General features: G+C 43.1%; 11 protein-coding genes across 21 annotated transcripts in view; 4 read left to right on the top strand and 7 right to left on the bottom strand.

The window, feature by feature from the left end:
• The window catches only part of LOC129368339 (chromobox protein homolog 2-like), a 6,809-nt gene extending 455 nt beyond the window's left edge, over positions 1-6,354 (bottom strand). The window contains exons 1-5 of the mRNA XM_055043271.1: positions 6,270-6,354; positions 6,142-6,185; positions 4,368-4,433; positions 3,371-3,440; positions 1-3,288 (exon numbers count right to left, since the gene is read on the bottom strand). The exon at positions 1-3,288 is cut by the window's left edge and continues 455 nt beyond it. Coding sequence (XP_054899246.1) covers positions 2,059-3,288; positions 3,371-3,440; positions 4,368-4,433; positions 6,142-6,185; positions 6,270-6,335 — 1,476 coding nt within the window. The 5' untranslated portion in view covers positions 6,336-6,354 and the 3' untranslated portion in view covers positions 1-2,058. The remainder of the gene's footprint in view (positions 3,289-3,370; positions 3,441-4,367; positions 4,434-6,141; positions 6,186-6,269) is intronic.
• On the top strand, positions 6,132-10,105 carry LOC129368343 (cytochrome c oxidase assembly protein COX11, mitochondrial). 2 transcript variants are annotated; one of them, XM_055043275.1, is made up of 6 exons: positions 6,132-6,202; positions 7,035-7,163; positions 7,654-7,959; positions 8,028-8,183; positions 8,271-8,396; positions 8,885-10,105. In XM_055043275.1, exons 3-6 carry the CDS (start codon positions 7,672-7,674, stop codon positions 9,071-9,073), a joined length of 759 nt encoding a protein of 252 aa, XP_054899250.1. In that variant the 5' UTR covers positions 6,132-6,202; positions 7,035-7,163; positions 7,654-7,671; the 3' UTR covers positions 9,074-10,105. The 2 variants fall into 2 exon arrangements, with proteins under 2 accessions (XP_054899250.1, XP_054899249.1); XM_055043274.1 differs by lacking the exon at positions 6,132-6,202 and having other exon boundaries at positions 7,102-7,163; positions 7,648-7,959.
• Positions 10,106-10,352: 247 nt separating this feature from the next.
• Positions 10,353-20,772, top strand: rab40b (RAB40B, member RAS oncogene family). The gene is made up of 6 exons (XM_055043273.1): positions 10,353-10,705; positions 16,174-16,234; positions 17,266-17,326; positions 18,390-18,467; positions 18,565-18,787; positions 19,781-20,772. The coding sequence occupies exons 1-6, from the start codon at positions 10,564-10,566 to the stop codon at positions 20,071-20,073; spliced, it is 858 nt and encodes a 285-aa protein (XP_054899248.1). The 5' UTR covers positions 10,353-10,563; the 3' UTR covers positions 20,074-20,772.
• Positions 20,773-42,713: 21,941 nt separating this feature from the next.
• Positions 42,714-51,108, top strand: LOC129368338 (prolyl 4-hydroxylase subunit alpha-1-like). Of its 3 annotated transcripts, XM_055043270.1 has the most exons (16): positions 42,714-43,126; positions 43,870-43,956; positions 44,031-44,127; positions 44,275-44,426; positions 44,945-45,082; positions 45,170-45,424; positions 45,533-45,720; positions 45,803-45,979; positions 46,224-46,294; positions 46,641-46,706; positions 47,928-48,027; positions 48,143-48,196; positions 49,574-49,639; positions 49,730-49,798; positions 49,878-49,974; positions 50,456-51,108. In XM_055043270.1, exons 2-16 carry the CDS (start codon positions 43,872-43,874, stop codon positions 50,524-50,526), a joined length of 1,686 nt encoding a protein of 561 aa, XP_054899245.1. In that variant the 5' UTR covers positions 42,714-43,126; positions 43,870-43,871; the 3' UTR covers positions 50,527-51,108. The 3 variants fall into 3 exon arrangements, with proteins under 3 accessions (XP_054899245.1, XP_054899244.1, XP_054899243.1); XM_055043269.1 differs by lacking the exon at positions 46,224-46,294 and having other exon boundaries at positions 46,636-46,706; XM_055043268.1 differs by lacking the exon at positions 46,641-46,706.
• Positions 51,109-51,840: 732 nt separating this feature from the next.
• On the bottom strand, positions 51,841-57,795 carry arg1 (arginase 1). Its single transcript, XM_055043272.1, has 8 exons — positions 57,276-57,795; positions 57,070-57,142; positions 54,947-55,121; positions 53,786-53,945; positions 53,612-53,706; positions 53,432-53,536; positions 53,061-53,197; positions 51,841-52,989 (listed from the first exon to the last, which is right to left on the bottom strand). The coding sequence occupies exons 1-8, from the start codon at positions 57,447-57,449 to the stop codon at positions 52,826-52,828; spliced, it is 1,083 nt and encodes a 360-aa protein (XP_054899247.1). The 5' UTR covers positions 57,450-57,795; the 3' UTR covers positions 51,841-52,825.
• Positions 57,796-60,391: 2,596 nt separating this feature from the next.
• Positions 60,392-77,625, bottom strand: heatr1 (HEAT repeat containing 1). 3 transcript variants are annotated; one of them, XM_055043091.1, is made up of 44 exons: positions 77,583-77,625; positions 76,903-77,055; positions 76,605-76,821; positions 75,964-76,105; positions 75,786-75,887; positions 75,552-75,692; positions 75,201-75,412; positions 74,982-75,115; positions 74,811-74,898; positions 73,903-74,125; positions 73,670-73,777; positions 73,492-73,590; positions 73,314-73,399; positions 72,620-72,816; positions 72,415-72,536; positions 72,133-72,330; positions 71,442-71,616; positions 71,207-71,355; positions 70,389-70,581; positions 70,112-70,284; positions 69,314-69,466; positions 69,007-69,225; positions 68,698-68,829; positions 68,505-68,608; positions 68,092-68,238; positions 67,376-67,494; positions 67,175-67,296; positions 66,949-67,077; positions 66,634-66,855; positions 66,405-66,534; positions 65,901-66,082; positions 65,779-65,831; positions 65,563-65,686; positions 64,878-65,018; positions 64,182-64,477; positions 63,955-64,105; positions 63,702-63,884; positions 62,794-62,928; positions 62,601-62,705; positions 62,353-62,515; positions 61,296-61,450; positions 61,054-61,212; positions 60,744-60,852; positions 60,392-60,610 (listed from the first exon to the last, which is right to left on the bottom strand). In XM_055043091.1, the coding sequence occupies exons 2-44, from the start codon at positions 77,042-77,044 to the stop codon at positions 60,522-60,524; spliced, it is 6,423 nt and encodes a 2,140-aa protein (XP_054899066.1). In that variant the 5' UTR covers positions 77,045-77,055; positions 77,583-77,625; the 3' UTR covers positions 60,392-60,521. The 3 variants fall into 3 exon arrangements, with proteins under 3 accessions (XP_054899066.1, XP_054899067.1, XP_054899068.1); XM_055043092.1 differs by having other exon boundaries at positions 76,903-77,052; XM_055043093.1 differs by lacking the exon at positions 77,583-77,625 and having other exon boundaries at positions 73,492-73,587; positions 76,903-77,052.
• Positions 77,626-79,295: 1,670 nt separating this feature from the next.
• LOC129368300 (SUN domain-containing protein 1-like) lies at positions 79,296-90,154 on the top strand. Of its 2 annotated transcripts, XM_055043225.1 has the most exons (21): positions 79,296-79,424; positions 80,433-80,773; positions 80,856-80,882; positions 81,017-81,205; positions 82,000-82,131; positions 82,383-82,457; positions 83,432-83,548; positions 83,754-83,819; positions 84,177-84,240; positions 84,569-84,606; positions 84,876-85,051; positions 85,515-85,793; positions 86,674-86,766; positions 86,842-86,873; positions 87,122-87,236; positions 87,322-87,594; positions 88,147-88,231; positions 88,379-88,494; positions 88,613-88,780; positions 88,864-88,956; positions 89,615-90,154. In XM_055043225.1, exons 1-21 carry the CDS (start codon positions 79,354-79,356, stop codon positions 89,729-89,731), a joined length of 2,667 nt encoding a protein of 888 aa, XP_054899200.1. In that variant the 5' UTR covers positions 79,296-79,353; the 3' UTR covers positions 89,732-90,154. The 2 variants fall into 2 exon arrangements, with proteins under 2 accessions (XP_054899200.1, XP_054899201.1); XM_055043226.1 differs by lacking the exons at positions 82,000-82,131; positions 82,383-82,457; positions 83,432-83,548; positions 83,754-83,819.
• A 482-nt stretch (positions 90,155-90,636) lies between these two features.
• LOC129367871 (collagen alpha-1(XIV) chain-like) lies at positions 90,637-98,795 on the bottom strand. Its single transcript, XM_055042496.1, has 9 exons — positions 98,747-98,795; positions 96,437-96,939; positions 95,987-96,019; positions 95,015-95,161; positions 94,756-94,875; positions 94,114-94,278; positions 93,841-94,020; positions 91,322-91,404; positions 90,637-91,236 (listed from the first exon to the last, which is right to left on the bottom strand). Exons 2-9 carry the CDS (start codon positions 96,471-96,473, stop codon positions 91,144-91,146), a joined length of 858 nt encoding a protein of 285 aa, XP_054898471.1. The 5' UTR covers positions 96,474-96,939; positions 98,747-98,795; the 3' UTR covers positions 90,637-91,143.
• A 6,702-nt stretch (positions 98,796-105,497) lies between these two features.
• Positions 105,498-108,755, bottom strand: LOC129368304 (uncharacterized). 2 transcript variants are annotated; one of them, XM_055043230.1, is made up of 7 exons: positions 107,978-108,755; positions 107,311-107,853; positions 106,776-106,947; positions 106,523-106,697; positions 106,154-106,449; positions 105,747-105,922; positions 105,498-105,646 (listed from the first exon to the last, which is right to left on the bottom strand). In XM_055043230.1, the coding sequence occupies exons 2-7, from the start codon at positions 107,839-107,841 to the stop codon at positions 105,584-105,586; spliced, it is 1,413 nt and encodes a 470-aa protein (XP_054899205.1). In that variant the 5' UTR covers positions 107,842-107,853; positions 107,978-108,755; the 3' UTR covers positions 105,498-105,583. The 2 variants fall into 2 exon arrangements, with proteins under 2 accessions (XP_054899205.1, XP_054899204.1); XM_055043229.1 differs by lacking the exon at positions 107,978-108,755 and having other exon boundaries at positions 107,311-107,920.
• A 47-nt stretch (positions 108,756-108,802) lies between these two features.
• LOC129367976 (scavenger receptor cysteine-rich type 1 protein M130-like) lies at positions 108,803-113,762 on the bottom strand. Its single transcript, XM_055042708.1, has 9 exons — positions 113,648-113,762; positions 113,240-113,389; positions 112,645-112,959; positions 112,285-112,566; positions 111,311-111,625; positions 110,939-111,232; positions 110,434-110,763; positions 110,255-110,348; positions 108,803-110,173 (listed from the first exon to the last, which is right to left on the bottom strand). Exons 1-9 carry the CDS (start codon positions 113,760-113,762, stop codon positions 110,077-110,079), a joined length of 1,992 nt encoding a protein of 663 aa, XP_054898683.1. The 3' UTR covers positions 108,803-110,076.
• A 3,337-nt stretch (positions 113,763-117,099) lies between these two features.
• On the bottom strand, positions 117,100-137,225 carry LOC129368075 (APOBEC1 complementation factor-like). 4 transcript variants are annotated; one of them, XM_055042900.1, is made up of 18 exons: positions 137,128-137,225; positions 132,867-133,017; positions 132,660-132,794; positions 132,435-132,565; positions 131,788-132,026; positions 131,253-131,417; positions 130,604-130,701; positions 130,358-130,495; positions 129,145-129,289; positions 128,435-128,679; positions 128,128-128,264; positions 127,184-127,332; positions 123,067-123,171; positions 119,387-119,583; positions 119,128-119,302; positions 118,566-118,683; positions 118,280-118,460; positions 117,100-117,949 (listed from the first exon to the last, which is right to left on the bottom strand). In XM_055042900.1, exons 2-18 carry the CDS (start codon positions 132,966-132,968, stop codon positions 117,575-117,577), a joined length of 2,835 nt encoding a protein of 944 aa, XP_054898875.1. In that variant the 5' UTR covers positions 132,969-133,017; positions 137,128-137,225; the 3' UTR covers positions 117,100-117,574. The 4 variants fall into 4 exon arrangements, with proteins under 4 accessions (XP_054898875.1, XP_054898876.1, XP_054898877.1 ...); XM_055042901.1 differs by having other exon boundaries at positions 128,435-128,655; XM_055042902.1 differs by lacking the exons at positions 117,100-117,949; positions 118,280-118,460; positions 118,566-118,683; ... (1 more) ...; positions 119,387-119,583; positions 123,067-123,171 and adding an exon at positions 125,121-126,998.
• Positions 137,226-137,593: the final 368 nt, after the last annotated feature.

The following is a 137,593-nucleotide window of genomic DNA, read 5'->3' as shown; positions in this document are numbered from 1 at the left end:
AACAGATCGCTGGTGGGAAAGCTGGGAGGTGGCAGTGGAAGTCCAGCTGAGTCCTGAGGACCTGCAGAAGAGTTATTGATGTCCGTCTGATGGTGTCAAGACAGCATTTATACAAAATCCTACTTCAACACAGACTGTTAACCTTCAATGATGGCTGACGGTGAATCGGAGTCAGATCCTTCTCGCTCATTTCAAATCAAGGAGAAAAGACTGAGTTTGAAATGAGAATAATCATTTTCAAACAGTTTGTCCTAAAATCCGAAAAGCGGCATGGAAGAAGATACATCTCAACAGTGTCATTACAGAAAGCTTAAAGGACCAATATTCGTTTCTTTGGGGTGATTCATCAGAGAAAAAAAAAAGTCCTTAAAACAAAAATACATATAAAATTTATATTTAATTCAAGTACGTATAAAATTCAATTTAGGAATGAGAGATTAAATTTTTATAAGAAGCCTTCACTAATGATCCAGGTCAGAGGTAAGTATTTTTTTCGAGATCGCCTGACTTCTTAAACGTTGAAATTAACTCCAAAATAATATCTGCAAAAATGTATCAGAATCCCTGACCGTCCCTAATTAAACCGGTGATGATTTTCTGTGCGGTACAAGAATTTCCTGGTTCAATATTTCACCTCAAAGTCGAACAAATCAAACAGGGACACGCCCGAAGTGAGCTGGCCTTACAGCGAGCAGAAGTCAGAAGAGACGAAGTGGTGACTAGAAGTTACGAAGATGGATTCCTGGTCGTTTCACCTCTTCGCCATTTAGTACCTTCACGACTCCGGTCATTTCGTACACAACTAGCTCAGGGCAAAAGGGAGCAGTCGGGTGGGGGTTGTTTTGTGTTGAAATTGCATCAACTTGTACCAGCCAGGTTGATGTTTTGTACCTGCTTTGCCAGCCAAAGAGGTTGTTTTGTATAATCTTCTCCTAGCTTACAGAAAGAAAACGTGATTGTACATTCCCAGTAAGTTTCTAACAGCAGATCAACATTATTTGTATTTAGCAGTTGGCATGAATAAAAATAAGAACCAAAATAAATGAGAATAGAGTAGAACTTGAAAGTCTCAGATAATACCACCTTTAAATTATAGATTTTTTTCTGATAATTTATCTTTGTTATTGAGAATAAATAATTAACTACAATGAACTGACATGACAATGACTAAGTATATGGGTATGAACTGGGGAACGAGCGAACTGACCTGGAACTACTAACAACCAAACAGTGTCGAGCTTTATAGGCATCTGGTCTCCTTTGTAGCCACACAACAGATTACTGGCCATCTAATGAAATGTAAGGAACCTTCTGGTACCAGTCCTTGTAAGGCTTGCAGAAAGCCTGAAGAACCCACAATGAAGACCAGGGTCACAGATTTTGGCTTCTTGGAAAGAAACAGACTAGAAGCTGATAAAAACAGTCATGAAGATAACAGCTCAAGCCAAAAAAAACAAAAGGGAAACAACAGTGAAGATGAGTGTCTACTGAGCTGATGTGAGGACATGATTTAGTTTCACTGATGCTACAGCTTCAGCTTATATACAAGAACAAAACAGGCTGGAGTTAATCGGTTAATATTTCCCAGCTTTAGGTTTGTAAAACTACACCACTTGCTGACATGAACTGAGAATTGCAATATAGAGTTCCAGGTGGCATATTAAGAATTATATTACTTCTTTTACTCACCCATTTTCGAGGCATTTCACGGATAAAACCTAACTAAGGGTGGAAACACACCGCAGACTTATCCAATCCTCTCCACCACCTGGAACTGCTATCAGTAACAAAATATCAGCATATCAGAGCAGCACAGACACCTCCAAAGTCTAGAACCTGACCAGGTTTTCCTAGTTTCCCGATTGATGGACTGAGAACCCCTCAACCATCGCAAGCACGGTTGTAAAGGATAACCCAACAACCTCAAACAAACCTTCATAAGCTGCTCCGTTAAACCTGATCAGGGTCCAACTGCGGTCTGACTTGAAAAAGGAACTTATTCAGAGTTCCTTCCTTAGCAGGGGCTGAAACGAGATTTCCGGATCTTTTTCTTTCTTTTTAGTGATTCCGGGAGTTGAAGAATCCCACGCTGGTTGGCGACTCCTTCACAGTCACCGTGATGAAGTTGGCCGTGACGTCAGTTACAAAGACATGCTCCATGATGCTCCTTGCCGGCCTCCAGTCCGTTTCCGTGTCCGACTCGGCGGCGTTGCTGCTGACGCTCGGCCTCGTGTCGCCGGGAAACGATGACGGGTTGTGTTCCGACTCACTGCTGCTGGTGTCGTCCGAATCGCCGGTGCTGAGCTCGTTCAGGTTGCGATTCTGAGAACTAGACCCGTGTTTGTGCTCCTCCTGCCTGCTGCCTCCTGTGGGTTGCATTCTGCTCCGTCCAGGTTCTGCGGCACTGGGCCCGGAGCGTTGCCCACCGGCTGTGGTTCCTTTGCCGACGCCGCTGCTGCGTGAACCTCCTTGCAAACTGCCGCTTCCCGGAAGCTTACCAACACTCTGCAAGTTGAGCGCTCGTAGATTCAGCGCCTGGCTGGTCCGCTCTCTGGGCATCAGTGAAGGAGACTGTTTGGAGAAACTAGAGTTCTGTTGTTTGTGTTGAACCAAGCCAGACTGACCGTCCACGCTGTCGTGCCTCCTGTGGGTCAGCGGGGGGCGTTGTGCCGCTATCGGATGTCCTCCGAAGCTGCTGTGCAGCCCGAGAGGCGCTGGTTTCTGAGCAGATCCTTTAAAGGTGTCCGCTCTGACGCTTCCTGTTTCGGAGACGGTGCGTCGCAGTTCAGATGGCTTCTGTGACGGACTGCCTTTGTTGTGGGAGGACGAGGCGGACAGGGAGCGGCCGGCCCAGACGCAGTTAAGAGATCCGGGTTTGGAAGAAGAGCTCTGAGAGAAGGAGGAGGCGCCCTCCTCTCTGGAGCTCCGGCTCAGCCCGGGGTAGGTGAAGCTGGCTGGCTGCAGGGGCTTCTTCACACCGGGCCGCGGCTCATCTCTGGGCGACCTGATTGGCTGGTGGTGGCGTGGAGGAGAAGGAAGACTCTTTCCCTGCCGCAGCGCCTTCAGGTCCGGGTGCAGTGGCTTCCTCCCACGCTTCTTCTTACGTGGCGGATCGGGCTTGGCCAACAGGATCTGAGGCCGCTTCTGGGGCACGGGGTGTACACGAGGACTCTGCTTGGCCTTCTTCACATGATCGTCGTCATCCTCCTCGGAGGAAGAGGAGGGCTCGGATGAGAGGCCGAAGGAAGAGGAGGAGGAATGGCTGTCCTTGGTGTCAGCAGGTGGAGGCTGAGGACGAGATGAGGACGAATGAGCGGAGATAAAGACGAGACAGCGGAGTAAACATGACAAACCAATGTGGTTCAGTTACCAGGATTTTTCTGGGTCGTCCTCTGGGCCGTTTTCCTTTCTTCTGAAACAGAAGTTCCCGTTCTTGTTCCCTGGAAAACAGGCAGGAACAAAGATTGGATCAGGTCTTCTAAATCCAGTGTATCAAAAAGAGATTAAAACCTTTTGTTGTTGGTAGAGGTGCACAACATATCTACTGGTGAGCAGAATCTGACCCTTATATACGGTAACTACGATCAGACAGCAATCCTCTTCAATAAATAAATGATCTATTAGAATGCAGCAGTCAATACAAACTTTTTTTTTTTAATATGAAGTTGGCCACAGCTATTATTTATTTAAAATTGAACAAAAAACAGTAGCTCTGTAATGTGATGTTTTCAGGCATGCAAAAAAACTACATTAAAAAAAAAGGAGTAAAAGGGACAGGCTGCAATTCTATTCAGCTTCTTTGTAGTCCCATCCACATCCCGTTAACTGTAGATGTTCAGTGAAATTGTTTTTATATTACCGATATTTACCATGACAAAAACAACTACAATGCTGACATTATTTCCTGCTTTATTTAAAAACACCCCAATCCTCAATTGTATCATTATCACAAGCACAAACAAACAGCATGTCGTCCAAGCCTGACTTATTGGGCCGTTATGTTGAAAAGCTCAGAAACATGTTAACGTTGAGAATCCCTACCATTTTATTTTACTATGAACATAATTTAGATGACGTCACGTTTTTATTATATCCAGGTGGTGGAGGGAGAGAGACAGGATTCTGCTGTCCATGTTCAAAAACAAAAATGCTCATCGGTTAAAACTGGAATTGGCAGGCCGGAGCGCTACCAAATGTAATAGGCCTTAAACTCTGTGAACAAAGCAAGCTCTGATTAATTATTTTGTTGGGATTGGAAAGATTGTTTTTTATTTGAAATGTTTTTCAGAAAAGAAAAAAAAAACAACCAAAAAAACAACATTGTTTGTTTTATAGCCGATGGATGCTATAAAACAAACGTCTCTCACCTCTTATGAAAAGCTGCCAGCAACCTCGGGTCCAGAATGTTCTCTTCAGGCTCCCAACTGTTGTGCCTTAAGAAAAAATAAATAAATAAAAAAAACATCAGTAATCAGCTTCAGTCTCTCCAGATAGTTTGTACACAGATAGTTCATTCTAGGAAGGAAATCTGTGGTGATTTTCCATCCAGTGCTTCCTCCTCCCCTTCAGCATTGGAAAAGCCAATAAAATAAATCAAAGGACACAGCTTGATTAAAAATAATTTGGCATAAAAACATGCAATTAGTGTTTACAAAATTCCCAAATGCTTATAAAGTTTTCCTATAAACAAAAACAACCGGCAGCAAACTGTGTGTCCAGCATAAAGAGCATGCAGTTCGAGCCTCTCGCAGTAAACTGAACTTTAACTGGCTCAAATGGCATTTTGATCAATTTTACAGTTTATACCAAATCAAAATGTAAATGGTATTAAGTTTCAGGGTTTCCTCCAGTGTATTATAAGCCTGGCGGGCCACCAGGCTTTACTTGTGCCCCCCACTCTTGCTTATTTATTTCTTTTTAAAATGTTTGCATTTTTAAAACTTTATAGTTGGTGATCAGGTATCAATATTCCAATCTTTCAATAGCACATAATTATCAAATAATATCTTCAAATTTCTTATCGACTTTAAAACATTTTTTAACTCCGAGACACGACGGGCCACAAAATGAACGACTGCCATGGCACCCAACCACTGGGATGAGCAGGTTTTCTGGTTTGTACATGAAACAAACAAACAAACAAAAAACATCATGTAGGTTTTACAACTCTAGACAAATTGTATCTCGTAAGATATTTGCAAAAACTTGCTTCCTTGTATAATAAAGGTGGTAGATATCTGCACTCATTATTAATAAATTACAATGATCAAAGCAAAGCACCTAATTTTGGCATGTCTGGACATGCTATGAAGAACAATGTCCAGATTAGCTATTCCAATGTCTAGAGTAGATTATTGAAGAAAATAAACTGTTCAGTTCTTTTTTTTTTTTTTTTTTTTTGCATGCTTACAGCCAACTGAAGGCCTAAAGAGTTATAAGTATGTAAGCGTGTAAGCTTTCGGACATTTCATAAAAGGGATTTACTCATTAATAGTGCTTCCAGACCACCGATCTTAATGAGAAGTTAGATTTGGGCATTTCTATATGATAATAATAATAATAATAATAATAATAATAATAATAATAATAATAATAAACACGGCTGAGATTGCAATTCAAAATGTTAAAAGATTTTAGAAAAACAGAAATAAAGAGGCAACAGCACAAAGCAAAAGCAGGCTGATTACTGGTTCAAAGCTAACATCCAACCAGTTTCTTCTTACAAGTCCAAAACAATTAATGTTTTGACAATTTTATTATTTTATCTACATTAATTTCAAGTGTTTTATTTGTTTGTTTTATTTTTTCGTGCTCGTTAAAGAGGTCTCTGATCGAAATATATCCACATAGTTCTGGTCTGGTTCACATGTCCGACTGAGGCTGGAGTTAATACTAAGAATCCAGCTGATATGGGTTCGGAAGGTACCACCGGGTTCCTGGCCCGCAGCTTAGACAACCTCTCTGTGTTAGCAGTTAGCAAGTGGTTCTGGTTTGGCTGTGAAACACGTCCGGAACCGCGGTTTAAACGGCATATTTGTGAAAGCAGTCAACAGCCAGTACTAGTTCGGGCGGTACCAATCCAACTGGCAATATAAACACCGTCTTTGTGTTAGCAGATAGCAGCTAGCCGCAGCTACTCACTTGGAAGACCAGCCTCTCCACTTCACCAGATACTCGAACTTTCCCTGCAGAGACACCCACGGTAAGCACAAGAACCGGAACCAGAACACACAGAGAACCATGGACTCACGGTGGAGTCCGGTTCTTACCTTTCTCTGCCGTTTGCTGAGGATACACTCAGCATCGAATACCTGGCCCACCGTCACCCCCTCCATCACTGCTGCTGTCGCACGGTCTGGACTCTACCGGCCCCCGTAGCTCCTTGTTATGTCCGACAGTAACCTCTGACCATCTTTCCTTACGGCTCACTTTCTGAACACACATAATAATCACATTGACACCTGGGGTATTTTTGAGGTTATTATTTATTTATTAAACATTAAACTAGTTTTTTGTTTGTTTATTCGTGTATTTACTTAAAATTAATTATACTTGTCTGTTTGCAATTCAGGTTTTAATAAATGTAAAGATAGTTTTTATTAGAATATATCGATGAACGTTAATCTACAACCATTTAAAGTTTATAAAGCAAATATGTCAAATATGTCTTGGTGATTTATATATGCAATTGGATAATTTATTTTCTGACTTGAATTCATTTTTTTATTATTTATCATTTTATACTTATGTGATTTAATATTAGTCGTCCTAATATTTAGGATTAGGAGGACAAATGTCGATTTGTCATTTGTGTACTAAGCAGATTATTTCCTCCTTTCTTTCTTTGTTTCTGTAAGTCATATTATAATATTGTTCTTTTTATACTACTTTTAAACGCCTACATGTTTCTTTCTTTTTGTTTTTTGTATTAATTATTCTACTGGGATTAAATTTGTATTTTTTCATTTCTATAATATTTTAATCATTTACTTTCCCCATTCAACAAAATTGTGACTACAATAACGTTCCTACAGAGGGCAGTAATGAGCCAGACGGGCGGAACTGCGTCTGCGGAACGTCTCTTCTTGCGGTAGGAGCCAATTTCGTGTTGCACTGCTGAATGTTTGATAACCGCCTGTTTATCGCTGAGCTGCTCTTCACAGGTAAATATACTTCTAAAACAACTGAACTAGTTATTTAAACTGAACTGACGATTTGTTTAAACTGAGTGCTTATGTTTTGTTTTGTATTTTGCCTTGAGTTCTGGTTGCAGGTTTTATTATTTAGTGAGGAGAATAAACACTGACTTCAAGTCAGATTAGATGTATGTTCAGACAGGTAAAGGCATTAAACAGCTGATTTGAACTCTGACTTTATCATTGTGAGCTCAGCAGAAAATTTTTCTTCTGTTTCAAAGCAAAAGGGAGACAAATTAGTTGACAACAGACAGAAATAGCGATTATAGATAAATCAACTGGAGAGACACAACTGTACCCATTACAACATTTTGACTTGTAAAAAGATTTTTGGACTTTTTCCAAGGTCAGAGTCAGTTCCTCAGACTTTATTCTTTTGTTCATTCTAAATATTCATTCTAAAGACCACGGCTTTGGTCCCGAATGCAGTGTACATTGTGCTCTGTTTGAGATGCAGCCGAGCCCCTCAGGTGAGATGCTTCTGCCTCTACTGCTGCGTCCGTCCCTCTCGCCCCGGTTGACGGGATGCGTCCGGGCGCTTCACGGCATCTCTCAGAGGACCCTGCTCTCCCAGGGTGAACACTTGGTTCGGCGGCGGCCCACATCTCGCCTCCCGACGAGGAACCACAGTAGAAAATCGAGGGGTCAGGAGGAGGAGTGGAGGACCAGGAACAAGACGGTGCTGACATACATTGCTGCTGCCGGGGTGGGAATGATCGGGCTGTCCTATGCTTCTGTACCTCTGTACCGCCTCTACTGTCAGGTGAGACGCATGTACAGAAACACACACAGTTGCCGTGGGCCTGTGTGACCTCTCCGCTTTCCTCCCAGTCGACGGGGCTAGGCGGCACGGCTGTTGCCGGACACAACACGGATCAGGTGGAGACGATGAAACCGGTGAAGGAACGCATCATCAAGGTGACCTTCAACGCCGACACGCACGCCAGCATCCAGTGGAACTTCAGACCGCAGCAGACGGAGATCTACGTAAGACTTTCCGCTTGTGCCGTTGAACTTTCTGTCAGAGAAGACACGATCTTCTCCATGTTAAACTTTTCTCTTCTCTCCTCGCAGGTGGTTCCGGGCGAAACGGCGCTGGCCTTCTACAGAGCCAAGAACCCGACAGACAAACCCATCATCGGCATTTCCACCTACAACGTGGTGCCCTTTGATGCAGGGCAGTACTTCAACAAAATCCAGGCGAGTTTCAGATTGCTTTCTCTCTGCAGAATGCAGAAACTTTTTTTTTTTTAATAAAACAAAGATTGAGGATTAGAGCAGAGAGGAGACCCTTTGCTTCCCCCTGCAAACTCTTATCATCTGAGCTACTACTTCTCTTCAGCAGGTATAGGGAGGATGTGTACAATACCACACTTTTAAAATGTTGAAAGTATTTTTTGTTGGTTTGTGAAGTAAAATTTCTATTGATCATATTGTCACCTTACAAAAATAATGGCCTAACTCAATATTTTGTTTTGCCAAAATCTTCTTTTGGTAAACAAAAAAAAGAACTCAATCAAGTTTGTAGTTGTAATCTGTACATTTTAAAGCATTGTAGATGCTGAATTGAAATGACCGGAGAGTAAAGCCTTGAGGAACTCCACTTGTGATCTGGTTCCATCCATTAAAAACAAAAACAAAACCACATGACTCCATATGAACAGGGACCTTCTGTCTGTTGCTTGCAGTGTTTCTGCTTCGAGGAGCAGCGTCTCAATCCTCACGAGGAGGTCGACATGCCGGTCTTCTTCTACATCGACCCGGAGTTCGACGACGACCCGCGGATGGCTCAGGTCGACACCATCACGCTGTCATACACCTTCTTCGAGGCGAAGGAGGGACAGCCCCTGCCTCTGCCCGGGTACAGTTACAGATGAGCCGAATGCGGAGACGTCCGCCGGAGGAACTGAAGGCTGGAAAGAGTCTCGTCATGTTCGTTCTATGAACAAATAATCTTCCACCTTCTGACGACCCTCCATGATAATCCGAATGTGATCATATTGAGGCAAAACCGCGCCTTGCATTCAGGCAGTCCAAGATTTGTGTGAAGGTTTTGTTTTTTGTACTTAATTGTACTTAATTTTCTGTGCACACATATTAAGAAGAAGAAGAGTTATGGGTTACGGTGACTCTCATCCGGTCCATTTGATGCCTTAAAAGCAAGAAGCAGCAGAACTTGAAACTTGCTAAAAATTCAGACTTCCGCAACATTTCTGGTGCTGCTGAAGGACTGGATGCTCAAAGCCGTCGAGATGGAGCTTCACGTGAATATTTATTTTCAGTCACCTGTCAGGAAGCGGGTCAATAAATCCTGATCTGCGCTTCCTCCCGAAACATACACCTGTGATTCCTGTGGTTCCACCCGAGTGCTGCTGGTTTTTCCATCCAACCGCCTCAGACTCATCCAGCAACGCACTCCTTCTGGGGAAAAATATAAACGTCGTGATCTGCACATATGCACCACGTCTGTCTGTGTTTGGTTTTTCTATTGCTTTTTATTTGGTTTTACCCACAAGTGGATTTCCCATGTATGCATAAGAATGAGTAAAAAAAAAAAAATGCATATAAATATATTTCTTTATGTTTAACTATCAGTTCTGGGATTGTTCATGAGAACATGGCTCAAAAGGGTGAACCAGCACAATTTTAGGCAGATGATCATGTTGCCATGGCTGATTGGTGAATAATGTGAAATTCACATAAAAAAATAATTTAAAAAAACTAAAACGAGAAGATCTTCAGAAAAAAAAAGTATAAACAAATGGTAGGACAATAAAGACGCGTTCTGTCATTAAAAACATATAAATCCTTCATTGCTGAAGTGTTTTCATGCGTTTATCTGGGCTGTTTTTCCTCTGAAATTGCTGTATTTTAGCAAAAGCAAAATAAAATCAGAAATAATTTTTGAATGAACATGCTTTAATTTTGAAACCTCAAACGAGAACGGAAGAATAAAAATTGATCGAAACTATTTTAATTTGGTCTCAAAAGCAGCCAGTCTCTCGGTCAGACAGCTGCTGCTCTAATTGATGTCTCTCTCCTCCAATCGGGATTCGGGGTTGCCCTAGCAACTCAATTGTCGGCCCAATCAGATGAAAGCAGGCAGAAACCCATCCCTACTCTCTCTCTCTTTCTGTCTCTGTCTCTCGAGCTGGGAGGCGAGGACCGAGTCCTCGAAGAGCCGGACCCGAGCGGAACCGCGCGCCGAGCTGTTCCAGCTGCAGACGGAGGGGGGCGTGGTGGTGCGCAGGTAAACGCTTGTCAACGACGCGCGTTTTTATTTACTCCTCTTCCTCCTGGTGGGCTGCGGGGGGGGGAAGAGGAGGCAGAGAAGAGCACAGCTCGTGATGGGACGCGAGCCGCGAGGATGAGCCACAGAACCAGCCCGATCCGAGCCTACGACTTCCTGCTGAAGTTCCTCCTGGTGGGAGACAGCGACGTGGGGAAGGGGGAGATCCTGGAGAGCCTGCTGGACGGAGCGTCCGAGTCCCCGTACGGCTACAACCTGGGTGAGTGAGGGGGGGCTGGGGGAGGCGAAACACATCCGATTTTAGTTAGTGTGTGTGTGCAAAGTGGAGTTTACTGTTTGAAGGCTTACCGTGGAACGACGCAGTGTTATGTTGGCAGGTTTTCTCTAATATTTTCCTTCCTGTGACTAAAAAAAAAACACACAAGAAACAAAACAATCCTGCAGGCTTTCTGAAGCCCTGTCAGAGTTTTTACTTAGTTTCTGTTTTCCTCATCACACAGTTCCAGTCTAGTTTCAAGGATTTTTTTAAATATATGGGCTATATATACTAAGTACTAAAAGTGTCCAGGTAAACAACTGCCTGAAGCTGCAGGTCTGAATTGGAGAGTTTGAGGTTGCAACCTCGACCTCAAAATCCCATATGAATGAACATGGTTTATGAACCCCCCCATAGAGGGTTTAATTAATTAGTTATTACACTGGCCTTCTTCTGCCACTTTATGCACCACCAAACACACTAATAATGGCACAGGTTGAATGTGATTGTAGCCGTCAGAAATGCCAGTTAAATAGAAATCAGATGTCCAAGATCCCTTGCAAATAATTTGAACTGAGGACAAAAAGAACCCACTATGCATTTTAATGAAAAAAACAAAAAAAACTTATAAATCCCCCAACTCCATTGAATTAAGAAATGCAAAATACGGATTCAGCATTACATTGAGAAATCTACAAATCCCCTTTTTGCATAAAAAGTTTTACACCAATCAGAATCTGTGTATTGGATCTACTTCGTCCCTTTCTGTGTGTGTGTCTATGTCGAATAATCCACTTAAAGTGCAGACAGTTAAATTTGTGGTCACCAAGAAATCTGATTCTGAAATTTTGTACCATTTTGAACATGGGGCTGGAGGGTTATGTTTTACTTCTTAAAAACAGGGAAATAACACTTTATTTTAACGAAGCCTGTGAGTCGTAAATCAACCATCAGCTCCTTGCAGGGCCTTTCTGGGCATATGCTGTGTGCAAATGGAAAACTTGTTCAGGATACAAAAAAACAAAAAAAACAAATCAGAGAACTCTTTTTCTGATCAGTTTCAGTCCTAATAAATCACAGAACCGTTTGTTCCTTCCGTTCTGAAGTCGCAAACTACAGAAACGCATATTAGCTTGGTACGATCATTTTAACTTAGCGGAGCAATTTGACAAGTTTGTCTGCCTGAGTGACAGAGTATTGCTTCTCTCTTCTCCCCATCTAATGCGGGAATCACCATAGCAAGTAGCGACTGACTTCTATTCTGATGAATGAAAAGGTCACGTATTGTGTTTCAGTCGTCCAGTCAGGATTTTATTCACAAACTGTTTCGTTACTCCATTTGTTGAAACAAACTAAAGTTGCAAAGTTTAGTTTGTGTGGCCTTTATTTGTCAGTAGCTTTACAGGAAGAAAGGTAAGAACAGCAGCCATTTTTCCATCCAGTTGTCCAGAAAATTTTAAAAAACAGAAGAAACTTTGGAGCAAATCAAGCAAGGCTATGTAAAATCATGAATTTTTTGGGGGGAGCGTTTTTCCTTTCCCGTTGCGGCCAAGAGTTTCCTCTTTCTGGCCTCTCCTGTGCTGGAGGTTTGGATTGGGAAGGTTTGCTACATGTGAACGTACTTGGTAGATGTGTTCCCATCTCTCCTTTGGCACGCTTCTTTTTTTCGGAAGAGCCAAAAAAAGGAGGGTTTTTTTTTGTGAAATTGAGGAAATTATTTTCAATTGTGCAGTTTCCATAAATGCTTTCTAATAAATGCTTCACAATTCACATAGTAATATCCCTACTTACTTTAGCCTTAATTGACCCTAAATCATAAACTCAAAATTTTAGAAACATTACAAACAATTTTAAGATTACAAGCTAGTATTTAAAGATCCTTATTCAGCTCTATTGTAACTGAAAAAGTGAAGATGCCATTTATGTTTCAGGCAGTTTGATTGTGAGTTCGAGTTTATACGAAGACTTTAGGTCCATATTTCATATTTAAAGTCTTGCGGCATGCAAGGTGCTAAATGTCTGTTATGTTGACAGAACCAAATGCAGAAGGCAGTGTTGATGTGGCTTTCTCTGTGTCGTTTTGACGGGGAACAAAAGCAAAAAGCAAATAAATCGGTCTGGTGCAGCCTTCATATTGCAGCAACAGAGAAAGCTTTTCTGAGCAGCAGCAGCAGCTCTCTGCAGGGAGTTGGGTCAAAGGTGACAGGATGATGGAGAGGAAAGCATGGCTGAGGCATTTGAATTATCCTCTGAAGAACAAACCGAAGGACAAAATCTGTTTCTGCAAGAGTTTATTGGAAATTTAAATGAGATTTTTCTAAAAGAGAGAATGGGGTTTGTGTTATTCGTGGGAACATCTGAATATAAAGACAAAGTGTTATAGGAGCTTAAGATTAATTTTAGCTGTGCATTAGACGGACAAATAATGTCAGTCATTGTCTTTGTGTCTTTTACAAACTGCCTGTACGCTCCAGATCTGGAATAAGTCATCAGCGTTTTATCTTGCAAATCTGTTAGTTCTGTTAATTAAAGGGACAGCGCACCTCTTTGGAGATGAGCTTAAAGGGTCTGTGGTGCTTTAAGATGGCTGGAACTGTCTCGGAAATGATCCCTGCCGTTAGCTTGGCTCCTCGGTGACAATTCCTTCCCGGTTCTCCAAACTGAGGTCACTGCATGGGAATTTCTGACTGTACATTCTCACCCCAACCAATGGAAATCTGGACTATCCATTTAAAACGGAAAGTACTCTGAGTTGCCGCAGGACTGCAACAAATTGACAGATGTCTTGATGTCTCTCACTACGCTTCTACAACTTTGACTTGCATGTTGTGTTTTGTTTTTGTGTTTGAGTTGATTTTATTTGCAGCGCAGTTGGTGGAAAACTGAAGGGTTTATCCTTGGATTTGCTGCGTTTCTGGGTCATGGCAGCAGACAGAGACATAGCTGTGGTCCACTGTCTCTCTGCCAGAGGACGACTGACTCTCTTGAGGTCCCAGAGGGGGGCCCTCCGGGCCTCTGCCAAGCCCAGAGCAAAGCTGCTATTACAGGCTGCCAAAAAAAAAACAAAAACACACACACACACACACACACACACACACGGGGAAGACTTTATTACTGCCGACGTGAGCGTGGAAAAATGCTCGCAAACACCGATGGAGTCTGCGCTTGTGGATTGTATTGGAAGTCCGAAACATTCTGCTCTTCGGGACCAAACGGCTCCGTGTGTGACTGTGAGTCGCAATAAAGTGAAGACGCAGCAGATACTGCCGGGGGAGAAGCTCTCACTCACTCACACACCCACGGCGTGCGGGCGGGTGTGATTTGACCTTGATGAAAACACATTGCTGTGTTTGGATGAAACACGGCGCTCCGTGACAGTTCTCATCTGAAGTGCTTCTCCGAGACTCATCTCATTGCTGCACTTGATTCATCAACAGATACTACTTGTGTGTGTATTTTTAACCATTGTGCCATTTTCTTTTTTTTTTTTGGGACCCATTTTTTTGTAAATGTCTGTAACCACCAAACAGGCTGTTGGACCGACCAATCAGAGCAGGATTAGCTTCGTATTGGCACAGACTTTTCTAAATTCTCACACATGATGCATTGCATCAACGTGGAGGGAAAACATCGTATATGGCCACAGACTGTTAGACTGGAGTTTGGAAATAACATGCTTGGTTTTTTTTATTTTTTATAATTGCTCTCTTTGGTGCTCCTAATTCTTAGTCGTCGTTCTTATTCTTAAAAAAAAAACATAATAATTTTAGTTATTAGCGTTTGCTCACGACTACTGTATTTTAATTAGCTTCTCTTTTCCCAGCGTTTTACTGGACGTTAGTCACATCTCTCGGCTCCTAATTAGATTCACCTGATACCTTCTCCCTGTAATTATCTTGTCTTCAGGCTTCAGCTTTCTCCTTTGTTTTTTTTTTTTTTGTCTGCATATTTCTTGGTTCTTGTCCACGTCTGTCCCTTCTCTCTCTCTTTCTGTCCTGTTTGTTTTGAAAGTTGGACTATTCGATTCTGACTCCTGCCTGCGGTTTGGCTCCGTCCCTCACACACAGTCAGTGCTTTAAACTGACTCATGTATTCAAGTAAACAATGAAACAGTTTGTTGATTTTATCAGATACATTTTTACCTGAAAAAAAACAACAAAAAAAAAACAACATGATTTTGAATAAAAGGACTGATTTTCTTTTATTTTTGCCACCTTTGACCATTCTGATTGTCTAATATAATCTTTTTAAATACAGGTTCTATCTGGTATAACAGGCAAATTAATGTTCTTTTTTCTTTTTGTTTTGTTTAGCTACCTGTCTCATTCTGATGCGCTTCAACCTGCCCCCTCTGTTGTAGCATATTTCACATAATTGCATTACATCACTCTCGGTGTAACAAACTGTCCACCATCCCTCCAAACTCGACGAAGCGTTACATAATCAGAGTGTGCGGCCTTTGTAAAGGCTCTGATAATTACTATGATACAGGAGACAAGATGCTCACTGCTTTTGTTCGTGCAGGAGGAGTCCCAGGACAGAAGCTGGATAATTACATCTAATCGGGAATAAGGGGGGAATACATTTTCCGTGGTTTGGCTCCGCTGTTAATAACCGAGCATCACTGTCGGGAGTCGGACTGCTCCGAGTTCAGATGCTTATCAGTGAAATTCCAGTGGAAATTCATGGATGGGTTGGGGAGATTACAGAAGCAGGCAGACTTAATAGCATCACACTCACATGCTGTTATTACAGCACTCCAAATAATGAGAGAATACATTAAAGTCTGACAAGGAAACAAATTGGTCATATAAATCAAAAAAGAACTGAAGTGTGCTCATTATTTTTATTCTATTATTTTTCACAAAGTCCCCACCCACCTCCCAAAAAATAAAAAATAAAAAAATTTCACTCATGCAAACTACAGAACAGTAATAGGTATATTACTGATGCTCTGTTTGCAACATATGGAGGATGGCGCCATGCAGGTCCCAAAAATATATTTATATTTTTTTGTTTCCATCAAACATCATGTTTAGTTTTAAATTCATCCATCCATCCATTTTCTAACACCCTTGTCCCTAGTGGGGTCAGGAGGGCTGCTGGTGTCTCTCCGGCTAACGTTCCGGGTGAGAGGCGGGGTTCACCCTGGACAGGTCGCCCGTCTGTCACAGGGCAAGATTAATTAATTTATTTATTTATTTTTTTAAATCTAACAATGTCAGGTCTGAGCAAAAATCCTTCCAGCTGCACAGCATCCCAATCCCTGGGGGAATAATTATTTGAACATGCAGTGGCTCAACTAAAGAATAATATGAACAAAGAAAGAACAAAATCAGTAGCTCAAATGTGTGCGGGAAGCAAAATCTGGAAATGTGAACGCGGAGGAGATAGAAATTTTGTAAAGAAAAGAAGACTGAGGAGACTATTGTTTGTTTTTTATTTTTTTCTGTTGCCCTGCTGCGTTTCAGGAATCGACTGCAAGACGACGACCATCCTCCTGGACGGGAGGCGAGTCAAGCTGCAGCTCTGGTATGAAAACACGAGGAGAACGGCTGGCTGTTGTTCAGCAGCCGTCCTCACAGCGTGCGATCCACAAGCAGAGAGGTTGTGTAACAGCAGAGCAGAGGAGGTCCTGGTTCGGTCCAAAAATAAACAGCAAGCATGTGAGGCAGCTTTGACTTGATAGAGATTTGGTTTTGTTTTGGTTTTGGTTTTTTTCCAGGTGACGCAGCCTCAAGCTTCAGCTTTGATTTAAATTGTATTTATATCAAGGCCCAGCGCGAGAGACAAGCTAAAGTTTGCTCTGCAGTCATATTACGAACATGTTTTTCTCGCTGGTTTTGGTTCTGACGTAAGAAGATTAGAAGTGACAAATCCAGCATTAGGATAAGGTTTTGTACATCAGAAGTCTGAAATCTCAGAGCCATCCAACATAGCGAGGTCTTCAGTAAGCAACACATTCAGCCAGCAACTCCCTTTTGCCTTAGTGCTTCCACCGAGTCCAGATTTGGTCCTGTGGCACTGTCCCTGAAAGCATGTGCCGCCGAGGAGCAAACATGTTCAGAGGATCTCCAAAATTAAGACGATTGCAGAGCCATCCGACAAGTCAGGTGTAGCTACTTGTCGTAAGAGGCTGTATCCACTTCGAAGGGCGGGTCGATTCATGCATGACACGGTCGTGTTGGACCACCTAGAAACCAGCAACCCGACTGGACGTGGTCTGACAGAAGACACCATAAACTCTGGGTTTATGTAAGCGTTTCTTTGAGGATCAACTGCTGGTTTCTGCTTTGTGGAGCGCTTAGTACCAAGTAAAAACTAGCATGTCTGAACTTGGGGAAACGTAACAGCTGGGTCGGAACCGAGAGAATCCAGTCAGAAAACCAAATGTCCCAAATGCATCATAGAGATGATTGGTGACTGCTCTGAACCAACTGCTGTCAGGCTGAAGGAATTGAAACATGGATAAGGTTGTAAGGTTTATCCATAAAGTGTATTCTATGTTTGTGTGTTTGGGGGGGAATGTTATTTTTCTCTCCTTATATATGTTTTTGTTTCAGGGACACATCGGGACAGGGTCGGTTCTGCACCATATTCAGATCCTACTCCAGAGGAGCACAGGTATGGATTGTGGAGGTTTCACCAAAGTTTCCCCCAGAAAACCTGCCAAGCGCTAGGACAGTCTCTTTGAGTTAAAAAAATGTTTGACGTTGACAGGAAATTTGAAGATATCACTTATGCGTCATTGAAAGATTGTCAGATTAATACCTGAACACCAACTATAAAGCTTTAACAATGCAAACATTTTAAAAATAAATAAGTAATGCCTAGCCTGGTGGCCCGCCAGGCTTATAGTACACTGGGGGAAACCCTGTTTCATTATTTCTCTGTCCCGCATCATGGAATTTATTCTTGAACACATTCGAAGGAGTCGAACCCAAATCCACAGCAGCTTCTGGCGGGCTCATTTTCAGGAAGTCCACATCTGATCGAATTAAAAATTTCTGGGAGCTCACAAACCAAATCTAGTGATGTTCCTGAAGAAACTCTAATCTACCCCAAGTTTATGTATAGTTGTACATTAAGAAAGATGTCGGTGCCTCTTCACCATCCCTGCAGTGTAAATCCGCAGTTCGGAGATTCGTCTCCCGGTGGAAAGTTGGGAGGAAAATACGCCACCTTTTCATCCTCAAACACTGTTTACACAAGCAGTCTGTCGTCATCTCTCATCAGACTATTAGTGGGCACAGAGCAGATATCGCCATAGCAACAGTGGCAGCGTTTCCATGGAGAGGCTAACGGATGCTCTTGAACCAGGAGTTTGTGGAGAAAACGGAGAAAACCTTGAACTGCAGCTCCCATCATGCCTTGCTTGCTGCTGCGTGCTGTAAATGACTGTTAGTTGCTTGCACGCAACATTATCTATCTCTGATGCCTGCAGAGGATTCTGGGTTGTCTCACTTCATTTATGCAGTCAAAGCAACACAAAGCAGTGTTTTAATATTCAGAGTCAGATTTGCTTGTTCTCCAGCAACTGCAAATTGAAACAAATCTGAAATGATGCCATTTAACATTTTGACACAGCGTTATTTGAAGTCTGTTCATTAAAAATGAATCATATGGATTCATTATCCATTTCTGCCACGTTTTGTGGGAACTTAAAAAATCATTTTGCGCTCTGCAGGGAGTAATCCTGGTGTACGACATCACCAACCGCTGGTCCTTCGATGGGATCGACAGGTGGATCAAAGAGATCGACGAGGTCAGACGGCGCGCGGTTCAGTGCGAATTCATGATTCTGGTTGAAAACCCTGTACATGCTCCAGTGCTCTCTCTTTTTATTTTATTTTTTTACCCAGCATGCACCGGGAGTGCCCAAGATCCTGGTCGGGAACCGCCTCCACCTCGCCTACAAGCGTCAGGTGACGATGGAGCAGGCGCAGGTGTACGCCGAGAAGCTGGGCGTCACGTTCTTTGAGGTGAGCCCGCTCTGCAACTTCAACATCACCGAGTCGTTCACGGAGCTCGCCCGCATCGTCCTCATGAGGCACGGCATGGAGCGCCTGTGGAGGCCCAACAAAGGTCAGAAGGTCACCACACACACACAGACACGCACGCACGCACACACACACACACACACACACACAGGGCTCAGGGGAGATTCAGTTTATGGTTTAGGTTTGAGCTGCTCTGTGCTGGACAACAACAGATGGTCTCTTAGGAAAATAACAGGCTTTTAAGGACATTAGAATAAAATGTTTTCACCGTAATTTAGATGTATTTAAAATATTCTTGAAAAGTTCGCTTTCGTCTTCATGAACATAGTTACGAATCATAAAATATCTTCTTACTTTTACAAAAATGTTTTTACTACTACTTTCTTTCCACAATTATGTTTCATATTTCAGATCTTACACTCTATTCTATTTTAGTTTTATTGTTTTTAACTATGACACAATTTTACATCGCCTAAAAAAATCATACATTTCATATTGGATGGCTTTTTTCCCCGATAGATTTTCTTGAGTAAATATTATATTCAAATAATTATTCAAGCATTAATTACATGTTTTTACGTTACATCTGTTTTTGATATGATTGCTTCATTGTTTAAGAAATGACGTTAGTCCTTACATTTGGATTTTTAAATGTTTTTTACCTTTAAGAAATGTTTATTCTCAAAAAAAAAAAACCTAGTAATTTTATTTATTTTGAAATGTTTTTTCTAATTATTACAAATGTGACTATTCAGACTATTTTATAGATAATTGGTTTTAATTAATCTTGTTTTCTGGCTTAATCTAAGTGTGACAGTCGTAAATTCACTTTTTTCTAATTGATTGCCTGAATTTTTTTGATGATCTGCTCTTAAATTTGATCAAAATAAACATGCAATAAAATTACAAGTTGACTACTATTTGATATAAAGCAGGGATCTCAAACTACATTCCTTGAGAACCAGTGTCAATGCTGGAATAACCACTGGAATAACGGACAACCTACGTTGTTGCAAAAATGAGGACTGATTTAAAATGAGTTTTAAAACTTAACGTTTTGTTGTTGTCTCTGGGTCAGTGCTGAGTCTTCAGGACCTCTGCTGCCGCTCCATTGTCTCCTGCACGCCTGTCCACCTTGTGGACAAGCTGCCCCTGCCCCACACCCTCAAGTCCCACCTCAAGTCCTTCTCCATGGCCAACGGTCTCAACGCTCGCATGATGCACGGACGCTCCTACTCCGTCACCGCCGCCGCTCACCACAGCGCCGCCAAGAGGAGTGGAGGAACGCTTCTTAAAAAGCCAAAACTGATCCGACCGCCGCCGCTCAGCCCGACAACGCAGGGCTGCAGAAACAGCTGCAAAATATCCTAACGGCAGCGGACGCACCAACGGCTGTGGACGGGACGTGGCTGAGTATGAAGCAATGTGTGAAGAGAAGAAACGGGAGGACGCGTCAAGTTGAACCTCTGACCAGAGAAGTTGGTGGCAAATTACTGAACAGCTTCTTCTTCTGCTCATTCATCGTGATGAGTTTAAAGACAATGTCAGGGAATCTGTTCGAGTCTGTAATGTAATATAGCGTGGCATTAGTGACTATTTAGTAACATTTAAATATAAAATATAAAAATCTAAATTTTTTTAACGTGAAATATTCTCAAAATGCCATCAAAGTTCAAAATGATCTAATTGTAAAAACAATTTATTTATTTTGATTCCAATACAAAATCAAAAAGGACTTTCCCTTACATATTTTCTTTTTTTCATGACTTTGCATTTTTTTTAGAATCTGTTTGTGATTCTTAGTCATTTACAGCTTTCTCACGATATCCCATAAACTCTTTTAACTGTAAGAAGAAAAGCTAAGCTTGATCATATAAAAACCTACGTTTGTCAAAAAAGAAATCATAAAAACGTACATTTTATTCTGTATAAGTTGCGTCCCACTTATTCTGTCATTTTCGCCTTTTTAGCCATTTCCTCTGTAATGATGCCTACTGTTAAAATGAGATGTGTACATCTCCCCTGTAATCACCAAAATTACAACTAACCATTAAAAATAATATATACATATATTTTTTTTCTTCTCACGTTAGTGCTTTGCTTACTTTGACGAGTCAGGTAAGAGCTAAACAATTTAATAATTCTGGCTTCTGCAACGTACTGTGGACGCAGAACTTTATTCTACTTGATGATCATCCAGAAGTTTAACTCTAAATGCTTCAACGCTTCATTTATGTTTGTGCACAGAAACCTTTTCACTTGTTCAAACGTCACATTCGCAGTTAAACCTCAACACAGTGACACTGCAGCGTGTAAAGCACTGATGTAAACAGTTAAAGTGAGTTTTTGGGCTAACCATGCATTGAGTGTGAAACTAATCTCCCATTTTTTAAATTCAGAATTGATTCAGTTTTTTAAACAATTTTCTAATTGTGCATTAACAGGAATGTTGGTTTAAAAATACGACCGATTTTTAAATTATTTCAAGTTATTTAAATGTAAATTATTTCTCATTAGGCCCGAGCAGCTAAGCGCTGCGAAGGCCTATTGTTTCTGTACTGTTTCTTATTATTATTATTATTATTATTATTCTTCCACCCAAATGAATTGGCTTTTTGGGGGCTTTATCATATTCAAAAACTCACCAAACTTGGCAGACCCGTAAAGGGAGTTTCAAAATTTTGTATTTTAAGGTCATCGCAAAAATCCCATAAGAAATGGCTCAATAGCGCCACCTAGAAATTTTCAAAGGACCCTTTGCTATTCACTTTCTTCATCGTAGAGACATGAAATTTGGTACACTTGTAGAGCTCCCCAAGATGCTCAAAATTTACAATTAATGTCATAGTGCAAGTATCACAGGAAGTCGGCCATTTTGGATTGAAGGTCCAATTTTGAGCCCATTTTTGCCGTTTACAGCCTCCGTATTTGATCGAACTCCTCCTAGGGATTTCCATTGACCGGCTTCAAACTCGGTCAGTCTGTTCATAAGGCATGTCCCATCTAAAGTTATCAAAACGGTGAGTTTTTGAGTATGCTGAAGGGGGGTTAGCAGGGGTCAAAGTTCACCTACTCGCCGTAAATAAATAAACTGCTATATCTCCTACAAAGAAACTCACAGAGGCACCAAAGTTACTGTGATTGATCATCATCCGCTGCCCTACAATACCATATGGTCGAATGATGACATCACTTAGGCCACGCCCCCTGAGAACAGGAAGTGTCATGTTTTACTGTGAACTGTCGCTATCTGACCCCTTTGACCTCATCAACATGAAACTGTGCCCAGACACAGAAAACATGTTGGTGTGTTGAGGATTCCAACCCCGACCAGCTTCGATGGAGCAGCTGGGCGTGGCGGCGTGGCGAAGTGACCCGTAACGCCATAGCCATACGTTTGGCTCTCAATTCCACATTTTTGGGCGCAGCTGCTCCAAACTCACAAAGATGGATCTTCATCCACTCCCCGACAGGAATCCATCACAATATTTGCAGGGTGTGGCCTAATTTCTCTATAGCGCCCCCTAGAAAATTTTCAATGATCAGCCCAAGCCATGCTTTAACCTACAACTACGAAACTTTGTACACGTGTGTACCATGTCAGGACTTACAAAAAAGTCTCTTGGAGCCACGGTCTAAACCCCAGAGGAAGTCAGCCATTTTAGATTGAAGTTCAAATTTTGATCCCATTTTTGCCGTTTACAGCCTTCCTATTTGATCGAACTCCTCCTAGGGATTTCGATTGATCGGCTTCAAACTCGGTCAGTCTGCTCATAAGGCATGTCCCATCTAAAGTTATCAAAACGGTGAGTTTTTGAGAATGCTGAAGGGGGGTTAGCAGGGGTCAAAGTTCACCTACTCGCCGTAAAAAAATAAACTGCTATATCTCCTACACAGAAACTCACAGAGGCACCAGACTTTCTGTGATTGATCATCATCGGGTGTCCTACAATACCCTATGGTCGAATGATGACATCACTTAGGCCACGCCCCCTGAGAAAAGGAAGTGTCATGTTTTACTCTGAACGGTCGCTATCTCACCCCTTTGACCTCATCAACATGAAACTGTGCCCAGACACAGAAGACATGTTGTGTGTTGAGGATTTCAACCCGACCAGCTACGATGGAGCAGGTGGGCGTGGCGGCGTGGCGAAGTGACCTGTAACGCCATCGCCATACGTTTGGCTCTCAATTCCACATTTCTGGGCCCACCTGCTCCAAACTCACAAGGATGGATTCCCATCAACTCCCCGACAGGAATCCATCACAATATTTGGTGGGCGTGGCCTAATTTCTCTATAGCGCCCCCTAGAAAACAGCAGCCCATAGGTTATGTTGTTATTAATTATTTAAATATACATTATTATAACTTTTTATATATATATAAGTTTATTTTGTGGGTTAAAGTACAAACATTCATTCATTTTTGCTAGAAATAATACAAACAAAGTCATTCAGCAAAACTTATGACAGCGAAGTAAGAACACACTGGGGTCAGTGTTGATGGAGTACTACTGGCACCTTGTGGAGAAATACTGGTACTGCTAGTGCAATACCAGTATTGCCCCAGCAGGAGGCAGTGGTACTCCATCAATGAGAAAACAGATCGACGCTACGTAATAACAGTCAGCCGGCGACAGCTGGAGCTGCGAAGTTTTCCTGAACATTTTGCCTGCTTTTTGGAGCCACAGAACTGGACTACGCTCAACATTTTGCTTGGATTTTGGAGTTGCAAATCCAAACCACGCTTTTGAGCAAGAAGGCTCTGTTGGACCGGAGTTGGAGAAGTTTAAACTGAGCAACAGCTTCCGCGGTGCGGGCGGAGGCGCTGAAAACTGCGTGAGAGCTTCTGTGGTGGCTGGCGTGAGGCGGCGGTTGCTCATACCCCGCGGTGGCAATAGGCCGGAGCGGCGCTTGGCTGCGAGGGCCGTTCGAGGCTGCTTGCAGCTTTAATTTGGTTTACTTTCTAAGTTTATAACAACAACACTGTTGTTGTTTTATTTCACATTTTAAAAATCCTGCGAAACTCAAATATGTTCAACTGGATTGTAGAATGTGTAGATTTTAACTTTTAAAACGTGTATCGGTGAGTGAAAACTTTCTTGTTCAGTATTAATCTCTCTGTGTTACTTGATTTATGAATGTCTGGCAAATGTCACATCGATTTAAACATCAGCAACATTTAGAGATGTGTAAAGTTTTGTCATTTAAAGTGACATGGAAGTGGAGTTGACGTTTACCAGAAATCTCACCTACTCAGACTGAAAGTTGACAAATATTATCCTTCTCAGAGGCATAAAATTGTTCAAACTACGGGGCATCTTCTTCCTCAGGAGGTTTTCTACGACACTAACATGTACCAGGCAGCACTTTGACGCTGACTTTTTGCACTTCTCTCCTCTCGCACCGTTACTCTACCAGCAGCCATTTTGTGTACAATATTTGTACGTGTTGTAAATATTCCTGTTTGATATGATGAAGAAACTTATGTTTTATTGTTTTTCAGTGAGACGGTTTTTGTTCTGCAGAAATGACTGAGAGTTCTGTTTATTCTTGATTCACAATAAACTCCACTACCTTCCACATTCTGGTCCTTGCACTGTCCTTTTTACTTTTAATGGGTTTTTTAGGCCCGAGCAGCTAAGCGCTGCGAAGGCCTATTGTTTCTGTACTGTTTCTTATTAGGCCCGAGCAGCTAAGCGCTGCGAAGGCCTATTGTTTCTGTACTGTTTCTTATTATTAGGCCCGAGCAGCTAAGCGCTGCGAAGGCCTATTGTTTTCCTACTGTTTCTTATTAGGCCCGAGCAGCTAAGCGCTGCGAAGGCCTATTGTTTTCCTACTGTTTCTTATTATTATTATTATTCTGCCCCCCTAAAGAGGGGCCTTTTTGGGGGCTTTATCATTTTCAAAAACTCACCAAACTTGGCGGACGCGTAAAGGGAGTTTCAAAATTTTGTATTTTAAGGTCTTTGCAAAAATCCCATAAAAAATGGCTCAATAGCGCCACCTACAAATTTTCAAAGGACCCTTTGCTATTCACTTAATTTATCCTAGAGACATGAAATTTGGTACACTTGTAGAGCTCCCCAAGATGCTCAAAATTTACAATTAATGTCATAGTGCAAGTATCACAGGAAGTCAGCCATTTTGGATTGAAGGTCCAATTTTGAGGCCATTTTTGCCGTTTACAGCCTCCGTATTTGATCGAACTCCTCCTAGGGATTTCGATTGATCGGCTTCAAACTCAGTCAGTCTGTTCATAAGGCATGTCCCATCTAAAGTTATCAAAACGGTGAGTTTTTGAGTATGCTGAAGGGGGGTTAGCAGGGGTCAAAGTTCACCTACTCGCCATAAAAAAATAAACTGCTATATCTCCTACACAGAAACTCACAGAGGCACCAAAGTTTCTGTGATTGATCATCATCGGGTCTACACAATACCCTATGGTCGAAGGATGACATCACGTAGGCCACGCCCCATGTGAACAGGAAGTGTAATGTTTTACTGTGGACGGTCGCTATCTGACCCCTTTGACCTCATCAACATGAAACTGTGCCCAGACACAGAAGACATGGGTGTGTTGACGATTCCAACCCCGACCAGCTTCGATTGAGCAGCTGGGCGTGGCGGCGTGGCGAAGTGACCTGTAACGCCATCGCCATACGTTTGGCTCTCAATTCCACATTTTTGGCCACAGCTGCTCCAAACTCACAAGGATGGATTATCATCCACTCCCCGACAGGAATCCATCACAATATTTGTAGGGTGTGGCCTAATTTATCTATAGCGCCCCCTAGAAAATTTTAAATGATCAGCCCCAAGCCATGCTTTAACCTACAATTACGAAACTTTGTACACGTGTGTACCATGTCAGGACTTACAAAAAAGTCTCTTGGAGCCATGGTCTAAACCCCACAGGAAGTCGGCCATTTTAGATTGAAGTTCAGATTTTGACTCCATTTTTGCCGTTTAAAGCCTCTGTATTTGATCGAACTCCTCCTAGGGATTTCGATTGATCGGCTTCAAACTCGGTCAGTCTGCTCATAAGGCATGTCCCATCTAAAGTTATCAAAACGGTGAGTTTTTGAGAATGCTGAAGGGGGGTTAGCAGGGGTCAAAGTTCACCTACTCGCCGTAAAAAAATAAACTGCTATATCTCCTACACAGAAACTCACAGAGGCACCAAAGTTTCTGTGATTGATCATCATCGGGTGTCCTACAATACCCTATGGTCGAATGATGACATCACTTAGGCCACGCCCCCTGAGAAAAGGAAGTGTCATGTTTTACTTTGAATGGTCGCTATCTGACACCTTTGACCTCATCAACATGAAACTGTGCCCAGACACAGAAGACATGTTGGTGTGTTGAGGATTCCAACCCCGACCAGCTTCGATGGAGCAGCTGGGCGTGGCGGCGTGGCGAAGTGACCTGTAACGCCATCGCCATACGTTTGGCTCTCAATTCCACATTTTTGGGCGCAGCTTCTCCAAACTCACAAGGATGGATCTTCATCCACTCCCGACAGGAATCCATCACAATATTTGTAGGGTGTGGCCTAATTTCTCTATAGCGCCCCCTAGAAAATTTTAAATGATAAGCCCCAAGCCATGCTTTAACCTACAATTACGAAACTTTGTACACATGTGTACCATGTCAGGACTTACAAAAAAGTCTCTTGGAGCCATGGTCTAAACCCCAGAGGAAGTCGGCCATTTTAGATTGAAGTTCAGATTTTGATCCCATTTTTGGCGTTTATAAACCATTTCAGTAATTTGCCACTTGGGGTCAGTATTGCTCCACAAATGAAACAGCAGATAAACAGGATGAAGAACAATATCAGTATTTCGCCAGTAGGTGTCAGTGTTCCTCCACCAATGACAAACAGATCCACGGGCGGATGGGCGCGAAAAATTTGTGAGAGCGTTGCCATGAAATTTCTAAAAGGATAGAAATGTCTCAGATAATTTTTGTGGAATTAAATCATGCAGTAAATGTAGCGTTTTCTTACTTCTTCCAAACCATTTCAGTAATTCGCCACTCTGAGTAAGTATTACTCCAACAATGAAATAGAGTGCTTTAGAAACACAGCTGAAAATGATGAAAAATGACGAACTGTAGTACTTCGCCATGTGCATACGATCGGCTGTAAATGACACGTGGATCATCCGACTGACGCCAAATTGGATATGTATGACCTTTGTTGACCTCTAAAAAGAACAACAGCATTGAAATATATTTTGACTCCACTGCGCGTCCTACATTAATCCGCCAGCTATATTTCCTCGCTAAACCAATGAATCTGCAACACATTTTTTGCATCGTCAAGGAGCGCCTCCGAACGCATCAGTGCGTACCGCCTGGTGGACGGGCGCGGAAACTGCGCAACAACTTCTGTCTTAGCACGTGGCCAGCGTTGATGGAAACTCAGCAACAGCTTCCGCGGTGCGGGCGGAAGAGCTGAAAACTGCGTGAGAGCTTCTGTGGTGGCTGGCGTGAGGCGCCGGTTGCTAGTACCCCGCGGTGGCAATAGGCCGGAGCGGCGCTTGGCTGCGAGGGCCGTTCGAGGCTGCTTGCAGCTTTAATTAGGCCCGAGCAGCTAAGCGCTGCGAAGGCCTATTGTTTCTGTACTGTTTCTTATTATTATTATTATTATTATTATTATTATTATTACGATTCTCCCTCCAAATGAATTGGCTTTTTGGGGGCTTTATCATATTCAAAAACTCACCAAACTTGGCGGAGGCCTTAAGCCTGTTTCAAATTTACGTATTTTAAAGTCGACGCAAAAATTGCAAAAGAAATGGCTGAATAGCGCCACCTAGAAATTTTCAAAGGACCCTTTCCTATTCACTTACTTCATCATAGAGACATGAAATTTGGTACACTTGTAGAGCTCCCCAAGTCGCTCAAAATTTACAATAAATGTCATAGTGCAAGTATCACAGGAAGTCAGCCATTTTGGATTGAAGGTCCAATTTTGAGGCCATTTTTGCCGTTTACAGCCTTCGTATTTGATCGAACTCCTCCTAGGGATTGCGATTGATCGGCTTCAAACTCGGTCAGTCTGTTCATAAGGCATGTCCCATCTAAAGTTATCAAAACTGTGAGTTTTTGAGAATGCTGAAGGGGGGTTAGCAGGGGTCAAAGTTCACCTACTCGCCATAAAAAATTAAACTGCTATATCTCCTACACAGAAACTCACAGAGGCACCAAAGTTTCTGTCATTGATCATCATTGGGTCTCCTACAATATCCTATGGTCAAGTGATTACATCACTTAGGCCACGCCCCCTGAGAACAGGAAGTGTCATGTTTTACTGTCAAAGGTCGCTATCTGACCCCTTTGACCTCATCAACATGAAACTGTGCCCAGACACAGAAGACATGTTGGTGTATTGAGGATTCCAACCCCGACCAGCTTCAATGCAGCAGGTGGGCGTGGCGGCGTTGCGAAGTGACCTGTAACGCCATCGCCATACGTTTGGCTCTCAATTCCACATTTTCGGGCGCAGCTGCTCCAAATTCACAAGGATGGACAGTCATCTACTCCCGGACAGGAATCCATCACAATATTTGGTGGGCGTGGCCTAAATTCTCTATAGCGCCCCCTAGAAAACTTTAAATGATCAGCCCCAAGCCATGCTTTAACCTAGAATTACGAAACTTTGTACACGTGTGTACCTTGTCAGGACTTACAAAAAAGTCTCTTGGAGCCATGGTCTAAACCCCACAGGAAGTCGGCCATTTTGGATTGAAGTTCGGATTTTGACCCATTTTTGCAGTTTGCAGCCTTTGTATTTGATCGAACTCCTCCCAGGGATTTCGATTGATCGGCTTCAAACTCGGTCAGTCTGTTCATAAGGCATGTCTCATCTAAAGTTATCAAAACGGTGAGTTTTTGAGTATGCTGAAGGGGGGTTGGCAGGGGTCAAAGTTCACCTACTCCCCATAAAAAATAAACTGCTATATCTCCTACACAGAAACTCACAAAGGCACCAAAGTTTCAGTGATTGATCATCATCGGGTGTCCTACAACATCCTATGGTCGAGTGATGACATCACTTAGGCCACGCCCCTGAGAACAGGAAGTGTCATGTTTTACTGTCAAAGGTCGCTATCTGACCCCTTTGACCTCATCAACATGAAACTGTGCCCAGACACAGAAGACATGTTGGTGTATTGAGGATTCCAACCCCGACCAGCTTCAATGCAGCAGGTGGGCGTGGCGGCGTAGCGAAGTGACCTGTAACGCCATCGCCATACGTTTGGCTCTCAATTCCACATTTTCGGGCGCAGCTGCTCCAAATTCACAAGGATGGACAGTCATCTACTCCCGGACAGGAATCCATCACAATATTTGGTGGGCGTGGCCTAAATTCTCTATAGCGCCCCCTAGAAAACTTTAAATGATCAGCCCCAAGCCATGCTTTAACCTAGAATTACGAAACTTTGTACACGTGTGTACCTTGTCAGGACTTACAAAAAAGTCTCTTGGAGCCATGGTCTAAACCCCACAGGAAGTCGGCCATTTTGGATTGAAGTTCGGATTTTGACCCATTTTTGCAGTTTGCAGCCTTCGTATTTGATCGAACTCCTCCCAGGGATTTCGATTGATCGGCTTCAAACTCGGTCAGTCTGTTCATAAGGCATGTCTCATCTAAAGTTATCAAAACGGTGAGTTTTTGAGTATGCTGAAGGGGGGTTGGCAGGGGTCAAATTTCACCTACTCCCCATAAAAAATAAACTGCTATATCTCCTACACAGAAACTCACAAAGGCACCAAAGTTTCAGTGATTGATCATCATCGGGTGTCCTACAACATCCTATGGTCGAGTGATGACATCACTTAGGCCACGCCCCCTGAGAACAGGAAGTGTCATGTTTTACTGTCAAAGGTCGCTATCTGACCCCTTTGACCTCATCAACATGAAACTGTGCCCAGACACAGAAGACATGTTGGTGTATTGAGGATTCCAACCCCGACCAGCTTCAATGCAGCAGGTGGGCGTGGCGGCGTAGCGAAGTGACCTGTAACGCCATCGCCATACGTTTGGCTCTCAATTCCACATTTTCGGGCGCAGCTGCTCCAAATTCACAAGGATGGACAGTCATCTACTCCCGGACAGGAATCCATCACAATATTTGGTGGGCGTGGCCTAAATTCTCTATAGCGCCCCCTAGAAAACTTTAAATGATCAGCCCCAAGCCATGCTTTAACCTAGAATTACGAAACTTTGTACACGTGTGTACCTTGTCAGGACTTACAAAAAAGTCTCTTGGAGCCATGGTCTAAACCCCACAGGAAGTCGGCCATTTTGGATTGAAGTTCGGATTTTGACCCATTTTTGCAGTTTGCAGCCTTCGTATTTGATCGAACTCCTCCCAGGGATTTCGATTGATCGGCTTCAAACTCGGTCAGTCTGTTCATAAGGCATGTCTCATCTAAAGTTATCAAAACGGTGAGTTTTTGAGTATGCTGAAGGGGGGTTGGCAGGGGTCAAAGTTCACCTACTCCCCATAAAAAATAAACTGCTATATCTCCTACACAGAAAACTCACAAAGGCACCAAAGTTTCAGTGATTGATCATCATCGGGTGTCCTACAACATCCTATGGTCGAGTGATGACATCACTTAGGCCACGCCCCCTGAGAACAGGAAGTGTCATGTTTTACTGTGAACGGTCGCTATCTGACCCTTTTGACCTCATCAACATGAAACTGTGACAAGACACCGAAGACATGTTGGTGTATTGAGGATTTCAACCCCGACCAGCTACGATGGAGTAGGTGGGTGTGGCGGCGTGGCGAAGTGACCTGTAACGCCATCGCCATACGTTTGGCTCTCAATTCCACATTTTTGGGCCCAGCTGCTCCAAACTCACAAGGATGGATTCCCATCAACTCCCCGACAGTAATCCATCACAATATTTGGTGGGCGTGGCCTAATTTCTCTATAGCGCCCCCTAGAAAACAGCAGCCCATAGGTTATGTTGTTATTAATTATTTAAATATACATTATTATAACTTTTTATATATATAAGTTTATTTTGTGGGTTAAAGTACAAACATTCATTCATTTTTGCTAGAAATAATACAAACAAAGTCATTCAGCAAAACTTATGACACAGCGAAGTAAGAACACACTAGGGTCAGTGTTGATGGAGTGCCACGGGCACCTTGTGGCGATATACTGGTACTGCTAGTGCAATACCAGTATTGCCCCAGCAGGAGGCAGTGGTACTCCATCAATGAGAAAACAGATCGACGCTACGTAATAACAGTCAGCCGGCGACAGCTGGAGCTGCGAAGTTTTCCTGAACATTTTGCCTGCTTTTTGGAGCCACAGAACTGGACTACGCTCAACATTTTGCTTGGATTTTGGAGTTGCAAATCCGAACCACGCTTTTGAGCACGAAGGCTCTGTTGGACCGGAGTTGGAGAAGTTTAAACTGAGCAACAGCTTCCGCGGTGCGGGCGGAGGCGCTGAAAACTGCGTGAGAGCTTCTGTGGTGGCTGGCGTGAGGCGGCGGTTGCTCGTACCCCGCGGTGGCAATAGGCCGGAGCGGCGCTTGGCTGCGAGGGCCGTTCGAGGCTGCTTGCAGCTTTAATTATTATTATTATTCTGCCCCCCTAAAGAGGGGCCTTTTTGGGGGCTTTATCATTTTCAAAAACTCACCAAACTTGGCGGACGCGTAAAGGGAGTTTCAAAATTTTGTATTTTAAGGTCTTTGCAAAAATCCCATAAAAAATGGCTCAATAGCGCCACCTACAAATTTTCAAAGGACCCTTTGCTATTCACTTAATTTATCCTAGAGACATGAAATTTGGTACACTTGTAGAGCTCCCCAAGATGCTCAAAATTTACAATTAATGTCATAGTGCAAGTATCACAGGAAGTCAGCCATTTTGGATTGAAGGTCCAATTTTGAGGCAATTTTTGCCGTTTACAGCCTCCGTATTTGATCGAACTCCTCCTAGGGATTTCGATTGATCGGCTTCAAACTCGGTCAGTCTGTTCATAAGGCATGTCCCATCTAAAGTTATCAAAACGGTGAGTTTTTGAGTATGCTGAAGGGGGGTTAGCAGGGGTCAAAGTTCACCTACTCGCCATAAAAAAATAAACTGCTATATCTCCTACACAGAAACTCACAGAGGCACCAAAGTTTCTGTGATTGATCATCATCGGGTCTACACAATACCCTATGGTCGAAGGATGACATCACGTAGGCCACGCCCCATGAGAACAGGAAGTGTAATGTTTTACTGTGGACGGTCGCTATCTGACCCCTTTGACCTCATCAACATGAAACTGTGCCCAGACACAGAAGACATGTTGGTGTGTTAACGATTACAACCCCGACCAGCTTCGATTGAGCAGCTGGGCGTGGCGGCGTGGCGAAGTGACCTGTAACGCCATCGCCATACGTTTGGCTCTCAATTCCACATTTTTGGCCACAGCTGCTCCAAACTCACAAGGATGGATTATCATCCACTCCCCGACAGGAATCCATCACAATATTTGTAGGGTGTGGCCTAATTTATCTATAGCGCCCCCTAGAAAATTTTAAATGATCAGCCCCAAGCCATGCTTTAACCTACAATTACGAAACTTTGTACACGTGTGTACCATGTCAGGACTTACAAAAAAGTCTCTTGGAGCCATGGTCTAAACCCCACAGGAAGTCGGCCATTTTAGATTGAAGTTCAGATTTTGACTCCATTTTTGCCGTTTAAAGCCTCCGTATTTGATCGAACTCCTCCTAGGGATTTCGATTGATCGGCTTCAAACTCGGTCAGTCTGCTCATAAGGCATGTCCCATCTAAAGTTATCAAAACGGTGAGTTTTTGAGAATGCTGAAGGGGGGTTAGCAGGGGTCAAAGTTCACCTACTCGCCGTAAAAAAATAAACTGCTATATCTCCTACACAGAAACTCACAGAGGCACCAAAGTTTCTGTGATTGATCATCATCGGGTGTCCTACAATACCCTATGGTCGAATGATGACATCACTTAGGCCACGCCCCCTGAGAAAAGGAAGTGTCATGTTTTACTTTGAATGGTCGCTATCTGACACCTTTGACCTCATCAAGATGAAACTGTGCCCAGACACAGAAGACATGTTGGTGTGTTGAGGATTCCAACCCCGACCAGCTTCGATGGAGCAGCTGGGCGTGGCGGCGTGGCGAAGTGACCTGTAACGCCATCGCCATACGTTTGGCTCTCAATTCCACATTTTTGGGCGCAGCTTCTCCAAACTCACAAGGATGGATCTTCATCCACTCCCCGACAGGAATCCATCACAATATTTGTAGGGTGTGGCCTAATTTCTCTATAGCGCCCCCTAGAAAATTTTAAATGATAAGCCCCAAGCCATGCTTTAACCTACAATTACGAAACTTTGTACACATGTGTACCATGTCAGGACTTACAAAAAAGTCTCTTGGAGCCATGGTCTAAACCCCAGAGGAAGTCGGCCATTTTAGATTGAAGTTCAGATTTTGATCCCATTTTTGGCGTTTATAAACCATTTCAGTAATTTGCCACTTGGGGTCAGTATTGCTCCACAAATGAAACAGCAGATAAACAGGATGAAGAACAATATCAGTATTTCGCCAGTAGGTGTCAGTGTTCCTCCACCAATGACAAACAGATCCACGGGCGGATGGGCGCGAAAACTTTGTGAGAGCGTTGCCATGAAATTTCTAAAAGGATAGAAATGTCTCAGATAATTTTTGTGGAATTAAATCATGCAGTAAATGTAGCGTTTTCTTACTTCTTCCAAACCATTTCAGTAATTCGCCACTCTGAGTAAGTATTACTCCAACAATGAAATAGACTGCTTTAGAAACACAGCTGAAAATGATGAAAAATGACGAACTGTAGTACTTCGCCATGTGCATACGATCGGCTGTAAATGACACGTGGATCATCCGACTGACGCCAAATTGGATATGTATGACCTTTGTTGACCTCTAAAAAGAACAACAGCATTGAAATATATTTTGACTCCACTGCGCGTCCTACATTAATCCGCCAGCTATATTTCCTCGCTAAACCAATGAATCTGCAACACATTTTTTGCATCGTCAAGGAGCGCCTCCGAACGCATCAGTGCGTACCGCCTGGTGGACGGGCGCGGAAACTGCGCAACAACTTCTGTCTTAGCACGTGGCCAGCGTTGATGGAAACTGAGCAACAGCTTCCGCGGTGCGGGCGGAAGAGCTGAAAACTGCGTGAGAGCTTCTGTGGTGACTGGCGTGAGGCGCCGGTTGCTAGTACCCCGCGGTGGCAATAGGCCGGAGCGGCGCTTGGCTGCGAGGGCCGTTCGAGGCTGCTTGCAGCTTTAATTATTATTATTATTCTGCCCCCCTAAAGAGGGGCCTTTTTGGGGGCTTTATCATTTTCAAAAACTCACCAAACTTGGCGGACGCGTAAAGGGAGTTTCAAAATTTTGTATTTTAAGGTCTTTGCAAAAATCCCATAAAAAATGGCTCAATAGCGCCACCTACAAATTTTCAAAGGACCCTTTGCTATTCACTTAATTTATCCTAGAGACATGAAATTTGGTACACTTGTAGAGCTCCCCAAGATGCTCAAAATTTACAATTAATGTCATAGTGCAAGTATCACAGGAAGTCAGCCATTTTGGATTGAAGGTCTAATTTTGAGGCCATTTTTGCCGTTTACAGCCTCCGTATTTGATCGAACTCCTCCTAGGGATTTCGATTGATCGGCTTCAAACTCCGTCAGTCTGTTCATAAGGCATGTCCCATCTAAAGTTATCAAAACGGTGAGTTTTTGAGTATGCTGAAGGGGGTTAGCAGGGGTCAAAGTTCACCTACTCGCCATAAAAAAATAAACTGCTATATCTCCTACACAGAAACTCACAGAGGCACCAAAGTTTCTGTGATTGATCATCATCGGGTCTACACAATACCCTATGGTCGAAGGATGACATCACGTAGGCCACGCCCCATGAGAACAGGAAGTGTAATGTTTTACTGTGGACGGTCGCTATCTGACCCCTTTGACCTCATCAACATGAAAACTGTGCCCAGACACAGAAGACATGTTGGTGTGTTGACGATTACAACCCGACCAGCTTCGATTGAGCAGCTGGGCGTGGCGGCGTGGCGAAGTGACCTGTAACGCCATCGCCATACGTTTGGCTCTCAATTCCACATTTTTGGCCACAGCTGCTCCAAACTCACAAGGATGGATTATCATCCACTCCCCGACAGGAATCCATCACAATATTTGTAGGGTGTGGCCTAATTTATCTATAGCGCCCCCTAGAAAATTTTAAATGATCAGCCCCAAGCCATGCTTTAACCTACAATTACGAAACTTTGTACACGTGTGTACCATGTCAGGACTTACAAAAAAGTCTCTTGGAGCCATGGTCTAAACCCCACAGGAAGTCGGCCATTTTAGATTGAAGTTCAGATTTTGACTCCATTTTTGCCGTTTAAAGCCTCTGTATTTGATCGAACTCCTCCTAGGGATTTCGATTGATCGGCTTAAAACTCGGTCAGTCTGCTCATAAGGCATGTCCCATCTGAAGTTATCAAAACGGTGAGTTTTTGAGAATGCTGAAGGGGGGTTAGCAGGGGTCAAAGTTCACCTACTCGCCGTAAAAAAATAAACTGCTATATCTCCTACACAGAAACTCACAGAGGCACCAAAGTTTCTGTGATTGATCATCATCGGGTGTCCTACAATACCCTATGGTCGAATGATGACATCACTTAGGCACGCCCCCTGAGAAAATGAAGTGTCATGTTTTACTTTGAATGGTCGCTATCTGACACCTTTGACCTCATCAACATGAAACTGTGCCCAGACACAGAAGACATGTTGGTGTGTTGAGGATTCCAACCCCGACCAGCTTCGATGGAGCAGCTGGCGTGGCGGCGTGGCGAAGTGACCTGTAACGCCATCGCCATACGTTTGGCTCTCAATTCCACATTTTTGGGCGCAGCTTCTCCAAACTCACAAGGATGGATCTTCATCAACTCCCCGACAGGAATCCATCACAATATTTGTAGGGTGTGGCCTAATTTCTCTATAGCGCCCCCTAGAAAATTTTAAAGATAAGCCCCAAGCCATGCTTTAACCTACAATTACGAAACTTTGTACACATGTGTACCATGTCAGGACTTACAAAAAAGTCTCTTGGAGCCATGGTCTAAACCCCAGAGGAAGTCGGCCATTTTAGATTGAAGTTCAGATTTTGATCCCATTTTTGGCGTTTATAAACCATTTCAGTAATTTGCCACTTGGGGTCAGTATTGCTCCACAAATGAAACAGCAGATAAACAGGATGAAGAACAATATCAGTATTTTGCCAGTAGGTGTCAGTGTTCCTCCACCAATGACAAACAGATCCACGGGCGGATGGGCGCGAAAACTTTGTGAGAGCGTTGCCATGAAATTTCTAAAAGGATAGAAATGTCTCAGATAATTTTTGTGGAATTAAATCATGCAGTAAATGTAGCGTTTTCTTACTTCTTCCAAACCATTTCAGTAATTCGCCACTCTGAGTAAGTATTACTCCAACAATGAAATAGAGTGCTTTAGAAACACAGCTGAAAATGATGAAAAATGACGAACTGTAGTACTTCGCCATGTGCATACGATCGGCTGTAAATGACACGTGGATCATCCGACTGACGCCAAATTGGATAAGTATGACCTTTGTTGACCTCTAAAAAGAACAACAGCATTGAGATATATTTTGACTCCACTCACTGCGCGTCCTACATTAATCCGCCAGCTATATTTCCTCGCTAAACCAATGAATCTGCAACACATTTTTTGCATCGTCAAGGAGCGCCTCCGAACGCATCAGTGCGTACCGCCTGGTGGACGGGCGCGGAAACTGCGCAACAACTTCTGTCTTAGCACGTGGCCAGCGTTGATGGAAACTGAGCAACAGCTTCCGCGGTGCGGGCGGAAGAGCTGAAAACTGCGTGAGAGCTTCTGTGGTGGCTGGCGTGAGGCGCCGGTTGCTAGTACCCCGCGGTGGCGGCAATAGGCCGGAGCGGCGCTTGGCTGCGAGGGCCGTTCGAGGCTGCTTGCAGCTTTAATTATTATTATTATTATTCTGCCCCCCTAAAGAGGGGCCTTTTTGGGGCTTTATCATTTTCAAAAAACTCACCAAACTTGGCGGACGCGTAAAGGGAGTTTCAAAATTTTGTATTTAAGGTCATTGCAAAAATCCCATAAAAAATGGCTCAATAGCGCCACCTACAAATTTTCAAAGGACCCTTTGCTATTCACTTACTTTATCCTAGAGACATGAAATTTGGTACACTTGTAGAGCTCCCCAAGATGCTCAAAATTTACAATTAATGTCATAGTGCAAGTATCACAGGAAGTCAGCCATTTTGGATTGAAGGTCCAATTTTGGGGCCATTTTTGCCGTTTACAGCCTTCGTATTTGATCGAACTCCTCCTAGGGATTTCGATTGATCGGCTTCAAACTCGGTCAGTCTGTTCATAAGGCATGTCCCATCTAAAGTTATCAAAACGGTGAGTTTTGAGTATGCTGAAGGGGGGTTAGCAGGGGTCAAAGTTCACCTACTCGCCATAAAAAAATAAACTGCTATATCTCCTACACAGAAACTCACAGAGGCACCAAAGTTTCTGTGATTGATCATTATCGGGTCTCCTACAATACCCTATGGTCGAATGATGACATCACTTAGGCCACGCCCCATGAGAACAGGAAGTGTCATGTTTTACTGTGGATGGTCGCTATCTGACCCCTTTGACCTCATCAACATGAAACTGTGCCCAGACACAGAAGACATGTTGGTGTATTGAGGATTCCAAGCCGACCAGCTTCAATGGAGCAGGTGGGCGTGGCGGCGTGGCGAAGTGACCTGTAACGCCATCGCCATACGTTTGGCTCTCAATTCCACATTTTCGGGCCCAACTGCTCCAAACTCACAAGGATGGATCCTCATCCACTCCCCGACAGGAATCCATCACAATATTTGGTGGGCGTGGCCTAATTTCTCTATAGCGCCCCCTAGAAAACTTTAAATGATCAGCCCCAAGCCATGCTTTAACCTACAATTACGAAACGTTGTACACATGTGTACCATGTCAGGACTTACAAAAAAGTCTCTTGGAGCCATGGTCTAAACCCCACAGGAAGTCGGCCATTTTAGATTGAAGTTCAAATTTTGACCCCATTTTTGCCATTTACAGCCTTCGTATTTGATCGAACTCCTCCTAGGGATTTCGATTGATCGGCTTGAAACTCGGTCAGTCTGTTCATAAGGCATGTCCCATCTAAAGTTATCAAAACGGTGAGTTTTTGAGAATGCTGAAGGGGGGTTAGCAGGGGTCAAAGTTCACCTACACGCCATAAAAACATAAACTGCTATATTTCCTACACAGAAACTCACAGAGGCACCAAATTTTCTGTGATTGATCATCATCGGGTGTCCTACAATACCCTATGGTCGAATGATGACATCACTTAGGCCACGCCCCCTGAGAAAAGGAAGTGTCATGTTTTACTCTGAATGGTCGCTATCTGACCCCTTTGACCTCATCAACATGAAACTGTGCCCAGACACAGAAGACATGTTGGTGTGTTGAGGATTCCAACCCCGACCAGCTTCGATGGAGCAGCTGGGCGTGGCGGCGTGGCGAAGTGACCTGTAACGCCATCGCCATACGTTTGGCTCTCAATTCCACATTTTTGGGTGCAGCTGCTCCAAACTCACAAGGATGGATCTTCATCCACTCCCCGACAGGAATCCATCACAATATTTGTAGGGTGTGGCCTAATTTCTCTACAGCGCCCCCTAGAAAATTTTAAATGATCAGCCCCAAGCCATGCTTTAACCTACAATTACGAAACTTTGTACACGTGTGTACCATGTCAGGACTTACAAAAAAGTCTCTTGGAGCCATGATCTAAACTCCAGAGGAAGTCGGCCATTTTTGATTGAAGTTCAGATTTTCATCCCATTTTTGCCGTTTATAAACCATTTCAGTAATTCGCCACTTGGGGTCAGTATTGCTCCACAAATGAAACAGCAGATAAACAGGATGAAGAACAATATCAGTATTTCGCCAGTAGGTGTCAGTGTTCCTCCACCAATGACAAACAGATCCACGGGCGGATGGGCGTGAAAACTTTGTGAGAGCGTTGCCATTAAATTTCTAAAAGGATAGAAATGTCTCAGATAATTTTTTGAATTAAATCATGCAGTAAATGTAGCATTTTCTTACTTCTTCCAACCATTTCAGTAATTCGCCACTCTGAGTAAGTATTACTCCAACAATGAAATAGAGTGCTTTAGAAACACAGCTGAAAATGATGAAAAATGACGAACTGTAGTACTTCGCCATGTGCATACAATCGGCTGTAAATGACACGTGGATCATCCGACTGACGCCAAATTGGATACGTATGACCTTTGTTGACCTCTAAAAAGAACAACAGCATTGAAATATATTTTGACTCCACTGCGCGTCCTACATTAATCCGCCAGCTATATTTCCTCGCTAAACCAATGAATCTGCACCACATTTTTTGCATCGTCAAGGAGCGACTCCGAACGCATCAGTGCGTACCGCCTGGTGGACAGGCGCGGAAACTGCGCAACAACTTCTGTCTTAGCACGTGGCCAGCGTTGATGGAAACTGAGCAACAGCTTCCGCAGTGCGGCCGGAGGTGCTGAAAACTGCGTGAGAGCTTCTGTGGTGGCTGGCGTGAGGCGACGGTTGCTCGTACCCCGCGGTGGACAATAGGCCGGAGCGGCGCTTTGCTGCGAGGGCCGTTCGAGGCTGCTTGCAGCTTTAATTATTATTACGATTCTCCCTCCAAATGAATTGGCTTTTTGGGGGCTTTATCATATTCAAAAACTCACCAAACTTGGCGGAGGCCTTAAGCCTGTTTCAAATTTACGTATTTTAAAGTCGTCGCAAAAATTCCACAAGAAATGGCTCAATAGCGCCACCTAGAAATTTTCAAAGGACCCTTTGCTATTCACTTACTTCATCGTAGAGACATGAAATTTGGTACACTTGTAGAGCTCCCAAGATGCTCAAAATTTACAATTAATGTCATAGTGCAAGTATCACAGGAAGTCGGCCATTTTGAATTGAAGGTCCAATTTTGAGCCCATTTTTGCCGTTTACAGCCTCCGTATTTGATCGAACTCCTCCTAGGGATTTCCATTGACCGGCTTCAAACTCGGTCAGTCTGTTCATAAGGCATGTCCCATCTAAAGTTATCAAAACGGTGAGTTTTTGAATATGCTGAAGGGGGGTTAGCAGGGGTCAAAGTTCACCTACTCGCCGTAAAAAAATAAACTGCTATATCTCCTACACAGAAACTCACAGAGGCACCAAAGTTACTGTGATTGATCATCATCGGCTGCCCTACAATACCCTATGGTCGAATGATGACATCACTTAGGCCACGCCCCCTGAGAACAGGAAGTGTCATGTTTTACTGTGAACTGTCGCTATCTGACCCCTTTGACCTCATCAACATGAAACTGTGCCCAGACACAGAAAACATGTTGGTGTATTGAGGATTCCAACCCCGACCAGCTTCGATGGAATAGGTGGGCGTGGCGGCGTGGCGAAGTGACCTGTAACGCCATCGCCATACGTTTGGCTCTCAATTCCACATTTTTGGGCCCTGCTGCTCCAATTTCACAAAGATGGATCCTCCTCCACTCCCCGACAGGAATCCATCACAATATTTGGTGGTTGTGGCCTAATTTCTCTATAGCGCCCCCTAGAACACTTTAAATGATCAGCCCCAAGCCATGCTTTAACCTACAATTACGAAACGTTGTACACATGTGTACCTTGTCAGGACTTACAAAAAAGTCTCTTGGAGCCATTGTCTAAACCCACAGGAAGTCAGCCATTTTGGATTGAAGTTTGGATTTTGACCCATTTTTGCCGTTTACAGCTTCGTATTTGATCAAACTCCTCCTAGGGATTTCGATTGATCGGCTTCAAACTCCGTCAGTCTGTTCATAAGGCATGTCCCATCTAAAGTTATCAAAACGGTGAGTTTTTGAGTATGCTGAAGGGGGGTCAGCAGGGGTCAAAGTTCACCTACTCCCCATAAAAAATAAACTGCTATATCTCCTACACAGAAACTCACAGAGGCACCAGAGTTTCTGTGATTGATCATCATCGAGTGTCCTACAATACCCTATGGTCGAATGATGACATCACTTAGGCCACGCCCCCTGAGAAAAGGAAGTGTCATGTTTTACTCTGAACGGTCGCTATCTGACCCCTTTGACCTCATCAACATGAAACTGTGCCCAGACACAGAAGACATGTTGGTGTGTTGAGGATTCCAACCCCGACCAGCTTCGATGGAGCAGCTGGGCGTGGCGGCGTGGCGAAGTGACCCGTAACGCCATAGCCATACGTTGGCTCTCAATTCCACATTTTTGGGCGCAGCTGCTCCAAACTCACAAGGATGGATCTTCATCCACTCCCCGACAGGAATCCATCACAATATTTGTAGGGTGTGGCCTAATTTCTCTATAGCGCCCCCTAGAAAATTTTAAATGATCAGCCCCAAGCCATGCTTTAACCTACAACTACGAAACTTTGTACACGTGTGTACCATGTCAGGACTTACAAAAAAGTCTCTTGGAGCGACGGTCTAAACCCCAGAGGAAGTCGGCCATTTTAGATTGAAGTTCAGATTTTGATCCCATTTTTGGCGTTTATAAACCATTTCAGTAATTCGCCACTTGGGGTCAGTATTGCTCCACAAATGAAACAGCAGATAAACAGGATGAAGAACAATATCAGTTTTTCGCCAGTAGGTGTCAGTGTTCCTCCACCAATGACAGATCCACGGGCGGATGGGCGTGAAAACTTTGTGAGAGCGTTGCCATGAAATTTCTAAAAGGATAGAAATGTCTCAGATAATTTTTGTTGAATTAAATCATGCAGTAAATGTAGCGTTTTCTTACTTCTTAAACCATTTCAGTAATTCGACACTCTGAGTAAGAATTACTCCAACAATGAAATAGAGTGCTTTAGAAACACAGCTGAAAATGATGAAAAATGACGAACTGTAGTACTTCGCCATGTGCATATGATCGGCTGTAAATGACACGTGGATCTTCCGACTGACGCCAAATTGGATACGTATGACCTTTGTTGACCTCTAAAGAGAACAACAGCATTGAAATATATTTTTGGCTCCACTGCGCGTCCTACATTAATCCGCCAGCTATATTTCCTCGCTAAACCAATGAATCTGCACCACATTTTTGCATCGTCAAGGAGCGCCTCCGAACGCATCAGTGCGTACCGCCTGGTGGACGGGCGCGGAAACTGCGCAACAACTTCTGTGTTAGCACGTGGCCAGCGTTGATGGAAACTGAGCAACAGCTTCCGCGATGCGGGCGGAGGAGCTGAAAACTGCGTGAGAGCTTCTGTGGTGGCTGACGTGAGGCGACGGTTGCTAGTACCCCGCGGTGGCAATAGGCCGGAGCGGCGCTTGGCTGCGAGGGCCGTTCGAGGCTGCTTGCAGCTTTAATTTTTTTTGTTTTGTTTTGTTTTAAAGTTCTAAATGTTTTAACCTGGCAACTCAATTCAATGCATTGTTCATAAAAGTGATCAGGCAATGTATTTTATTGGAATTCCATGTGAAAAACTAATGCAAAAGAAAAAAGGCTAAATAATTAAGTAAAAAGAACAATATTTTACCCCCACTTTTCATTGTGCTCACAACTGCATTTCTTTTGCAGGCTCGGGTCAAACGAGGGGCAGGGGGAACATGATACAAATTAGAACAGAAAATAGTTACTTAAAAACTGCAGTGATTACATTTAAACCTTGAAAAGATGTGAAAAATGTTTTCTAAATCTATCTGAACATTTTTTATTTTGCAGAGTACCCCCGGTTCTGCCGCGTTGTTCTGATAAAAATGATGTAACATAATCTAAATATTTCTACCCGGATAGTGAAAGCAAGAAGCAACCCGCTGTGTCTAAAGTTTCATAAAAATAATCAGTTTGTCTTGGAGGCAGGAACAGCTGGGGATTCCCAGAGGAAGGAGCGGAGGCGGCTCCGGCCCACCAGGTGGCGGTAGAACACTGGCTTTACCGTCGTCTGGAAAGGAAGAACAGGAGGAGGCTCGTTTCCAGTCAGCTGGACGTCCTGGGAAAAAAAAAATCTCTGGGATTTAGTTAGTTTCCTTCGCTCTGCGTTTTCCGAGTCTCGGTCCAGACAGCACGAGTTAGCCGTGCCACGGAGCCGAGCCGGGCGGCTTCGAACCGGTTCTGAACAGCGTTTGGTACCGGAGCTGGACCAACTGTTTCAGAATCCAGAACCTTCTTCCCGCTCAGAAACACCAGGCGCTTTACTCCCGTTTAGATGTGCAGTTTCTCAAACTTCCTGTTCAGGTGAGAATTCTGGACAGGTGAGTGAGGTTCAAGTGAGGTCCAAATAATACTGGAAGTGAAACCAGAACCCAAGAACTGTTTATCCTGCAAGCTCAGACAGAGAAAGTGAACATAAGTTAAAAAATAAAACTTGTCCAGTTGATGGTTTTATTTGTTTTGGGTCTATTAAATAGTAATATAATTATTTATCCCCAGAAACTGATAAGGATTTCGAGGGTTAATTTCCAAATATTGTGATGATTGTGGCTTAAAGCTAACAAAATATTATTTTTTTGTTTAAAAAAATGGATTTTACATCAGAACAATAAAAATTACTTAAAATATTTCACGGTCTGCATAATCATTGACAAGACTGATTACTTGGCATTTGTCCAGCAGACAGTCACTGAGATTTTCATATTGGGCATGCTGCAACAGAGGGAGAAAAATCTGTATACAAGCATAATCATGGAAAGTTAAGTGAAAGGAAAAACTGTATCCAGTATGTGAATTACAACTGACATATTCCTTATGGGGTTTTGCAAGACTTTAAAGACTTGAATTTGAAAAGTTTATTTAAAACTTCCAAAAAGTCTTCAGTAAACTTTCTGTACTGGTTTGTCAAAGTTACCAGACAGACTTTTTGTTTCAGTTATTCTGGATGTAGTTTGTCACCTTTCGCCGAACCCTGATCCTGTGGCAGAATCTGGATCCGGCTCCCCACCCTGAGTTAGTTCTGACTAGTTTCTGTGCATCATCTGCAGACATGGCGAAGCTCTGTCTCTGCTGCACGATCCTCCTGCTCCTCTTCACCTCCGTCTCGGCTCACAGTGACTTCTTCACTTCCATTGGTGAGTTCCTCCTTCCTCAAAACTGTCTTTCTCCTCATGTTAACTGTGTTTTTTCGTTTTGTTTTTCCCCCCAGGTCACATGACAGACCTTCTGTTGGTGGAGCGGGATCTGGTGTCTTCGCTGAAGGATTACATCAGAGCGGAGGAGGACAAACTGCAGCGAATCAAACGGTGAGGTTTCTGTCCGAGACGTACGACTCACAGTTCTTGTTTTTTAACCTCTGGCGTTGTTGGAATGTGACGTTAGGCATTCTGGGAAAACCACGACTCCATACGTCTCATTCGCTTGCGTGCGTGCGTGCGTGTGTGTGACTTCAGGTGGGCGGACAGGCTGGACGTGCTCGCGACTGCCGGTTCTCAGGATCCCGAGGGTTTCCTGGGTCACCCGGTGAACGCCTTCAAATTGATAAAGAGGCTCAACACGGAGTGGGTGGAGCTAGAGGGCCTGGTGCTGACTGACGTGTCGGATGGTGAACATGCACGCACACACACTTTTCTCTTCCTTTGAATTAAACACATTATTTTCTTGCAAACGTTTAGTAATCGATTATCCTTTGGATTACGTTGATGATTAATCAAATAAAGAGAAAAATTGGCAAATTTGTCCTTCAGTCAATTAGACCTTTCTTTTTGAATAGTAAAAATGCAAATAAATGATTCAGTTTCTGTTTTAAATAGGAAAATAAACATTTTATTTTCTACTATATATTGTAGTGCAGCAACGTATTCCATTTATAGCTCAGCCCGTTCTGCTTGACTTAACACCAATACAGCATACGGTTGAGCTGTTGATTATCTTTGGGGATTATCAAATTAATAACTGGATAGTAAAACATGTTTAATAGGAGATTATTTTACTGAAACTGAATTTGTGAAGCTAAAACTCTGCCACTTGGTGAGTTCTGGGTTGAAAATATTTACAGTTAGTTTTTTTTTTATGTTAAATGCAAAAATGTTTTCAGTTGCTACTTTTCTCTTTTCCTTCCAGCGTTTGTCTCCAACCTCACCATCCAGAGGCAACACTTCCCCAACGACGACGACCAGACCGGAGCGGCAAAAGCTCTGATGAGGCTCCAGGACACCTACGAGCTGGACACGGAGACCATCTCCAGCGGACGGCTGCCAGGTCAGCTAATTTCGGGTCACATCTCAAAACCGGTGACTCGTCGGCAGCTTTGTGTCGACGGTGGCTCCCCGGTTTCCTGTCTCTCAGGCTCGTCATCGGTGGCCGCGACGAGCAGCGTCCTGACCGTGGAAGACTGCTACGACCTGGGAAAGGTGGCGTACTCCGACGTGGATTATTACCACACGGAGCTGTGGATGGCCCAGGCCTTAAAGCAGCTGGAGCAGGGGGAGGAGTCCAGCAGTGTGGACGCCATCGCCATCCTGGACTACCTGAGCTACTCCGTCTACCAGCAGGGGGAGCTGGAGAGAGCGCTTGACTTCACCAAGAAACTTCTAGAACTGGGTTGGTAGCACCAGAACTGCTGTGACCTTTCAGGTTACTAACGCGGATAAATTCATCAGAGATGAAATCTGCACTTTTTCCTCAAGAATTCTGGTTCTGTCCCATTAGACCCGTCACACCAACGGGCCAATGGAAACCTCAAGTACTTTGAGTATCAGCTGTCCAAACAGAAGAAGCTGGAGGTCGTCGGCAACGAGGAGCAGAGGATGCGGAAGAAGAACTTAGGTCGCAGTGACGACTACCTGCCGGAGAGGAAGCAGTACGAGAAGCTGTGTCGGGGCGAAGGCATCCAGATGGTGAGCCGACCGAAGCTCAACCGAAGCTGTCCTTCGTTTCGATGGCGAGGATTCCTTTCACTTTCTCCCTTCCTCCCGTCAGACTCCCCGCAGACACAGCCGCCTCTTCTGTCGCTACTATGACAACGGCCGGCACCCCAGGTTCGTAATAGGACCGCTGAAGCAGGAAGACGAGTGGGACAGCCCTCACATCGTCCGTTACCACGACATTGTGTCGGACAGAGACATGGAGAAGGTGAAGGAGCTGGCCAAACCCAGGGTGAGAAGATGTTTACCGATTTACACCGCCCGCCTGTTTACTCCAACCTGAATCCAAACTCATTCCAGGTTTACAGAATGTAAAAAACAAAAATCAAGGATTATGAATACTGAAGCTCCTTGTTGGGTAAAAAAAACCCAAAACAAATACCAGACAGACAAGCAGGTTTTTACAGGCAGATTACTCAGAGAAGCAGGGAGTGGGTCTATTTCTCCCTGTAACTCTGGGCCGGTTGGCTTCACAGCTCCGTCGAGCCACCATCTCCAACCCCACCACCGGCGTCCTGGAAACGGCCCACTACCGCATCAGTAAGAGGTAACGGACGTCCTTCTCTCTTGTCTCGCCTCCCCTCCTGCTGTCCTGGCTGATGTCCTAGTAGGAGCTCAAAACTCAGAAGGTTCCTCTCACTATGACCCCCAGTCAGAGTATCCCAAACAAAAAAAAAAAGAAATCCACATTTGGGAGTGGATGTTTGTCGTTTCTAGCTGGTGCTGGCGTTTCGAGTGCTTCCCGCTAGGTTAGAGTGTAGCTCCTGCCAAGAACGAAGCCGAGCGGCGGGTAGTGATCTGCCTCTTCCTGTCTCTGTCCTTGTCTCTGTCGCCGTCTTTTTCCTCTGCCTTCATCTCTGTGATGATGCAACCCGATGGCCGGATCAGCTCAGACGGGCCACGGTGCATGACCCTCAGACAGGCACCTTGACCACAGCTCATTACAGAGTCTCTAAGAGGTAAGAAGAACCAGAGGCTGGGGAAGCGCTGGGTTCTAGAGAGACCAGGAGGAGGTGCTGATCCAAACGTCGTTCTTCTCTGTTAACACATACTTACCCCTCCGCACTGAGCAGCCAGAACATTATGACCACCTCACCCAACTCCTCGTGGACTTCTCTGAAGATTTTGTTTTTCAGTGTGGCTTGGCGAGTTTTATTTAGTTTTTTTTTTTTTTTTTTTTTTTCAACCAGATCCAATTTTTATTGGGTTTTTTTCCTCCCTGCTTTCTTTTCTGAAAAAAGAAATTATAAACAGAAAATATCGGCTTGAACTGGAGTCACCCCCTCTATTGAATGACGTAGTATCAGGGCTTGGCTACTAAATTAACAGAATACAGTCGTAATCTTAGAGTAAATATACAATTTTACCAGAAAAATTTTGAGTGGAAAAAATCTTCAAGTTATCAACCATGACCACCTCAGGCTGTGTGAGATTTTCTTCGAAAGAGACGATAATTTGATGCCGATGTGTTAAAAGGTAAAGTATTTCCTTATTTCTACAACCAGTGCTAAAGAAGATGCTCAACGTTCCTCATAAATTTTATTCTCGTAATCAAAATATATATAAAAAAAATCCTAACCTGGCTTTACTATTCCATCACAGAGTTCACCTGAGTTCAAAGTCCAAATAAATAGAATCTTTAAAAACACACTTGTCAAACAAGATGGACGCCCTAGGCTGGTTAACATCACTCTGTACTATCGGGGGAGAGAGAAAACCCCCCAGATATTCCAAAAATCAGTGTATAAAACAAAACATTTAATTAATAGATAGAATTGATTTGTTGGCTAGTCTGTACTGATTCTGTCAGTCAACACTTTCCTCACTTTTCTCTTTCCTCCTTATAACCATGATGTCCTCATTTAATTTGTCTGAACTTATCAGATTTGGATCTGATAAGTCTATCAAATCTGTGTATCAGAGCACCCCCTCACCCTCACTGACAGATGGTCATAATGTAACGCCCGACCGACGGTCTGTACATGAACAGACGTTTGAAATGTGTGACTCTTCGGCTCCAACCGCAGCTGCCGTCCCACATTTAATCCACGTCCGTCCCTTCCCCGCTAACGCCTCCGCTTGCCGTTATCTCCTCATCACCGTCCCGATGCTCTGCTGTGTGTCTCTGTGGCCTCCGTCCACACTCACCTCTCTCCGTCTCCGTGTCTTCTGTCTGTTAGCGCCTGGCTCGGAGCGTACGAGCATCCCGTCGTGGATAAAATCAACCGGAAGATCGAGGACATCACAGGCCTGGACGTCAGCACGGCCGAGGACCTGCAGGTAGCGGCTCGCCTGTTGGATCTACCAACACCTGAATCATCCGTTCAGGGTTGATTCAGGGCTGCTTTCAGAACTTCACTGGGACATAAACAGCCATGTTGTGTGTTTCTTGCAGGTGGCCAACTACGGCGTAGGAGGGCAGTATGAACCTCATTTCGACTTTGGACGGGTAAATAAGCGTGAACTCTGTCCTCTTAGGGTCTCTTTCACAGCGGCTGGAAGTTAAACATTGACAACTGGAGAATCAGAAATTATTTAATGATCAGTTTTTGTTTGTCTGCAGGATCTATTATAATTATTATTATTAAAACTTTCTCTTTCCAAAATCTTGCCAACTTTCCAGAGTTTCAAGTTGAATTGTGGAAAATAAATACAATGAGAGGTTTTTAAGTTTTCTTCTTATCATCATTTAAAACAATAATAATACAAATTTCAAAAATTAAAAACTGATGTAATCCTTGTTTATCTTTTTTTTTTTTTTAATGCACCACAATTTAATTTCATTTAGTTTTTGTTTTTTGTCTTTAAATTGGCATATTTACTTCAATATCAGCAACGGTATTATTGGATATAATTATAATACAATTGCAAAAACACACAATCATTTATTATTTTTGTAGTTTTTTTCTATTTGTATGAACCATTAATTAAATGTTTTCAACGTACTTTTACTTTTGTATTTTAGTAAGTAATACAATTGAATCGCTGTATTTCATTTTTTTCTTTCTATTTTATTTAGACAGTGCTTGAATGCATTCTTAGTGTTCCTTTTGCCCCCATTTTAATAACGATCGTTATTATTATTATTATTACAACACATTTAAAACATAACATTGGGTACACTGTGCGCCATTTACACTTTAATCCAAATGGATGTGTTTTGTTTTTCTGTTGGATCTCTGATGTCCGCATTAGTTGCGCAGCGCACTGCGCATGTTACAGTCCAATTAATTTCTGCGCCTTTATTTCCTCAAGATAAACTGCCGGCTTCTCTGTTTAGACTATAAATGGATGAGCTCAACATTGCATTCTCTTTAGTTTTCTCTGTTCTGTATATAATTGATTCAAACGCGCCATTTCTACCAAAGGTTTGGAATCCGCTTCCGGACCCAGACGCTCCAAAGTGTCCGGTCCATAACTCTTCAACGCGCTGTCAGCTCCCGGTCAGAAAGAGCATTTAGTTCAGTGTCCATGAGATGGTATTCAGAAAGGATTTACTTATTGATTGATTTTCGTTGCGTCTAGGATTAACTCTGCATAAAGACTATAATGTCTGCTGCACATGTGCACCAGTCAGGGGTGTGAATTAGAACCTGTCAAAATGACCGACGAGCTTCAGATTTTCCTATCGTTTAAATAAATAACCGGTCAAATATGGAAAATATTCCGTTAACGCGACCGCTGGTCTGAACAGAAGCTCCCAGGTTGTTGCTTGCAGGAGCTCGACGTTACCATTAAGAGACATAGACTTTTTCCCACCTGTTTGGCTGCAGGTCACTGACCAGTAGAGATCCGTCCGTGTGAACGTTCCCTGTCTGTGTTGCAGAAAGATGAGCCGGACGCGTTTGAGGAGTTGGGAACCGGGAACCGGATCGCCACCTGGCTGCTCTACGTCAGTCCTCTGCTCGGTTTTCCATGAAGCCCTCCTTTCTGTTTTAGTCCTCAGACTCTCAGCTGACCGTCTTCCTCCTTCCTGCTGCAGATGAGCGACGTGCAGGCAGGGGGCGCCACTGTCTTCACCGACATCGGTGCTGCTGTTCAACCAAAAAAGGTGAGTTGACACGCCACCTGCTGGTTAACCGTGCATTTCTTCTCCTTGACCTTCGGGTTGTGTGACCATGCCGCTGCAGGGCTCTGCTGTGTTTTGGTTCAACCTGTATCCCAGTGGAGAGGGCGACTACAGGACCCGACACGCCGCCTGCCCGGTGCTGCTGGGAAACAAGTGGGGTGAGTTCTGCCTCATCTCCGAGAACTTTTTTTTTTCCTACGTTTCAGTTGTCCATATAATTGCTCAAATTGGAATTCCGAAAATAATTTTTTTTTTTCCAAATAAATACAGTAGTGGTTTTTTACATGCCTTTTCGAAAAAAACGTTTCTCATTAAATAATGTTTGAAGTACAATTAGTTGGTTCTTTGGTAAAACTGCAATTGAAACACTATTTTCACATCATGAGCCATCTGTTTAACAACTGGATATTACCACTGGCGGAACAGACAAAGAAGATGACAGGAAGTGGGAGGGGGATAATGGCGCGGCATGCTTTTTTTAATGACTTGTAGCGCAAATTAATTTATTCACGTGTGATTTTAATTGGGTTTCTGCAAAATGGAAATGGAGCAATTGCAGAACTGTATTTTTTTCGACATTAGCAGAATGATGTCTGTCTGAATAAACTTCCACACGCTCAGACAAACTTTCTCCTGCAGTTTCCAACAAATGGATGCACGAACGGGGTCAGGAGTTCAGGAGGCGCTGCGGTCTTCGCTGGAACGACTGACGCTCATTTATCTCCTCCTCGTCCTGTCCTTCTGCTCCCTCCAGAGAAGCAGAACGCAACTCCTCAGATCTGATGCTTTTCACTTTATCCAGTGTGTGAGTGTGTGTTTATGTGTGTGAATAGATCAGGGAACTGCGGCCTTATTGCATGTTCAGGTTTCAGCTGGTCCTCAGGTGTGTCTGGGACAAAGAACGCAGAGCGCTGTCCTGTCTGTCGGGCTTAGCTGCGGGTTTGAAGGCAGCCAGAGCATGAGAAGCGAGCCGAAAGTGACGATGGAGGTTGTATTTATACAACTCCCATTCACAACTGATGTCATTTGAACCAGATCCAAAACATGTCAACAAATCAATCCAGTCCAATCCAAATGTGTTAAAATTAAGTTAGCCAATTCAAAAATTTTTGTCACAGCATGCTTTGTTAAATGAATCAAGTTGCTGAATGTTTTGGTTTTTATTTCACAGGGCACTGCTAACGCTAGTTAAAGTTGTATTAAGGGTTGTAATTAACCTAAGAATATTATCATGGAAATTAGTGTGGGAACTCATTCAACTTCCCTGATAGCAGGTGGTCAATGTTAGAGATGGGTGCTATTCTCACCTTGACCACCAGATGTCAGTAATTAAGACACACTGAACCTTTAATGCCAGAATTAAAGGTCCAACTATCTGTCAGCTCCATTGGGATAAATAAGAAGACATTTGGAATTTCCAAGGGCACCTTCTATCTAACGGACAGCAGGGGGCGACTGCTGTATTTATGACTCCAGAGGCAGAACATTGAGGGTTCCTGCTCGGCGTTCTTTGTTCTCTACATAGGACACTGAACACATCACTAACTCCAGACAGAAACACTCATTTTCCTCCTGTTACTTCTTTAACTCCTCAACTTCTGTGACTGTTGCCTTGACAACCACTCCAGAGTAAGTGCAGAACCTCGCAGCTCATTGATGTGCTTACATGAGACATTTTAGTTACTGATTTTGATGAAAAAAAACCACATAATGCAACGGGCAGAGTTAGAGCAGTGAATGGGTTAAGCTTCTCCCACTGCTCACCAACAGTTTGCACACTCCTCATTGAATAAATAGTAAACTTTAAAACAACCAATAGGAATTTTATTAGGGGATTTATAGATCCCTATTTATAATGTTGGTGTGTTAATTGACTGTTTCTGACTGTATGTCATCTTGATCGAAAGAAGTTTTGAATCATGTCAGTGTGCCAGTCAGTGAAAAACATTTTCACTACATTTACCCATCCACTGTTTTGACCAGTTCAGCCTGCAGGCCAGTGACTGCAGGAACAGATAAAAAAAAAAAACTCACTACTTGAGTTCTGATTACAGTAAAGATAAGATGCTGATACTACTTTTTTAAAAATGAATTTAATACATTTTAAAGGCTTTAATAATCCTTTGCAAAATATAGCACTTTTGGCAAACTTGCCATACAGGTTATTTTATGGAAACTTCAATGCCAGAATACATTAAGATAACTCTGTGAGGCTACTGCAGATCAAGTGTGTGTAAGCGCTTGTTACAATTTTATTTTATTTTTTTATCATCTAAGTGATTTCACAAGAAAAATCTGTGATCCTTTTTGTGTTTTTATGAGAGAACTGTGATGTAAAGATGATGTCGATAACGTAACGATAATGTTCAACATAAAGTGATGAGAATAAAATCTACATTTCTGCTGAAACACAGACAAGAGGCTTCATCTCATTTGTTGCAGGTAAAGCCATGTAAGCATACAGATAGGAATGATGTCTACTTTGATTTAATCTACTCTATAGTAGGTCTGGTTGTCTGTTGAATGTTCTCCTTGCCTGGCCTGTCGGTTTTTAAAGCATGTTTTGAGCTTTTTTGTAAGCTCAAAAACTCTTGTAATTACTTCTGGTTTGTTTCCGTTTGTGGTAACCTTTGCATCCTTTTGTTGTATTGGTCTCATACAACAAAGGTATGTATGAGAGCAATACATCCCTTTGTATTGTATTTTTTTGGTTTTGGGTTGTGCTTTTATGTTGAATACTTTGTACTTGCTTCAAACACTTTTTGGAATTGAAAAATTTGTTCCAGGACAACAGGATTTTTTCCCCCCTCCTTTTACAGATAAAATGATAAATCAACAATACATAATTAAAAGTTTATACATGTGCCATTATTTGTGCATTTTTAAGTTCAGTGAACTGATTTAGCTCTTAAAATAGGAAGATGACCACCTGGAGACCTCATAGCAGCAGTTAAATTCACGAGAAATTAACTTCTCAGATTCCTGGAAAACAGACAAGAATTGTTTTTGTTACGGCTCTGGCAGCAAATAATCCGGCAGGTGGTTTCCTTCCCGGCGACGTCCGCAACATCCGAGCAGCAGGTCGACCGCCGTGTTGACAGTAGAGTGGACGTCTTCCTGCACCCGTCCCCTCAGAGGGTTCACCTCCACCATGTCCACAGCCGAGAGCAGACCTGAGGACAGACCGGTTCTGTGACATCATGCAACGGCGACTGATATGAGGAGTTACAAACATCGCTTGTACCTGTCTGGCAGAGGTACTCTGTGATGTAAATCCCCTCTCTGTATGTGAGTCCTCCTACCACAGGTGTTCCTGTTGCTGAGGTAACAGCGGGGTCGATGGCATCAATGTCGTAGCTCAGGTGGATCGGTTTCTTTGCGCTTCAAACATAAAATCCAGAGAAAAAAACAACAGTTTTTGAAATCATGAATGGGGTCACCTGACCCTGTTGTTCTGCTTACATTCAGTTTTCAGAACAGAAACATCCTGTTACTATCCGACTGTACCACATGCTGCTGTAGTTTTGGTTCCTACTCCTACCTAAACAGAAATCTGCAGACAATTTCTGTAGGTGACACTAATCTGAGCCTGAAAGTCCACCGGGTGAGACTCACCTGTCCGACAGGTAATCGCACACCTCCTCCATAACTCTGGCTATGCCCAGCTGATCCACCTGTGTCATGGAGAACGCCTTCACCGACAACAACTTTATGATGTAGCTGTAGAGGGAAAGACTTAAGGATTTAGAGACGTGTTTTAGGTTAAATTCCTGACCTCCTGGCAGCCGGACTCACTGCTCCGCTGGATCCACATCTCTCAGGCCAATGTAGACGAGGTCCCGGGACGACACACAGGGCTTCATCCAGGAAAAGTTTGGTAACGGGGGGAGCTGAGGTGAAGAAGAAAAACATCTGAGGCATTCTGTGTTGCGGGTGTGATTTCAGATGGACGGAAAGAGGTACTCTCACCTTCGACTGCAACTCGTATAAGAGGTACGACATGGGCTGCCCATGAATGTGTCCTGTCTTTGAGGTCAGCGGCGTGTTGATGTCGGCATGGGCATCCACCCAAATGACGCTTACTGGGCCGACGGCTGCGGTGTGACCATGGATAGAGCCAATGGCGAGACTGAGGACGGAAAACAGTTTTAACAACCCAACGGGATCAAATTAATCCTTCAAAACCATTTAGATTTTCTTTCAAGAGAAACAACATAATAAAAGTACTATTAATAGTACTTTTAAAGCAGGTATCAAGATACATGCTCTGATTGCATGAGTGAGTTTTGTTTCCACAGTAAGTTTCACCATCAAACTGTTCTATACAGATATATCTAAGGTATTGTAGATGAAGTCTTGATACATGAAGATGAAAATACACATTAACTCTGAAGGTGTGTTGTATCTACCATTGATTAGTTTGCATAATGATTTGGAACTAGTCATTAATAAACACTAGATCATATAATAATTTTAAATAAAGTGTTAACACTACCATTCTCCAAATAAGTTTTGCAATATACAAATCTAATTCTGTTGCATGAGATGGCTCACTGGATAGCAAAGGCTGTCCTTTCGGTTTGATTATTGATACATTTAAGACTGATAAGACAATATTTTATGGGACTGATTGAGATTTGATACATAAATTTAATCAAAAGCCTTATTAAATGGCATACCTCATAATTAACTCCTTTGTTGCTTGTTCTTAGTCTGGAGAGAAATATTGTTTTCAATAAAGTGTTTCAAATTAGCCCAATTTTTGATCTAATATTTCTGGATGTCTCATGATTTGTTTGCATTAAACGAACAACAAAACTGAAAACAGCTCCAACCCATAGACAGGAACTTTTTAAACTGTAAATGTTTGAGTTATCAGTTTATTTTTAGCAACATTCATCCATACTTTCACTTCTATATGCTTCTGCAAACTGATTTGAGTTCTAAACTTGTACCAAACAAAGGTGCTACGTTCAGTGGCGGTCCCAAGAGGGGAGCAAAGTGAAGAATACTTAACTGATTAACAAAGGGAAATTAAATGTTCCCTTTGGCCTGGATAATATGAACATTTTCTGCACCACTGCTTGTGTTCTGATGTGGTTCTGCTGTTGATTGTTTTTATGAGCTGACCTGTGGTCTCCTCCAAGGATCAAGGCGGTGTGCCCATCCCTCTTCACTGCCTTCACCGCCTCCGACAGCGTCTGGTTGGCGTTTCCCACCGCCCGGACACTTTTTGACCCATTGACCGGCTCGTCATCTGCAACGTTCTCAAACGTCAGGTTCCCGTAATCCTTCACGGCACAGCCTAAGCACACAGAGTCAACGTCGGGTTCTCTTGTCACCTGAAGGAATCAAGTGTTCTGCATATTCATGTCACTTTTGCTTCTCAGAACAGTTTCCTTTTGTGCAAACATTAGCACAGATCTGTTTCCTGTAAACAGAGGATAAACAGTATCAAATGAGTCACCATTAAACGGTCACACTGAGGAAGGACACATTGTATGAGGACATGTCTATCTGAAGACATGTCTGTTCAGGCCTCGGTGTCCTGGCTGGAGGTCTTTTGGTTTCAGTTTAAATGTCCCCTCACAAAGGACCTCTGCCGCCCCCTCAGAACAGGATGAGTATCGGCAGAAGAAACATTTTAAATCAAAGGCTATGCGTGGTTCTGTACCAGAACCTAGGAAAACATTAACGTTGGAATGAATGTAAACAATTAAACAGTGATGCATTCACTGACTGATGTGAAACTGTACGTTCATCTGTTTCTCAGTGTTTTACTGGAGAATGGAGGTCAGAGTTTGAAATGTTCCAGCAGACTAACCACAAGCTTGATTTTTTTTTTTTTTTACCAGTTAATAACTTTCTAACATCCTTGTGACCCCAAACTGTAGCTCTGACTTCAAATTTTGTACTCAAATGTTTTACATTCTTACCCTAATAGAACCTCATAAATCTGACTTGTAATTGCGTCATAATATTTATGTTGTTGCATATGATCAGAGCCTGTCACAAAACTTAAAATTATTAAATAGTTTAGTTGTAAAATGATCTTGCTACAAAGCACACACTCATTTAATGTATTCATATATGAGAATATAATGATATTTATTGATGAACTTTGAACATACTTGTATAGAAGAAGATCAGAACCCTACGCCCCACCAATTTTTAGAAACATATTTTTTTCTTTTCTAATCCTTTTCCATAAACATGGGAAAGTGAAATGACAATAACAGTAAAAATCTCTGCCATCTGCAAGAATTATGAATTCATTTTTTCTTTATAATACACTGCAATGTATCATAATGAAAAACGTATTTATAATATAAAAGCAACACAAGAATTCCCAAACCCTTCTTTAAACTGACTAATCCTAATCAGAGTTAAACATATCGTATTTGATTTCTTGCAAAAATTTATTTTTTTAACAGGCAACTTATCAGCTTTGAGAAAGATCAGTTTTTTTGTTGGTTTTTTTCTCTTCTTGGAAAATGTTTTTGTGTATAAAAAAAAGAGTGACACAAAAGTCTGGAGACAAGTCATCTGAAAAAATAAAAAAAAAATTAGATTGCGCTGGTGCCTTCTATTTGTCCATAATGGAAATATAAACAGGACATCCCATGTCGCCATCAGCACTAAGGACATTGAACTCACTTTCCTGGAGTTTCAGATTGATTTCACCTTCAACCTAAACTTTTAAAGCAGAACTGAACCTCACAGACAAGTTTCACCAGAAGGCTGTCATATTTACATGTTCACATTAATAACAGTATGATAAGTTTTAGAAACACACAACACAAGGACCTAACAGGAGGAGAGAGGAAATAAATAAAAGTACAATTAAATAAAAGTGAAGTAAAAATTAGAAAAAGTGCAGTAAGTAAAAAAAAATTAAATCAAGTTAATTTATAACAAAGAAATTGAAATTTTCTAAATCCTTGTTTTATTGTATTTTTTATTCTTATTATTATTTCCAACCAAGAAACATTGATTCAGTTACTTGGAAGAATTCATAAACTTATTAAGTTTGAGTAAATATTTTACCTTCTGGAAGTTAAACATAAATTGTAGTGTTACTGTACTGTCAAAATTTAATCTCCTGTTGTCATGCTGAGTTATGTGTTTTTGTTGTTTTTTTTAATCTCATATTAATCGAATGTTTTATGAATCCTTAGGCAATTAGCGAGAAATAAATATAATAATTGAGCTTTTTGTTAGCACTTATTTTTTCTAATATTTAAAGTACTCACCCTGTTGCTGCAGCCGGTCCAGGAGTCCTGCTTCTCGTAACTGGTTCGGTGCACAGTCCACTCCATCCTTGGACTGCAACACACACGCACGGGCTCTTTACACGCATTGGTCAACAGACACACACACACACACACACACACACACACACACACACACACACACACACAGAGACACACACACACACGTCCAGTGCACACGCTCTCACCTGGCCCTTGGAGAAAGGTGCTCCGATTATTCCCACGGAGCGCTGCAGAGGAGGAGGAGGGGGAAGATGATGATGAAGGCTCCGCTTCACGGTGAGCGAGAGCTGCTGCAGGGTGCGCGCGCCCTTCATGCCGACTGACAGACTGATGGCTGCGGAACCCCGCGAGCGGCTCATAAACCCTGTATGACGTCAGAGGGGCAGGAGGAGACTACGGGGGCTCGACAAGCGCGTCACAATCCGATTCAATCAACTAAATGTCCTGAACGTCGCTGTGTTTAAATGAAATTGGACTTTTTAGGCGTCAGAGGGGGAAATACATTACTAGCTAACACTTTAATGGTACACCCAAAACTTTTCTGTAACTAAAATACGAAGGAAAGTGCATTACTACATTTATCCACCAAAGAAGAAGAAAAAAAACACACGCCCAAGTATCCTTCCAAACACTTACAGAGACGAAGGTTTCCCCAGGTACAAGGCGTATAAAGTACGTTCAGCGTTCATGAACCGTTAACTTCACCCTAACTGCCTCGAGACTCTTGTTGTTAAGGTTACCAGAGAATTATACGTCAATATAGTTTGCCGCTAAGAACGCACACTGTCGTATTTCTGGAACTACAACACGACAAAGACAATTTGTGGCACAAACGTCGCACTCTTGTTAAATTTCAAATCCAATTTTTTTATTATTATTTTTTTTTTCAAACAATTCTGAGCATGAACTTATTCATTTTGCTCACTACGAACTCGTTTTCCAAGGGTAGCTTATCTCCACTATAAACTATTACAGTTTTTGATCACAAAAAGATTTGAAATCCATCATCAGAAAACAGATCAGCAAAACTGAGTCAGTCAGAATTATGAGTTAAAATCATTAAATCGTTCAAGTGTAACCTGAATTCAGAGGATGATGAACCTCAGTTTTATTCATAGACCATGGAAACCTTGTGCCTACGTTGTATATTAGAAATAAAAAGTTGTGAAACCGCTTCAGGTTTCAGCCAGCATTGGTTTAAACTGGATTTGAGAAGTGATCAATGGTTCTGTGGGAAAAAAAATACTTTAACAAGAGCGTGGATGAGAAGAATATAAGAAATGTATTAAAACTTTGCAAGGTGAGACCAGAAATAGACCAAGTTTGCTCTGACTCACGGTGGGTCTGGCTTCCACTTATGGGTTCTGGTCAGAGAAGAGAGACTTGAATGGACTATAGGTGTGAATCCCTGATTGTGATGTACCAGGGATTCTGTGGAGCCAACACAGATGGTCTTGCCATTTGTCTTTTGTGAAGGATACGGGGTTGTTCTTTCATGCTAAAGAGGGCAGATAAGTCCTACTGTTGGGGAAGTGACATTTAGATAGCCTCCAGCTGAGAGCAGCTTGACCAATCTCATTGTAAAACTATGCAGAAATACCTAAAAATTTTCCATTCCATTCCCTTCTTTTGATTATGATAAACATTGTTTATATTAATCACTCAAAATAATGAAAATTGTGATAATACATGAAAATGTCAATATGCAATTGTATGTACTGCACAAAGAAGAGTCAGTATGTGGCAGTATCACAAAAGGCAGATACATCCTTCAAAGGAAACGATCAGGGTTTTGAAGAGTGAATCTGGAATATCAGTCCTGGAAGTGCAAATCTGCTCAAAAGCAGCACCACAACAGTGCGGGTCTCCACGTTCAGGTGTGGGGAGAAGTACAGCAACATTCGAAACTGTACAGCGCTTGAGTGATGTTAGTGATGTCCAAGAGAACAAATATGTATTAGAGCCAGTGCGCTGGCAAATGACTGAAGTTTTCTGCTCCAAAAAGGTGAATGAAGCTAAATAAATAACAAGGATGAGCAGGCTGCAACCGACTATGTCACAAGAGGCAAAATCAATTATTAATTTTTAATAGCTTGAGGGGTACAAGAACCCAATTCAAAAGCATACAGGCCCATCACCGTGAATAAGGATTCCTAGGGGGGCTTCAAAGATTGAGTCATTAAGATAAAATTTCTGCAACAAAAGGTCATCCCCAGAAAATACATAAGTTGCTTCATAAGTTGCAAGCTGGGTATGTTTCTCGTATTTCTAAACAGCAGAAAACATATTGTAAGGATTAATGACACAGAGCATCCCTCCCCAGTTATCTACAAATAAATAGGACATTTTCCTACACAAATTGCAAAAACACTTTCAGCCCAAAATCATGCCAATGTTTTTTTTTTTTTTTTTTTACACAGAAAACGTTTCTTTTTTAGGGGGCGGTGGGTTCGCGTTGAGGTGGGACTGCACAGAACAATATCAGTAATGACCATTCATAGCCCTTCAACTCAACAACAAACTCAACTGATCGTCATGTCCCTTGAGATCAATGGGACTTCAATTTAATCTAAAATAAAGATGTCAGACTGGAATCCTGTTCGTGACAACAAAATTGTTGTGGAAAAAAAAAAACTTTAACAAGAGCGTGGACGTGAAGAAAATAAGAAATTTATTAAAACCTTGCAATTATGCGAAAACAGAAATAGAGTCTAAAGAGTCTGTCAGTCTGCTCTGACCAACAGTTGGTCTGGCTTCTGCTTATGGGTTCTGGTCAGAGAAGAGAGACTTGAATGGACTACAGGTGTAAATCCCTGATTGTGGTGTATCTCTGACTCTGTGGAGCCAACACAGATGGTCTTGCCATTTGTCTATTGTTAAGGATACGGTGTTGTTCTTTCATGCTAAAGAGGGCAGATAAGCTCTACATTGGGAAAGTAAGTCTCCAGCATCAAGGAGCTCTCCCCTGCTATTATATGACACTGCATAAGTATTGAGAGCAGCTTGACTAATTTCATGATGGGACTATGCAGAAATACATAAAGCAGAAGAGTGGTGAGGAGCACATTATAACATATTCCATTGCACCAGAGAACAAAAAAAAATAAAAAAAAATAAAAAAAAAATAACAAGAACAAAGATTCCAACTCATTTTCCACCAAACTAGAAAACTATACAAAGCAGGTGTCACCACTGCTCATTGGACTCCACAGCAACACCTGCAAGTTAGTTGTTGAATTACGGTTTAAATGTTACGCACAGTTTCCTCGTCATTGTAAAAAACTGAAGCAGACAAACATGATTTCGATCAAAACGTTTATTTTCCTTGTATAAAAATGAATATTTTGCTTTAAGAGGATCAGACTGGAGCAGGAAAACTGTCGTTTTCTGTGTTACTCTTTGAAACGTGTTCCATGTGGTATTGCGTCGCATTAGAAGTAGCTCTGCAGTGGCTCTCCCAAGATGTTCTCCATCTCCTGGATGACCTTCTGGACCTGCTGCTCCACTTCCTCACATTCATCTGCAAAGCAAAACACATGCACACGCCATTAATCACAATATCAGCTGAAACGCACACAGGAGGCTTCCACTGAAACGACCCTGGTTTTTAGCGGAGACCAATTGAGAACCAAATCAATTATGCGAGTCCTCACCCTCCATGAGTTCGGCCAGGAACGGGATGGTCTCGGGGAGCAGAACCACGTAGTTCTCCTTCAGTCTGGATGCCAGCTCCATCAGCATGACGAGGGAAGAGAAGCGCACCTACAGAGGAGGAGGAGCGGATATTCAGATTCAGGTGCTAAGGGATGAAACGATTACTTGGATTAATGGTGATAAATCAATTCTTGATTTGAAGAATCTGGCAAATGTTTTATCTGATTAATTGGCCAATAGTCAGAAGCATCGCTTAATCCATTCCTAAAATATTTGTTACTCGCAGACGGAACTCAAAGTTGAACTCACCGTGGAGTCGCTGTGTCTCGTCTTGAGCAGGATCTGATAGTTGAGGGTTTTCCACTGAGAGTCGTCAGCCAGCGCCACGGCGAACTGACCCACGCAGGGAACCAGATGCTGGACGACCCGGTTCTGGTAGACCTGCGGCCCGCCCAGGGAGTTCTCCAGCTGCACACGGAAACACAGAACGGAAGAGTTTTGGATCGCGTTCGTTCGGGTTCCGAGCTTTCAAACGCGGCGTTGCATCTCACCTGGTCCACCAGTGGGCCCAGCAGGGCGTCGGCCCGCTCTCGGCTCAAGAACTTGTGCGTGTCGTACAGGGAGATCTTCTGGAGAACGTCGAGCACCAGCCGGAGCAGCAGGCAGTTCTTCTCCTCATAGCGATCCGAGTCAAAGATGAGCTCATCTGGAAGAGATGGGAGGTCAAAAATTAGCGTCATCTAAGAGCTGCAAAAAGATTTATAGAACAATTATTATTACAGTATCGTTAAAGCCTAAAATTTATAGCTCATAAAAACTGGCAAAATAAAAGTGAAATGTTCATTACAATTTCTAAACTAAGAAAAACAAGCAGCTAAAAATAATTGAAATACATCAGCTGCCAACAGATAATAGAAATTGGAATTAATATGACAACATAAAAAACTGATGATGATTAATTCAAATATTGTCTTATAAATAAAGTGATACATATTACATTAAACTTCTAACTATTTCGACTTCGAATTCAAGTCAATTTTGTAACGAAATATTCGATCCAGGAATACAATTTTAGTAGTTTTTTTCTTATTCATCAGAGTAAAGTTGCAATATCAGAAGAATAAAGTCCTAATTTTATGAAAAAAGAGAGCAACAAAAAAATGTACATATACATATGCATATACATATATATATTATTAAACACATTTTTTGTAATAACAAAAAAGTGACATCATGCCATACAATTGAAAAAAAACAACAACATAAATTTAAATGTAAAAAAAGGCATAGTGAATAAAATACACTAATAATATGTTATTATTATTTAATTGTGGACAGTAAAGATTATACTATCTAGACTACTGCAAGAGACAGTTTACCTCATGTAGAGAAATAAATAAGCTCAAATGTGAAAAGATTATTATATTTGAATACAAAGTAAGAAAGATAGTAGTCAGCTCTGTGGAAACATTGGTATGCAAGTCTTTTATAAGATTTTATTTTATTTTTACTTTATTTTATTCTTTCCTTGTTTTGAGTCTGTTGAATAAACAAACCATGAGTCTGTTGAATAAAGTAATCTAAGTCAGCAGCATCTAGATCAGGAACCTGTTTTAGCGCTGTCGGTCTGTCTCAGCACGTCTGCCATAGGCTTCACCAGGTTTCCCGCAAAAAGCACGAAGAGTCCCTTGAGGCGCTCGGCGATGCGGTCGCAGAGGCGGTAAAACGTCAGCAGACGGTCTTTGCTGTTCGATTTAGTCCAATCGAAGAGCTGCGGCAGACAAACAAACAGTCTCAGTCGTTTTCTGCTTCCGCAGAAAATGCCAGTCGAACGTCAGGATCGACGCGAACGTCACCTTGAAGAAGAGGGGCCTAAACGTGACTTCCGACAGCTTCATCACCATGGTGATCAGGCAGTCGATGACTCCGCCCTCAACCTGCCACGCCTTCTCCAGGTCGCCCTGATGCGAGGAGGAGAGCTGGTCAGTTCCAAACTGACTCGGGTCGGTTCTGTGGGAACCGATTCTGCTTCAACTGCGCGTGGCTCACCTGGCAGTGTTCGGCCCGGAAGTTCAGCGAAGTCAGGAAGAAAGTGGTGAGCTCTGATTGGTTGGTGCTGAGCTGCTCTCGCTCCATGTGACCGATGTGCTCCTGTAGGATGCTCATCAGCGCCGCCAGCTGGTCCTGCGGGAAAACAGAACACGAAGATTAAACTTTTTTTATCCACTGTTGTCAAAGTTGTTTTTTTCTTCCATTTATAAAGATATCAAAATTATCTATCAACAAGATGTTTTTCTCTATGTTTAGCTGTTTTCTGTTGGAAAAAAAAAAAAAGAAGAAAACTTTCTCACTGTGGGAAAAAAACGGTGTGGAGAGTTCAGGATTTAATAAAGGATTAAATGTAGTAAGACAGTAGAACCCAACTGTTTCGCCAAGAGCATTCAGAGACACACCTGTCCTTTATTCTGGAATTTTGTATCTCACATAACTATCATCTGTAGCCCTAATGCTAAATTTTCACTAAAATTTTAAAATTTTTATGGGGAAAAAAAAATACAAATGCAGCCTGGAAAATATTATATTTGGACAATTTCATATTCACAAATGTACATTTTCATGATCTTTAGCCTTTTTATTTTTTACAGTTTTGATTAAAGAAACCAAACTACATTTATCCACGATCTCTAAAGAGAAAGCTGCACACATAATTGCTGCAGGTCATTGAATATTTTGTCATAAAGTCTGCTCTCTGATTTCTTTTTTCTTTTTGGACCAATATTTTTTGCACTTTATTTCACATTCTGTGGTCTGTTCCTCAGTTTTTCTTTGCATTTATGAAAAAAACAAAAACATTTTCTCTCAATTAAAAAAATAAAAAATATAATTTTTAATTGGAAAGCAGAAATATTTTCTAGATTTCTCACTGAACAACATAAAAAACATGTTCAGCCACTCACCTTCCTGTCCTCCACCATGCAGCTGTAACACCTGGACATGGTGGGCAGCAGGACCCTGGGGGGCAGGTTGGTGGCCAACGTGTTCCTCAGGGACGACAGACGGAGGCAGAGCTGGGAATGTGGCGACGACGACGATGAGGTTGAAGCGGATGAGCTCTCCGTGAGGCGGGTTAGGCGGCACACCTGCAGAAAGAGGAAGTAGGAAGCTGGAGCTTGTTGCTCCAATCGGGTCGGCCGACTCCGGGTGACATACCTGGAAGATGATGTCCTGTAAGTACGGGCTGATAAAGTGCACCAGCGTCTCGGTGACACGCTGCAGGGCCGTGACGGCGCTGAGCAGGTAGATCTCGCTGGTCAGCAGCTCCTTCCTGTTGCTGAGCGTGTGGAGGACGGCGGGCATCAACCTGCGGGGCGAAGGGCGGCGCTGGTGAGCAGCAGGGCGGAGAAACGCCCAGCCGGTCTGTTGGTGCGACCCGTTACCTGGGCAACTGAGCGATGGTGAGGGTCTTGAGTGCGCCAACCACCTCGGCGATGCAGAGCAGAGCGCTACCCATCACGTTCTTGTCCTCCGCCGTCGCCGTGACGATGTCCATGGCCTGCAGCAGGACGGGGACGAAGACGTTTTCGTGGGCGGAGCCAAAAGTGCGACAGAGCAGCTTGAGGCTGTAGAGCGCCGTCTGCCGGTTGATGGCCTGCTCCGCCTCCTCGGACGACTTGCCGGGACTCTTCCCGACGATGCTCAGCAGGTCAGAGGTCAGCTGTAAGAGTGACGCCACCTGAGATGAGAGCAAAGAAACTCGGGGGTCAGAACAAGAAATTTATGAATTAATTAGAAGACAAGCAGTTTTATTGGACCTCTGATTGTTAATAAACTAAAGTCAATTAGTTTTACTTCAATAATTTTAAATAAAACCGTTGCGGTGTTAATGACCTTTTCTGCTCTGTGTTTGTACAATGTATGTGGATTAATTGGGTTTTATTTAACGCTTTCAATGTTGAAAAAAATAAATTAATTAAAAAAAACTTCCCCAGACCTTCTCTGCATTATTTAATGTTTGGAAGATTTGTTTTCCGCTTTAACTGATGAAGTGATGCATGTCGCTTAAGGATCGCATGCACGCTCAAACTCAGTTATAATTAACGATGAGTCTCTAAGGCAACACCAAGAAACGTCACCTGCTGCTCGTCCCACTGCGTGCGATGGTGCAACTTGTTGTTCAGGAGCTCCATGGCCTTCCTCCGCACCGACGGCAGCTCATTTCCCATCAGCCCCTTCATCACGGTGATGAAGGTGTCTGTGGGCAGCAGGGCGTTCACCTGGAGAGGAGTCAGGGTGTTAAAGGGACCAGGGTTCACACACGTCCAACAGTAAAACTTTTTCAAGGTCAATTTTTGAAACTTTTCAAGCACAAAAGTTTAGGAGATTGAAACAATACAAGTGGGCAACAAAAACATATATATGTTACTTTTATTACTAATGTGTGTGATAGTATTCCACACACCGGTGACAAACTAAAATATTGAAATTTCTCTCTCACACACCTTTGTACACGAGAACAAAACGAATCAAATATAAGCCAACTCATTGAGCCGTTAGGAATATTAAATATTAAAATATAAAATTGAGCAAATACACAGTGAATCTAACAGACCTAAAACAGTGAGAAAAAAATGCATCAGTGTCTTTTTATTAGGTGTGTGTGAAAATCCTAACCAAACCCTGCAGTTTGAATATCAAGCACTTTATCCAGGAATCAGGCACTTTTCCAGCTGTGACAGTACCTAATTGAAATGTAAGCATTTTTGAGGATTTAAAGCACCAGTATGAGCCCTGAGGGAAGATCTTTATTGTGACGCTGACCTTGTCCAGGACTTCGTAGGCTTTGTTAAGCAGAACTCTCCAGAACTTGGCGGTCGGTTGGTCGGCATTGTCCTCCACGCAGCGAGCCACGGAGTGGATGTAGCGCAAGATCTTCTCCAGCAGCCTGCGAGACACACACACACACACACACACACACACGTACTCAGAGAAGCGTTCTCACTGGTTTTCCCGCCAGTGTCCCCGAGAGGTACCCACGTCTGCTGCAGCTGCTGCAGAGAATCGTTGCTGTCGTCGCCTTCCTCCAAGACCTGAAAGCAGAAAGGAAGTTTTAGAAACACCGACTTTCCTGTCTGCGGCGGCCAATTCTTCCTTCCCACCTTCTGGATGAAGCTGCTGGACCCGAGCAGCTGAGCCATGAATGACACGCAGAGGAACTTAAAGTGTCGCAGCTCTTTGGCGCTGTGAGCCTCCACGTTGAAGATCAGGTCCTCTGTCTTTTCCTCCGACTCGTCTTCCTTCTTCTTGGCTGCTCGCCGGCGAATCGCCGGCTTTGCTGCGGCTGCAACACGACAAATACTTCTAAGGCCAACATCTGAAAAGCTCAGACTTTTCTGCTCGACTTGACAGCAAAAAAGTGTAGGTATATTTTTGTACCTTAAATGCAACATGTATATATTTTTTGTACTGATTTGGTTTTATTACTCTCTTTAACTTGTTCTTCTTTCAGAAAATGGTCTCTTTTTGAGGTTGTATATCCTAATTAATGATAGATCAATTACAAAGCCAATAATGTCAATTAATTGCAATTAATCAATTTCACAGCTACTGGAATTATTATTCCAAAGCAACGTGGACAGATTTCATAATTCCCTGCGTCTCACATTCATCCTTGTCGTCTGGCAGCTGCAGCAGAAAGTTGAGGATGTTGATGAGGGAGCTGAGCTGCTGGTTCGCCTCAAACTGACAGCACAGGGAGATCCAGAAGTCCATGTCACGCTCCAGAGCTGCGTCCTTCACGGGAAAAAAAACAACAAAAAAAGCACCTCATTTAAAAATCCAGGAACTCACACAGAACATCTCCCTAAAATGAACGGAGGGAGCCTTCGTCACCTTGTCGCCGGCGCCGCTGCTCTGCGTGGCGTGCAGCTTCAGCAGCAGCAGCATGAGGATCCACAGGAAGTGGGCGGGGCCCAGCGCCGTCAACAGCTGGCTGAGGACCGGCAGTCGCCGGTGCTCGGGCACGTGAGGCAGCGCGTCGGCGAACACGTGCATGATCCTCGTCACCACGGCGACCATGACGGGGGCGGACGAGCCGTCCGAGAGGCGGTGAGCCTGCGGGGGGAAGGAATCAGCACCACGTTAGACTCGGTTCTTCGTACGTGATGGCGGGCGGCGGCGATCTCCGCTGAAATTAACCGAGCTCACCCGGATCAAAGCTGGGACGACCGTCTGCATCGTCTTCTCGATCACTCTGAAGCTGTAGGCGTCGTCCAGCCGCAGCATGTTGGCTCCCATGAAGGTAAAGATGGGCATGATGTTGTGGAGGACTTTCTCCTGCACAGGGCAAAGGGGTGCGGGGAAACGACACATGAAGCTCTCTTACGTTCTTTATTTAAACAGGTATGCGCCTGTCAGAAGAGGCGGGGCTTACGGGGAAGATAGCAGCGGTGGCGCCCAGCAGCAGCAGGGCGTGGTGGTGAGTCTGGGGCATGTCGGACGACCTGATGACCTGGACCACCAGCTCCACGCTGAACTTCTCTTCGTCCAGGATGTCTGCGGAGAGCGGATGCAGAACGTGAACGCGTGTTCAGGCAGGAAACTGGAAGCTCCACCTCCTTTTCCTCCTCCTTACCTGCAGCCGAAGGGCCTCCATCGGGCGACAGCCTGTTGCAGATGTTTAGCAGGCAGCTGAGGAGAATCTGCTTGGTGTACTCCATGTTTGTCTGATCGGCGGCACTCGGCTCCAGGCTCCTGGTGAGACAAACAAACCAATAAAGTAACCAATTGGAGCCTGCCGAAAGGGCGTGCTACTCCGCCCCCTTTCGTCAATCTCCACCTGACAGGTTTTGGTCGTTTACTCGATTTCTTCAGGAACCGAATGTAATAGTCTGGAGTTTCATTTTCAATCAATTTTGGTTTCATCACCTGTTCTATTTCATATGAATCAGCTGAAATCTGAACCCAAATAAATTGAAATGTTGTCATTTTCTGGTAAGAATACAAAATTAACTTAAAATATACCAACAATGTCAGCATTTCTGTCACTAGTTCTTTACAAATTGTGTCACTTATTTAAGAAAATTGGTAACTTTGTCACTAGCTGGCAAAAGGACTACAGCACAGATTAGATAAAACAGCTTTAGTCATCCTAAGAATTAACGTTGGACTACTTCTAGATGCAATAAAAACATAATAAACTTTTAAAATGTCCCCCCCAATGTAAAACGGGGGGGACATAATCATTCATTGGTTAAGTTTCCGTCCCATCCAGTTCTGTTGTGAGGTGGAAAAAGGGGTTTATTTCATGATGATTTAAAAATATGAAACAGGAAGCAGCTTATTTATTACCTGGCAAGAAGAGAGAAGAGAACAGGCACCAACACCTGGGCTCTCTTCAGCTTCTTCTTGTGCTGCAGCAGTTCCAAAATCAGTGTGACTCTCTGCCACGACACAGCACCCCCCTCTGGACACACACTGTCACTCTCCTGAGGTTTCCTGACCAAACCAAAACACAAAAATCAGTAAAGCAGCTTAGAAGTCAAAAAACGAATGTCCGAACACACAGCTCTGTGGTGCCTCAAGCCGAGATGGATATTTTCAGACCATAAAATGAAACATCTACCATAAAAAACAGGTTGAAATATGATCGAAAGGCAATAAATACTGAGATGGATCGCCACGGTTGTCATTTTATTTTACTCATAATGGTGTGAAAAAAAAGTGGGGACCTTGCTGATGTGAAGAAGAGAAACGGAGAGTACCTCTGAGACATTCTGCTCCTGCGGGTTTGTTGGACCGTGACGCTGACTTTTGGTTTGTCTCGAGGAGCGAGCTCGTTGGCGACCAGCTGAGCATCGATGGCGATCTGATAAAAACACGATTAAAGCGTCGACTGGTAAAACTTTTTTAACAAAACGACATCTTTAGCCTTTCTTGTCCTTTAGATTTTCTCACCGCTTTGAAGACCCTGCCGACCGTGTTGGCCACTAGCGCACTGCGGCCCTCGGCCAGCAGATCGAACATCACCGACAGGAGCTTCTGCTGCACCTTCTCGTCTCCGAGGGCCGAGAAGAACGACTTTGTGATCTGGAGACATGAACATTAAACGTGTGTGTTAAATCCAGATTTTTAAATTCTTGGTGGACTCGGTTTGAACATGTCTTTCGACCATAAAACCGTCAAATAAAACCTGGATGCTCTTTTGTCACTGCAAACTGAGAATTTTGGATTTGTGCGTCATGCCTCAGTGTTCTGCCCCCCAACCTGTTCCAGAGCGAAGATCTGACAGCTGTCCACCTTCAGAGCTCTAACAAACAAATCCAGGCAGTTCTCGTCCTCAGCCAGCAGGGGCGCCGACGCCTCATTGAACTTCCCCAGCACGAGCCGAAGAAGCTGGGATTCGGACTGCAGCAGGGACGGCGTGTCGGGTCCGGTCTGCGCCAGGAGAGGCTCCATAATGGGGAGCAGGGTGGAGAGGATGGACTGGGAGAACGGGAAATAAGGACAACGTAAAATACAACGGCATTAAATAAAAAAAGATTTATTTCTTGGGCTTGGAAAACATTTGCACCTTTCCATTGATGGAGCTCAGGGCCTCCAGCAAGTTGGTAGCGGTGTACGCTGGGCAGCGGGAGTTCAGCAGCTGCTGGAGCGCGTCCTGTAGCTTCCCCTGTCGCGACTTCGCTTTGCCAGATGAAGACTCGTCATGAAGAACGCCGAGAACCTGAAGGCAACACTCATTACCAATTTAGGCAATTTAAGGGGCAAGTTCGGTCTGTTCGCACACTTTTCCCCACAAATGTACTTTTCAAGCATTTTTACGGTAAATTTTAAAACTTTTCCAGGAACCACATGGTTTCATACACTATTATTATTATTATTATTATTGACGTCTTACGACAGGGAAAATGTTTTGAAATTTCTCTCTCCCACACGCTGTACACCCGACTGTTGGTCTAAGTTTGGTCTGAGAACAAAATGCTCAAACAGCAAAAAAATTCTCCTCAGATTTCAATAACTTTAACATCTAAAACATAAAACCACCTTTATTTCAGTCACAGAGATCAATGACTCACTAATTGAGTTAATATGTGTTCGTTAAGCTTAACAAATCTGTTTTTGTTATGACCCAGAATGTTCACATTAAATGTCATAACACAATATAAATAATAATTTGACTTTCAGTGAGGAGTCTTTCCTCCTACAAATTTATTAAACTTTATTACAAAACTGTCCAGCTAACAATACCAAGCACCTTCTAGAACTACATACAGAAATAAAGCAAGTTCCAAATCTTGATAATTCTTGTTATGTTCTCAAGGATTTCGAACGAATCCTGAGCGAGCCGCGTTTAGAGACAAAAGCTCACCGTGCTCAGATACGACGCATCAGTGATTATCTCCTCTGAGGTTTTCTGCAGCCTCTCTATGATTGGGAGGAAGGGGGAGCTGCTGGCTCCTGATAGGCTCTGCAGGGTGCAGAGGGCGGCCCTCCGGACTTCCTGAACCGGAGAGCTGAGACAGCATACCAAGGACAGGATGACTGGGGTAAGGAGACACAAAGAGAATAGATAAAGTCCCAGCAGAGAAACTCTCTCTCCATCCCCGCCCCAAAAATAATCAATTTGCAGGGCAATCGCTCCTCACCTGGTGAGTCCGGAGCAGCCAGCTCGTTCAGCGTGGCGGCCGGCTGGACCTCCATCAGAGCCCGGCCCATGTACAGCGCTCTGGTCTGCAGGACGGCGTCCACCTTCACGTCCAGCTGGTCTCCGTGGTTACTGCTGTATCCCCAGATGAGGCACAGGAACCTGAAGAGTGTGGTGGACTCCTGGAGATGAACCTGATGGAGACATATGTAATCACTGGACTCTCTTTTTTCATCATGCTGCACCTAAAGCAATTACTTTCCATAATATGTCAAACTCAAGGTCCCGGGGGCCAAATCCGTCCCGGCGAAGCATTTAATGTGGCCCTCAGGACTCCAGATGCCAAAACACATTGATCAATTTCTCTCTGTATTGTTTTTGCGATTCCATGATTCCAGAAATTCACACAAAAATCAACAGATTCCCACATCTTTTTGAATAACTGTGAATTTATGAAAACTTTTCCTCAGATGTGGTCAAACTCTTTGTGTTCACACGACTTCTACCTCCAACCTGCAGGTGGCAGTATTTCTTACTTTCACAACTCAGTGTCAAGTTCTAGTCTGTGATCGAACGTAAGCATGTTAGTGCATATGTTGCACTATTTCTTGCAAATATCTCTAAAATAGCACCACAAAATCTGCTAATTTGATTGCAAAACTCAAGGGACTGATTAGTGTGGAAAGATGTTCAATATTATTTAATTTTAGGAAGCATTTATCCAATGCAGAAATATTTATTAATAATATTTAAACATTATCAATACATTCTGGCATAAAATGAGAATGAGTTTTGACATCCCTGCTCTGTACGGCTCACCTGGACGAGCTGCTTCATCAGAACCCTGCAGCTGCCGGCGACCGGGCCCTCTGCGGCGCCGCCGATGATGATGCTGAAGAGGCGGCAGATCAGGCCCAGGTAGCAGCAGGTGTTGGCGTCCATCTTCTCCGGATTCCACCAGGCCTCACCTGTATCACAGACATGTGGCCGGCTTATTTGAAGCTCTTAAATCACACCAAACATCACAGTTACAAATGTTTTCTCCCTTTTTTACCTTTAAACGAGGTGTCATGACACCTGAGTGAGGAGATAAAGTCCCTGAGCAGAGCGATCAGAACCGAGCTGAACTCCCAATCCTGACGCTGCCCCGGCTGCTGCTCGCATCGGCTCAGGTAGACGCCCAGGGCTTCGGAGAAGGTGGGCGGCATTGGGATGGGACACCCAGCTTTCTGTGACGTCACAGAGGAGCAAACTGCAGTCTACATTTCCCACAATACACCTGGGCTACCTGGAGTGAAGTTGGCACCCCACCACCTTTTTCGTGTTGAACCAGACTGGTTTGCGCAGCAAAACATTTTCGCTTGTGCCAGTGTCATTTTAAAGGTGTTAATAAATGTTTCCAGAGGTCATCAAAGGTCAACCAGCCAGTTCACGTTTATAGAATCAAACAACATATGGTGGCGATCAACTGTGCCATGATTGTGCAGCAATTTTTCTTGTTTGTGTCAATGTTTTTAAGATTTTAAAATTTAAAATTGACTGTGGTTCGTTTGTCTTGGTTTGTGTAGCTAAAATATTTGTATCACAGTTTACTAACACCAAATTTGACAGATTTTTGTAAATGTAGAGGTGGCTGGTTGATCTTCGATGACCTCTAGAAAGATTTTTTAAAACAATAGCGGCACAAACAAAAAGAGGGGGTGACTCCATTCAGCTAACTGGACTGCCTGTGAGCTAGAACTCACCTGGGCGTTGTCGCTTTGGATCACGTCCAGCAGGGGGGGCTCCAGCAGCGAATAGACCCTCTGGGCAGTGAGCAGGTGCTGCGTCTCGCTCAAATCAGCCAGGCTGAGCAGCAGCGTCTGGGTCAGAACCAGGAAGGACGCCCTCCCGTTGAGCCCGGCACCTCGCTGCTGCTCCACTAGCAGGACCAGTTTCTCCAGCTGCAAAACACAAAATGCACCTGTGAACGTTCCCGTCGGAAAAACCGAATTCATGAAGAGGTTCGCGCTCCAAACGCGACTCACTGCGTCCCGTTTGGAGAAGTGCTCCATGCTGGTCAGGTTCTTGGTGAGCGTGGCGACCAGATGCTGGTTGGCCATGCCCACAAAGTCGGGCTTAGCGCTCTTCTTCGTCACATTCTGGAGCTCTGATGGGAAGCAAACAAGACATTTATTGTTAAAAGTCCAAGGATTTTAAAGCTTTCACACAGGAAGTTGTTGGGTCAGTCACCTTGAGCCCAGCTCAGAGTGAGGGGGTGCTGGCTGAAGATGGAGGACTGTGCGATGGAGTGGGCGATTCCCACCTCAGACGAGGTGATCACCAGGAAGGGCAGCAGCTTCCAGCCCGTTTTCTGCAGAAACTCAGCGTCCCCCTTTCCCAGCCGGGGGTCGGACAGCAAACGCACCGCCTCCATCAGTACGGGCATCCTGTGGGAGGCGACAAAGTAGGGCTGTAACGATTCCTAACTTGAGAGTGAAAGTGAAGTATAATATAAAATGAATTTTTTACTTATGCCTCAATTTAAATTTACTTTTTAATTTGTAAAAGTTAGTGTCATCTGTACTTTAGAAAATAAATTATAATTCAAACTTGAGACTAAACACCATGTTTGTATCGTACTGTATTTAAAAAAAAAAGTTAATATAAAAATGAACGGCATTAAACTTGTTTTTAAGAATTCAATATATAAATGGAAAAATTTATATATACTAGCATTACTAGCATTTTCTCTACATTAGCTACTTCAGAACGAGACTTTTTTTCATTAAATTACTTGATTAATTGTGAGAATAACTGACAAATTACTCAATTACTAAACAAATTGTTTATAACAAAATAATTTGAGTTAAGTGGTCAGCAGTCAGAAGTTTTATGATCCAATAGGGAAACTTTCTGGAGGAATGCATGCATTTAGTTTACTGACCACTGCTGAGTTGGTGGATGAACTCTTTGCAGCAGTGACAGAAGCCATGATACCACATCCTCTGGGTCCAAAACATCCAGCAGCATCTGCAAAAAAAAAAAACACCCCCACAAAAAACAACTGCAGTGAGCAGGTGCACCACACAGCGATGGACTAAAGAGGGACTTATCCCACTGACCTGCAGGACCCTCAGAGCAGCAGTAACCACTTCAGGAACGTCGTCGTTCACGCGCTCCGCGACGGCGTCTCTCAGGAACGTTTCATCCAAGCTCTGCTGCTGTTCGAAGGAGATGCAAGATGGTGAGGCATAGTGAATCCTCCTCACCGGTTATTTTTAATGCATTTTCCAGCTGTACCTGGTCAGACGTGATGATGCTCATCAGATGATCCAAGGCCGCCACTCGGACTGAAGGCTGCGGGTGTTTCAGGCTGAGTAGCAGCGACGTGTCCGAGTCCTCTAAAATCTGACAGAAATTGTCGGAAAGGCATTAAAGACAAGTTTTTCTCTCCGTGAGAGTCAGAATTTATCTGTGTGTGTTTTTTTTTTTTTTTTAAGAAAAGAGAAAAGTTTGGAATGATTTTTTTTAACCTGGAATTTCCCACTGCTTATGGACAGAGTCAGGAACTGGTGGAAGAGACGTTTCTGCTGCGGGTCGCTGCTGTCTGTAGTCACATGACCAGCGAGGACGGCATCCAGCGCTCGGCAGTACCTGGACTCAAACAGTCGAAACACAGGCAGCAGGCGCTGGTCGAGCAACGACATGTCCTCCGCAGAGCGCTCGGTTTGATTCAGATACTCTTCCAGGAGGAGACTGCAGGAGAAACAAACACAGGTCAAATAATGTTGAGAGTTCTAAAATTAGCCCTCTGGGGGGTCAGGGTCTGATCGAAGAAGTCTCTTCTGGTTCTAAATCTTCCATCTAAAGACATGTCATCAAACAGATTGTATTTAGTGGAAGCTAATGCTAACGCTCTGTACCAATGTGGTGTTTAATGGAAGTTTAAATGATGATACCCACCATGTGTCAATGACACAACATGCTACACCACCATCGTATTGTCATACGAGGATATTCTGGAGGGATATGACTAACATTTTTCAGCAACAACTTCTGAAAATCACTTTAACAAATAAGGCTATTTTATTAGGAATGAAAAATATGTTTTATTATATATGGTAGATGTCATGTTCACACCTCCAAACATCTGAAACAAAAATATTTTCTTATATTCAATTATGGGGCGACCGTAGTCGTCTTGTGATCGGAAGGTTGTACGTTCGATTTCTGCTTCCTTCTACCACATGTTGCGTGCTTATCGGTATGCTGCATGCACATTCTGCATATTGGTGGATACATTTTTCCATATATGTATTGAATTCTTAAAAACAAGTTTAAAAATCTCTCATATAAGTTTGCAATCAAATGGCATCATCATATCAAGGGAAGCTATTGTTAAAACAATAGTGTAAAATGAAACAAGACCAAGGAGCCTTACCGAGCCACAGTTCGGTCCAAGTCTTTGGTCAGCGGGACAGACTTCAGGATGGACTCCAGCATGTCGAGTCTCTCTGCCCCTTTCTCATCTGTTACAGAGATTACCTGTTAAACTCTGATCCCAGTTATCACATGGCTACACCGTTGACACCTAAAATGTTCACAGTCTCACCTGAGCTGCTGCAGAACAAACCGCGGACCAGTTGAGGCAGCATGTAACCCAGCAGAGGGCCGACATCGTGGCTCGCCGCCATGATCTGCAGGGTGGAAACCAGCACTGGCATCGAACACAGACTCTTGAGTGCCCTAAGCACAAAAGCAACACATCGTTAAGGAGAGACCACACCTGCACTGAGCACAACAATCAACGTCCGAACCACCTCTGGGGTACCTGGGACCGACCGAGCCCTCCTTCTGGTTCTGCAGCAGTACGATGAGGCAGCCCAGACCCTCTTTGGCCAGAACGGGCTCTTTGCGCAGAGACTTGCTGACGTGCACGGCGAGGCTGTCGACCAGACTGGCCTCCATCACCACCTTCACCGCCAGCTGGCACACGATCATGTAGGTGGCGGCTTTGTAGTCCGACAGGGACGACTTGAGACCCTGAAGAGACGACCAGGACACAAATGGGACCCGATCTTAGTTGACCTGCTCAGCTGAGACATCTTATTTTTTTTAACAATGACATATGCTCCTTCTTTCAAAAAAGGAGCACAATCTGACTGTGTGTTCAGTTTGTTACCATCTGGACATATGGTAGCAGTTTGGCGATGATAGCGTCAGAGATTTTGCCCACAGCATCCAGAGCGGGGACGATGGTGCAGGCGTAGAAAGAGAAGATGACTCGGAGCTGAGAGAAGCTTTTAGAGTGTCCAGAGTAAGCCTGGGGAGGAGAATGGAGAGCTGTTAGAGCTTGTCGTATATTGGGAGTGCAAATCTCTACTCTTTCAGAGGCTCCGTGTGTCGGTGAGGTCACCTGGATGGACCGCGTCACCAGGGTGCAGATGAAGTCCATGAAGCTCAAGTCTGAGTAGCAGTGTGTGATCAGAGTCCCTCTAGAGAGTGGCACGCCCGGTTTCTGCAACGTCAAGATGCTTTAAATCCATACAGAGCAGAACCAGAAACAGAGAGATTATCGAAGGACGGATCCAGACCTGTAAGCACTGCAGCCAGTTCCAGCGGTTGGTGGCTTCTTTGAGATTCAGCAGCTGCACGACTCGGACGAACAAGTTGGTGTCATGGTACGGCAGCGCGCAGGCCAGCAGGCTGTCAGGGTTGTACAGCTGCACGTGGAAGCTGAACGACACAACACCAGCGTGAGTCTGGAACATCTTAACCTCTACCTCATCCTTTGAGTCAATAACGGATCAGAACCCGAAGAGTTCCGATCAGAAACTCTCCTGGAAGCTTTAGTGCTTGTAACACTAAAACTAAAAGATATCACACTTAAGCTTGCAGCAAGTTAAAATTGTGCACTGTACCTTTAAGAGTACCAAAGAGAACCAATCCCACCAAAAATGCAAACAATTGAATAACTGTAACTGTTTTCCAACAGTTGGCTATGAAGACGCTGCAAATCTTCCATTTAGCAAAGAAAATTAACGTTTGTTGTTTTAGCTGTTAGTGGGAAAACCAGTAACAACACAAACAAATCATGTATTTCTGTGTCCAAATGGAGAAATACATTCAGAGACTAACGTCGTAAAAGCATCAGAAATTGTTGAAAAAGTCACAGTTTGAAGTCTGCTCCAAGGAAAAGATTGACTCAGGTATGATGTAAAGCAGAGCGACATACCGGTGAACCAGCCACTCAATGCACTTGTGAGCTGGCTTCAGCAAGAAGTACGGGCAGAGCCGCGTGAGAAAGAGCGAGATTCCGGCGTCCAGCTTCTCGTTGACCTCTTTGGACTGGACACTGCGCTCCAGCGTCATGGAGGCGTGGCTGAACAGGGTGTCTTGGAACTCCAGGAAAGCCGGCTCGATTCCCAGCAGCTCCTCCAGACCAGTGCAGCCTGGAAAAGAGTGGAGAACAGAGAAGCCCTCAAGAGGGGGAACGGGAAGCGGTTCCGTGTCTGGCTCAGGCTCAGACTCACCGAGGGCGTAGAAGGTGCTCCTGTCCATGATGGCAGCATCTTTGGGGTCAAAGAGCAGCGAGGCGACATCTTTACGCCTCAGCAGGCTGGGATCGCTCTGAGGCAGCGCAAGCCTCTTCAGCTGGAGAGCCAAGGACGTCATGATGACTTCTGCTGATGATGAAGGAAACACAAACATAATCACATTCAACACACTTAGCTCTAGGTCAGGGAATACAAATGCATGCAACACATTTCAGAGTTTTATTTGTAAGAAATTTAAAATATACATTTATTCCACTTCACAACTCCCCTACTCTAACATTTTATAATACTGTTTTATTTCATGCTTTATCTTTTCTGGTTTGGAAAGGTGGAACAATTTAGTGGGTTTAGTTCACAGCTGGACGAGAAGAGAAACAAACACACAATTAATAATGTGTTGATAATGTGAATTTAATTATCACATTTCTAATCAGTAAAGAAAACACCCATGAATCGGTTTAGTTCTGTGCAGCTCGGTGTAAACACAGAGAGAAGCATGTGCTCCTTACTGTCTATTTATCTCGGGACTGTAAAAATATAACTGCTCACTTTATTCAGCGTTGTGTGATATAAAAGTTACCTGCTGTCAGATAAACTAAAACACACACTGACAACGTAAATAAAAAAAAAACTTTACGGACATTATCAGCACCTACCCGAGCGAGAAAGGAGTCCCCAAAACACACACGTGCTACCGTGTCTGCGCCGGAAATGTCTCTCGACATCCGGTTCACCACGCCGACAAAGTTTGATGGAAAGATGGCTCACTCCAAACAAATACTATCTCCGTCTGATGCTTTGACGTGTCGAGGATAAATCACCCTTTTTGTTTACTACCAGCAACATATCACATATATTATTTTAAGTGTATAAATATTATTTATATGTGATATTTACTTCATAAAATGTCCCACAATTGGTCAGGAACGTGACTTTGTCACAATTACAGCTGATGCAATGGTTTACGAAGTGTTGAATCTCGTAAAGATAACGTCTTATTTAGTGTAAAAACATGTATAATAGTAACATTCAGTAGTAATGTTCTGAACTCACATATTCTTAAGAATTAAATATTTAATAAACGCTATAGATGTGATTTGCCATCCTGGGTAATTTCAATACGTGTGAGCTATCTCCAAGTTTATATACGATCTTCGGGTATCCCCGGAGCTGATACTGTATCCTGGCACACGGGGGCGATGATAAGACTCGTAGTTATAAAAACAGCGGCTTTTACGGTGCCGAATCGATGACTGACCGGGTTAAATTCATTGTCATCTCATATTTTCACCTGGTTCACTCTGAAAACGGGCTTTAGCAGCATAGTTGACCAGTCCGCGTTCTAACCGCTATTCATTTGTTATGATAATCTGTGTTCTCCTGTCCGGGTTTAGCTAGTAGCCGTTCTGGTCCACTCAGTTTTCGTTTTTTATCCCGGAAATTACGTGACTCTGCTGAAGGTAAAAAATTTCTGTCGCTTTGTTTTAATTTTATTTTATAAGAACTTTACATGTTTTGTGTTATTTTCTTTACTGTCTTCCCTCAAAAGCAAAGATGTTAATATTGTCTGACAGTTTGTTTTTCGCGGGGCTCCGCCCTCTCCTAGATATGATTGGCTTGTTCAAGCATCAGTTTCCCGTTCTCCACGCTGATTGGCTGGAAGACGAACGTTTTAATTAAATCTCCCTGCGTCGGTTTAAGTTGCGGGGGAAAAAAAACAAAACAAAACAGACGTCTAAAATAAAACTTTTGAATATTTCAGACATGAATAACAATATGGATCCAGCCTGATAATTATTTTAAAATGGGATCTATTCTTTTCACAAAAAAACACAAAATCTCTGATTTACGACTTGTAATAATCAATTTAAATCTAGATTTTTTAAAAATATATATTTTTATTTTTATCATCAGCAAAGCATTTCTGATTCAGGAAAAGAAAATCTCTGGAAACAAAAATCCTTTCAATAATCATACTTTTGTGATTTGATAGGTTCAGCATCAAAAAAATAATAATTTAGCAAAAATCTCTGCTGATTTTTTCTTTTTTTCTTTTTTTGTTAAATCTTGTCACTCAACTGTTTGCCATATTATTAGCTGCACAGTTTTCAGATCCTGACTCGGTGTTCTATATTTTTCTTATTTTGATCCAGGCTCATCTTTCGAAGTGGTCTTAATTTATGGTTCTGGAGACTTCCTGAAGGTATTTTAAAGTTTCTCCTTGGGCTTCAGCAGCTTTTTCACTCAGGCTTTCCCTGTTGGACTCCTTCCACCTGACCTGCGTGTGTTTGTGGGCGGAGTCTAATCAGCTCAACTGCCCCTGACAGGTCCAGGAAGTGTTTGGCAGGTTGCAAGCGAAGTTGACCCGCTGCAGCACACGCAGCATGTCATTATTCATCTGTGTGGTTCTGTGATGTGCGAGCTGCAATGTGTATCTGCGTGTCTGTTGTAATGGGGGAGGAAGACGAAGAGCTGCAGAGCTGGGGCTGGACTGACCTGTGTGTATCCTCCACTCATGTGTCTGTATGTAGGTCAGAGAGTGAGATCAGGTTGCAGGGATTTGTTGTAGTCAGCCGGAGGCTGATCAGTGCTCGAACCCAGTCTCTGATCAGAACTGCTGGGGATGATTTTTGAAAATGCCGTGATCAGATTTTCAGATTAAAGGTGTTTCAGTTGCAGCACAAAACATACTGCTTTCTGACTGGTACATTATCTGTAAATATTCACACAGAAGCAGCGGGAGTAAACCAAACCATTAAAAAATAAATAAAAAATCAGTTTACTTCACACACAAACACACATGACAAGATAACTTTCTAGTTAACATTTAAAAATAATTGCAGAATGTATGCAGTTGATTTAAATCAGGGTGTTTGAAATTGTGATTATTTTCTTATTTAATCTTTTTAATCAATTATTTAAAATTCATTAGTGATTTTTACTTACGGTAAAAAGTGTTTTAGTTCAGTTAAGATGAGGGCTGGTGGGCAATGTGGACATCGAAATGTATTATGGTATTTTCTGGTACATTTATGATAATGAAAATTGTGATTAAAAAAAAAAAACTACTTCTTTTTACAGGTTACGTGTATGACTGTGACTGCACAAACATAAAAACTGTCTATTATAAACATTCCCACTTGAAATGAGTTTCTCAAGGGCGGCACTTGGGACAAAATGAGATTTATCTAGTTAAACTGCACAGCAGCTTTTTTCAATTTACTGCTATTTATTGATGCTTTTGTAGAACAAACAGTAAAAAAAGAAAACATAAAAGTAACATTTACAACAACACTCTAAATTTCTTTTCTATTCAACATTAACTGAAATTCATCAAGACGATAAACCGAAATTTGTTATGATAAATGATGAGCGATACAATAAATGGCTGCCCCTTCACAGAGCTGCTCCTTCTTTAGTTTGAGTTTTCAATCACCTGATTTCTGATTCCTGTTTCCAGTTGTCAGACCACCTCTTATGACTCATTCTAACTTTTTCCTCCTCAGCTCCTGCTACTCCTCTTTGCCGTCGGACTCCGAACAGGACCAGCGGACCCCCTCCTCCCTCATGTCCAGGCGCAGCCTGCGGCTTGACGGTGGCCTGCTGGACCGCCGCCCTGCGCCTCGCAGCAGCGCCTCCCTCGTCGTGGGAGGAGCCGGCTGGAGGAGCGGCGGGTCCCGTCGCTCCCAGCGGCACTCGGCCTCCTGCTCAGAGTCGCTCCTCGTCGGCTCGTCTCAGTTCCTCCACAACAGCAGCATCAACAGTGTGGCGTCGGACGCCTCCCTGATCTCCTCCCTGCTGGACGAGTCCTCCATCCAGGAGAGCACGCTGGTCGAAACCTTCTGGGGTAATCCCGCCGCTGCCTCCTCTTTGACATCTTCATCATCATAAATCTGAACCTCGTTTAACTCTCTGCTCTTCCTCCTCAGGTTTGGACCAGGATGCAGATCCCAAAGGTAGGTTCCTGCTCGGATCAGAAACGCAAACTTAACTTCATCATTTCAACTAGAGTTGCAAAAACAGATTCTTCTCTGCTGAAAAAAAGTGCTCATCTGTTATGCCTCTCCCTCTCTCTCTCTCGTTCTCTCAGAAAGCACTATCATAGCCAGTGAGAGCAGCAGTCTGATTGGGTCAGACAGTGTTGGTGCCCAACACTCTGACCAGGCGCTCAGCAGGCTTTGCTGTAAAGACTGCGACGGTCCGAGCGCGGCACAATCTGACAAGGAACCCAAGAAGGAAACCTCCACCATCTACTACAGAGGTCGCAAGAGCAGGGCAGGTGAGAGGGCGGGGCTTCCCCTTCATGCAGTCCTTGACTTTACTCAAAGTAGTTGTCGCATTCTCATTTAAAATATATTGGGTAGAGAATATTTAAAGTTTGTTTATATAGCGCCATTGTAATATGTTAATAACATCATGAGGTAAGTTTGCCCTCTGACAGACCAATAAACTTGGATCATTATAAATAACACCAAACACTGAAACTGGAAGATATTTTAAGTATCCAAAATAAAATGCAACCAAAAATGACAAATAAAACAAATTAAAAACCACTTATTGCCAAAACCATGAGTAAAATATATTTATGTATACTTTGTCTCTGTAAACAAAATTGCCCTTCGAAAAATGTTAATCTTCACAATGGAAATTATTTACTTATTGTATTTTATTTTCTCTTGTTTTGTATGTTGTGTTGTTGTGTAACTTGTGGACCATGAGTCTGTTGAATAAAGTATAATAATAATAATATTTAGCTATTTTTAACTTATCATGCAGTTAATGAATTGCTTATTGCGACAGGCGTTAGTTCAAGTTCCAACAGTTAATCAGGTGGAATTTGCATCCATGTTCTCTTAGTTTAGAAACTCCTCTATGTTTAAAAGTGGAGACTTTTTCACAGTGATTTTTCCCTTTTTGACACTGAAGCCTCTGAAGGTTTGGAGCAAATTGTGTTGCTGCAGCACTTTCATGGTTTGTGTTCATTATATGTAAATCGGCTTCCTGCTGTGAGGAAGGCTGAACTGAAGGCGCCGCAGGACACCCGCTTCATCTTTTTTGACTCGGCTCTTCCAGATGTGCTGCAGCTGTGGCTGACCTCCTCTCTGCTGTTTGTCAGGAGAGCCGCAGCCCGCTGCGCGTCTGCGCTGCGGCTCTCCTGGCAGGCGTTCCAGCCCTCCTCACGTTCACAGCCCAACAGGCGTGGAGGTAAAGAATGTCTGAAGGTGATGGGTCTCGCAGATCACCACCTCCTATTCCTTAGCCAGTCTGGTGTTTAGCAGGTGGAGGGGGGTGGAAACACTCGGCTTACTCAAAATCCCAACAAATCACTCGGCTCGGGCATTCACTTTGGCTGTTTCCCCGGTGAAATGCAAATTGTGGCTACACCTGCAGCCACTCCCGACCTCAGAAGACGCACACGTTGTTGACGTCTCAAAGGTCTCTTTCCTGTGCTGCAGCTCGGTCCAGGAACAGCGGAGTCATGGCTATGACGGACGCCAACCCGAAGGAGCTTCATCCCGTTGGATCACTGTGTGAGTCAAACGGGTCCCTGCAGCTGCGGGATCGCGCTTTGAAAAGGTTCTCTATGAAACTCTGCAGGATGTCGCGCAGTCAGGACAAAAGGTCTGCAGGAATCAACTGTTCTGGAAGCTAGATGCTACAGAGCAGATTTAATAGAAGAAAAACTATCTATGCAATCACTCGGCAGTTTTATTTTAAACCGAAGTCTGAAGTGGAATGCTGGAATTGTTTCAGATGAGATCCTATGCCAACAGTCACTGTTTTCACTCACTTCATAAATAATCCAGGCATTTTGTAATTTCTTCTGTAAAATGTTTTTGAGGGTTTTATGAGTTATAACCTTCGGCATCTTTCTGGCTCACCACTCTTCCTTGCAAAAGTTGAGAAGTTCGTTTAGATTTCTTATTTCCTGCAAAAGTTTAATGTGTGTTTGGGGTTGCAGTTCTGTTGGCACACTCTCACATCTGTGTTCGACCAGCTGATCCAAACATGTCCTTAAATCCCAGTCATAATGGTCTTAAATTCGAGTCGGGTGAAATCTATAAACTCTAAAAAGATTCTGCTCCACAATACAAAATCCAAGGTTGGTCAGAGTCAATTTAAGACCCTTAAACCATGCCACACTGTACTGAGTGTCAAGCATGGTGTTGGCTGAATCATGCTGAAAAGATGTTGGAGATCTAAAACTTCAACTCTGATGAACAACTTGATGGTTGAACTGTGGACACAGTTGAGTGTTCCAGCAGGCCAGTGGTCACAAACACAGATCTATGCTGGCTTTGGAATAAATAAAGCAGGAAAACATTAGCTTCTGCTATGGCCTGTCCAAAGCTGAATAATAATATTTAAACTTGTGAATCAATTTTTTGTTTTTGACAATTATTGCTGCTCCATGTTGGATAAAAGAACCGCACGAATAGGTCATTAAAACACCAAATTACATTTCACTGTGTTTGTCGTTTTAACGCGGTGTCGACATCAACAGGTGACGACTGCAAGGAGAAGCAGCGCTCCCAGCTGGACATCTCGTCCTTTTCGTCATCCTCCTCCTCTTGGTCTGCCAGTGTGTTGGAGTTCATGTGCAGCGCTGCAGTTTTCACAGGTTCACTCAGTAAAACCGGCAGCAGGAGCTGCAGACGATGTTCAGAGCAGCTGCTCAAACAGGAACTTTGTTTCTGATTCATTAATTCACAGAAATGTTTCAGTTTAAGCAGCTGCAGCTGACAAGGCCAGAGTATTCCTATAAAAGCGTCCTAATCTCTGTGATTATCACTCTGATTCAGTTTGACTAACATTTGCCTCTGCAGCTGCAGCGCTGTGGCTTCTTACCCAGCTGGTTTTCTCTGCTTCACTGAGAGGCGGACACTCTGCAGGTTACAGTCGCCATGTGTGTAGTTTAGCTAGATGTCTGTAGGTGGTGCTAGAAGACCCCGACTCTGATCTCCCTTGTAGTGGTCCTGCGGTGTGTGTGTGTTTTGAAATAAGATGCACCAGAATCAGAATGTGGAACCGTTTCCACCTCTCAAACATCGGCCATATTTACGCAATCTGAATCGCAGCAAAGAAGACAAAAATCCTTCATAATTGTAGCAATTGAAGAGCTTTTCGTAGCCATTGAGGGGTGGAGTTTGTGCATCTTGTTTTAAGCGTTTAGCAGAACTTTGTTGACGTTGAATCTCGTCTCCTTTAACTTGACTTGCAGCTGATCCTGGATCTGTTTGTGTCCTCAGGCTGTGTGTTCAAATGGATCAACAGACGATGGAGTCACTTGAGCCCGTCCTCCCGCTTAAGCAAGTAAGACGTTTGATCCCATCCCATCAGCATCTAGAGGAGTTTGATTAAACCATAAGCGTTTCTTCTACTATGTTGAAGCAAATTCTGAAGATTATAAAACTTAATGTTAATCCAGTGGTTTTTGTTTGGTGGACTAATCTTGGATCCATCATTTCCTGTTAAATAATATAATGTATGGTGACAAACTGAAAGTTCAGGCTTCAGGAAAACGTTAAAAAAAAAAAAACCCAGGCGAACCATTGTTTCTTTTTCAGAATTAAAAACAATTTAATTTAAGATCAGACTGAGCTGATTTGAAATGTTTTGTTTTGTTTTGTTTTCTCCCCAGACTCTTCATCGCACTCCTGCTCCTCCTCTTCCTCTTCAGTAAGTTGTACTTTATGAAAATCCTCATGAAGCTGATGCTTAAATAATTGTCCCATTTCTCCCGAAACAGAAAAAGAAATGGGGGAGTCTTGGCTAATTTTACTTGATGCTAACTAATCTTTAGCTTCATTGATTACCTGATTTGGTGTGAATCGATCACGTCTTCGTTTTCTTAGAATCACAGTTGTTTTTAGGGTAGTTCTTATTTTTCTCGGAGCAGAACTTGAAGTTTACATAAAATAATTATGCTTCTATGTTTTTCCCGTCAGGTTTGTCATGGTACTGTCCAGCTGGTATCTACTCGTTCCTTTTGGGGATCAACATTGCGGATATTCCAGGTCTGTCCTCAGTCCACAGCTTCTTGCCTCTTCAGCAACAGTCAGCAGAGGGCGCTGCAGAGGAGTTGGTCCAAAGTCACCCTCCATCAGATGAAATGCTGCCACAGGTATCTGCTCAGGAAAGACAAATAATCCTAATGTTCAACTTTAATTATCAGGTGACGGTTTTAAATTAAAATTGGATCCATTAATGTCCACTTAGAGATTTTTTGTGTTGTAGTTTGGCCTCCATCCAGAAGAGGGTGCCGCTGGTCGTTCTTAATCAGAGTCGGTTCACACAGGAATAAAGATGGCAGGCCATACCAGAATGGGAAAGAGTAACAGACAGACACAGAATGCTCTTTATGCAGATTTGCTTTGAAATATAAACACTCGAGGAGCAGCATCAGCTTTGGTCTGTCGGTACTCTTGATACAAGAGAAATTCAGGATTTCAAGAAAATGGACACTTATTGATTAATCGTTAGTTGATCGATAAAATCAGTTGACTTCAGATTAACTCTTGAATCCATAACTTGCATCCCTTCAGCTTTTAAATCAGACCTCTGTGTTCGGTCATATTTTCTACCAGGAAGCTTTGTCACCAGCTCCACCAGCAGGGATGGAACCTGAACATCTTGTTCAGATGGAGCAGAGTCTGAGGGCACTGTGGGAAGAGATGGAGGCTGCAGGGCGACGGGCGGAGGAGAGTCACAAGGAGCTGCTCCAGCTCTACACCGACCTCCGTCAGCAGGCGCCCGGGCCCCAGCGCAGCGAGTACGACATGGAGCTGTGGATGAGGGGGCTGATGGAGCAGCAGCTGTCTCTGCTTCGAAGACGACTCAACGAAGAGAGACGGCTGAGGGAGCAGGTTGGAAACCAGTCACCAGCTTAACATTCAAACACTAATTTCTGCTGATTGCAGTGGTTCTTCATATTTTGGAATTATGGCTGGGCGATAAATGGACTTTTATCAATTTAATCAAACTTCTGGTTTGTGAAGATTAATTTTTTTTAGGAAATCTGGATTATTTTTTTTTCTTTTTGCACCAATTTACTTCATGGGTTGTCATAGTTTCGAGCGATGAAGACTATTTTGAAAGCCTTCATCTTGTTTGACAGTCTGGTTTTGAAACTTTTAATTATTTCAACTTTGAATTCAGCCCAACACTATGATTACAATTTTTTTTCTTACTATTACAAGAACACAGTTGTAGTAATATGAGAATAGGGTCACAATATTACCAACTCTGCTGGAGATTCTTCCAGTAGAATTGCGTCTTTATTCTGCTAATATTACAACTGTGTTATCGCGACTAAACAAAGATCTTTGTAGCCACGCCTGAGGTTCACAAGGTTCCATTGTAAACCTTTTGACAATGTTTTCTCTCAGTTGTAATTTCTATTTTAGAAAAGAATCTGAGTGCAAATGCAAAGTTGGTTCAAATCTAATCTGGCATGAGAAAAATGTGAGATTTTTTTATTTCTAAGCCATAATCGCCCAGCTCTGTTTGAAATGCTTTGAAACTGTATCACTTGTGTCTCTGACGACTAAAACCTGAAGAAATTTTAGTTATTTTTTTCTTTCTTTTTTAAGTTTCCATGATTTCTGACAGCGAACATAGTTTTTAGATTTATCATTCAATAAAACATGAAAATTTTACACAGAGTAAGACTGAAGACTCCAGAATGAAGACCTGAAACTGAGTTTTCCTCCCTGTGTGTGTGTATGTGCTTGTGTCCATTCGTAGATGCGACAGCAGGATCTGTTGCTGCTGAAGAACCAGGCGTCCCGTCTGGATCAGCTGCAGCGGCAGCTGGAGCAGGTCACAGCCAGGAGTCGGGTAAGTCTTGAGATCTCGGTCACACACAGGAACAAATCTGAATCAGTCTAATCTCTGCAATTTGCTGTTATACAGGAGCTGCAGGGAAGAAATGAGGACACTTCCAGGTAGCTTTTCATCCTGCTTAAAAGTACATTGTTAAAAGGTCTTAAATACATGTGTCTTAAGCTAAGGCCATAAAATGTCATCAATTCTAGACATTAAAATTTGACTATCTTGACCATTTAATCCTGTAAATTCGATGCATTTTTTTTTAAATATGTGTTTTGTTTTTTTCTCAGAGACACAAAATGTGTGATTTAGGTCTTCCATTCATAATGGTTTTAAAAGTGAAACGTAAATTTTCTCTCAACAGCTCCAGAATGGACAAACCGTCCCAGGATACTTTGCAGGCAGGCGTTTCGCGGGACGTGGACGGTCTGTCTGGGTGTCAGGACGGCTGCCAGAAACTAGACGGAATCCAGCAGACAGTGCGGGGATGCGACACTGATCACTCACTTTTCACAATAAAAGCCTTTCTGTGAAGCGTTTCTGACTTGAAGCTCTCCCCCACAGATGTCAGAGCAAGTATCGGGTCTGATCCGGGAGGAGGTTCGGGCTCTGGTCTACGGAAACCAGCTGACCCAGGGCAGAGACTCCGACCTGCCAGAGTCTCTCCTGCAGTGGCTGTCGCAGCGGTTCGTGGGCAACGCCGACCTGAAGGAGGCGCTGTCCTCTCTGGAGTCTAGCATCCTGCAGAAACTCAGCCGGTGGCGGCGACAGAACAGTAAGGAGGAGACGGTCAAAGAGGATGTACTGGATTTTCCCGGGAACGCTGTAACCAAGGAGGTGAGTGGGAAAGTCTCAATTGTACCCTCACATATGATGTTGGTACCAGCCCAACCAGGGCTGAGACAGTTAATTGTGAGGAGCTTATTTTTGAAAAAATGGTCAAATAATTTAGTAATTGATTAATTGTTAACTCAAAAAAGGCTATTTCACAAAAAAACAACACACTCAGAACTGTCATTAGGTCTTAATTGTACAAAATGTACATACTTTTCACATTTATGGAAAAAAAACTTTATCTGCAAATATGTCAACCCAGAACACCTGAATTGGCATCATCTTTGCTTCATCTGGTTCCAATTCTATTAAAAAATTAATTGGTTAATCAAAAATGTAACAGATTGAATAATTGATTATTAAAGTAATTGCTCAAACATTTGACATTTAATCCATTGACTTTTCAACATCTACATACATTGACTGTCCACCTGGACACTTTTGGGTTTCTATGAATTAAATAGAGTAAAGGTACTGAGGTTGTTCTGACTCGCTGATCCCCAGATGTTCTCAAACTAACATCACAGCTCCTAAACTGCTTCTCTGCATTTCCAGGAAGTCAGTGTGATGGTGATGGAGGCTCTGAAGCTGTTTTCTCAGGATCGAACCGGCCTGGCCGACTACGCTCTGGAGTCCGGAGGTCGGAAACCGACTCTCATTTACCGTTTTGTTCAGTTTGTCCTTACAGATTTTGTTTCTTTTTGTTGCGTTCCCTATAAACCCGGAGCTGAATGCAGGCATTCGGTTTTTATAAATTGCCCGATGTGTGTGTGTGCTCGTCCTGCAGGGGGCAGCATCCTCAGCACTCGCTGCTCCGAGACCTACGAGACGAAGTCTGCCTTGCTGAGCTTATTCGGACTTCCTCTCTGGTATTTCTCCCAGTCTCCTCGAACTGTGATCCAGGTAACAAGCACACTGCAAAAGATGAAGGTTGATTTCTAAGAAGGAAACACCAGACTGATCAATATTAGGCCCTGAATTCAGTTTTTCAAAAAATAATTCCGCTTTCTTTCCCCGGCAGCCTGATGTCCATCCTGGGAACTGCTGGGCCTTCAGAGGGTCTACAGGCTTCCTCGTGATCCAGCTGTCCATGAAAATCCTTCCCACAGCCGTCACCATGGAGCACGTCCCCAAATCCCTGGCCCCCAGCGGGACGCTGCGCAGCGCTCCACGGGACTTCAGCGTCTACGTATGAGAACACCAGGACTACAGAGCTCTGAAAAGCTGCATTTGGTCTGAGCTTCATTGGATTTATTTTTTTTTTAATTTCAGGGTCTGAAAGATGAGCACCAGGACAGAGGGAAACTGCTGGGAAATTTCACGTATGACGAAGACGGAGAGGATCTGCAGATGTTCACCATCTCGGTAAGTGGTTGTTCCTCAGATCTGTAGAAACTAGATTGGAATTGTGCTGCAGAGTTTCCTTTAAAGAAGTTGATGTCAGACTTGACATCTCTCCTCTTTCTGATCTTTTTTTTTCCAGCCTGAATGATTCAGAAGTGAATAATTAAAACTCTTTGTAATGTCAGACGAGTGGGATAACAATATATAACAATAGCATGACAGTTACATGTTTTCCTTTTATATTGTGAATTTCTAACAAACAAATTGGGCAGAAAGATTCAAACAAAAAATTTAAAATGTTTTTCACTTCAAGTTTGTTTTTCTTCATCAATTACTGTCTTTACCTAAAAAGCGTTTACAAAAGCACACCATCATACTCACTAAAGCTATCAGTAAATTGCAAATTATTCAGTATACAAGTTAATAAACTTAGAACTGTATGTGGGCATTTTGCTTAAATCATATTTGTCTTTAAAAATTTGTTGAATGTACATGAACATTGGTGGGTTTATGAAAAAAAAAAAAAAGTGATGGAAAAAAAATATGCAAATAAACTCTGACGGACCTTCAGAAAGTCTGGCGAACGTTAAAATATTACCCAAAAAAGTTTAGAGGATGGAAACCAGGAGAAACATGGCGGCTTTTGACTGCTCTGCTTCATTTCTCTGGTATTCTCCAGGAGCAGAACGACGAAGCCTTCCAGATCATCGAGGTGCAGGTTCTGTCTAACTGGGGCCACCCAGAGTACACGTGCATGTACCGCTTCAGAGTGCACGGGTTGCCGAGCGACGTCTGAGTCCGACGAGGCGGAGAAGCTCTGCTCGCTTTTTAACCGTCTGTGCAGTGGCTGGTTCTTACGTTTCCCGTGGAAACGCTCTCTGTCCGGTGATCCAATGAATCTGTTCATAGTTTCTCTATCCAGGTTACGCTTCCAGGTCATTGCTGCTGGTTTTCACATGTTTTATGCATTTATCAGGTGTGATGTCATTCAGCTGTTGCGTCGGAGTAAAACCTGTCCGCGTCACGGCGCGGATAAACGGGCCGACGGATCGGTCTGACGAGGAGGGAAGGTTTTAAAGCAGAAACTGAAACGACATCCCGCTTCAGCATCTGATGCAATATAAAAAAAATAATACTTTTATGTTTGAAAACTGTAAAAATTGTGAAACCTGAAGACTTGAAGGGAGGAAAAAAAAGTAAAACTATTTCCAACAGCAGCTACCTGTCTCCAGTTTGAAAGTTAATTTCTCATTTGCACTGGAACTTTTTTTTTATGTATACATTTGATGTATGTAAATATTTTTGTACAAGACTTTAAACTGAATTGTTTAATAATAAAGATTTGACATTTTAAAAGCGTTCTCTTGTTGCATTAACGTATGACGTGTCAAGCAGCTGGCAGGACGCAAGCAGAGCAGACATCACAGTGGAGGTCACCATGAAGAAACGCCCAAATATTTTCCAAAATAAAAACAAAAGAAGAAACATCTCTTTCCTGCTGGCTCTGTCCCACCGACAGAACTAATGTTTTCTTTATTTTCACTTCTATATTTATACATTTAAATGTCTGGGGAGCATTTTATGGAATGGAAAACCATTGTGTACTAGTTGAACGCATTGGTCAACATTAATATGCATAAATTATATAATATCAATATATATTGTATATTTTGTTTACCCAATCAATGGAAAAAGCTTTGTTATAAAGTTATTAAAGTGAGTTCTATGTTAATATAAAGAATGTACTTGGAGTGAAATTAATATTTTTGTAAAGCAACGTGATGACATCCTTAAAGGTGGAGTGTCAGAATAGGAGTTTTTAAAGAGACGGAGGCCCAATTTCAAGGTGTTGAATAGTGAAGTCAAATTTCTTTTAAGTCATATTAGATATAACAGCTGAATGTAACGTACTTGATTGTACGTAATACTGTCTATTTGAGCAAAAACACTAACATCTTGAAAAATGATTTCTTAAAAATTCATGATGCCACGTGTGTTGAGGAAAAGGGTTCTTTTAGTTGAATGGCTGTTTGAATTATTATACTTTTCATAATGACATTGTAGGGATTATAAAAGATTATGCAATGGCATTAAACCCAAAATAGAAAAACAGTCAATAGGCTTCAGTTAATTCACCCAAGATCCATTAGTAAACTTAACACATCACTCAGGCATTCTGATAGTGGCCTTCACCGCCACTTCAATACATTATGGTGATGCTTCCGGAACACCTCCAACGCCGAGATTGTAATATTCCAGCTCCGTGTCATTCTGTTGGACCCTCTGCTTCGCCCTGGTGGTCTGCAGGAAGAAGGCACAGTCGAGTGAGAGCATCATGCCAGGCTGAGCGCTTTTCAGCTCAGCCAGAAACAACCTGCAACGCTACCTTGTGGGTGTAGAAAATCAGAGAGCAGAAGACCAGCAGAGTCAGCAGCAGGACCACCAGTCTGATGATGAAAACTGTTGGATCTGATGAGACACACAGTCACAATAGTCATGTCAGATTTTGATCGCGGTGGTAAAGTTTACCTCAGCTCATGTGCTTTTCACACTGGTAAGTAAATAAGAGATATGCTTATTTACTTATCCATTTGAACTTGAGGAACAACATTATTATTCAAGAGTGAAACTGAAACATTGAAAAAACGAATGACTTGTCAATTCAGAAATGATCTTTATGACAATGGAGAAATGGAAGGCAAGTCCTGAATCTATTAATATTTCTCAAGAATGCTTCTTCAGTTGCTAAATAAAGTAACATGTGGATTTCAGCAGATATTTTGTGCTCGGAGGACATGTAAAATGTAAAAACTGCTGCGAAACACTGTAGTTAGAGCCAAAAATTTTGGTTTAAATTGTGCATGCTTTTTGTATATGTAGATATTATACTAATGGTAAGATTCTCTTTTAGTATGTTTTGTATAAAAGCAGCACCTAGGGGATGTACTTGAAAATTTATGAAACGTGTTGCATCAAGTAGACCAGGGGTGGGCACTCCTGGTCCTCGAGGGCCGGTGTCCTGCAACTCTTGGTTGTCTCCCTGATCCAACACACCTGAATCCAATAGCTGAATCACCTCCTAAATGCAATCAAGTTCTCCAGAGTCCTGCTAATGACCTCATTATTTGACTCAGGTGTGTTGAAGTAGAGATACATCCAAAAGTTGCAGGAGACCGGCCCTCGAGGACCTGGAGTGCCCACCCCTGAAGTAGACTGTACTTATAGGTTTTTTAAAAAAGTAGTCTTCACCATATTTTATTTTGAAGGGCTCATATTTGTAAGAGGAAGTGGGATAGATAAAAGGAACTTGACTGGTCCATGGTTGGCTGAGGGTCAGGAAGGATAGGAGAGGAGGGAAGGAGACAGGAAGTTAGAGGGATGAACCGCGCCAAAAGAAAAGAAACGTGGCAGAGTTTAGAGAACGCGTGTTTTATGCATGCTTAGACTTTCAGTTCGACAGTCGCTGAATGTATATTGACACTGCATTCTGGTTTGCCGCTGCTGTGACGGTTCCAGACCGGAGCTCACTGTATCGTAGGTGTAACGCTCGCTGCCGCATCGATGTTCACTAACACAGTGAATAGCCATTGAGGACGGTAAGCTAACCCAGCTAACGGACACTTTAACTAAGGTTTCCGTCGTGGAAGCTTTAGCCAAGCTGAGCCTGGAGCAGCGGGTTGCGTTTATACTGAGAATTTGTGGCGGGGCTGAAGGACTGGATCTGCGTTGGCCTCCTCTGTTGTTCCTGGATCCTGTGGACTGCCGGACTGGTTGGGGAGCAGAGGACATCTTGCCGGACTGGATCTGCGGACATCTTGCTGGCTGGAAATGAGGACGGGTGAGGTGCCGAGGAGGTTTGGGTCTTCACTTGGAGCGGAGGGTCCGTCGGATAGTCGAACCTCGGATTTTGGAAGAGCAGTGTGGTTTTCGTCCTGGTCGTGGAACACTGGACCAGCTCTACACCCTCTGCAGGGTCCTGGAGGGTGCATGGGAGTTCGCCCAACCAGTCTACATGTGCTTTGTGGACTTGGAGAAGGCGTTCGACCATGTCCCTCGGGGTGCCCTGTGGGGGTTCTCCGGGAGTATGGGGTACCGGGCCCTTTGATACGGGCTGTCAGGTCCCTGTATGACCGGTGTCAGAGTCTGGTCCGCATTGCCGGCAATAAGTCGGGCTCGTTCCCAGTGAGGTTTGGACTCCGCCAGGGCTGCCCTTTGTCACCGATTCTGTTCATTACTTTTATGGACAGAATTTCTAGGCGCAGCCAGGGTGTTGAGGGGATCCGTTTTGGTGGCCTTAGGATCGCATCTCTTCTTTTTGCGGATGATATGGTCCTGTTGTCTTCATTGGGTCGTGATCTGCAGCTCTCACTGGAGCAGTTTGCAGCCGAGTGTGAAGTGGCCAGGATGAGGATCAGTGTCTCCAAATCCGAAGCCATGGTCTTGAGCCAGAAAAGGGTAGAGTGCCTTCTCCGGGTCGAGGGAGATGTCCTGCCCCAAGTGGAGGAGTTCAAGTATCTCGGGATCTTGTTCACGAATGAGGGAAGAAGTGAGCGGGAGATCGACATGCGGATTGGTGCAGCGTCCGCCGTGAAGTGGGCGCTGTACCGGTCCACCGTGGTGAAGAGAGAGCTGAGTCAAAAAGCGAAGCTCTCGATTTACCAGTCGATCTACGTTCCTACCCTACAGTAGAGATTTATATATATATATATATGTGTGATTCCAAACACATCATTGTCACTTCGTAGTAGTGCGTTTTTGTTTAGGAGGAAATTAGCTCCAGAGGCTGTGACTGTCATTTTTCTAATTTGCTTATAAAATCAGTTGAAATTCAGATTAGGATATTTATTTATTATTTCTTGACTTTTATGACTTTGGAAAAAACAGAGTATTTTCAAATGCTCTCACAATAACTGGGGAGTTGTTTCGGCTCAGTAGCAGCATGGCAGATGCTGGTGGAGATATTGATGGCAGCATCATGGAGGGATTGGAAATCCCAAATAAGGTAAAGATGACTGTTGACATCTGCAGAAGCGATGGTCCTCAGTTCATGAACGGCCCTTTGTGCGTGAAAAGCTCGGCCCACACCTGAAACACGCATGTACTGTTACAGCAGTGATCGAAGAAGGAAAACTTGCTCTACAATTAAACGATATCATCCAGACAGAGGAGAGACATTACCAATAACAAACACCTCGATCCCAGAGTCTTTCAGATTCGTCGCTGGGATTTCTACGTCGTCAACAGATTCTCCATCAGTGATCAGAACAACAATTTTTTTTGAGTCTGGACGCGTTCCCACCTCGGGTGTAAAGCTGTGGTTATCAATGTACTGCAGAGCTTTCCCTGCATGTTGGAAGAAGAAAGAAATGTTTTAGAAATGGGTTTTTACATCTGATGGGTTTCATCTACATGCCCAGGCTACCAGACTTAGGTAAAAATATGGACCCAGAAAAAAGTCCAGAACTTTTCGATTTAAACTACTTTCATGTTGACAGTATCAAAAGTTTATCTAGTTGTGGTCCAGTAATGTTTGGTGTGTCTTTTGTAGTTTTGTAAGAACTTATTTGTTGCTGAAAGTTTTATCTTTGCTTCTGTCTCCCAATGAACAGAGTGACGGTGGTTTCTATATTGAGCAACATCTTCTTCTGTCTAATATTGTTCCAGCTAAGCTAACAGAGAAAGCTGACCCAGGTTATATTTTGAGGGATAAGTTGCTCTAGAACCCTTAAAAAATTTGAAAAGTTCTAGTTTTGAGTTGTGAACCGTTAAGATCCTGAAGTCCCAGAGTTCCTCATGGTCAGAACCCAATAACACACTGACCTGTCATTGTGCTTCCATGTATTTGTTTTATCTGGTTGATGGCCTGCAGCAGGGACTGCTTCTTGTTGTGGCTGTTCAGGTGCCACTCAGCTTTTTGGTCGCGACTGTACTGAGTCAAGCCTACCGAATGGATCAAATCAAACAGAAACTCAGAGCAAGAATATGTTTTGACAACAATATTGACAGATACATGCATATTGTGTACACTACGCTAGCTCATTATTTGACCTTTGTTTAAACGAGAATGAGGTGATGATACCTATTTGGACTTTGTTGGGACCGACGGGGAAGTTTTGAACCATCTCAGATATAAATGATTTCATCCTTCCAAAGTCATCCCGGCTAATACTCCCGGAACCGTCCACTAGCATCGCAATGTCAGCGCTGGCCATTTCACACTGAGATGCTGAAAGAAGAAAACAGTTACACATTTATGTCAAAAATAATGTTAAACATGATAATGCTCTTAGCACAGCTTTATCTGTCTTTTGGATCATTTCCTCTGCTCATTTTTGGCACGGTTAAGAAAACACACATTTCCGAACTTTTCTTTCTTTCACATCATCTTGGCATCTCAACCACTTTCTGTGAGCTTTAGTTTCTCAGTAGCAAAAAATAAATAAATAAATGTGGGCGTCAAGGGTATGGAAAATCTAACCCAATGCCAGAGAATAAGGCACAGTCATCTCGGATGGCAAAGAGAAATTTTGATATGATGAGCAGCTCTGCAACACCCTGCACATCAACAAAGTGTTTGTTATGCTCATCTCATGGCCAGTATAGAATCTGAAGAACAGCAATAAAACTAAAATTCGGATTCTGACCGAAGAATACCCTGTTAAGTCCAAGCAAATCCATCATCTCCCTTAGAAATGTTGCACTGATGCCCTTGAGAAGAACAACAGAGTTCTGTAATGGAGTGTGAAGAGTTAATACAGTTCGTGGGCTTCATCAGGAAGACAGTTATTTATGTCGGCATTTCACAAAACACAGGGAGAACAATTCAACTCTGTCGAATAAAGCTAAAATAATTGATTCTGCATTAAATACATTAACTGATACAGTGAAAAAAAGTCTCATATTCCCAGTAATATACCAGCAGCTGTGACTGTGACTGTGACTCAGCTGTGACTCTTTAATTTAAATACGGTAAATTAAAGAAATTTTTTTGTTTGTTTTACAATATGACTTTATTGACTTTTGTTGTGTCAGAAGAAATGAATTTGTTTACCTGTGTAGCTGGAGATTTCATCGCCTTGCAGCCCTGAAAACCAGCACACAAATATCAGCAGGTGTTAGAAAGGCTCTATTACCATCAACTGTAATAATATATAAGCACACTGCTAAAACTGAGCGTCATACTTTGCAAAAGACCCGAACCTCTGTAAGAGGAAGCAATAGTGATTTCTACAAGGACGGTTAAAAGCACCAAATTTTGTAAAGTTTCAACAAGTAAAAATATTGATGTTCCTCAGACAAATGTTTCTTCCTCTCTTTAGTCTCCAGTAAAAGGTGTAGAAATGCATCGCTCTGTTGGCCCTCAGCTGAACACCAACAGATGCAGGATGAGGAGCAGGAAACCGAAGAGTTCAAAGGTTGATGTCAGAGAACAGGGACACGGCTTAGTGGCAGACAAGTACCTCTTACCTTGGCCAAACCATGCTGAGGGTTTGAGTCTTACCTGAGCTCAGCAGCAGCAGCAACAACATTTGATCCATATGCAGGAGAGAAAAGTGTTTTTGTGGGTCTGTTAATCTTTTCCACTCTTCTCTTTTGGTGATGTGTTATTTCCTTTTCCTGTTGTAAGCTTATATATTTTTGGCGGTGCAGAGTGATGTCAAAGCTAAATTCATGAACACTAAATAGTCCCCACAACAGCACAGCCTTAAAGGTTTCCGGCTCCGTTGCGCAACGGAGCAACGAGCAGTGAGTAACGACACGTATTTGAGGATTGGACTTTATTTGGCAAGAGAGATACGCCAGAAACTACTTCACTTTTTCAGAGAAATGCAAGAATGAGGAACATGTTTGGAGTTTCTCGTTCCTCTACTGAAGCGTGTTTCTTGCTCCGAGGAGCAGAATGTCACGGAACCATGATGCTCCGACTGGAATCTGGACGAATCTCAGGGTGGACAGCTTCAGACTGATGAATGTTTAGAGTTGGTGTCTCCATGCAGAGGGAATCTGCAGAATTTCAGCATGAAAATCCAGCCAACAAAGTTTATTGCATTATTATTTTTTTCTTATTTACAAAGTAGTTTGATTTTGAAAATTCAGGTTGATTATTATTGAACATCCAAGAGGTTGTGTTCTGTTTTTCATTAAAAAATTTTTTTTGGTTTGTCAGTACATTAAAAATGCAATCAACGACAAAATAATCTTTATTAGAAACGAAACGAGAAACTTAATATTAAAGTGGCTAAAATAAAATGTTTCAATTTAGCTTCAATGTTGTTTTACCTGTCAGATAAAGTCCAAGAAAGACTAAACATCCAAAGAAACACTTTGCTTTTAATCTGATGCAACTATGGAGCCAAGTTGAGGCCATGTTCAAAACGAAAAGAAAAAAAAATGGAAGTCAGGAAAAAAAAAAAACTGAAAAAGATGTGAAAGAAAAAAAAAATTAAAAGTTCTGTGCCTTCAAACAATTTTAACAATGTTCCTGTAGAAGACTCATATATTTTTTTCAGACTTATAAGGTCTGAAAAAAATTGTGTGCTACACAAGAGAGATTCCTTTGATGCATCGAAGAATGACGTCATCACTTCTTATGTCACTGTTACCATAAGAACTGAACATTTTTATGATGCATTCACATCGAACACGTTTTGAGCGTCAGGCGAGTCTTTGGTTTACATTCAGTCGATGTGGAATGTTGGACGCCATGGACTCCCTCGATGTGTCAAACGCGCCACATCGGCCCTCGACGCGCCTCCACATAGACTTTGAATGTACACCAGATGATGGTCAAAATGTGTTTGGCGTGATCGCACCATTGTATGTCCAGTGTCATATTATGTCCATCATATTAGGACCAAAGCCTGGTCCTAATAGGATGACTCATTGCTTTGGGTCAGGGGAAATATTTAGAGGTAAGATGTGAATTAAATTTTAGTTGATGTTAGGGTCAGGCAAAATGTCTGGGTTTGGCAAAATCGCAGCTACTAAAATGAAGGGAAATCATTGCAAAGTTCTAATACGGGTCCAAATAGTTTTGACAAACCTATATAGCATTTTGTTTTCTAAATCATTCTATAAATAATCATACAATGTTTGGTTGTTTTTCTGCCACTTCCGTAACTGCAGTACATTAATAGTCTAATGTGTTGAATGTGCTGAGACATTCAACACATTAAAAACCAATCAGAACCAAATGTTCATCTTTCGGTTCTGATTAGTTGTTTCTGGAGAGCAGCAGAGCCAGAGGACTGTTCACAGAATCTCTGTTTCATATGCTGCTGTCAGACACTTTTAACAAATATTCATCCATCCATCCAAACACATTTATCCTTGCAAACACACATTCACACCTTAAAGCAGGGGTGGGCACTGGTCCTCGAGGGCTGGTCTCCTGCAACTTTTAGATGTGTTTCTACTTCAAGACACCTGAGTCAAATAATGAGTTCATTAGCAGGACTCTGGAGAACTTGACTGCATTTCGGAGGTGATTCAGCTATTGGGAGACATCCAAGAGTTGCAGGACACGGGCCCTCGAGGACCAGGAGTGCCCACTCCTGCCTTAGGGCAATTTAGACAGACCAATTAAACCTTTTTTCAGAAATTTTACTTGCTGCAACTTTCATACAGGAAGGTTTAAACAATGTTATTCTGTTTTAAACTCTGAAACTGATCTTGTGTTTCTCCTTTGATTTTGGAGTCAGGAATTTTATTTGCATTGAGGCCTGTATCTGTTTTGATTTTCTAAATTTGTGTAAAGCCTCAAATTTTCCTAATGGCCAGTGTTGGCAAAACCTGGGTTTACATAGTTTACCATGTTAGTAAAGGCCGAACGGGGCATCGGTTGGCCTTCATGCCAATGCCAAAATGGAGGCCATCCCTGCTACCAGTGGAGGTTTGTCTTCCTTCAGACCTCCATTTTTGGCCGGAGGTCCATCTGTCATTGGACCTCCCTGTTTGACTGGAGGTCCATCTGTCATTGGACCTCCCTGTTTGGCCGGAGGGCCATCTGTCATTGGACCTCCCTGTTTGGCCGGAGGTCCATCTTTCCTCCGGCCTCTGAGGTTGATTCCAGGTCTGTCGTTCTTCAAACTTCCCTGGTTGATTCAAGGTCTGCCGTTGGGTGGACTCCTCTGGTTGCACGGGGTTCTCTGTTTGGGTGGAGACGCTATTATGTTTTTTTTCCAGGGCAAGTTTCAACTTTAACTTCAGCTCTGCAACCTGGCCCTGCAGAGATTTCATCGTTTCTTCCTGTTCTTTAAATTTTAAAATTTGGTCAGATTGACACTTGATCTGTTCCTCGTATTTAAGCCTCACTCTATATTCCTCAATCATAACATCTATCAATTCCGTATTGCGGGAGGCATATTTTTCTGCCTCCCGCTTGTAGTAATCCACCTGCTGAAGGCTGTTGTCGGCTGTAACCTTGGAGCCTGTCTCTGTCATATTTCTTTCATGCTCACGTTTAAGTTGCAGTTCACGTTCTTTCTCTAACGTCTTTTGGAGTTTTTTAATTTCCTTCTTCTGTGACTTGATTTCAGCCTCCCTCGCAATCCTTCGATCTCTTTCCTCTTGGAGTTCACAAATCTTGTTTTCCAATTCCGTATTAAGATTTTCGACCTGGTTTGTGAGATCGATTACTTGTTGGCGCATTTCCACTAAGGGGCTGATCTCAAAGTCAGCAGAGGGAGATGTTTCCTGCTCAACTTCGAGGGATCTTGGACTCTCACCGTCGCTAGAAGAACTTGGTTCCCCCTGAATCTCTGATTCGTCTTCAGTGGAGCTATCATCGTCATCATCAAAAGTAAGGATAGCGTCATAGTCCACTTGGACGTTGAGCGCCATCATTTCATTCCAGGAAAGCTCAGGTTGAATAGTTTCAAGTACACAAGTGGTCTTCATCTCTATGCTCTTGTCGGTTCTTCTCTGAAAAGCTCGTAATATCAAGAATTGATTAATCTCAAACATGCACTGGAGAGTGATCTGTCGCAATAGAACTGTCGAACAGGTCTGAGGAAACTCTGTCTCTGAGCTACATTCAAGAGAGAGATTCCTTTGTGGCATCACAGAGTGATGTCATAACTGCTGATGTCACTGAGACCATTGGAACTGAACGTTCTATTGTAGCCTGACGTAAAAAAACCATTTTGCTAGACAATGTCAAAAATTGAGAGATTTTCATTTTTGTTATCAAACATTATGGAGCCACAAAAAGAAAACTCAGAAATATACAAGTCCAAACTTACGAATCAACTCAAATTACGAATCATCTCTTTCCTGCTGGCTCTATCCCACCGACAGAACTAATGATTTCTTTATTTTCACTTCTATATTTACACATTTAAATGTTTGGGGAGCATTTTTTGGAATGGAAAACCATTGTGTACTAGTTGAACACATTGGTCAACATTAATATGCATAAATTTTATAATATCAATATATATATATATTGTTTACCCAATCAATGGAAAAAGCTTTGTTATGAAGTTATTAAAGTGAGTTCTATGTTAATATAAAGATTGTACTTGGAGTGAAATTAATATTTTTGTGAAGCGATGCAACGACATCCTTAAAGGCAGAGTCAGAATAGGAGTTTTTAAAGAGACAGAGGCCAAATTTTAAGGTGTTGAATAGTGAAGTCAAATTTCTTTTAAGTCATACTTGATTTAACAACTGAATGTAACGTACTTGATTGTTAACATACTTGAATATTACTGTCTGTTTGAGCAAAAACACTTTGTGCTTTGTTGTTGATTTCTTGATGGGTAAATTTTAGTAGAACTGAAAGAGGAGCCGGTGTCTCGTTAAGGAATCCAATTACCAGAAACTATTTCACCCGGAGAACTCAGGATTTCCAGACTGATGAATGTTTAGAGTTGGTGTCTCCATGCAGAGGGAATCTCTGCAGATTTTTAGAATGAAAATCCACCCAACAAAGGTTATTGTATTATTATTTTTTCTTATTTACAAAGCAGTTTGATTTTGAAAATTCAAGTTGAAGTTCCGGCTTAATTGAATTCATCCATAGAGGCTGTTTCTTGTTTTTAGGATTCACACATTAAATTTGGTTTGTAAGTACAGTAAAAATGCAATTCAACGACGAAATAATCTTTATTAGAAACAAAATGAGAAACTTAATATTAAAGTGGCTAAAATAAAATGTTTCAATTTAGCTTCAATGTTGTTTTACCTGTCAGATAAAGTCCAAGAAAGACTAAACATCCAAAGAAACACTTTGCTTTTAATCACTTTATGAGATCTGATGCAGGGAAGGAGCACCAAAGTCCCGCATGGAGGTGGCCTGACCACCCCCTTGGTCCTCCAGAGAACCAGGGGGACTCATGGAGGTACTTTACCCAGGAAGGACCAAACTCCCGCATGGAGGTGGCCTGACCACCCCTTGGACCTCCAGAGAACCAGGGGGACTCATGGAGGTACTTTACCCAGGAAGGAGCACCAAACTCCTGCATGGAGGTGGCCTGACCACCCCCTTGGACCTCCAGAGAACCAGGGGGGACTCATGGAGGTACTTTACCCAAGGAGCACCAAACTCCCGCATGGAGGTGGCCTGACCACCCCCTTGGACCTCCAGAGAACCAGGGGGACTCATGGAGGTACTTTACCCAGGGAAGGAGCACCAAACTCCCGCATGGAGGTGGCCTGACCACCCCCTTGGACCTCCAGAGAACCAGGGGGGACTCATGGAGGTACTTTACCCAGGGAAGGAGCACCAAACTCCCGCATGGAGGTGGCCTGACCACCCCCTTGGACCTCCAGAGAACCAGCGGGGACTCATGGAGGTACTTTACCCAGGGAAGGAGCACCAAAGTCCCGCATGGAGGTGGCCTGACCACCCCCTTGGACCTCCAGAGAACCAGCGGGGACTCATGGAGGTACTTTACCCAGGGAAGGAGCACCAAAGTTCCGCATGGAGGTGGCCTGACCACCCCCTTGGACCTCCAGAGGGGGGTCAAGGGGACTTAGACAGCCGACACAGGGTAAGTATGCCACTTGGGAGCATCTAGGAGTTCCATGAAATGGCAAAGACCTGGACTACCAGAGAACCAGGGGGGCCCAGGGGACTTTGACCGATGGCTGACACAGGGCCAGTATGCCACCAGGGCCAGTTTGCCACTTGGGAGCATCTAGGAGTTCCATGAAATGGCAGAGGCCTGGACCACCAGAGAACCAGGGGGGCCAAGGGGAATTAGACCGATGGCTGACACAGGGCCAGTGTGCCACCAGGGCCACTTTGCCACTTGGGAGCATCTAGGAGTTCCATGAAATGGCAGAGACCTGGACCTCCAGAGAACCAGGGGGAACCAGGGGACTTAGACCGATGGCTGCCACAGGGTCAGTATGCCACCAGGGCCACTTTGCCACTTGGGAGCATCTAGGAGTTCCATGAAATGGCAGAGACCTGGACAACCAGAGAACCAGGGCGGCCCAGGGGACTTTGACCGATGGCCCACTCCGGGCCAGTATGCCACTTGGGATCATACAGGACTTCCATGAAATGGCAGCAACCTGATCACCTCTCAATCCCGTGTACCCACACTTAAGCACCCCTCCACGGACTAAACCCTCCAGTACCCAGGGCCTGGAACCTCGTGCCCCTGGTAGGATGCTATCCTGGATCACCTTTTGCCATCCTGGGACTTTGAAACAAAGAGGTGCATTTTGGGAGCAGGCATAAATACACCAAAGTGACATTAAGCCACCAGGGATCACCCAAAGGCCTCCTAAGTGGCAATGTTAGAAGATATAAGTCCTATGAGCTCATTTGCCACATGGGTCACTATAGTCGAGAGGTTAATTCCCCCGACTATCATGCGGGGGAACCTTGTTCGAGGCCAGGCCCCGACCACACTTTTCACTGTTTATGGAGTGTCGAAGACATAAGCACTAGGAGCCCTTCCAGGTGTATGGTTCCAGTAGTGTAATGGTTTGCGTACTTCGGCGTCCTCCCTGCGCCCGGGGTTTGAATCCAGAGCACTCTGGAACCTTATTGTTTTTTTGTTTTTTTCATTTTGCCACCAGGGATCATCTGTGAATGATCCTAAATGGCAAAGTTAAAAGATAAAAGGACTATGAGCCCTTTTGAAATGCTACCTTGATAGCTGGCCGGGTAGGAACCTGGACTCCCACCTGGGAGCCCCTGGTTCGAATCCAGCCTCGGCTGTCAGATTTTACTTTTTCAATGGCAACATTAAGAGTGATATGGACCATTTGACAATGGTGTATCATATTTCTCTGTTGGCGAAGTGATCCAGGCAGCTGACACTCAGTCAAGAGGCCAGGGTTCGATTCCCACCAAACTACCATAAAAAGCAGTGTTCCTTTAGGGACACAACTTTTTTTGAGATGCTTTTGCCACCCGGGATCATCTGTCAATGATCCTAAGTGGCAAGGCACTTTTGCCATCCCGGTATCATTATCAATGGGAATTTGGACACGGGGGATCCGACATTCCCAGGATCCCCAGGGGGCGTGACATGCATTTAATGGGACAAAAGTGGGCTCGGCTCATTCCCAACACTGGGAAGAATAAACAGAACAAGGCGGAACGTTGTCCGAAGCTCCCCTACGCTGGGGGGGCCAGGACCACTTGGGAGCTTTCCCTGGTCCCCCCAAATGGCAAAGCACTTCACAGACTATGGCTCCAGTCGTCAAATGGCTACGGATTCAACCTAGAGTTCAGTGATGCAGGAACGGCTGCCACGTAGGATCATCTGTAAATGACAGCAGCTTCATGTTTGTCATTTAGGTGCATTCACAGATGATCCTAAATGGCAAACATAAAAGATATAAGTACTATGAGCCCATGTCAGCCACATGGTTCCAACAGCCGAGTGGTTAAGGTGCCCGACTTATGGCAAACCAGGATCGATTCCCATGTGGGGCACAATAACTATTACACAACTGGATCCTAGATCTGAATTCCAGAGTACCCAATGGGGCTCTGTTATCATAAATGGGGAATCAAACCAATACAGTGAATAGACCATTACACAACTGGAATAAAAAGCTGAAGAATGTGTAATCACGGCTGGAACCTCCTTTTATTTATGAACAGTTTAACAATGAAGCTGCCATTTGGGATCATCTGTCAATGAGCCTAAATAGCAGGCATGCCACTATCCAACCAGGGATCATCCAAGAATCCTCCCAAGTGGCAAAGTGAAAAGATATAAGCCCCACTAAAATGCAACCTTGATAGCTGACAGGATAAGAACTTTGCCTGCCACCTAGGAGGCCCTGGTTTGAATCCAGCCTTGGCTGGATTTTTTCTTTCTTAAATGTTAAAGTGATGGAAATTTGGGAACATTCTCAAATCCTCCCAAATGGCAAGTACACAATAACGCAATCTGGGAGCATCGATGAATCTTCCCAAATTGCAAACACTTATCGCTACCCATCACCTTAACAAATACCAACAAGATTCAACACAGGATGTTAACTGATAATATTGAAGCATCTACACATGGACCTACATGGAAGAAATGATCAAGGGAGACATTTCTCAAGATATTTACAAGTTTATTTACAGAAATAAGTAATAGAACACACCAACATTTCTAAAATAGTATAATAGGAAGAAAAAAAACACAGCAAACAACACAGCTTTAAAATACAATTACTTCTTAACTTTCTGCGTCCTCAACCTCAGGACGCGTTTTTCTGGAGTCACCCTTGCCAGCCTGCGGCGCAGACGGTAGACAAGCAAGGGACTGCACTGTGGAACATCAAAAACAGACTTCTTCTTCCTCGGCGTCTGCAAGGGGCTCTGGGTCTGGCTCTGGGTGGGGCCTGTCTGACCGGACAAGTCAGCGGAGTCCTGGCTCTGGGTGGGGCCTGTCTGACCGGACAAGTCAGCGGAGTCCTGGCTCTGGGTGGGGCCTGTCTGACCGGACAAGTCAGCGGAGTCCTGGCTCTGGGTGGGGCCTGTCTGACCGGAAGGAACCTGTGGCGAACATTTAGGATCATGTTAGAATGACCCTAGATGGCAGCTTCAAGTATGCCACTTAGGGTCATTCAGACATGACCCTAAATGGCAAACTTGAAGCTGCCATTTCGGGTCATGTCTGAATGACCCGAAGTGGCAGCTTCATGTCTGCCATTTTGAGTAATGGATTCTTAAAGACTGACCTTAACTTCCTTTGCAGGCTCCTCGTATGCACTGGAAGACTCCAGTTGAGAAGTCTCCTCGAGGCTGGTTCTTGGGGCATCAGGGTCAGTGGCCAGCTGAAATGTCTTGCGCAGCTCAGAGAGCTGGTCAGCAGTCTGATGCATGGCATAAAATTTCTCAGCCGTCGAAACATTATGGCACATGCTGCTGCTCACTCTTCCTCTGGCCCCAGGTGACAAGACATTTCTGGCCTTGAAAAATAAAGGAAATTGTGAAATACTTTATTTTTATTTGACATTTTCACAACAATAATAACTGATATAATTACTTACATAGGTAGCAATGGAGGTACGTATGTCCATGAAGGTGGGAGACCCGGAAAGCCCCATCTCCGACCAGGCAGACTGCAGATGTTGCTGCAGGTTCATCACCTTCTGGTTGTTTTCGTTAAAGAAAACCAGCTCAGAGGATGGGTTGAAGCTCTTCCTTATGTGCAACCATTGCTCAAGCCAGCCAAACTCCTCAGTAGTCAGGAACAGCTGTGCAGGCCCGAAGGCCATGCACAGCTGTTTTGTGTTCCTTGACCTGTAGTGCCAAAGGAGAGGAGAGGGTATGTTGCCTGCCATTCAGGATCATTCGTAAATGATCCAATGTGGCAGACATGAAGCAACATCATTAAACTTACATTGATGACAAAGCCATCGTGGCCAAGTTCGGCTTCTGCCCTGGCCTCATCCACTTCCCCAACACACATGTTGGTGAGAACCCCAGTCCGATGTCCATACAGGCTGGCACAGTAGGCACCAAAGTAACCAAAGAACTTCCGCTTAACGTTCGGGCAGGGCAGCAGGCGGAGGGCCTCTACAAAGATATAAATTAAAACTCGGGTAAGTCACTAAATAAGTGCCTGCCATTTAGGATCATTCATAAATGACCCTAAATGGCAAGTAGGGGCTTGCCATTTAGGGTCATTTATGAATGATCCTAAATGGCAAGCCCCTACTTGCCATTTAGGGTCATTTATGAATGATCCTAAATGGCACGTATTCAGGTAAGTAAATGAATGTGTAAACGATTCTAAATAAGTCTTACCAAGCAGCATGGGGATCCTTCGCCGTGCAGATTTCTGGCATGCCCTGAGATCCTCCTTCGGAATTAGGTTTACAACCTTCTTCTTTTTCACTTGCATCTGGCGGAGAACCACGCGCTTCGCCAGCCTCCGGAGGTCACAGGAAATAGCCCTCACCACGGCAACCAGGGATTTCTTGGACACACGTGCTGTCGACGGCGGCGTTTCCCGGAAGAAGGTGAGGAACTCCAACACGTTGACCAGGTACAGTTTAATGGTGGTGATGGCCTTTTGTTCCCCATACAGATGTTCTGGCCACCTGTTCAGAAATAATTGTTATAACTTAAACATGAACAGATACATTAATCAACATGCATTAGAGAGATACTTACTCGTGAATCCTCCTGATGTTCTCCAAGAACGTCCAGTTTGGAAGTACTGACCTCCCCTCAGTCATGAACTTGAAAAACATCATCACCCGGCCCACCTTGGATTTCTGGTTCTCAATGTGTTTACGGGTTCCCATCGATCCCTTCAGATGAACCCAGTACTGTTCCATGTACTGAACTGAAGAAAAAAAGGTTTCAAGAATAACTTGCATGGTTTATAAAGTAGAAAAATGTGGCAAGCAGTCACATTACTTACGGATGGACGATGGGAACTCCTTGTAAGCATTAAGAACCGAAAGCACAGGGTCAGATGGTTTTGGTGGCTCCTCCGCAGCTGAGCTATCCTCCTCCTCAGAGTCTGGGAGAAGCCCTCCAGATGCCTCCGCCTCAGACTCCACTCCTGGCCCAATTTTGGCCTTTCTGAGTTCCTTTTAAAAGTTTAAAGTTGAGCCTTTTTTCTCTGAATGAGGTTTTGCCATTTAGGTTCATTAGCTGATGAACCTAAATGGCAAGCCAGTACTTGCCATTTAGGGTCATTAGCATATGAACCTAAATGGCAAGCCAGTACTTGCCATTTAGGGTCATTAGCATATGAACCTAAATGGCAAGCCAGTACTTGCCATTTAGGGTCATTAGCATATGACCCTAAATGGCAAGCCAGTACTTGCCATTTAGGGTCATTAGCATATGAACCTAAATGGCAAGCCAGTACTTGCCATTTAGGGTCATTAGCATATGAACCTAAATGGCATGTATTCAGGTAAGTATTTAAATTAAATAATTTTAAATACCTCAGACATAGATGCTATGATGGCCTTGGCCTTTTTAATCAACCGCTCTTTATTCCTTAACTTCCTCCACAGCTCAGTAATCTCAGCGGATTTTTTCTGGCAGGAGGAGCAGGAGGTGGAGGGGACTCCGTCATCGGAGATGGCCTCGGCGTTGTCCACCATCATCTCCTCTTCATCATCGCCCACATCCAGATTGGACACGAGGGGAGGGCTGGGATCAGAGGCCCTGAGGGCCCTCAGGCTGTCAATTGTAACCTTTCTTTTTATTCCTTTAATCAATTCCGCCAGCTTTTCTCCATCCAGCTCTGGGTGCCCCTGCTCCAGGTGCCTGTCAAGCCTGGTCTTTGAAAAACCGCATCCCGGCACTGGACAGGACAAGTGGCGAAAATTTACTCTGCCAGTGGCAAAGTTTGTTAGCAGCCTCTTCTCTTTCGCATTTTTAACAAAATGCCGGCTTTGTAGATGTTTACCCATATATTTATATGGGTAGTCGCAGAGCGGACAATAGCAGGGGCATTTGGGTGGTGTCATTTTTTTCCAAAGCTGAAAAGGAGAAATAAAAATAATATTAAAAAATGCAGGCAGGCATGCATGCATGCTCCTAAATTCACTAAAGCATAAACACATTTTAAAGTTACTTTGCCATTAAAACTAAAAATGTACTTACTTCTGAAACGCACTGCTTCCTCTTCTTGCCTCTCCCTTAGAATGAGTGGCACGAAACAACTTATGCTGGAGAAGTGGCCCCACCTGGGCTCATGTGAATTAAGTGGGCTATCAATTTGATGGCCCACTTAATTAACATGAGCCCAGGTGGCACCACTTCTCCTGTCCAGCAGGACACCTTAATTAACAGTGCATGTGAAGAAGGCTCCGGCTGAAATCCCACGGTTCTCCCACTTTGGACCTTTTTGAGTGCGCAAATTGGTGCACTGCTAGCCAATTTGGACGACGTGTCCTCCCCTTCCCACATGGCAGAGAGGTTAAGGCACATACTTTTTTTTGACTGTTTACGTGTGTGGGGTGTCAAAAAAATAAGTCCTATGAGCCAATGTGTTATTGAGCTAGGTCTATAGCTTAGTTGTTAAGTGTTTATGAGAACCAGGGGGTAGCATGAAACAACTTGCACCTTGCAGTGCAAGGATGTGGGTCCACATCCAGTCCAATCTGGATGTGGACACTTAAGTCACACATGACCCCAGGTGGCACCACTTCAGTCTGGCAGGAAACCTTAATTAACGAGCGCCTTTGAAGAGGCTGGAACTCCACACTTGCCCCAAATTTGACCTTTTTGAGTGCAAATTGGTGCACTGCTAGCCAATTTGGACAACGTGTCCTCCCCTTCCCACATGGCAGAGAGGTTAAGACACATACTTTTGACTGTTTACGTGTGTGGGGTGTCAAAAAAATAAGTCGAGACCCTTTGCCACAAGGGGGCACTCAGACATGACCCCTTGTGGCACACCGCCCCTCCCCCACACACTCATAATGGACCCCCGGCACTTGGGAAATATCATCAAGACCCTTTGCCACAAGGGGGCACTCAGACATGACCCCTCATGGCACGCCGCCCCTCCCCCACACACTCATAATGGTGTCCATAAGGTTAAAATCATAAAACAGGAATGCCATCCAATGGAATTAACAGAAATTGCATTTCCACCCAAATGGCACAAAATGACCCCTGATGTACAATACAAACTAATACCCAAGTGGCACTGTTTGCTCTCCCTGCCACTTCGGATACATGCCACGCCATGCCGGTGTCAAATTGAACGTAATTGCTCTGCCATTTCGGTCCCTCGCCCTAACCGGAACTAGAATCAAAACTAAGATAAAATAAATGCAAAGAAGAATACGCTACTTCCTCTTTAGCAGATATAACTGGTAGAAGCAGATAGAAGGACGACAAATTTCCAATCCTATTATATTCATCTTCTTCACCCCTTCATCATGGAACCCACACGAAAAAATATGTATGATGCCAGTTTTAAGTTGAAGGCCATCGATGTCGCTATACAGAAAGGAAACCGCGCTGCTGCTCGGAAGCTAAGCGTCAATGAGTCTATGGTGAGACGCTGAAGGAGGCAGCGGGGAGAGTTTATGAAATGCCCGAAGTCGAGGAAAGCTTTCAGACAAAGGTTAGGAAAGGATCTATTTAGGTACATACATGTTCATTTACAATTCAAAATTGTTTTGTACCTGTAGTAAATATCTAATCTAAAAACATAAATATCTGTGGCTCGCAAAACTTTTTTTAATGAAGTGGATGCGGCTTGTATGTCTTTGTTTAATTTTTTTTTTTAATAGAGCGGATGCGGCTTATATGCAGGTGCGGCTTGTATGTCTTTTTTTAATCTTTTTTTTTTTAAATAGAGCGGTTGCGGCTTATATGCAGGTGCGCTTTATAGTCCAGAAAATACGGTATATGACCCTAACGCAGCTCCATACTCATCATCATTCTGACTGAATGTCATTAACACATAACACAAAAAGCAAACTCACAGCTACTGATTATAAAGTCTCTGGATAATCTGAGATTTACATAAACCTAAACAGCCAGAAACATCATCACAAGGATTATATTAAAAATCATTAATAAGAAAACCAAAGACAAGAGTCTGGAAAAACAGAACCAAGCCAAAAATACAGCACCTGACATGATTTTGGGAAAAAAGACATTGAACATCAAAGTAACATCAAGAATGTTCCAGCGGTTCTAATGAGCTGGTTCCTTCAGTACACATTCTCCACCATACGGTGTCGCTACAGAGCTTCCTCCTCTTGGTCTTCCGCCACTTCACCCCGCATCTTCCGCCAACATCCACTTCTTCCGTGGGTCAGTCTGCTGCCCCCTGGTGGTCTGTAGGGAGACACAAGCACACGTCCAGCTGAGTTCGGGCATCGTCCCAATCTGAAGGCTTCAGCCGAGTCAGAAACAAACCTCTCCGCAACCTGATGGCTCCAGTAAATCACAGAGATGGAGATCAGCAGACTCAGCAGCAGGACCACCAGTCTGATGAGGAAAACTGTTGGATCTGAGGAGACACACTCAAGTCACTGCATGAGCACAAGAACAAACCCAGTGGATGTTGGAGAGCGTTTAGCTCTCCATCAGTTTACCTGTGACTCTCAGAATCAGCACGCGGCTGTCGGAGGAGAAGTTATGAGAGAAAACATGGACGTTATAAACACAGCTGTAGCTTCCTCCGTGGGCCGGCTCTGCAGCAGGAAACAAGAAGTGTGCAGAGTGATTGCTGGCTGGCTGGGCGTAGCTGTGTGTGGTGTTGGAAGAAGTGAAGGAAAGCCGGAAGGAGCCTCCTGGATACTGTGGCTGGACGGAGCAGCTGATGGTGAAGCTGAAGCCCAGAAACACTCCCACTGAGGTCGACTCAGGGTTGCTTGTGAGCCCTTCTCTGGACGACACCGAAATGGTCGGATGAGCCAGCAGGTCTGAAAGGAGACAGATGATCGGCTTGTCAGTTTCATCAGTGGTTTCAGCCCAGTTCAGTGCTGCATCACATTTGAATCTGAATGTAGATCTGGGAACACTCAGCATCCTGGTATTAAAAGATTGCGTGGACTACAAGTACTTTGATGCACACAAGGCGGCCTTGTTGGATTCTACCTGAGCACACAAGCTCCAGAATTGTGCCGGACTGAGATGACGATACTGATTGTGATGCACACTGCCTAAGTGGACGTCCAGATTTCAAACAGCTGATCTCCATCTCCCAAACTCCTCCAACTGAAGAGTCATTCCTGGCTCCCTGGGAAATGAGTGAACCACAGTCCAAATCTCTGCAGGCTGCAGCTGCTGCCTTCTTGGTCCAACCTGAGGCTGTCACTGGTTTCCATGAGCCGAGCTTCACTTCCAGTGCTCCTTCACAGCGACTGGCTCCTCCCGCCAACCTGATGGGTTCTGAACATAAATCAGACAGTCGTCAGTAAATGATAGTACAGTTTGAGCAGAACAGGAATAACTCCGCCCCTTTTTTACCTGAACAGGTGAGTCTGACGGCTTTCTTAGAATGGCAGGTGTTTCTATCAGAGCCTGATCTTCTGCAGTCCAGGAGGGAGGACTCTGTTCCTTCACAGTTGAACTTTGCTGTCCATGTTGGAGCTTCCACTTCTCCATAGAGCGCCCTCTTTAGGGCTGAAGGAGGTCCACAGCCTAGGTCCTTACAGACCACATCTCCATCCTCCCACTCAAAGTCATCTTTACACACCAAAGACCAGTTCTGGTTGGATTGGGAGGTTTTCACCTCCAGTCTGCCTGAACACAGACTGGTACCATTCACCAACCTGACACTGTCTGAACAGAGGAAAGGTGAAAGAGACGTTTAAACATTTTTCTGAACAACAATATGGATGCAACATCTTCCACCCTAGAGATTTTCTTTGATAAGGGTAAAACATGAAACCAGAGTTTGCCATGCTTTACACTTCAATCATGAGAGGTAGGCCATTTCCATTCGTTGTCCCGGTAACGTGCAAGAAGATACCAGATGTTTACATCTTCCGCCAAATTCGTCGAGAGATTAAGGCCGTTGTATTTGTTAATACCAGTGGTTTTGCTCCTGCCATCTTGGAGAAGGAAACTAGCCACATCAACCCAACCAGAGCTGTGGAAAATTCCTTATGGCTGATTGAGAGAACATTGTGCCAACACTTTCCCAGGGTTGACAAAAAGAGGTTAGATATTGGAGCACACTGTCAGTGTGCGACATCTGGATGAGAGACAGAGAAGTCTTCTGGCATCCATGTGGGATTGTTCATGAGACGACAACGAGATTTAGGCTCACAGATATCAATGGAGGGACTAATGCTCCATTTTCTCCTTTGTCACATTCCTCATCCTTGCAGATAACGTTACAATGGAGTTGAGCAAACAAAATGAAAAAGTTTTTCTGCCCTGGGTCAGTAAGTACCTGTTAATAATTAGTTTGATTTAAACGTTACTCAGACACTTACCTAAACATGTAATGTCCAGGACGGAGGAAGATAAGTCTGCTGATGCGCACTCTCTCAGAGGATATCCAGACCGAACACAGTCAGAACCGACCCACCACACAGATCCGACCGAGGATTTCTCACGTTTTTGAACAGAAACAGCAGAACCACAGTTCATCTGACCACAGACGACAGCTGCTTCCATCAAGAACCAGTCTGGACCTTTAACTGGTCTCCACTCTGTTCGTTTCAGCTCCAGTGTTCCTTCACAGCGACTGGCTCCTCCCGCCAACCTGATGGGTTCTGAACATAAATCAGACAGTCGTCAATAAATGATAGTACAGTTTGAGCAGAACAGGAATAACTCCGCCCCTTTTTTACCTGAACAGGTGAGTCTGAGGGCTTTCTTAGATTGGCAGGTGTTTCTATCAGAGCCTGATCTTCTGCAGTCCAGGAGGGAAGACTCTGTTCCTCCACAGTTGAACTTTGCTGTCCATGTTGAAGCTTCCACTTCTCCATAGAGCGCCCCCTTCAGGGCTGAAGGAGATCCACAGCCTAGCTCCTTACAGACCACGTCTGCATCCTCCCAGTCAAAGTCATCTTTACACACCAAAGACCAGTTCTGGTTGGATTGGGAGGTTTTCACCTCCAGTCTGCCTGAACACAGACTGGTACCATTCACCAACCTGACAGAGTCTGAACACACACACACACACACACACGCACACAGAAATAAAGTATAGGTCGGCATCATCTGCATACACTTCACATCCAGTGGATGCTTATATTGGAAAAAAGCCAGCGTTCCCATTTTCAGTTTCACAACTTTGTTGAATGTTATCCTTTGTTTTTTACTGTTCCACAAATGAACATGTCGAAGTCAGACATTCATAGAGACCTTCATGTTGTCAATTAAAAAAAAAAATGACTAGACTATGCTAGGCTGCTGGCACAAGTGTATGCAGGTGATGGCTACCTGTGCTGGGAGCTCTGTGACACAGGCTGTGGGTCAGGCTGTTTATGATGCTGTGGAGGAATCTAAAATCTTCACTTATGTACACATGTGTTCCAACATCTCCAGAAGCGATGATCTTCATTTCACTGTGTTCAACGTCTTGGCCCACACCTAAAAAAAAAAAAGTATCATTACTGTACTGATACATTAAGAAGAAAACAGCTTGGTGGACTAAACTAAAACTTCTGCAGACAACTCTGGCACTGATGTGTCTCTCAGACTAATAATAAGTCTGGAAACAGATAGTCACCAATCACATTGCACTCTATCTTAGTGACTTTACTCATCCAACTTATCCAAGCAACTTTTGATTTCGAAGTGTTGTACTCAGATCATTTCAATCAAATCAATCCAGAAAAAGCCAGTCACCAATAACGTATGTCTCTATCCCAGTGTCCTTCAGGTTTTTGGCGGCTGGCTCCACCTGATCCTGAGATTGTCCATCAGTGATCAGAATTGCCACTTTTTTAGAGTCGGCACGCATCCCCACTGTGGGTTTGAAGCTGCGATGTAGAATGTGTTCCAGAGCATTTCCTGTAAGTTGCAACAAAAAAAGTATTAAAAGTCCTTTCAAAGGCTCAGTGATATAATCTCTTAAGATTCTTGTCAGTCTGTCTCATGAAATGAGATGCTTCTGAGAGCACTGCCCCCCACTGCTACACAGGAAAATATAGGAATCTCTCTATAGCAAACAGACACAGGATTCTGTTTTCATATCACTGAAAACCTTCTTCCTTCTCCTCACATTATCCTCTTCAGACCTCACATTATCTAGTGAGGTCTGAATTCTCATCAGAGGTTGTTTGTCTGATAGAAGAAAACTGTTAGATTTCATACAGTGGCTGGAATAGTGTAACTTTTTTTCTAGATGTTCTGGTTTGTGACTGAACAGAGCCTGAATCTCCACAGCTCTTCATGCCGAGAATCTGCTTTCTCAGAAATAATACGCTGACCTGTTCTTGTGCCTCCTCCTTCCTGCTGTATTTTGTTAATAGCCTTCAGCAGGGACTTCTTGGTTCTGTGTGTGTTCAAATCCCACTCTGTTGTTGCTTTCTCACTGTACTTAGTCAGACCTACAAAAAGCACATAGCTATTGGTCAAACAATACTGAGACATTGCTTTAATGAATGTGCTATTGATGTACTGGATGAATATAAATAAAACCTTGTTACTTGTGATTTTAAATGTTTCTATACTTTCCAGATCTGTAAAAGGTTGTCTGTGATTTCTTTTAGAAACTGTGTCCTGACTTAAACAACTCTAATAGATGATCATAAATTATTACCGATCTGGAAACTGAAGGGCCCGATATGGATATTTTCAACTAGTTCAGACATAAATGATTTCATATCTAGAAAGTCTTGAGGGTTGATACTTCCAGACTGGTCCACCAACAGCACAACGTCAGCTTTTGTTGTTTCACATGAAGCTCCTGAAAGATTAAGAAGAGACAAATAATGAGATCTACGTAAGAAGTGCTATTCAACATTGTGTTTAAAGACATGCTTGAGTTTTTTTTTCCTCTAATGCTTCGAGAGGTAAAATCACACGAATTGTCCAAGAACCTTGATCCACTAAGATACAGCAGGAGAAAAATGTGGAAAGAGCAAGTTTGTTCTTTTGAGTTTTTTTTTTTTCTTCCCTAATTAATATATCATTAAACAGGGTTGCTGCGGTGGTGCAGGGGCAAAGCACAACCTAGATACGGAGGCATTAGCCCTCACAGACAGGTTTGATTCCCGGCCTGGTGTCATTCGCCGCATGTCGTCCCCCTCTCTCACTTCTCTCCTTCAAGAGTATTTGACTACTTTCAAAACCACTAGAGCCAACAAAATCTTAAAAAAAACAAAACATTAAACAAACATCAGTATTATGAACACCAAGCACAATAATCCACTGCTAAATAAAAAGCACCATGAAGCTTTTTACAAATCTGTTGTTGAAATGTTGAGCTCAGGTGAGTCGAAAATCTCGTGTTGTGCACAAAGAAGAAAGAACCGTTAAGGCATTCCATTTAAATAATAATGACAGATGAAATAAATAATGCATCTGGGTTTATATTTATTTTCTAATAGTTTCCAAAAAATAAAAAATAAAGCGGCTCATTGGTGTGTTTTGATATATTTTGAAAGCAACACTTTTGTATTCTTTTGCATTTACACTCGTAATACTATTCCGTGCTTTCTGTCTGTTTAAAACGTTCAAGCTCTAAATCCCTTACTTTAATTATTGTCTTTCATTGTGAAATATTAATCACGCTATCTTCAAAGTGTGATTCATGCTCATGGAAAATGCTCCCCACTGAGAAAATATTTGATTATAGTGTTATGGTAATGACACTGATAAACTAAAGGTTAAAAATCCCTCTTTCAATCCATTGTAGCCCCTGATACGTTGATGTGATGGAAAATAAAAACTGAAAAATCTCTTTTTTTTCACTTTCCGGTGCTGTCTCATAGTACTGAGGGGATTGCATCAAAGTTAATATTAATCTGGTTTCTTAAAACAGTTTATATTCAGGTCTATCTCTATGCATGTTGCTGTTATAAATGCAGTCACACTGAATTAAACTGTTCTAATAAAATAATTTACCACATTACAAATTTTATTATTGTAAATCAGATTGCTTTTAGCTGGACATAAATGTTTTTTTCAATACCTAAATGTATTGATGTATTTTTTAATCGTCACATTGACTGAACAGGATCCTATTACCTGCTGGGCTGTCGTTTCCTTCAGCCTGCTGCTCTATAGTCGTAAATAAGAACAAACAGAAACTCATTAATAATATGCACCATGTCTTTCTGTGTTTTGTTGACAAAAATTATAACACTTTTTTTTTTTAGATCAAACTTAGCTGAATTAAATATAATTATTCAGTTCAAGCTTCAAGTCATATTCTTAGTAATGTCAGAATTGAGACACTTCATCAACTTCTGTGTTTTGGTGTCAAGTAATTTCTGTTCTCTAAGAACAAAACATATCAAGTTTTTTTTTTTACCAAAACGGTTTCAGTCAAGTCAGCAGATATACAATATTCTAAACAGTGGAAATAAAAATAAAAACCTGGCAAAGAAAAATCATAGTTTTAAATCCCACACATCACAATTTAATAGACTGACATTTTGTTTTGTATTTTGACCCTAACATTTGTTTTGTCCTACCTGAGCCCAGAGCAGCAGCAGGAGCAACATCACCAGCCGTTGAGCCATGTCCAGGTAAATGTCCGTCTCTGTCTTCATGCTGTTTGCGTTGTCCTCTCTTATGAGGTTTTTAAGTTTTGGGTTTTTTCTTCCTGTCTTGTCTCTTTATCTTTATTCTGATAAGTGAATTCCTGGAACCAGAGTTCACTAGTAAAACCACAGATATAACATAGACAAAAAAAAAAAAGATGTTCTTCCATTTCTGGCAATTTTTGTAGCCTTATTTATTTACACTGATCCGACGTGGGGTTCCTCAGGGTAGCTGTACTTACCATAAGTACAACTAGTTGATAAGTACTTACCACTAGTTGTTAATGGGAAGTAAGTATTTTTAAGGAACATTTCACACATTTATACAGATGATATTCATTTCTAATGTCTCTTTATTGACTGACCCATTAGGAAGGGTTTTGATGACTGTATTTCATACATAAGCAATGAAACTGTTGAGAGATTCACGGAGCGAACTCAATGATGAGGAGATACAGAAGAAGAGGAAGCTCAGCATCTGATTAACTGAGGTTTCTCTCTTTACAAATAGACTTATCTTCCATGTTTGATTAAAAATGATAAAAGCTCTGGAAGCTATTTGGCTGTTTTTATAGAAACCACAGCAAGTCTTTTTCAAGTGACATTTCTGTTTATTGATTCTGAAGATAGAACATTCAGAGCATCTTGACGTTATTCTCTACTGAATTAATCTGTTTATAGCTTATATTTCAATTTCGCAACTTCCCCCGACCCAAAGACTTTACCGTAGAAGAGCTCGACTGAAACGAAAGATAAGGCATTGATGATCTCTAAGCTCTCGGGGTTCAGATGCATATTTTGTAAACCGACTGTGGGAACAATAAAATCAGACAGAAAAGGTTATAAAAAAGCAGACTGACAGAAACCAGCAGCAGTTTCCATGTTTTCTTTGCCCATCCTGAACCGTCTTCATCCAAAACCACATGAGGGCGCTGTCTTGCTGATGCCGAACCAATCAACGAGCATGGTTTCAGCTGGGACGTAACCAGTAGAGTTAAAGTCAGTTAGTACCTCCTGTGCGTGATACCATGGGGTCAGCTGGTCATCCTGTCTGAAGAAGCCGCTAACGTCCCACGCTGATGTTGCAGACTTTGCAGCTGGGGTCTTTCTTGGCGTTTAGGGTGGACAGACTCATCAGCTGGTGTCCGCTGATCTGTGACACCGTCCCCAGAGACACGTCAACCGGCTCTGTGTAGATCACCTCCAGGATGACGTCCTGAGCGTGACGGAAGGACAGCGAGCCGTCCTCTTCCTCACTGCAGCTCAGGAAGCAGTTGTTTGACCTATCCAAGGCTGGCAGCTTGCCTCTACAAAAAATGTCCCCTTTGGAGCCACTGGGGGCCAGGACCACAATGACATAGTGATATGAGGTGTACATGCAGTAAAAATCCCCAAAGTAGGCGTTGGTGTTCTGGTTGAACAGGAGGTCTGCTTGGATCTGTAAAACACGAATGGACATGCGTGATGTGTGCGGTCACTCAAGACAATTGCATCGTAACTAACTCTCACTTCAACCCATGTTGGACTTGTTCAACAAGAAGTTCTGATAGTCCTACGGTGGACTGAACTGGATCTGAGATCTCTGCGTGACACGAATATCCAGATTTTGCAAAGGTTTCTGGCACAACTTCATGGAGAGGAACAAAATCTAGAGATGAGTACCATAACAAGATCACAGGTACCAGGAAACCAAAACAGCAACACCTTTTATGTTATGGTACTTATGACGGATAGACTAAATGGTTGTTGTTCTCCTCAACAGATGTACCTGGAAGCGGTACGGCCCGTACGGAGAATCCTGTGGAGGTCGTCCAGTGTTGAACTCTGTGTTGCAGCTGAAGAAGATTCCTTCCAGCTTACCGCTGATGGGTGACCCGTGGCTGCCGCTGTTGTCCTTCACTGACGGCAGCATGCGACGGCACTGAGCATCTCTGGAGCGGTAATACTGGCTGCTCACACAACACACACATGCGCAGGCAGAGAGACAGACGCACGGGCTTAAACACATTTAATATAGCACGGAGCACTGGTAAGGTTGCACCGGTAGGTCAGACCTGTTTGGTTGGAAATACTCCCCCTGCTGGTTTCTGTAGAAGACGCTGAACGGCAACATCCTGCCAGCGATGGCCTCTGCTTTCAGCAGGAGCTGCTTCAGCTGGACGGGGGAGTAGTCTGCAAAATCAAACCTTGGGTTTTAGTTAAACTGCACATCTGCTTATTTGTTTTATATTTAGGCTTCGGCTGAGATTGGCCGGCTTTTGTAAAAGAATGACTTTTACAAAATAAAGACATGTGAAATATGCATCCTGGTTTGGTGATCTCACATAACAATAGGACATGATTGAAAAAAAGGAGGTTAGCAAGACTTCATATTGTCACCTTTCTAAAATAATGGTCATAAAAAAAATTATAATAATCACCTCTTTTTTTTGGAAAAACAAACAGAAAAAAGATGATTCAGGTAAAAATAAATAAATAAATAAAAACAATTTGGCAAAAATTGACTAAGGACATTATTTTTGAAAGCTGACAAATACATTCCTGTGAAACCTGAAGCCTTCTCTTTATTCTAAGAAACTGAAGAGAAGAGCAGGTGGTTCAGTGTTTCCGTCTGACCCGCTGTGCAGAACTCAATGATCTCGCTCCAAGCAGAAACAGCATATTCTCCGTCGGGCTGCTTGGTGGCTGTCTGAACGGCCACGGTGTATTCCGTCCGAGGGCTCAGGAACCAGTGACCTCTGACCGTCATCGGCAGAGGAACCGCTTTGGCCACCAGCTTGGTCGGTACGTCCTGGAACACAAGAATGAAATTCAATCAACGCGGCGGCCGCGGCGAGACGGACGTCTGCCATCGCCACGGCCGGACGTCTCGCACCATGTGCTTGAACTTGTTGGAGCTCTTGTCTTCCTTCTTGTTCAGGTCGATGAAATAATGCGTGATGCGATCCTGGCCTCTGCTCTCCGTGTTCCAGCTGATCTTGAAGGAGTCGCATGTGACGTTGCTGATCATGATCTGCTGAGGAACCGGCAGCTCGTCCCCGTCCCCGATGCCGCTGTCCGCAGACTCTGACTCTGGAAAATCAAAAATGTTGATTTTCGATAGCAGCTGCGAATACTTCTACAGTAACCTATATTAAATACATTTTCTAAAAATAAACTCTATTTCTACTATTATTTTTTGTCAATTAGAGGAAGCCCTGTCACAGCAAACATGAAGATTTGTGGAAAAAAAACTTATTTCCTCAACTCAAGTTTATGTCTTAACATGCATCCGTTGCTGCGCATGGGACAAATCTTAGAAAAACTTCTTTCAGTGCAGCTGAAATTGTCATCCAGCACTGACAATTTGAATACCAATCAATGGAGACATCCAGTTGTTCTTTTGTCCCGTTCTCTTTGGAAAGGGTGTCCAATATCAGGCGTCACCTTAATCATTTCAAAATGCCTCATGCAGAAGTTGGTGAGAACCGACAAACTGAAGCTCGGTGTGTGGCAGGAAAAGTGGTCCAGTCCTCAGACATGGCAGAAGGAGAGAAGCAGGCCGGTGCTCCCGTCCTTTTTGACGGTCAGGGCATTTTGTTTTTGTTTTTTTCATGATGCAAGAGGATTATTTCAGAGTCACAGTGAGCGATTAATGTATTAAAAGTCGGATACTCTGACCCTGAATCAGATCCCAGTTCAGAATCGTGTCAACTGGAGCCAACGAAACAACATCCGACAACAGAACTACGTCATGTTGCCCCTCGTTGCTTCGTTCGGTCCTTTACAACCAACAGAACGGAGAAAAGGAAATCCTGCAGAGGTCTGCGTCGTCCTGCTGTGCTCTGTATCTGTTCGTCACTGTTCTCCTCCTCCTCTTTTTCTCCCATCCCCTTTTCTGCCTATGTTTGAGGACAAAAAGGCTTCAGTCCACAAAGACACTGAGAGCTTGAAGGCCGAACAAGGAGCCTGTTGAGGAGGTGAGGACAGCAGGAGGCTCCAAGCCTTACAGGCCTGGATGGAGGGGGTCCATTCTGAGAGCTCACTGAGGGGAAAAGTAAAAAAAAAAAAAAAACAGTTTGGAGAGGCGGTGCAGGTCAGTTCTGACAAAAAAAAAAAACATGGTGCTAGAAGTTTTGTTTTATTATAGATGAATTGAAGCTGCAGCCAGTCGAGCTTATTCTCATGATGTTGGAGGCAGGTCTGTTTTTCAGTTGCAGATGTCAAAACTTCAGCAAAACCGTAGGAAACAAACCTGAGGGATTCAGAGAAATCAAAACAAGAAACATTTCAATTTTTAGCAGAGTAAATATCAGGTCATTTGAAACTTGACTCATGATCAGATTTACAAACACCTTCAGGGCTACCACAGCTTTTTTTTGTTGTTCTTTTTCTTTTATCCTTCCGTCCTTTATGTGAATAGAGGAAGTGATGTGTCCATTCATCCCCCACTGGGAAGGTAATTATCCACAGGGATGGAAATCAGCAGGCTGAGCTGCCAAAATTCCCACCACAAAGAAACAGAAACCGGGAGCTGTTTTTCCTCTTAAGGTCTCTGAGCCATTGCCACCTGCCCAAACTGATCCATCCGACCATCACTGGGAGAGATGATCCTTGAAAGAGGTCACAACGTACTGTTGATTTGGGCTAATTAGCACTGCTGTTTTTAATCACAGTTTTATCCTTTGATTATCTTAAAACGACACGAATCAACTCAAAACTCCCAGTTATCTTGTTTCCTTCATCTTTTACTGTAACTCCATGTTTTTATTATCTCCGGCTGGTTCTCTCAAAGCTGTTATCTCTGACGTTTGTGGCTGTAATTTGCATCCAAAATCCAAAGTCGAAGCAGTCGGATGTTTATGTCATCTGGATTGTTTGCTTCTCTGTTTAAATTTAAATTGGTCGGCAGCACCAGCGAAAACCAGGCACAGCTGGTTTCGGTTTGAGAGGAGAGTACAGTGACGCTCATTTATTCTTCCAGCCTGCAGGACAGCAGACGATAAGGATCCCAATCGTTTGACGGATGCTGAACTGTCTCACCCTTTTCTAATATGGTTCTACAAGGGAAACTTTCAGTGCGGATGAGATCGAATGAGAGCCTGATCCCCTTTTAGGTTTGCAGGGCGAAAACATTCCTCTCTACCGTGAGGTTTTAAGATTTTAATAAGTTGCGAGGGCGGTGTAGGCTGTTTTTTTTTTTCCACTGCAGTGTTGCAGTCGGCCTTGACCTGCTGTATCCTGACACTGGTTGCATTTGCGTTGCACAGAGTGCCACCTCCAAAGATTGCAGCTATTGTCAACTTACTTTGCCACGCAAGAGAAGGCAACACTGAGCTTGTGTCACTGTTGTCGTCATTATGCAACTTTGGCAACAACTGGAAGGAAGGATGGCGACTGAATGGTACATACGGGGCAAAGGGCTGAAAAAGCACAGAAGACCATTGACCAGAAGACACAAGGGCAAGACAACGTGGTAAGCTCATGTACCGTCCTGCAATCAACGGCTGACTTTACATTTTTGCTTGCCTGTTTTTCAAAAATATGTGGCGCTAGTCTTGTAGGAACAGGAAATTGCTGGGACACATGAGGCAACAAGCATCCATCAAAGCAGCACCGTTCATCTTTCAGCTCGGAGATGCTTCTCAAATCCAAAGCAAACCGTCCCGTCGTCCTCAGAGCAAATATTCAGCAGGAAGTGACAAACGGTTGAGTTCATCCAGAGCCACATAGTAGGAAAACTGCTAATTAGTAGCATAAAATTAGCAGCTCAGATATCCAGTCCATTGTTAGCCTGGTCATTCAGCTAAAAAGCAGCCAAAGACAACAATCATCCTCAGCACATTCCTATCCGATCGGAGCCTTCTGTAAATAACACCACAGCTCTGGAGGCCCTACATTGTGTCTTTAAGTTAGTGTTAGTACACAGCACTGATTTTCTCTTCTTCACATCGTGATGAAATAACATTCATTTCATCACAACAAAGGGCAAAGAATTACCCAACACACCAGTCTGGTGAAAGTCATACCAGCTGCTTGGTCAGCTTATTGTCATGGCTCAGACATGCACCTTCCCATTTGTCCTGGCAACAGTATCAGTGTCTTCAGTGTTGGCGACGACCTCGCAGGCCAGCGTTTTCTTAACTGTGTCATGCTTTTTTTTTCTCGTTAAAAAAAAAAGAACAAATTGACAAATTGTTTACCGAGAGTAAAAATCTCCTTCTATGATGTGAGGCCTTCAAAATAAAGATGAACATGAAACCTAAACAGTACAGCTCTGTATCAGAGGATTCACACCAAGTTGGTTTGTAATCTTAGTTTTGAATCGTTGCCGAGGGCAGCTGAGTCCAGATGTTTGAGCTGGAAGTGACGCTTCATCACCGGGGATCATAACGGATGCAGGCAGCTCGGGTTAGTTTGCTTTACTCTGCTGCAGAGCGGATGGAGACGACAGAAATGTTTGTTTTTTTGTCGGCTGAGGAAGAACTAAAAGCAGACAATAGAAACTAAAGATATTTTTGAAACGGTAACATTTTTAGTCTGTCTGATGGGGACAATGAGCCGACTGACACTGACCTGGGCGGTCGTCCGGCTGCAGACTCTTCTCCTCCACATCTGGACTGCTCAGGCCACTCGGAGGCTCCGTCATGCTGCTGGTACTCGGAGAGATGACCGGAAAACCTGAAGAGGAGAAACAGTTGGCCACTCTGTCTGCAGCTCACTCTCCTCTCTCTCTCTCTCTCTCTGTGCTTGATGACATCAGGGGATGATGAGCAGAGAGAAAGTTGTTATTCCTCCACATCCACTGAAACAACAAACTTTTCTTTCACTCCTTTATTTTTCATGCATACACATTTCTTTGCTTATATTTAAGCTGAAACTGAAGGTCCAAAGAGAAACCTTTAGAGACCTTCAGAAAATGTGCAGCACTTTACAGGCTTATATGTAAGTCTGTGAGTAACAATGTTCAAATTTCACTTTTTGGAACCGTGATAATCACCTGCTGTGTTTATTTTCGGGAATTGAATCCATCCGTTGTGTCAGAGAGAGTTGTAATGATTACTTTTTCTCAGATTGCAACACAGGAGACAAGAAGATGACAGTAATCATGACTTTTTAAGCGTGAAACCCCCGCCCCCCCAAAAAAATCCACTGTGCACCATTTCACATTTCCGTTACGCCGAGAAACGTCCCGAACATCTGCAGATGTTTGACTGTTTGCTGCCTGAGAGCGACATCTTCTTCTGTGGATTAACACACAGCTGATGGAGGATTAGAGGCCACGCTGAAAACTGAATTAAATGAGCGCTTACATAAGAGGATTAGCTGCAGCTCACGAAGCACTGCTTGGCTTTGGGGTCGCGCTCCACCGACAGGAGCGAATACAGTGTTTGCTTTGCTTCAGAGCCTTTCAGCTTTAAAGGTTTCCACTCATTTGGCCCCGGGGTTTGGTTTAAAAATGGGGCCACAACGTGTGCTAGGTTCGAGCAGCAACTGTTGCCGCACGCCAATCTGGGAAAGGTTGAAAGGATCATTTCGGAACAATCCGACGTCCATCGTGCTGCAAAAAGACACACTGCTAAACAGATTGAAAATTGAGGTCAGCTGCCAGAAGTCTTCCAATGAGTGGACATCATAGCAGACAACATCAGAATGCAAAGCTCAGAGACAAAACACCCAGGAGCTCCACCTCAGCCTCCAAAGGCAGCAGTTATCAATGAATGCTAAGTTAATTACAGAAAAAAAATATAAAAAAAACTGATCATGTATGGATTGTTGGAAAAGTTTAAATGAAGACTTCTCTATCAGAAGAATATGGCAGCAAGATGCTTCCAGAGGTTCTCATCATTATCTAACGTGACACGCCTGTTTTTATCCTGAACTTTTTGCGTATTTAGTGGTAGGAATTTATTTTTTCTGTTCTGTCCGGGGATTTTTGATTTGAAGAGCTGATTCATCAAAAAAAAAAAAGGTTTTTGCTCTGTTTTCTGCTCTGATTGAGGTGTCAGAATGAAGAAGTCCAGGGTTTGAAACCATTCCTTATAACCAGTGAGGTGTGTCTCTCTTTTTTTATTTCCAGTTCAAATTCAAAAAGACTTTGTTAATCGTAAAGGGAAGTTAAATTCGCTAAATCAAATCAGGAGGTCACGGACTTAGAATGTATATCCAAACATCATAATGATTTTTGAGGCAATAATTTGTGAAACCTTCACATTTTTTTAGATAGTTGGCTAAAATACATCTTGATCTGGAAAATGTTTTGGCTTATTGTATTATAAAATCCTGACTGAAATTGATAAGAGGTGCAGCGGTGAGACTCACACAGTTGCAAAGAAATTTTAAAGAACAGAAACAAACAAATAAAAAAATAAAAACTGGACCAAACTCCCCAACTGAACAGAGATATAAAATACCTAATTAAAGAGTAAGAAAAATATTTCTATAGAACTTGTGTCTGTTTGGGAACAACAGCTGACAAAGACAGAAGTAGAAAATTAGAACCTGTTTGGTACATCTGGGGAAGCATAACGTAATTGAACGCCTAACAAGCAAAAACATCTGTAGACTGTAAAAAAAGAAAAAACACACACACACACAAGTACACAAAAAACCCCCAGAAACAATAAAGATATATGTTAATTCTTTATTTCATCCATTCAGATTAGAAATGATAAAAGAGAATATTAGAATGCCCACAATTTTCTTCTCTCATCACAGATTGGGTTCTGATTCAGCATCGCATGGTTTTTCTCCCCAAGTCAATTACGGCAGCAAAGACAAGTTAAAAATACCTCTGTACAAATACGTCTGGATAGTTCATCTGATTCCACGTACAAAAATAAGTTCTAAGTGCTTCACACACTTTTAATACTGTCTCTGCTTCGGCATGTTCACAGCTCGGACGCCAACTCGTGTCATCTGATCTGAAATCTCCACAAAACCTTCAGTCCAGTAGAAGAAGTCAAAGTTAAAACTGCTCCTGTCAGCAGCCGCTTTTACTCATAAGAAAATAAAACAACAACAAAAAAACCACAAGATACCCTGGAGCAATTTTTTTTTAACTTCTAGCCTATCATAAAACGCTGTGGAGGTGAATGAAGGCCAACTCCTGGATTTGAAAGGTTCCAGAGAGGGAGGTGAGTTTTAACTAATGCAACAGACCAACGCAAGAAAAAAAAAACGCTCAGTCTGAAAATACGAACGCTGAAAAACAATATCAGAAATGAGACGACAAATTTAATCCGAATTAGGGGCTCGGACGTTTTTACGCTTGGAGGAAACAAACCTGCAGAACAGAAGACAACACAAATGAAAGGTCTGCTTTTAAAAAGCTCCAACAAACTTTGCAGATTTACTTTGTGTAGATTTGTTTAAATAAATACAATTGTTAATCTCTGTTACATCCTGCGGGTGCTGATTGGTTGTGTTGGACGGAGTCAAAAAAAGGGGGGGTGGAGGGGTCAAAGGTATGCAACAAAATAAACCTTGTTTAAAAAATAAAAATAAAAAAATTTGCAAATTCTAATTTTAGTTCAATCAGAATTTCTGGGAAAGTTTCTGCATGGGAAAAGCACCTCCAATGAGATACAGTCATCATCATGATCATCATCATTGGCACAGCAGGTGGAGCTTCCTAACTCTAATGTCTTGGTTTGAGAGCTTTTTCTAAAAGCTGAACAGAAAAAAAAGATGGCTTCAATTTAAAATCAGGACTTCGCTGTGAGTTTTACTGACATAAAAAATAAGAATAAGCACCGCTAATTACAGATGTTAAAAAAGAAGAGTTTACCATCTTCTTTTTCCATTTATATTATTTGCCTCAAACGTATAGAATTGGATCAGATTTTAAGATCTGAAGAAAAAGCTAAAGCTAACCCAAAAGCCATTGCAATCACCAGTAGAAGACACTCAGAAAACACAAGTCTTGGTTAGAGATAAGCCACACTGTACAAATCTGACCAGAAAACGCCAATCAGCCAATCAGAGGCAGTTTTCAGCATCACAAACCAAACTGTGGATGAGTGGACAATTCGGATTAAACGAGGAGCAGAAACAGGCGACAGGCGAAGAGTTGCTTAGAAGCGACTGACGAGTCTGATCAGGTTTTCAGCAGCAGCTGGCGATCTGGGATGAGACTGAAAGAAGTTTAAATCTCCCTGTCTGATGACAACAGAATGCCGCATTCACACCAGTCCACTTTTTGGTTTTAGGAAAGACGCAATCAGATTTGACTTCTTGTCAGGTCGCAGTGTTTAGGTGTTTCCAAACTGAATCGACCTTTTTGCGGGTGAGCGAAGCAGTGTGGCGCGAATGCAGCTCCGCGGTTTAACTCAGCGCCCAGAAACAGCAGCTTTAGAAAACGCCGTATCCGTCAGTGTGGCGAGCCGCCACGGCGAACGCGGGGTAGCCCTCGTAAGTGGCGTAGGCGGTCAGGTCCTGACCCAGAGAAACAGCCTGCTTCAGCTGGGAGACCACGCCCGATGACCCCGGGCTCGCCAGAGCGTAGCCTACAGGGAGACACGTAAGAAAAGACACCTTATTATTCGCAAGCTCTGCAAGTTCACATGTGGTCCTTTCTTGTAACCACACGTGTAATCTGGTTCTGGTCACACGCTGAGAGTAAAGTGGGTTCTGTCGCTGCTTTAGCGAGAAGTGAGAAGTTAGTTGGACTTGGGTACGGACCTTCACATACCTGGGAAGGCTACCGAGGCCGCTGCAGTGGCACAACCTGCGTCAGCAGCGCCCTCCGTCTGCAGGCCGAGCGTCTGCAGGGTGTGTTCGGCCGCGTGGACCTTGGCTTCTTCCACAGACGCACACAGTTTTGCAGGGGTGAAGGGATGCCTGCAGAGAGACGCACGAACACAGATGAGCCCAAAGTGGACACAACTAACCCATTATTTAAGTTTAAATTATAAGTTGTCATTTTCTGTCCACTTTTTAGCATTCTGAAAGAAAAAGTTTTTGGAACGAGTTTCAACTCAATTCAAATATTGACTAATTTTATTTAATTTTCTAGTTCAATTTTAAATGGCAAATGGTAAGCCCTCTTGGAATATTTCATTTGGTTCAAAATGAAATATGACAAACCGAATTAGGGGATGAACTCCTGCCATTGTTGCCACCATCGTCCCTCAAATGTCCTACATGACCACTAAAAATGCAAACTCTCATAACCCAATCAGCAGTTATTCAAGGATTAAACTCTGGCACAGCGTTTCTGGTACAAAACCCAGTCTCCATTTGACACTCGAGGAGTCTCATCTTTAAGCTTTTGGCCACTGTTTTCACAAGGCAGCAGTGACTCTCAACCAAGAAGAAGAAGCATGTAATGGCATGAACATTTACCTATTCAGATGATGACTAGACATTTTCAGTTTAACCTGTCCACTTCCTGCCATTAGATCCATTTCATCTCCAGTTATCAATCGACAGCATTGCACTGCCTTTACTCATGTGGAAAAAAGAAAATAAATCATGGAAATTTCCCGACTTACAAAGAAGTAGAATAACAGTCTCCTTATCTTATACTTCGTCCACCTGCTGAAAGGTTTCCCCAGCTGATGCTTTTTTAAATGTAGATTCATGAAATGGAGCAGAGGTCTGGGTTGCTGCTCTAGTGGAGCTGCCTGTACTCACACGTTGGGGTACTGTGTGGCCAGAGCCGGGATGGTGATCTTGTAGAGAAACAGCTGCCGCTGGTCCGGACTGATGGCCGAGTGGAGCTGATAGACGGGCTGACCCCAGTTGTTCTTCTGACACAGCTCTTCCAGAACCTGACGGGAGCACAGACAGGTTGGAGGTGTTCGCCTTGGGAGAAGAACTTCCAAGTTCCACATAGTCAAGGATTTTCATAACTGATGCTCTTTTGAGAATGAAGAGCCAGAGGCTTTCAGTTGAAGAGTCATGTAGACATTACAAACGTTTCGCTCCGTTGTTCCATTACCTGAGTCGGTGGTTTGATGCCGGTGCCCTTGAGGCTCATGGCAGCCGGGTTCATCGGTGTCAGCTCCATCCCCGGCAGCAGGTCGTACAGCTTTTCCTCGGCCTGCTTGTCCCCCTTCAGCCCGTAGGAGGTGCTGCTTCCACCCCCTCGCCCCATGGCTCCGCCCCCGGCTGCGTAGGCCAAGTAGCCCCGCCCACCCAGCCCTCGGACCCCCGCCGCCCCTACAGGTACAGTCATGTAAATTTCTACAGGAGATCGGAGAGGCAGTAAATCAATCAAATCACCGGAAATCAGCAGGGTAGAAGAATCACACAATTAATAAATCACAGCAAAGACTGACAACAAAGGTAACAGCTAAGTGATTTCTTGTGAATTTTGACCAAACTTCAGCTGATTCAGAGGATCTCACAAGATTCCTACCATAAAATAGTCTGATTTTTAAACCACGTTCATTACATCCACATGATTCAGGAAGATCCACCCCTCCGCGTCACATCTGCCACAGGTGCAACTCAAAGCAAATAAAGAGATGTGCTTGAAGTTAAATCCAAATGATCTGTACCAGCAGCTGAGTTGCGATTGGACAGTCTGTGTGGAGGGGCGGAGCTTCAGCATCAGATTAAGCAGCTTCTGCTGTCAAGTCAAGATCTGAAAGCAGATCTGCCTCCATCATGTTCTCCAGTTCACGTGAACAGAGACGGCGTTCTCACCTCTGACCGACGGCGTCCTGATCAGACCCCTTCCTCCCACGTGAGCTTTGGTTGCTGGGAAACGGAACTGACCGGGAATGGCGGCGTAGGCCTGCGGGGCATAAAACACGGGAGCACCAAGGTACGCCGTGGTGGGATCATACACCTGCGAGAAACAGAGGCAGAAGAGAAAGTTTGCCTTTTATATTACGACCTCTATTGTTGGAGCTAACTTGAATTACTTTGGATTTTGTTACACTTGCTTTACTTTATATTTTCAGGTTCTTTGCAACAACTTACAACACCCAGAAACAAAATGTATTTTGCGCCCCCTACTGCTCTATAGAACTCTGGTGAACAAAAGTATCGCTAAAAATGTTTTCCTGTTCGAAATGGTTTGGTTCCTGTTCCTGGGTTTGGTGTTACTATCACTGGTCCAAACTGGCCACTGGATGAAGACGTTTGACGTCCTATGATTTTTTTATTTTCTTATTTATTAATTTATTTTTGTCAATCTCGATAACACTGCGGAACAGCAACACAGAGAGACTCGGGGAACTCAGAGTTCAGCTCATTATCAGTTCCTTATCTCCTGTTTATCTGTGAATCAGACTCAGGTTCAATTCAGTCTATTTTATGGCTTTCGTGTTCACGATGTTCCCACTCGACTTTCCAATGAAGGGATTTTCATAAGCTAGATAACAAACAAAACAAAAAAAAGCCATATTTATTAAGATTTTCAACTTTAATTTTCTCTTTTCTTTAACAAACTAAGTGTTGTAACTATTTCACTACTTTCTGAAACAATTTGTTTCTCTCAATCTCTTGTTGTGTACACCTTTGATTTGTAATATGATTTCTGTATTAGTCTGGATTTATCCCATCATGCATTAACTGTCCTGAAAGAAATTTTCTATAACTGTCACATAGATGCATTAAAATCAGATAAAGCTACAATAGCGACAATGGAAAACATCACAACACTGCGCTAAGGTTTGATAATTGTCAGTAGTTATGTGCTGCAAGGTAAATTCCTGTTGTAATTTGGGATATTGATGCTCACACTCCAAGTTGGTTCTCATTTCCTTACTTACTGTAGATTCAGTTCAAGGCTCCTCTGTGCTCAAATTCCTTCCTGAATATAACTAATTTATAACAATGTCTGTTTGAATATTACAAATCCTTTTTAGTATTCAGGTAAGAGCTTTCAGTTAAGACTCTGGGACAGTCCCACCTGTCCCAGAGTATAGGCCGTGTAGTCGGTCTGCAGAACCGAGCCTCCTCTTCCTCCTGTTCCTCTGGTGTATCGGACATAGCTGTCCTTATCCACTGGCTTGGCCAGAGTCACCTCAATAGGAGAGCCGTCCACCACCTGCAGGCGGAGAGAGGAGTGTTTATTTTGCAGAACATATTTCTTTTCCCTGAGACGTTTTGGAATATACATGCAAACAGCAGAGAAATGAGGTCGGGCAGAGCTGACCTTCCCGTTGAGCGCATTCATGGCCTTGATGGCGTCCTCTCGCTGGCTGAAATGTACGAAGGCGTAGTCTCTGATCTTCTTCACTCGCTCCACTGCACCTGCAACGCAACAATGCCTTTGCTGGTTCTCATTTGAACACTTTTCACTTTCCTGGAGCTCCACCCACTCAACATGCAGTATTTATGATGCAAAGAAACCCGCATGTTGCAAAAAAAGAGAAAAATATCTTCAATAATTATATGAATTTATGGTAATAATGACTTATAACCTTAATTAATTGCTTATTTTCTAAATAGAAAACATGTCAATGCTTTTAAAAAGTTTTAAAGTTTTGGTTTGAAATTTTAAATATATTTTTTGGTTGGCCTTTACATCTTTTTACTAGACGTTGAAAATTTATTTTCACTCTCTTTTATTAAAACTTTTGTTCCTGAATGATCCAATCAAATTTTTATATATTTTGTTACGAGGCAAAATATGTTTTGTTTGGAGTTTTTCAGCTAAATAACATTTAGCTATTTTTTTTTTGTCAATAAAGTTTTGTATACTAACCTGACTGTTAGAAGCTTGAAACTAACATTAGAAGAGTTTAAGAAGATGTTGTCAGCTGCATTTAAGGACAATCTGAAAGCAGAGAGTCCGGTTATACCTGGTTTCAGGCTGTTGAATTCCCTCTCGATGGTTTCTTCAGTGGTCTGCAACATCAGGTTCCTCACATACAAAATCTTTACGGTTGCCATGGTATCCTCATCAACCTCCACCTCAGGCTCCGCCCAGTCCACCGCGATGGGATGGCCCCACAACTGGATCCGGCCTGAAGGTTTGACAAGGTTTGTTGTTTAGAGCTGGATATGGACCAAGATCTTCAAAATGGGTGTCTGTGATTTTACAGAAAAACTCTGGAAACAGTGACTCCATCTTCAATATCTGCTCTCTTATCATGAGAACCCATCATCAATAAAGTTGCCTTTGATTGGCTGACACTTGGACAGCTGAAGACTTTGACTGTTTTTATGATGTTCTCTGTTGGTTTGTTATCAGCTTTGTGCCGGTGTGAGATCAACCTGCATATTTTCAGCATCTCGAAACTGAACACACACCCATCGATTTGAAACATCTCTTGTAATTTAGAGACAAAACTGGCCCAAGAAACTGCATGGATCTCCAGAGTTTGCTGTCTCTACCTGGCAGGAGTTTGCGTCTGGCCATGGCAGCTGCCCGGTGGCTCTCGTACTCGACAAAGGCGAAGCCTCGGTTCTTGGACTTGTCTGCAGCGCTGGGGTACACGATGACATCCACAACGCCGTCCGTGACTTTTCGCATCTCCACTAGGATCTCGTCGTGCTTCTTGGTTTTAGGAATGCCCCCGACAAACAAACGGCAGTTGTCCACGCTGGCACAGACACCGAGCAAGCGACCGTTCCTGGAAGACGGAGAGAAAACCATTGTAGGAATGTCAATTTAAACCAGTATTCTGATCTACGCAGATGACATCTCTCTGTACTTGAACAACAAAGCAGCAGTCTCTAGAAGAATGCGCTTACGGTCTTAGACTGTTCATGAAACAGTTTTCTTTGATCCAGTGCTGTTATGTGATCAACTAATGGTGATGTGAATTGGTCTGGTCACATAAAATGTAAAGTGTTTGGTCATTTGATAGTATAGTTACTCTGGTTAGTGACATGTAAATTGATAACATTCAGGCCTAGATGAATGGTTGGCTCAGATTTTTTAGGGTCATGTGCTAGCAATAAGGTAGTTTTAAATGAAGATGGGTGTTTAAAACAGATAATTGCAAAGGTTGTCGTTGCAGGTGAAGAACCACTCTGACCTGATCTCATAGTTGTTAAGCTGCTTCATGGCTGTCCTGGCTTCCTGTTTGTTGGTGAAGGTGACAAAGGCATAACCTCTATTGTTCCCATTGAAGTCCATCATCATCCTCACCTCATAGATCTTTCCAAACTGATGACAGGGGCAGAGAATGCCAGAAGATTGAAAAAAAGCAAAAAAGTGACATCAAGGGACGTATTCCTCACATTATTCCATAATGCCTCACCTTTTCACACAACGGAACCAGTTCATCCTCAAACAGATCTCTCGGGAGTTTCCCCACAAAGATCTCACTACCTCTCTCAGGCGGTGGTCCGTCCCAGTCAGGCGGTGGGCCACCATACCGCCGCTGACCGTTCTCCTGAAGAATAGAACCCCAAAATGAGGAGTGGCATGGGGAGAACTCCCCTCGGCACTCAAGTTCTGTCCTTACCTGTCTCAGCTGGTATCCGGTCTGTTGGGTGAGCGCCCGAAGAGCGGCCTCTTTCTGCGTCCCCGCCAGCCCGTCCTCACTTCCCTTCTGATTGGATTCCATTGGGTGTGATTAACAGCAGGTTGTGAATCAGGGAAATTAGGGGTGCTCACTGCAGAAACGGACATAAAGCAGGTTTCAGTTCTGATGTTCTGGTGGTCTGTGAGAGTTTGGGTGGGTCACAGGACCACAATCAGGCTGTCTGTGATGATGGTTGTAACCTGTATTTGTTTCATTAAAACTCTTTTTATAAACCCGTTTAGATTCAAAACATTAAAGCCTTATTTTCTTCTTCAGAAAGTCAAATTCCTGCAGCTTGAGAAGGAATGTATACCTGACCAAAACAAAGTAGAATTTGCAGCCGCAGCTAAATGAGTTTATACAGAAAAGCTTGTAATATCATCTCAAATAACTTTCCAGGAATCCTTGATCATCTGAACCTGCTCCTCACTGAGATGCACTTTTTCAACACTTTACCAAATAGTTTGTTTCATGTAAAAAAAAGTAAAACTGATTAATATAAAGAGTTTTCCCACAGTCAATGTGAAATACAGAAAAATTAAGCAGAAAATAAATCGTTTTAACTATAAAAAAATACATATATATTTCAAAAGCTGCACTAAACTGTTATTAAACACAAACAGCTGATGTTCTGGCCCTAATGACTCGTTTTAGACGTTCGGATCTCTTGAGTTCATACCTGCTATCAACTTTTGTAAATTTGACTATCCTAAAACAGTTCGCGTGTCATAGCTCAATTTTCTTGACTCTTTCTTTTTCTGTTTCGTTTTTTTTTTCTTTTAAACAACCATGACTTTATTAAAGGTGGACATTTATGTAAAACTAATGAACAGAGGAAACGGGAACAGGTAAAGCAGGCTGCCAAGAGGTCAATAGCAGCTTTGGAGGAGGCCAGATACTTGACAGGAACACAATGGCCACTGTAAGAAACGGTGGCGGCAGCATCATGCTGTGGGATCAGTTTCCTGCCCATGAACATGAAGTTGTTAAGTTGAATCAATTCCAAAATCAAAGAAAGTTTTGACAAAACTTCCAGGTGTGTGCTAGACAGCTTAATTAGTCCCAGTATATATTCAAATTAGGAACAGGACGACTTGATATGAGGGAAAAATGTATGTTTTGTAAGGGCTGAGCCAAAGTCCAGCCCTAAATGTGACTCTTAAAAAAAAAAGTGAACATTTTGTGGCCGTAATGTGACATATTGATTCCTATCAAAGACAATTGAATGCTGAAACTGAATTAATCATTAGATCCACTGTTTGTTCCCTCTTTTCTTCTCTTTGTCTCAGTCATATTTGGTGGAACCGCCTGCAGCCCTCTGTTAGATCAACTCATGTCCCTGCTGAGACATCATGTACTCACAGGTCTGCACCTCCTCGCCTTGTTTTTTCCAATGTGAGCGGCAGATATGAGCGGCGGGGAGGTCAAGGTCTGCAGGCTGATCATTAACAGAGACAGTGGACAGCCTGACAGTCCGTCTCACCGTCCCACAGGGAGGAAACCTGCCACAGCCTACATCAGGTCGAGCTTTCGCTGAATTTATTCAGCAAATAGCGTCTCAAACTAGACAGAACGCCTCCTCCCACCGTAAAAACGCTTGGCTCGTATAACTTGAACCAAAACACTCCAGGTCACATTATGAAGATCTGGGATGTTGTGATGCTTTTATTACATTCATGTAATAAAAGCATGAGTTTTTTTTTTTTTTTCTTCATTTGTTTTGTTCTGGTACATCCTGAGGAACTTTTAAATCAGTCAACAGGGGATGTCACTAAATGTAAAAATGGTCAAATGTGTTCCAGACTTTGAAGAAATTCTTGTATACCTGTCAGAAAACCGATTGGAATAATTTTATTAAATGAAATAGAGATGGAATACGGTAGAAAAGAGGGTATTCTTCAAAATTCATGCCGGCCAGAATTGAATATTTTTTCCTCAAACATTCAAACATCGACTGCCCTTGCTGGTGGGGCTCTAAACAGTTCGGCTAAACTCAGGAACCAGATTGTCTTCAAACTGCTGACTCCATTTCCAAGAACGAGAATGAACAAAAAGCACTCCGTCTGAGTCAGATAAATCAATCGGAAGATGTCAGGAAACCAGCTTTTAATCATAGACCGACACCGTCTCACCAACATGGCCGCCACAGTGAAGACATAGTGACTTTTTAGCTCAAACTAATCTGTTCAACATATCAATAAGCATCTTCTGGAAAAACTGACTAAAAGGCAAAACTAATAAAAAAATAATTAGGGCACATTTCATGTCTTCATTCAGTTTTACGCAATCAGATATTGGAGCTCAGATTATGACTGATCTTTGATCAATCACTCTATCAGCTTCAACTTTTGCCCTTCCGACTGCAGCCGTGTGACGATCTGCCTGCACTAACTTGTCAGACAGCTAAAGCTGCAGGAACTAACACTGATCTGGACTTCTGGTTGCAGCCGAAAGCTGCTTGCTGCTCCTTTATGTCCATGTGGAATGACTTCCTCATTGAAAACAGTTTCAGTCTGAGTTAATTCACAGATCATTATCCCGATCTGTGAAATAAAAGCCTCAGCCATTCTGCGGATACGTCATGATGCTTATGAATATTTATTATCCAGGATCCATCTCCTTCATTAAGAAATATCTCTGTCACATGACCTATAATATATATTCCAACAGTCAGGCAAAAGCACATCCTGTTCCAGTTGCAATGAGGCACGGTGACTGTTGAAGAGCCAGAAGATCTAAAGAGTTTTATTTTTTTAAGTCTAGAATGTTTTCATTCTTTAATCCAATTTAATTTTAGATTAGCACTTTTACTGGCACTAAAATGTATAAATGAAATGAAATTCTGACAGAAAATAATCTCATTTTATTTAAAGAGGCAATGCTTATCTCATCACCTGCAATTATTTGCTGCGTTTGAATTTTGATTGTTTGTAATATGAGCGATTTCTGTAAGAATGTGTTGATAAATCGAGCTGACAGGAGAACCGAGACGTGCTGATTAAATTCATCCTGATTTTCTGAGGAGAAAAATACTAAAGTTCCTGCTTGTTGTTGGTGACATGGTGGTCGTCATCTTATCCGCGACCAGCAGGTGGCAGTAATTATCAGGAACAGTTGGTTTAATCAGTATTAAATTAACTTGAACATACTTGGGGCTGAAATAGAGTCTGATTTTAATAAAACACCAATAAGGGCAGCAACTGAACCACTTGAACATGATTTTCTTTGAGTAAAAATATACATAAATAAATACAGAAAAAAGTAAAAGTAAAAATAAAGTGTTACAATAGACATAAGTTAAAAACTAATAAAAATGTTTGCAAAAATATTATTTTTTTACATTTAAATTTTCTTTTTTTTTTCAACAATCTGATAAAATGTCATACAGTTTAAATTTATATTTTAATTGAAAATGTATTCTTCCTGTAATATCCTGAGATGTCTCCTGCTGTGAGTCAGAGTCTCATAAATGAACTGGCTGATTAACTGCACATGCCCAGTGAGGATGTGTCTCTGTGTGGGAAAAGGATTTAGATAATGTACCTCCACATAACACTCCAACAAGAAAAATGATTGAATCAAAAGTTTAATTAATCGCATGTCAAATCTGCATCCGATTTATCATCTGAATCATCTCATTTATGATGCAGCTGAATGGTTTAGGAGCTGCAGCAGATCCTGCTGCTGATTGATGATCCGACTGAGTTTAATCAGGACTTTCAGGATCCAGTACAAAACTGTTTTTTTTCGCAAGATATTTTAGGTAAATTAAATTAGAGTTAATGTCCCTCCTCTGGACTCTTCACAGAGAGTGTATGGAAGTGAAGCGTTATGCAAAAGAAATGAACATGGTAGCAGGATTCATCTTTTGTGGGATTTGTCTGGATTACCTCTGATTGAACCACTAACCAGAGCTCCCAGTTTTACACCTGAGTGAGGACATTTAACTGGTCTGAAAACGTCAACAGCAACGCTTTCACTGGCAGAAGGAGCCCCAGCAGCTGCTGGACGACGCTTGCTCGCTCGCTCGCTCGCCGCAAACTCGGCCTGTTTGCTCAGTTTGCAGCCTTCAGCCTCAACACACAGAGGAGAAAAAGAGAGGGCGAGCGACACTTACTTACATCTGCTATCTCTCTCTCTCGCTCCCAGGTTTTGATGCTTTCAGACCAATTTTTTGGAGTAAAATATCTTAAAAACTCACCTGAGCAATTTCAGAGATCACCTCCCTCCGATCAGAGCTGTGTCATTCTGAGTGTGAGTGTGTCGTCAGAGCCCCCTGCGAGATGGTGTGTGTGTGTGTGTATGTGTGTGTGTGATCACATCATATCAAACTCCAAAGGTTCACTGTCCTGGTGTTAGCTTTACAAGCTGCAGGTTGTTAATGTTTAACCTGCTGCTATCTGTGGACACACTGAGGGAGTCCTGTGTGTGTAGGTGTGTGTGTGCGTATGCGGGTGTGTGTGTGTGTGTGTGTGAGCATCAAGAGGCCTTTGACCGACAGGATCTGGATCAGAGGCCTCTCCAGCTGCTTACAGATGTTGTGAGAATCATCTTGCTAGGGCTTCCAAAATCTTCCTGATCAAAAGTATTGATAAGACTATTGATATTGCATTCAAAATGGAGTCAGCCTTTGGTATATTAGAATAACACAGTGTGGGATAAAAGTG

This window comes from Poeciliopsis prolifica, unplaced genomic scaffold, assembly GCF_027474105.1.
Source record: "Poeciliopsis prolifica strain line A6 unplaced genomic scaffold, Auburn_PproV2 SCAFFOLD018, whole genome shotgun sequence".
Taxonomy (NCBI): domain Eukaryota; kingdom Metazoa; phylum Chordata; class Actinopteri; order Cyprinodontiformes; family Poeciliidae; genus Poeciliopsis; species Poeciliopsis prolifica.
Note: the sequence above shows the minus strand (reverse complement) of the source record. Positions and strands in the feature narration are given on the sequence as shown.

What these genes read in the sequence shown, in the direction of transcription:
- LOC129368343 (XM_055043274.1), top strand. Translation starts at nt 7,648, where the DNA reads ATGCAGCCGAGCCCCTCAGGTGAGATGCTTCTGCCTCTACTGCTGCGT. An exon ending in TGTACCGCCTCTACTGTCAG is followed by an intron (nt 7,960 to 8,027) that starts GTGAGACGCATG and finishes CTTTCCTCCCAG; the next exon opens with TCGACGGGGCTAGGCGGCAC. An exon ending in AGTACTTCAACAAAATCCAG is followed by an intron (nt 8,397 to 8,884) that starts GCGAGTTTCAGA and finishes TGTTGCTTGCAG; the next exon opens with TGTTTCTGCTTCGAGGAGCA.
- rab40b (XM_055043273.1), top strand. Translation starts at nt 10,564, where the DNA reads ATGAGCCACAGAACCAGCCCGATCCGAGCCTACGACTTCCTGCTGAAG. An exon ending in GGATCAAAGAGATCGACGAG is followed by an intron (nt 18,468 to 18,564) that starts GTCAGACGGCGC and finishes TTTTTTACCCAG; the next exon opens with CATGCACCGGGAGTGCCCAA. An exon ending in CCTGTGGAGGCCCAACAAAG is followed by an intron (nt 18,788 to 19,780) that starts GTCAGAAGGTCA and finishes TCTCTGGGTCAG; the next exon opens with TGCTGAGTCTTCAGGACCTC.
- LOC129368338 (XM_055043270.1), top strand. Translation starts at nt 43,872, where the DNA reads ATGGCGAAGCTCTGTCTCTGCTGCACGATCCTCCTGCTCCTCTTCACC. An exon ending in GCTGACTGACGTGTCGGATG is followed by an intron (nt 44,427 to 44,944) that starts GTGAACATGCAC and finishes TTTTCCTTCCAG; the next exon opens with CGTTTGTCTCCAACCTCACC. An exon ending in CTCCAGCGGACGGCTGCCAG is followed by an intron (nt 45,083 to 45,169) that starts GTCAGCTAATTT and finishes CCTGTCTCTCAG; the next exon opens with GCTCGTCATCGGTGGCCGCG.
- arg1 (XM_055043272.1), bottom strand. Translation starts at nt 57,449, where the DNA reads ATGAGCCGCTCGCGGGGTTCCGCAGCCATCAGTCTGTCAGTCGGCATG. An exon ending in ATCCTTGGAGGAGACCACAG is followed by an intron (nt 53,946 to 54,946) that starts GTCAGCTCATAA and finishes TTCCGTCCTCAG; the next exon opens with TCTCGCCATTGGCTCTATCC. An exon ending in TATACGAGTTGCAGTCGAAG is followed by an intron (nt 53,707 to 53,785) that starts GTGAGAGTACCT and finishes TCTTCACCTCAG; the next exon opens with CTCCCCCCGTTACCAAACTT.
- heatr1 (XM_055043091.1), bottom strand. Translation starts at nt 77,044, where the DNA reads ATGACGTCCTTGGCTCTCCAGCTGAAGAGGCTTGCGCTGCCTCAGAGC. An exon ending in CCACCGCTGCTATCTTCCCC is followed by an intron (nt 67,078 to 67,174) that starts GTAAGCCCCGCC and finishes TGCCCTGTGCAG; the next exon opens with GAGAAAGTCCTCCACAACAT. An exon ending in CCTACGAAGTCCTGGACAAG is followed by an intron (nt 65,019 to 65,562) that starts GTCAGCGTCACA and finishes ACTCCTCTCCAG; the next exon opens with GTGAACGCCCTGCTGCCCAC.
- LOC129368300 (XM_055043225.1), top strand. Translation starts at nt 79,354, where the DNA reads ATGTGTATCTGCGTGTCTGTTGTAATGGGGGAGGAAGACGAAGAGCTG. An exon ending in AGGTCACAGCCAGGAGTCGG is followed by an intron (nt 86,767 to 86,841) that starts GTAAGTCTTGAG and finishes GCTGTTATACAG; the next exon opens with GAGCTGCAGGGAAGAAATGA. An exon ending in CTACGCTCTGGAGTCCGGAG is followed by an intron (nt 88,232 to 88,378) that starts GTCGGAAACCGA and finishes CTCGTCCTGCAG; the next exon opens with GGGGCAGCATCCTCAGCACT.
- LOC129367871 (XM_055042496.1), bottom strand. Translation starts at nt 96,473, where the DNA reads ATGGATCAAATGTTGTTGCTGCTGCTGCTGAGCTCAG. An exon ending in GCTGCTGCTGCTGAGCTCAG is followed by an intron (nt 96,020 to 96,436) that starts GTAAGACTCAAA and finishes GCTGGTTTTCAG; the next exon opens with GGCTGCAAGGCGATGAAATC. An exon ending in TGAAATCTCCAGCTACACAG is followed by an intron (nt 95,162 to 95,986) that starts GTAAACAAATTC and finishes TTCTTCTTTCAG; the next exon opens with CATCTCAGTGTGAAATGGCC.
- LOC129368304 (XM_055043229.1), bottom strand. Translation starts at nt 107,907, where the DNA reads ATGCATGCATGCCTGCCTGCATTTTTTAATATTATTTTTATTTCTCCT. An exon ending in GGAGTTCCCATCGTCCATCC is followed by an intron (nt 106,698 to 106,775) that starts GTAAGTAATGTG and finishes TTTTTTCTTCAG; the next exon opens with TTCAGTACATGGAACAGTAC. An exon ending in ACGATGGCTTTGTCATCAAT is followed by an intron (nt 105,647 to 105,746) that starts GTAAGTTTAATG and finishes TTGGCACTACAG; the next exon opens with GTCAAGGAACACAAAACAGC.
- LOC129367976 (XM_055042708.1), bottom strand. Translation starts at nt 113,762, where the DNA reads ATGCGTGCCGACTCTAAAAAAGTGGCAATTCTGATCACTGATGGACAA. An exon ending in TCTGGAGCTTGTGTGCTCAG is followed by an intron (nt 110,764 to 110,938) that starts GTAGAATCCAAC and finishes GTCTCCTTTCAG; the next exon opens with ACCTGCTGGCTCATCCGACC. An exon ending in GCTGATTCTGAGAGTCACAG is followed by an intron (nt 110,349 to 110,433) that starts GTAAACTGATGG and finishes GTGTCTCCTCAG; the next exon opens with ATCCAACAGTTTTCCTCATC.
- LOC129368075 (XM_055042900.1), bottom strand. Translation starts at nt 132,968, where the DNA reads ATGGAATCCAATCAGAAGGGAAGTGAGGACGGGCTGGCGGGGACGCAG. An exon ending in ATTCAACAGCCTGAAACCAG is followed by an intron (nt 130,702 to 131,252) that starts GTATAACCGGAC and finishes GTTGCGTTGCAG; the next exon opens with GTGCAGTGGAGCGAGTGAAG. An exon ending in GCAGCCGGACGACCGCCCAG is followed by an intron (nt 119,584 to 123,066) that starts GTCAGTGTCAGT and finishes TTGATTTTCCAG; the next exon opens with AGTCAGAGTCTGCGGACAGC.